This window comes from Ascaphus truei, chromosome 5 (genome assembly GCF_040206685.1).
Source record: "Ascaphus truei isolate aAscTru1 chromosome 5, aAscTru1.hap1, whole genome shotgun sequence".
In the NCBI taxonomy this organism is placed as follows: domain Eukaryota; kingdom Metazoa; phylum Chordata; class Amphibia; order Anura; family Ascaphidae; genus Ascaphus; species Ascaphus truei.
The window spans coordinates 95,823,251-95,967,429 of NC_134487.1; the positions used below are offsets into that span (position 1 = coordinate 95,823,251).

The window sequence follows — 144,179 nt, forward strand, 5'->3', positions numbered from 1 at the left end:
GCGAGCAGAACCCTGGCAGTATGCTCGGCCGACAGTATGCTCGGCCCTACAAACTCGGACCCCGCTGAGGTGTGGGTTGGTAAGTTTTTTCCTAAAAACCTGTCCCAGCCTGTAGACCAGTCCCAGTTTGAGGATAATTATTTGTGCGATATAATACCTCTGATGGAAGATCCGTTTATGTTGGAGGGCTTGACTCCCTTGCAAAAGAAATGCCGTAATAATCTGGTTTATAAGGCTTACTGCCTCAGAGACTTAAAACAGTATCTGGCCAGTGTTTTGGCCATTGCTAAAATTGCTTGCTCCCCTGATTCCCCTTTAACTGGGGAGGAGCTGTGTCCTGTGGAACTGGTCAACGCCTGTAGTACACTCAATGCCCTGACAAAATCCTTGGACATTCCTATAGTATTCCTGGAACCTTCTGTCATGGTGGCTCTCGCTCACGAGACGCTGCATGTACTTTCCCGTGCATTGGATGATTGCTTGTTAAAACAGGATCGTCTCTTAGCCGCTCACGCCGTCGTTTGGCGGTATCCCTCGGCTACCAGTCCTGTTGCTAAACCGGGGGACGTATCTCTCTCTCCGGGAGATGACCAAACAGAACTATTACCAATATCTCTCAACGTAGTAACTGCCACAGTCCCTAGCCCTGATTGTATGCCCGGGTTCCTTGACTCCAATGATACGTCTACATTAACCCCTGCCAATCAGGTCTGTGAAGCTCCCCTGGAGTATACATGTGTTTCGCTAACCAACACTAAGGTTAGAATATCAGAGAATATGTCCCTTAGTTCTCCTATTTCTAGCTTTGAATCCCTCTCTCTAGGTCTTGAGGGTTTTCCAGCTTTAACCTTTGCTAGGCAGTCCTGTGTACTTTCCCCGTCAGAGAAAGAATCCCTAAGTTCTGTTCCCAGGGTAATTTCTGTATTAACCCCTGAGGGGCAGCTCTCTGAGTCTCCTTTGATAATTCCCTGTTCTCTGCCAGCCACGGTCACGCCCCTAGCTCCAGAGGAGAGATCCCTTGTCTCTCCTAATACAGAGAAAAAATTTCCTGTGTTTTACTCTCAGGCACTGTCTGCATTAACCCCTGTAAATTCTTGCTGCCTCCAAGTTGATGCCTTCGTTTTAGCCTCAGAGAATGAGTCCACAAGTCAGACAGCAGAGGTTGCATTGAGGGATTCCCATAACCGTACGGAGTCCCTAGATATTCTTTGCTATAAATCCCCTGCTTCAGCTCAAGTTTCCGCAGTTTCGTCTCCGGAGACTTCGGCTAAAGTTCTGGTTCCTGATAAATGTATTCAGGAGTCAGGTTTTTCCCTAAGCTTAGTCGCAGAGTTCCTTCTCCCGGGTATTTCACTGAACCAGCCTGTCGCCCACATAGCGGTGATCCCTGCTTCAGCGCATAGTTCCCACATTATGGAGTCTGCAGTAAGTTCTGGTTTCCCAGACATTCCTTACCAAATACCTACTTCAGAGACCAGTACAGTTATGATTAACCCCCATGTACTGTCTGAGTTCTCCTCCTCTTTAAGCTTAGGGTTAAAGGCATACAGTAGTCTGTATGTCTCTCCTGGGGTTCATATTGTGTTCCCAGGAATGTTTGCTGACGCACGGTTTTCTCCCAAGAGTGACGCTTTTCCATATAGATTAGTAAAAAGCTTGCACACTCTTTCCCTTTTCGCTGAATTGTGTCTTTCTAGTTTTGAGACTCTGAGAAGTAATGATTCTCCTTCTGATTCTGAAGCTCTTCCTACAAGGAGTATCCTGTCTGGGGGTCCCCCTGATTTCTCTCTCCAGGCTAATTCTCCAGGGATCAGCATATCTGTGGTCACTCCCTTAGTACTGTCTGAGGTCACCATGCATATATTACAAGTCCTGGGGTTTAACTCTGAGCTGTTTAGCTGTCCTGCCTTTGCTGAAACCCAGTCCCTCAGTACTGTGTCTAAATATGCCCCAGCAAACATGGGGTTACTCTGGGAAGAAATTAAAACTCCTGTCTTAAAGGGTATTTTTTCTCACATGTCCAGCAAATCTAGAACCTCAGTAATTGTTTCTAAGTCACTTATCAATACATCTGATTTTTTCTCTAATCAAACCCAGACACCCTCACTATCGGTTAGGAGTCCTGTGATCAGAGATTTTGCACTAGAAAACACACCAATTCATGTTTTTGTCAGGTTAGGTACCCCTGTGGTTAGGGCCATTGCAGTTTCGGAAAAGACTCCTTGTACTCCTAAGGTGCCTGTCATTAAGAGTTTTCATAGTTCATACTTGCTGCTTGTTGATTCTCAGGGTCCGGTCACTGAGGTACAGACTTCAGCTTCTGATGTTAGCTTCCCTCCCACCACTACCCTGGCTCTGCCTTTTTCTCAAGCTACTGATTTGAAGATCCCAAGGACTATTCCTGATTCACTGACAATATTATCTCCCAATGAAGATTTCCCAGTATTGGAGAACTCTACTGTTGTTTGCTTCTCTGCTCCTGCTAAACCATGGTTTTGTCCCTCGGAATTTTCGGTTGCCCCTGTTATTTCCTCTCAGTTAGAAATACTCTGTACGTATCCCAAGATTTCGGTCCCTATGCCTGGTTTACTGCTTGCCTTGTCACCTTCCATACCAATACCGGGAGATGCTTCTAACCAGTCTATACCCTTACTAACCATTACCTGGGAACCTTCTAGAGGAAAAATTCCTCGCAAATTCCAACATGCAGTGGTCAGCCAAGACTTTTTCTGTTACAAAGTTTCTCCTGGTGTATTCGATCAACTATCAGGCCCGCTGATCCTAGATTCAGGTTTCTTTATTAAGGACTGGGCTTTCAGTTGGGGTTCTTCTACCGTTTTTGCTCTGGAACTCTCTGGTTCTTCACAGCCCTGGATTTCCAAGGCATTTTGCGAGGCGAGCCATGTACCAGGGATGTTTCTTCCATCAATCTCATATCCTAGAACTGTACTCACCAAGGAACTGCTCGTTTACGGATCCCCTTTCCACCTAAAGAACTTTAGGAACAACTCGATGTCTCCGAGACCCATGGATGGCCCTGTCTGGCCGCAGTTTTCACCGTGGGGTGGGGGTACACTAAGGAGTAACCACGAGTCTCTGGACCACGACTCTACCCTCAATCCTAGACGGTTCAGCAACAATTCCCGGTCCCCCAACTCTAGGTGTGCTCATGTTCGCCCGGAGGTCTCGCGTGAAGGGGGGGGTACTGTAAGGAATCCGCTCCGCGGTTTACTGCTTGCTTTACCTTGCAGACTTGTGCAGTTCTGGAGCACCTCTCCTGATGTTTGCTGCAGCCTGGATTCACTCACCAAAACAATACACACTCCCTCTGGTATCTATTGCAGCTGTGCAGCCTTTCATTGCAAACTATACTTGCATTCACTCATTAGGGGCAGTACCTTCACACCCCCGCCGGGGATTGGCCCGCTGGCCTTTAAGTATTGCTTGCCCATAATGCTCCTTGCCGAGCATAGTCCTAACTGGATGTCATCTGTTTTGCCACAAGCTCTCGCTTGTTCCCCTTTGCTGATACCAGGTCACGCCCTGCGTCCTTCAGCTTCCTTCAAGCCGCTTGTTCTCCCATGCTGATTCCAGGTTACGTCCTGCATCCTTCAGCTCCCTTCAAGCCGCTTGTTTCCTTGTGCTGATACGGAGGTATTCCCTGCGTCCTTCAGCTTCTGTTCCCCTGTGCTGAAGCAGAGGTTTCGTCCCTGCGTCCTTCAGCCTCCTGGATTCCTGCACTAAAGTAGAGGTTCGTCCCTGCGTTCTGCAGTCTCCTGGATTCCTGCACTGAAGCGGAGGTTTCCCTGTATCTACAGCTTCCTGGTTCCTGGGGCCTACTCTTTCCCTAATACAGAGAGGCCGTGTCCTGGTTCCTGCGCTGAAACAGTGGATTCCCTTGCCCGCTCAGGACTTTTGCGTTGTAGCACTGGTGCACCCGTACAGCAAGACGGTGTGCCATTCTGGTCTGCCTACCATCTCCTGTGACCAGCACCATGGGCCATGGTCGTCGCTCGCGCAAAGGCCAACCCCGCGCTCCTAAGCTGAAGCGGGTCTCTCCTATCTCCTTGTTGCCAAACTCCTGCATGGACAATGTTTATCCTGACGTCTCCTGTTCTGACCCTGGCTTGTACAACGACGACGCTGTCTTCTCCAATCCTGATCCTGCGACATACGACTACGAACTGCGCAACCCGGATCAGCCTGCGCGGTCTCAGGTCGGTGCTTTTACAACCCCACCTCAGCCTCGCGGTCCGGTCCTGGTTTGTGGCGAGCAGAACCCTGACAGTAATCTGGTGGAGACAGGTAGCAAGGATTGCCATTCACAAGGTTTTCACTGACGGTAGGATCATTATTGTAAGTCGGTGCTGGTGCCGGTGCTTGTGCCGGTGCTGGTGCCGGCGCGTTGCTGGATTGGGATAGACAAATCTTATATGGATTAAACCCGACCTTTCTCCTTTTGCAGTTGCCATGTTCAAACATACTGTAAAAATCTGGGATCACACACCAATACCCTCTTCTATCTCCCGGTGGATGGGCAATGCGAAAAAAAGAATGATCGTTAGTTAAGGTTTGTCTTACCAAATGCTTCCAGCCACGATCGTCAGGTGAAAATTTGTAAAAATCCTAGTTCGAAATGAAATATTCATATATTTCTGATAAAGTTGCCATCTTATCTGTTGCAGCATTAATTGCAGAACATATTAAAAATGCATAACTACAGTCAGGTTTTTTATACGTGTATGGTAAACACATGGTGTCCCCAGTTCAGTCAGCAATTGTGCAGGGATAAGAATGTAGAAAAAAGCCCACAGCATTGTGTCTTGGAGGTTTTTATTATGAAACGCCTACATTTGATAACGTCTTCAAGGACCAAGGTCGATTCACAATGGACCACTGTGATACTGTAGACTTGGTTTTTATCTGGTTTTTAAAAACCTGCAAATTGACAAAGTAGCACAGTACTGTACAGTACACATTGCGATTCATTAATTTCTGCCACCTGATGGATACGTGAAGAATTGCACCCAAAGAAATCAGAATCCAGGTAATTCAAGGAAATCAACCACTGTAAACACAGGTGTGATTGGTGTGATTAGCGGGATTCATAGCAGCGTCCACAGAAGAATAATGCGTGAATGCTGCGTGTAATACAGCAGAGCTCACAAAAACGGCTCCGTGAAATGTTTGGATAACGGCCGCTGCATCTGTATGTCTCACTCCGATAGCCAATAGCCAGGAGACACTCACAATGCTGCTTTCTTTAGATGCTGAAAAAGCCTTTGACCTTATTGACTGGGGATATTTATTCAAGGTCCTCGGGGCATATGGCCTTAGAGGGAAATTCTTTCAAGTGGTCTCTGTCTTATATCATCTTCCATCGGCAAGGGTTAACTTCTAAAATATGCCATCAGAATTTATATCCATACAAAATGGTACCAGACAGGGATGCCCCCTTTCAACGCTCCTAGGTGCATTAGCTATCAAACCCTTAGTGGTGCACATTAGACTAAACAATAACATCAAGGATAACAAAAGGAGATGTCCCCAGCACTCATTGGGAATTGAATGAAAACACTGGTCAGCAAATTTTCCAGAAAATATATAAGTTGTATTGAAATGAAATATACAATATATCACTCGAAGGATGCTACCATAATCTTAGGGAAAATCTATATATACAAAAGCCAAAAATTGGCGTGATGGGAGGGAGGGGAAGGAAGGGAAAAAACAAAGGGAAACACAGAGGGAATAAGCTAGTGACAATAGCCTGCCTAAAGGCAAAAGGTGAAATAAATGTGATAAAGGCGAAAGGGGGCAACGTTTTGGGGCAGGACGCCCCTTCCTCAGGCCCGTTCCCACAGATCCTTAAAAAAGGAACCTGTGGTACTTCCCTTCATGCCAAACCACATAATATCCCCCTCCCGTCTGTAATGTAATCATATACACAAGTAAAGAGCTGTATACATAGACAGTATAATCTAAATAGAGGAACTCTAATAAAAAATGCCAATGTGTTCACAAATGTTAACTGCTATTCAACCAGTCAGTACCTATCAAGCATAAATCGGGAAGCCTTGGTTAAATGATATAAGCAGTAATGTTGAGAACTGTCTCAGATAAAACACACTATTGTAGTATCAACGAAGTAGAACAATCTAAGACAATGCTAGGAACCCATCTTGCTAGCCCCAAAGGAAATCCCCAAAATAATACATTAAATCAGCATGTATCCGTTTCCTATTGAATACAGTACGCTACCAATGCTGTGTAACCTGTTGGCTCGCAGGGACTGAGCCTCTGCCACGGAGAGCCTGGGGGCAGCTTATATAAATTCGGATACCTCTTACTTGGTGCAGCGCCTCCACCTGCGATGGCTCCCAGCAGAGTGGAAGTGGTTCCTCGCAGGATAATAATGTATTTCACACACACACAGTATATATATATATAACCGATGACTTTACTAACACAACCATAACCTTGCATATAATCAACAGGTGTCCCTCCTTAGAGGAGACACTATACAACTGCGTCTCGCAGGACGCGACCCCGTCACCGTGTACCCACACCATGTCCACTTCCCACACTCAATATTGCCCCACCCCCAAAGTGAGGTATATGTGTGTGACTGCGCAGCCACTGTGTTCGAATATGAATATATGTATACAGTTGGTGCACTTGATGGGATTACCTGCCGAGCGCTCCAGCGCCCGGGCCTGCCAAAGAACTTCGCAAAGGATCAGATGACTGATGAATTCTCCAGGGATACCTCCCGGGGTGATCCCACCCGGGTGGCTGTGCTGTGCAGCCGAGGTCTGAGCCCAGACCTCTGGTAAGATTATACAATAGTCTCTGAATTTCTCACTTTTCTGCTGAACTAAGGGGCTATCTGATGGCCAGGCCCTACTTCCGCTCCACGCTACGGGGACTCAGGGCCTAACTGAGCTGGGGTATGAGGCCTAGTGTAGGGGGCTACCGGCCTCCCTACATGCAGAGCTCCTTCTCCTTCCTCCTCCGGCTCCGTTCTACCCAGCGTACTCCCCTGCGCAACCTCCTAACTCTTCCTCCCGATTTTCCGCCCGCCCTATAGGCTCCCTGGCGTCACCTGGTCTCGCTGTGACTGCTGGGACTCGTAGTCCCGTGCGCTCCACCCTATAGGAGCAGCTCCTCTTTCGTGGGCTTTGCAACCTCCTTCTGCGCATGCGCAACCTCTGTTCCCTCACCACCTCCACGGGCGCATGCGCGAATACCAACATGGCGGCGCCCTTTTCTGATCGGGTCACTGTGGAGCTTCTGATATACCAAAGCGCTCCCTGCACACTGCAACTTCCCTATTCTCCCAGCCTGCGGAGATAAGGGTAAGGCCTGGGGGACCTGGCTACAAGCAATATGGTAAACAGAAAACAGGGCAGTCACCGGTTTAAGGAGACATCTTGCTAACCCTAAGGGAATGCCCAGAACGATAGCTAGAGTCAGCAGTAAGGCAAACAAAAAAACAGCAGTAACAGGGTTTAGACAAGAATGGTATCATACATATCACCAGTCTCTGAAGCAGTTTATGTCATGGTGGTTTGGGAACCATGGGGAGTCTTTATAGGAGTAACTACCTTTCCAAGGATTCTTAATTGGATATGAACAGAGCTCCTGGGAGCTGCTGCTGTATCGCCGAGTTACTTTCAACTAGGTGTCAGATGGGTTTATGTATTGCAGACAACTGTGTGTTATTTTATGGTTGGGTTTAAGACTAGATTTTCTCGGTGACCACATGTACCCATTTCACTGTTAGATTTTGCAAGACCTTACGCTTAATCTGTTTTTGTAATGGTCTCTGTAAAATGTTTTCCCCCCTTTTGTACCACACCCCTTTTTTACCTTCTGTACCCCTTTTATGTCATTATCTGGAACTTCATAATAAAATCGGAGGTAAAAAAAATAAAAATGGGTCTTCAACCCATTTTTTTCTCAGGTAACCCTTGCTAACCATCCCGGTGAACCTAAGAGCTCAATAGAACACAGGCTCAAAACCACTGCTTAACAAATGTTACATTTCCAGGGGCAACATGACATGCCCAATGAGTTCCAAGTAATTAAGCTTGTTGGTAAAACCTTCAGCACCACAGAAAGCAGCTTAAATGCACGTCCAAAGACTGTACAATTTTACACAGGATTGGCTTTGAAACGTAGGTAAACTTAGTATTTTTCGCCCCATAGTATTAGGTGAAAATGTTTAAGCAAATTACAGCACCAAATGGACATAGCAACAAATGGACATCTACAGCTGCTAAAGTGTGCCAAGAATTTTCCACAAATTAAAATCACCATAACAGATCACAGCTCAGACAACAGCAAACCTGAAGTGTGGAGTTAACTGGAACAATTGGCTTTATGTTTATTGGTAACACATATCTCATTCCAGTTTTCCTCAAATCAAAAACTGTTTTGCATGTTTCCATGGAAACACCCCCACTTTTATTAGGTTTAAACACATCCAAATGATGTCGGTAAAAGCTTCAGCATTAGGGGTGGTTAATATCGCGATCCAAGAATATTGACAGGTTTAGCAGTAGGCATTAAAAGTGATTCTGTATAATAAAGATCGATTGACCGTAGAGCTTAATTTTTAAGACCTTTGAAAAAGCTATTTAAGTGCAGTAAGCCAGGTTTTGTATAATTAACCATAATGGAAATGCAACATAAATTTGCAGTTAAAATACCAACATTTAAAAGGCAGAGGTTTGAAATGTGAAGGCTCATTTAAATGGATTAATCAGTGCCTGTTGTGTCATTTGCACATTGTTGAACAAAGCATGTGCTAATTTCTGTTAACTAATTCTACAAATACAAAAACCTTCCTGAACATTTTTTTTGTGGTAATTTTTATAAATATTTTGCAGTTGCTTGGGTTGCATTTAAATACAAATGAAAATCATTCATATACAGCCAAGTGATTGAAAAGACAGTAAATTGCACAATCCGGGGTACCCTATAGCATTAGGCTAAGTCCCCGCTGGCGATAAAGCGCACTCAATGCTCCAAGCATGAGCGCCGAGTGTCCGGCTTGTACGTGCGTGTGCGGGGGGGGGGGGGGGCATTGCGGGTAGTTCAGCGCGCAGGTAAGTATAGATTTTTTGTTTACTTACGTGCCGATCGTGGCTGAGCGTGTGCGCCCGCGCACGAGCGCCGCGCGCACCGCGTGAACGGGGATTTACATTTATCTATATATGTAAGTCTCCTCCTCAAGCGCCGCCCGCTCAGCCCGATCAGCGCTAGAGGGGACATAGCCTTACACTCATGTGGAGTGCACGCCATTTTTAATAGGAAGTTTAGGAAAGAGGGAATACACTAACAAATATTGCCACCTGGTGTCATTTCTCCCACTTAGAGCCCTTAAATCAATACACACAATTATTTATTTATATTTTTAAGTGTAGTTTTAAATTTATTTTGAGGATCTAATTGTTACTGTACATCATTTTGGAAGGGGACCGATCATTTTGTAAAGCTAGATCAAGTGCATAAGGCCTTGCCCCCGCTGCCTACTACAGCGTCCGCTGTGGCGGACACTGCACGGACGAGAGCCCTCCCCTCAATGGCGCCGGGCCCGCTGAGGGGGGGCCGCAGCGCTGAGGTGAGAGCTGCTCCTGCTCTCAATAGAATTGAGAGCAGGACTAGTGTCGAGCGATACGGCACGCCCCCCGGCGGTTCAGCCAATGAGGGCGAACCTGCCGGATGACGTCATGGCCGCACCCTGTCACTCCCCCGCCACGCCCCCCCCCCCCCCCGGTCTCTCTTCCTGCAGCTCCCTGCAGACCAGGTAATCGGCTGCACGCGTCGCCAATCTCACGGGCGCGCGTTGCAGCTGAGTTACCGGGGCCTTAGCCTAAGCTTCTGACTTAATTACCCTTTAGTTCATGTACAACAACAAAAAGTATTATTGGACATGTTTATACGTGTAAATGAAATTGTTATACTACATAAAACTACTTAATGGAAACAGTTTGTCACTGTCAAAGTGGACTTGGTTTTGAACATTGATATAACGCCATCTTGGTTACGTGCAAAAACCTCTAACAATTTCAGTGTTCGAATCATACGGTCGGCAAACGTGCTCCCATTTGCCAATGATAAGTGCAAATACTAAAATCCTAAGCAGATTCTGAAACACTGTTTTGACAGTTAAAAAAGTGGCTTTTGAGTATATGAACTGAGTGTTGCATATTGTATTTACTACCTGATTTAACTTTAGGGACGTAAAACTTTCTTTATTGAGCATGAACAAATATCAGAGCATGAATCGACACAATATAAATGCAGTTTCGGCATCTACAGAGATATTTTCTATATCATATTAGTAACCGACGGAGAGCCCTTAATCTTCTCATGGACAACAGGTGATAATAAAAGTTGTATGTTTAGTTATGAGATCAAGAATAACCAGTATTATTAATTAGTTATTAATAGTTTGTGTTATGCTTCCATAACAACGATATAGCTCAAGTATAGCAGCACAGGTAGATCTTTCTTCACAAGAACAAGGAAAAGAAAAAAGTAAAGAGAAAATACAAAAACAAGAAGGGGAGCGACATTTCCTTAGTTTCCCAATAGCCCATTTGTCAGGACATCCCCTCTGTATCATCTTCTCATCCCACACCTCTTCCTAACTCTTTTCCTGCTGTCACAGAGGAGGATGTATCATTGCTGATCTCCTCTTCTCCCTCTACCACTTGCCCTCTTGACCCCATTCCCTCCTATCTCCTAAAACCCCTTGCTCCTACTCGAATCCCTACACTCACACACATTTTTAACTTCTCCCTCTACTCTGGTACCTTGCCCACTTCCTTCAAACATGCAACAGTTATACCATTACTAAAAAAACAGCAAGCTTCACCCTATCTGTCTTTCTAACTATCGGCCTGCCTCCCTCCTGCCTTTTGCCTCTAAACTCCTTGAACGTCTTGTATTCTCTCGCTTGCTCCATTTTCTCAACACCTATTCTCTCCTAGAGCCTCTACAATCTGGCTTCTGCACTGCTCACTCCACTGAAACAGCCCTCACTAAAATAATTAATGACCTCCATGCTGCCAAAGAAAAATGTCACTACACTCTGCTCATATTGATCGACCTCTCTACAGTATTTGATACTGTGGACCACCCTCTTCTTCAAATTCTCCATACCCTTGCTATCCGTAACAAAGCTCTATCATGGATCTCCTCTTACCTCTCCCATCGTACTTTCAGTGTCCAGGTGTTGCTAATACCTCCTCCTCTTCTATTGACCTCTCTGTCCTGGGACCGCTTCTCTTTACACACTCTCTCTAGGTGACATAATCACAACTCTTGGGTTTAAATATCACCTCTATGCTAATGACACACAAATTAACTTTTCAACCCCTGACCTTACACCTACTGTACAGACCAAAGTTTCTGAATGTCTCTCCGCTATATCATCCTAGGTGGCCCTCCGCCAACTTAAACTTAACATGGCAAAAACAGAGCTCCTCATACTTCCTCCCAAACCTGGCCCTACTACCTCCTTACACATTTCTGTTGGAAGCACTATCACACACCCAGTAGTACAAGCATGCTGCCTAGGGGTCATACTCAACTGCACTCAAATTCTCCCCTCACATTAAAAATGTAGCTAAAGTTTTTTCCTCCGCAATATTACAAAGATACACCCTTTAATCTGTTGCTCGACTGCTAAAACTCTGACACAGGCCCTCATTCTCTCCTGTCTTGTCTACTGTGACCTCCTGCTGTCCGACCTTCCTGCCTCTCGTCTGTCTCCCCTACAATCCATCCTAAACGCTGCTGCCAGAATACTTTTACTCTTTCCTAAATCTTTCTCAGCGTCTCCCCTGCTGAAATGCCTTTCCTGGCTTCCTATCAAATCCTGTATCACACACTCAATTCTCCTCCTCACCTTTAAGGCTTTACACATTTCTGCCCCTCCCTACATCTCAGCCCTAATTTCATGCTATACACCAGGGGGGCGCAAACTTTTTTCCCTGCGCCCCCCTGCCGGCTGTCCCCTCACTCCCGCGCCCCCCTCCCAACCCCAACTTACCCGCGCTCCGGCGTAATGACGTCACGTTGCCATAGCAACGTGACGTCACATGACCTCGCAGCGTCATTTTGACGCCGCGTTGCCATGGCGACACAGGGAGGAAGCCGCCGGAGCCACGGTAAGTTAGGTTTACAGAGGCCCTGCAGCTCCCCCGGCACTTAATTTAAGTGCCTTCGGGAAGCGCGCGGGGCCTCTGTAAACCCCGCACCCCCCGTCGGCAGTGTCGCGCCCCCCCTGGGGGTCGCGCCCCACAGTTTGCGCACCGCTGCTATACACCATGCCGACTCTTGCGTTCTGCTCAAGGATGTCTTCTCACTACCCCCTTTGTGTCTAAAGCCCTCTCCTGCCTTAAACCTCTCTCACTGACTCCCCACACCTCTATCCACCTTTAAGACCCATCTTAACACACCTCCATAACGAAGCATGTGAGTATCTCTGTGGTTGATACTTTAAACCTCATACATCAACCTTGGCCCCTTGCAGACACACTTACCAGAACGCCCTCCTACTGTCTCTGTACGTTCTTCCTATTTCCCCATTAGATTATAATATCTTCGGGCAGGAACTCTTTTTCCTAAACGTCACTTTTATGTCTGAAGCACTTCTTCCCATTATGTGTCATTTGTATTATTTGTTATTTATATGATTATGTCACTTGTATTACTGCTGTGAAGCGCTATGTACATTAATGGCGCTATATAAATAAAGATATACATACATACATTTGTGTCAGGCATTTCAATTACAAGAACCTCTTAATGCAAGAAAACCCAATTCATTGTGCTTAAAAGGGGCTATTACCTCTAAAAAATTATTTACAGTAAACACTGTTTCCATTTGGGCAGGAATGTCCCTACTCTATGAGCTACATCAAATGTGATATCATATTTTTCCGTAGTCATCAATGAAAAAATAAATAAATGTAGTTGACTCATTTTTGGTGGACATGGTTTTACCCAGTTTATCAGTATTCATTTATGAGTTGCCAATTCCTCCATTCCAACTAGTGCTGGCAGTTTAACCGTCTGCATCTTCCAATCCTCCAAATATCAATGGTTTAGTCAAAGGAAAGATTAAGACATAACATCCCTTTTTACCGCCTATCCTTCGCGCCTGCCAGACTTCTCCCATGTTGCTCCTCTTCTCTGGAATTCCCTACCACATACCATCACTCTCCCCAGCTACCAGATGTTTAAAAACTCTCTGAAAACTCACCTTTTCAAGGAAGCCTATTTGCCATATCTCAAACACTCCCCCCCCTTCCATTGAAGCCACTGTGTTACTCGACCAATCACAACCCTATGTAACATAACCCATCAATCTTAATGGGTTCAATTGTAAGGCTTTGGTCCCGCTGCGTCCAGCGGTGCGTGCGGCCGCATGCGCGTTCCTCACCAGCAGGGGTATCCTTCTGAGCCGGTCCCAGTCCCCCCTCGCTGCACGGCTCACAACGCGCTGTGACGCATCAGCCACCAGGGGATGCAAGAAAATTGTGATCCCGAGTGGTGACGCGGCACGTGGTGCGCTGATGAGCCTATCAGCGGCGGGAGCAGTCAGAGAGCTTCCTCCACAAGGTAGGGGGTGGTGTGTGTGTATCAGCGTGTGTGAGAAGGGGATTTGTGGGGGAAGGGGGAGGGAGCGGGAGCTGCTTACCTTCCAGCAGCCTGCAGCAGCTCCCTCCTGCAGCCCGGGAGACCGAGCCCGTGGAGGGAGGGGGGGGGGGGGGGAGTAGCGGGTCCCTCCGCTCAAACCACGGCCGCCGCTCCTGCTACCTACAGACCGCAGATAGCGGTCTGTGCCTCTCAGCGCACTGCCTGCATGCAGTGTGGGCGCGCTGACTGAGGGAGCGGGGCCGTAGCCTAAGGCTGGGCCATATTCCAACCCGAGTCACACCCCACCTTTCAATGAGCAGCCACCTTACCTTTTTGTTTCAACATTTTCCCGCATTCCCTCCAGATAGTAAGCTCTCACAAGCAGGGCCTTTCATGACATCCTTATACATGTTTGTCCTCTCTTGTATGTAACGGTTTATGTAATATACATAACTCTGTACCCCATTGTACTGCACAACAATATGTTGGCGCTTCACAAGTAAACAATAATATTTTAAGGCTTTATTTCACAATTTCTTCTTTTTCCTGCAGTACCATAGACGGTGCACTTTGTAGCATCTCTACAACCCCATTTCCTACATAATGCCCAGGCTTTCATTTCAGTTTATTTCGTTGTTTGGGTACTAGGAATACCTGGATGATAAATTTTAATTGTAATTTGCTCAAATTGGCATGTAATGTAAGAGATTGTACATTTGTGTATCCCAGGATTAGCACCTCCAGATCTAGCAGGTCAGGAAAATCAGATTGCCATTTATTTAACAGAGATATGTAATGCTCAGACGTATGGATTTCTATTAAAGGAGATTGTAAAGAGGCTTTGAAGTTAGATTCCAGTGAACCAGTGGTTAATATATTTGGGTTTTTCTAGTTAGGGTCTGTACAGAATGTCTAAATTGTAAACATAACAAATTGTATATATAGATTAATATAGTAACTGTAATGATTTAAAAAAAAAAACGGTGTTTTGTTACAGAATTCTGTTTTGATTTTTATATGTATGTACGTGACAGATACATGTTACTTTAGTTAACACAAGTCAATTATATCATGTATTTCAAGAGATAGTATGGAAAGTTCAACACCAAAATAAATAACATACTAGAAAATCTCTTCCATTGAATTAAAGTTCTTTCAAATCTAAGGCTGTCTCACATTTTAACCTGGTCTGTAACTGTTTCATACGCCCATAATATATATTTTCTTTACCTGTGCACGCAATGTCTTGTATATAATGTATACCCTGCTCATTTATGTAACTGTACTTGTAACCATGTATTATTTGTTTTACTCTGTGCCCAGGACATACTTGAGAACGAGAGGTAACGTTTGTATTACTTCCTGGTAAAATATTTGTATAAATAAAATAAATCACAAATACAATTTGTGCCCGTGCTCAGCAAACACAATTTTTTTTTTTTTTTTTAGTACAAGTTTAACAGTACTAGACACAAAACCTGTTGGACATGTCCCAATATGTAAAATAGGATTATAAACTTTAAGCAGACGAGATCTTCAGTGCCATAGATTTATGCGAGGGACATGTTTAAGGGGTTACATCTGTGTGATTGATACCTCTTTTACTCAAACCTGAGAGATGTGGGTCAGTCAGTATTCTGCCTCCCATTACCTTTATTGACTGAGCCCAGAGTAAAGAAAATACTCAATTGGCAAACACGTCCCCCATTTGGAGGCCTCTAACAAATTCTGCTGGTAAACACTGTCAAGTGCTCAGGCGTGTTACTGGATAAACACTTGATGGTGTTAATGGCTGTAAGGGAAACAAAACGGAGCACGGAGGAAACCACTATAAAAGGTCGGGGCTCGGGCACTAAGCTTACCCCTGTCAGCTCATCCGTCTTAGGTCTTGTTGCTCCTTTGCTTCGGTTCCCACAGCGTGCATCCGGCAAGGGAAGCATATGAAGAGGGAGAGGTAATACGGTGCTACAGCAAACAGCAAGTCTAACTCCAACTCCGGTAGTACAAAAAGTTCTATTGAACACACACTAAAAACAGCAGACTGCAACACAGCCTCCTCCTCTACGTGTTTCACGCTATGATAGCGCTTCGTCTGGGAGACGCTATCACAGCATGAAACACGTAGAGGAGGAGGCTGTGTTGCAGTCTGCTGTTTTTAGTGTGTGTTCAATATAGCTTTTTGTACTACCGGAGGTGGAGTTAGACTTGCTGTTTGCTGTGGCACCGGATTACCTCTCCCTCTCTTCATATGGTGAGTGGTCATGATAAAGAAAAGTTTGAGGACCTTTGGCATAAAGGGAGAATAGAACCACATCAGTATGTGAGAATGTCTGCCAGACTTACTGCATCTGTGTATCATATTGGGAATACACTCAATGAGAAGATTTTCCATTATACCTAGGCAAAAGAACTAAAGCAATACGTCCCCATGTTTTGAGATAAGTAGTTTAAAACCTGCCCCGTAGAGTACAGTAAATTGTTATCTATATCAGCTAAGTAGTATGGGAATATTGAGTTCTTGCTGTGTGAAGACCACACTCGCATTTAGCATGAGGCACACGGGGGGGGGGGGGCGGGGGAGTAATGTGGCCTGGATCTTTTGGATCTTCAACATATCCTAAGGGTCACAGGTACCTCTATACCAGAGTCAGCAGCTACATATGTAAGATGTAAAAGTGTACTGCAAAACATTATTAATATAGCAATATGTATAGATCTATACAAGAAATGTACTCAACCTTACAGAATAAATATTGAAACAAATGTGTGAACAGAAGGACATGTACCAATAGAGGAGGGTATTTCTAATTATTAAAGTATTAACATGTGTATATCGCAAATCAATACTTCGAGACATTGTAGGGATGCTGCCAAACAGTGTATTCAATAAAGTGTGAAAGTTCTTATTCTGCATTATCGCACCTCATTGAATAGCCCCCATTGTGAAGAGATCTTCCCCAAAAAAGGTAAAGATTTCAGCTGTATGAATTGCAATATAAAATCAAATCAATAGAGCTGAAATCTTTTCCGGCAAAGTCTCTTTGGATCTTTTTTTTTTTTTTTTCAAATAAAAATATCACTTGTGAGCACATTCACATTTCTCAGGCAGGTCTGCAACTCCACCTTCCACCAGTATCTCCCAGCATACAGTGCTTCCCATGCAGCTGGGGATTGTGGGAAATTACACCAAAAATAAATAAATTACATTTTGGGCTCATAGATGAGCGTTTATTGTTTTCATTCATCAGTTATTTTATTATTAAACATTTAAAATTAAATATCAGACATCAGTACAAGCTTCAGTATTGTGAGCATGGAATTTTCCAGTTAACAAAACAAACAAAATGGAAATAAGTGCTGGCAATTAGAGTAAAAATATGAAACATATCAAAACCGTACCACAGAAAAAACATGGTGACCTATATCAATAGCAAAACTTCCATGTCAATTTCTTAAAATCACTTTTATCCACTATGGTATGCATTCAATCTTCTATATTAAGATGGGGTATTGTGCAATTAGGCAAAGTCACTCTACCAAGGTTTTTTCAAGTAAGCAAACAATTTCCCAAGAAGCAGCTTAAAAAAAAAAAAGATATAATGCATTCACAATGTTTATGCCACTTTTGAAAAATTAACATTACATCTTGGACAGTGGATAAATCGGCCTTTCAACAAAAATGACGCCATCCCATTTTTGAATGTACAAAATGTATTATTGGGACCCAATTCCCTCAACCAAGGATGAGGTTCAGGAAAGCATTGTAATGACAATAGTTCCCAGACCATGTTGCATTTACCTGGGTTTCCCCTAGTAATTTATTGCTTTAACACTCTCCATGTTCAAACAAAAATAGAGTAACTTTTTGTAGAAAGATCACATCTTTTCGGCTATTTGCATTTTAGTTCACATACAAGATTTCTTCTTTCGCTACCAGATGTCTACAGAATTCAAGTTATCAAATTCTTTCTCCGATGGATGTATCACTGTTTCTCAGGAGGAAGGGGCCTTCAGAAACGAAATATGCATCACTGCAGCCAGCAACAGCTCAAATTAGGGCCGACTGGCAATACATTTGCAAAGAGAAATGATCTAAAAGGATGTATGCTTGTATATGCGATTGTGCTAGTAGTCTTTACAAACACATTAGTTTAAAAAAAAAAAACAAGTGCACAGTGAAATGGAATTAACCTTGCGTCCTTTTCAGTCATATAAATACAATAACAATAATCAAATTAGACTAGTGAAATAAGGAATGGGAGATTGTATGAACCATGTTCCATGAACCTTTTTCAGATATTATTCAATAAGAAATTACTATAATTAACATATAGTTGTACTTTAAAAAAAAAAAATGCAAGTTTCATTAAAGCAGCATTGAGCTTGTGTAAGTAACCTCTGCAAATGTAAAAATTCTAAATTGGATGAGATGTTTTTAACGTAATATTTTATACTCAAGATTATTTTTGTTTGACTTCCACTTTTGGGAAGACATGCAAAAGACAAATCCAAATATCTGTACAGCCCAATCTATAAAAGAATCCTTTCCCATATAGAAGACGTTCCCAGTGTAACACCACACCCTGTATATTTAAGTGATGGAAGCAAAATAAAGTTTAGATTCAAAATGTATTCCTTTCTTTGCATGTGACTAAAAGAAATAGTAATAAAAAAAATATTGCAATGCTTCCGCTGAAAATTATATGGACAAAGTGAGAAGACTGCAGATTTGACATCTAGTTTGACAAGCTAGCTTGTTCCATGTAAGATAATGCAGTAATCCCTTCCTGCATTTTAAAAGTAAATTCAGATAAAAAAAAAAAAAAATTAATTCTTTACCCAATAATTGCTAAGCAGCCACAATGCAAGGCAGCAGAGAGCTGCAGATAAACGGCCCCCTAGTGCCATGCAAGGCTGCTTTACACTAACTGCGCAACACTAACGTCCACGTTTTTGGAAAAAACAAGCTAGATGTTTTAGGCAGTTTTTTGGGGGGGGCACTTGTAATTTAAGTGCCAGTCAAATGTCGAAGTTTTCATCCTCTTGGCCAAAAGCTCCATGCGGCACCAGGAAGCAGCAGAGCTATGAGGATGGAGGAGAACAGGTTGACTGCATTATTGTCCAATATGGGCTTGCCAGATATGAGTTTTGCTCCGCTTGCTGGGTGGTTGACAATCTGGCCTGTACTTTCATCGTAACCTGGAAGAATGATAGAGTTGGGAATTATTTGGTGCCATTTCACCACATCTGCAGCTGTAATATCTGTGTGATAACTTCTGAAATACAATACCCGGTATCTCTTTCCAAATTGTTACATATCTATTTTCTAGCATTGAATATACATTTTGCTTAACTTTATTAAAGGAGCAGTGCACGCCATATTTTTGCATTTTTGACACACTTCATTCAGGATATGAGTGTTTAAGATATTAAGTGTCAGGGAGGTTAACATGGAGCTCTACGCAGAGCCCAGCGCAATGCAAAGGCTGCCAAGGTTACATTACAGCTCGTCTCCCACACAGTCTCTTTATCCCATCACCCCTCCCTAATAATGACAGAACAATATAAGGCAACTGCGAGTAAGTGCCTGCCTGACAAAAATAGATAATGTAGACACAAATGAATTGATATGCTTTAGTTCCATTTTTTTGTAGCATGAAATACTGCTGTAAGGTAACCTAAAGATAAATATGAACCAATACGTCTTAGATATACTTGGGCAAATATTCTTTGCACCTTCTGATGGAGAAATATATGTGACTTTCTTTCACGAGTGCAAAACAGTTTAACTGTAGCTAGATTTCTGCAATGTTTTCATACATTTATGGTTGCTTTTAAATAAAATCCCATGGGATTAACCTTACTTAAAAATAACAAATGAGATAGATATATCTATCAACTACAGGTCTTTAATTTTGATCAATCGTCTACTCTAAATCAATGTCAATGATGAAAGCCTTCATACAAGATCAGAGAAAACAACTGAAGTCTCAGGCATGTGTGCAAAGTCAAAAGATTTATTCACAAATTAGTGATGCAACGATACAGTTCGCACCACACCAATTCCTTAACTCAGAATTGGGACAGCATAATTCTAAAGCATTTGAACATCAGTCTTCAACTCACATTGCCTTCTTAGCATGGCTAATGGCCTTTTAATATTGGATGTTAATGATAAAAAGTTGAGCAAATCTTGGGTATATTTAGTTTGACCGAAATAGACATGACATACTCAAATGTTTGGCAATGGAGACATTTAAAGGTCTAATTCCCAAATTCTAGGTCAGTTTTTAACCTTTTTTTTGGTCAAGGAACCCTATAATTATACTGTTAAATCCTGCAGGACCCCAACCCTCTCTAATAGCGCATCTGAGATCAGATGCATTGTAAGGAACCCCAACCCTCTCTAATAGCGCATCTGAGGTCTGATGCATTGTAAATTCTTCTGTATTGGTACAATTTTCAAATAACCTGAAAATTGCAGGGAACCCTTTAGGCATGTCCGGGGAACCCAAGGGCTGCCTGTTGAAACCCTCCCACCCCCCACTGTTTTAGATTATAATATAGACAAAAAATAAGATTTAAACATACCTGAATACTGCATTATTGCTCCCAAGTAGGAATCTATTATAGATCCAAGTAAACCAGCCAATGCACCATATATGACAATGGGCCACTGTGGAGCTGCAACTTCCAAATCATTCACAAATATAAGCTGGGTAACAAAATATGCTGCACCCACACTCAAGCCACCAAGAAGGCTTGAAATAAGACCTACTAGAGTAACTCCTCCATTGGTACCTACAAAGCAAAAAGTCTAGATTCATTTTCCAAGCTTGATTAATTCTGCAGTTGTTCAACACAATTAATTGGTATGCTAACAACTATTTGTTCAGTAGAAATATTACACCAACCTACATTTAAGCATTAGTTAACATACAGTAGTACAAAAGGTAGTTTTAGATCTAGGTCTAGTACATCACTATTTCTCTTCGGGGTAGCTAGTTTTCACAAAAAGGTGCAATTGCATTCAATATATACTTCTGAGCTAAACACATAATATGAAAGAGTGGCAACCCCCTGAAAAAAAAAAACACAATTAATTCAGACCAGTTGTCTGGAAATCATTGGTATACACAGAAAAGCTATGCTGCCAGAAATATAAGGTGTCCAAGTGATTTTTGTTGTTGTTGGTGGAGGACATCTTGGGGCCCCCAAGGATACAAAGATTTTCTCTTTCAATTCCTGTTGGAACAGTTCTCTCCCTTCTGATTACCAGAACCTGAATTCTGAATGGGGAATGTAACTGTTTCTCTTCTCAGACTGCAAACATTGCTACACAATGTTAAAATCGGTGCATTCCTGCACTTATTTTGTACATTTAACCCAAGGAAGTATACCTTCCAATTACAGTCCATTGAAAAGTAGAAAGTGGTCTTTAGTCTAATTGCAATCTGTGTCTCACCTATGTAATTCTTACATTTCTATTGGTTCTGGTGAACAAAATGAAATTACTTCTGCAGCTTAAAAAATATACGCAGATGTTATTGTATATCAAACTTCAAAAACCATCATGCATGTAAACATCTAAGGAAGGGACCAACATGGCCTCAACGGCTTATATAAAACATGTCTGTCTCTTCATAATTGTGATAAAATTAAGAGCATAACCTGCAAATCATCAAAAAGGTAGTCCAAGGTAATTCCCAAGACAGCCATTAATACATACTGTAGAAATTGACTTTAGGAAAGATCAGTGTGTTCACCAACTGCTCCTACCAAAGAAATAGTGCACCACATCAGTTAGTGAAATCCAATAAAAACAATGAGAGAAACAAACATACAAGTTATGCCTTACCTACTGGAACTTTTTCCCAGGTTGTTATTAAACGGGGAGCACTTTTACTGAGTACAGGGCCTATCTCAGAAGCCCATGTATCTCCTGCTGAGCAGGCAAGAGCTCCTAGCAGCGATAAGCACATCCATGATGCAGTGTACTCTTTGGAAAAGTCAATGGGTATTTCACCTGGTCCATTTTCTACCATGTAGAGCAGAGCAAGCTCTGCAGGGACACCACCATTACAAAATACCTGCACCCAATTTCTCTGTCCTCCTGAAAAAAATAAAATACAAGTTTCAAGGGAGCCCATCATATTTTGTGGGAAGCGAATTAACTTTATATAGTATTGTAGATTTGCGACCTTGTTTGGTTTCAGCATGAATTTCAAGGATATGTAATGTACAGGTGTTAGAAAATATTCTCACAAATATAAATTGAATTTAGTGACAGTCAGCCATTTGCGTTTTTCATGAAATACAAATTTGTGTGTTTGAAGTAGACAAATAATAATGACAGGAACAGAACTCACAAGATATAGGCAATACTCCAAAATCGTATAATCCCTCCGATAAGTTTAAGAAAAATAAATCAAAGAGTTCTTATGGATATGCAGCATACAGCAAATAAAAATATTACTTGTGAGCACAATCGCATGTCTCAGACAGGTCTGCAACCCTACTTTTCCCCATTATCTCTTGGGATACAATTCTTCCACTGCAGCTAGGGATTCTGGGAAATGACATGCAAATGAGCACAGTGTTACCTTTTGCTTCCTATCCATATTAATATGGACCCCCTATAAGTTTGTGCCTGCGACATTACACATTTTATCAACACAGTGTGCGTTAAAGAAGTGCATAGCCAGTACTCTCAGACAACAGTGCGAGGCTGGTAATACTGGCTTTGCAATTTGAAGCTGGAATAAATTTTAACCACAAGTTATATAAGTTATGTTGGGTAAGAAAAGTGACAAAAAAACTCCACTGTACGGTGTACAGCAAATAACAGATATTCAGCAGAATCCTGAGCATGCATCTGCATAATGTGTTCCAGCTCAGGTACCACACAGAATGCTGAATTCACTAGAACTGTGGTTTATGTCGGATTTCACCCTGATGGTCACACTAGAAGACAGCACTAATCACAAAGTCATTACCTTCTTTATATTCGGAGTCAAAGCGCTTCTTAACCTCTCCTTTCCATTTAGTGAGTTTGGAGGAAACGAAAAAGAAAGTCAGCAAAGCCGAAAAGAAGCTGTAATTTGCAACCGTGAGGATGAATCCAACAAGCAATGCTGCAAGGAATGTTGAAGAAAGTTAGTACAGTATTTACATATTGCTTCCCCATAAAATCAGAGTTCAGTTAAGAAACGGATTAAACAAATTAACGGTTTAAGAATGTACAGTTACAAATTATAAAGCAAATGCGTAAAAAGTATTAATAACCACATAAATCCAATTCATAGCAACACTGAAGAGGATTTATCATACATAGATGTGTTCTATATTAATACGTATTTTGTAAAAACGAGGTCACTGGGAATTACTGTACAAGTTGATAATCACATTTATTAGTTTAGGGGCCACTATCAAACAAGAATAAAAAGGTGGGTTCAAGGTCATTAAACAAAGATGAATAACTAGCATATGTTAAAATATCAACATATCTTTATAAAGGCAATTCCTAGTGCGAAGAAATGACAGCCTATCAGAAGTGAATCCACCACACATGTTCACTGATTAAATGATTGAATTATGGTTTAGTGTAAAGATGGTACTGTATACATAAAATACAATGGGATGTGTGATGGATGGGCACTGAAGAAACTGTTTAGCAACTGTTCCTTGTGAGATTGGGCAATCTCATGAACGAGAAGAAGAAGCAATGGGATTTTACATAGTAGATTAAATAAGAATTTGTTTTTAATGGTTCACTGAATTCAAGCTCTATTTTCTGTTGTATGTATATCTATTCATTTTTGTTGATTGTTGGTTACTCTGAGATAATTGGCTAATTAGAATAAAACAGGAAAGCCTCATGCAACAGAAGTAGACCAGGTCGTCAGAAAAAGAAAAAAAAAATAGCACAAGAACTTCCCACAGATTACAGAGGGCATATCCTGCTTTTGGAAAACCAGGCAGCTACAGCATGGCCCGTTTTATACCAGTGGTCCTTACATTCCCAACTGGAGTTGCATCAAACGACAGCAGCAAAAACCTCAAGTGAGCAGGGAAGCATAATTAATGACAGTAACAGAACTCACAAGATAAGAGCAATAAGGAGGCTTTGTTTTAACATAACTGTGACCACAGGCAACCCGATACGGCTTGCTTTCTACTGGCCAAACTACTGTATTGGGAAAATGGAAGCCCAAAAAGCTGCCACTACCCAGTTATACCAGAAAAATAACAAAATCTGTGAGAAAACCTGCACCCTTGCCAGTAGGACAAAAATAACTGCTGAGAGGAGAGCAGAGAGCATTGTAGGGGCGGCTGGAGCCTGATTCATTTAAAATAAACTTAAAAAGTGAGTTATTATATCTCCATTCCGATACATTATGTTGGATCACTTAACTGTGAGGTCCCTTACTACAGTGTTTGTGGGGACCCTAGTCCACTAGTCGTTTTTTTATGGAGTTTTGATTGTTTAACATATTTGGGACACTATTTGTGTTTATCCACTGGGCAGTACACAGCTGCAGGAATCTTCAATCAAGTTCATTTTCATGATAACAGGTTTTTTTTGGAGCACCACACACCTTCTATATTTAAAATATTATTCTACCACTACACTGGGTGGGGCTTATTTGTTTGTTCTGGCAAAAGAGGGACAAAGAGAAAAATATTGTTATTCATTCAACTGCTCCATTTATACAGCTCAACCCCGTTATAACGCGATCCATTACAACCCGAATCCGCTTATAACGCGATGCAAGCATAGCTCACAATTTTCATATTTATGAATACTTTACAACACGATTATTGGTGTCTTAAATACTTTATTGTACATTATTTCTAACGCGATCCGCTTATAAAGCAATGTGATTCTTTGGATCCCAAGCACAGCGTTATAAGGGGGTGGAGCTGTATATGCAATAATGGGAACAGGATATTGGCACTCCCAGAAATTAAATTTCTCACAAAAAAAATAAAAATACGAGGAAATTAGATACAAAGTAATGGTTTTGATTAAAAAATAAATAAATAAATAAATAAATAAAAAAGGACAAAAACAATGTAATCTTTAACCTAAACTGCTTTTGAGAAAGGTTTTTTTTTTTTGTTGATCTTATGGAGTTTTCAGTTTGTATTTTGTTCTGCCTCCAAAGTTATAGGACCGGAACATTAGGCTACAGTGCTGAAAACTAGTACTGGTTAGCTGGTTCTGGTCTGCAGTAATGTTATTTTGAAGGAGCACGAGTTAAACAACGTGTTTGTGCAACATGAATTCCACACGCTAATAAAAAGAGCTTCATGCATTTAAAAGCTGTTCACATGACAAAGTAAACAAAAAAAACATCTCCAAGAAAACCATACAGAAGACTTTGGAAACATCTTGTGTTGATTTTAGTATACCAGGACGGGTTATTCAAGACAACAAGTTCAATTTTATTGGACTTCTACAGCATGAGACTTTTTCTGCCCTTCCATATATATCCTGTAAATATCAATAACTATCCTGTAATCTGTTTTGTGAGCCACAAATCTTCAGAAACACCAGCCCTGAAAATATATATATATATCCCACTTCTAAAAAGTACCCTCTGGCACCTGTGCGCAGTGATGACTGGCCACCGGCAGCAGCCCTCCCAGAAACATTAAAGCCGGATCTGGCACGCCGATATCGGCATTGGTGGTGATTGACAGATCAAGCCAAGTGAGGAGAGAAGGGTGGGAGGGAGGTCAGAGCAGGAGGCAGAGTCCGTGCAAGGGCTGGAGGGGAAGGAGAGTCACTGTGTGTCATAGATACACACTGACACAGAGCTGCCCACAGGAGGGTGGTGAATGATCTTCCCGATACTTCGGTTACAAGCTTCTATTCTCCATGTTGCTCCAACAAAGTTTCTGATTTCATCCTTCCATCTTACTTTTGGTCATCATCTAGGTCTTTGAATTTCCCTTGGAATCCAGTTGAGTAACATCTTTGTCCAACGATGGTCATTCCTTCTTGCGATGTCAGGCCTACTGCCATTTTAATTTCTTCAACTGTGTGATGTCCCAGACTTTGCTTGGTTTCAAACCCATTCATTCGTTCTCGTGTCTCTTTGGGGAATACCCAGCATATATCGCTCTATACTTCTTTGAGTTGTCTGAAGCTTCTGAATTATCTTTGCATTTAGGGCTCAAGTTTCACATTTGTACGTGAGCACAGGCAGAATACACTGGTCGAAAACTTTCCTATTGATGTACCTTGGAAGGTTCACTTGAAAGATTACCAGTCAAAGAAAGTTCAGTCCGCGCTCTTGCTTCCTAATGTTGCAGAAATTGATTCTTCTCCCTCCTCTTGCTGCTCCTATGATCGGAAGTGTCTCCCCTCACTCCAAAAAACGGACTCTGGTGGAAAACCCCGCCGGCGAACCAGACGATCAAGAAAAGAAGCACAGGAGCGCACCAAGGTAAGGATGATTGTAAAATGTATTAAACAACAAGGCAATAAAATAACTTACATGTAAGTAAAGATAAGTAAATGTCCAAGTCAACGAAATGTTCAATGCAACTATTAGAGCATATATTACCTTGCCACTTTGACAAAGTCACTCCCTTTTTTGAAAATAACAGTGATGTTGCTTACCAATAGGTTAACTATCCCATCACTGCAGCGATTTTAACTATGGAACTGCCTGTGTGTTGTGGATTTGAATAATTAGAATAATTATTTCTTTCAGCCCTATGATTGGTGTGCGGTTTAAGAACGAACAGCCAATGATAACAGTTGGTGAGACATAAAAAGACCCCTCACGGGTGCCCTTGATATGCCTGATGAAGTATATTCACTATACGAAACGCGTCGCGAGTGAACTGTGTAACTAGCCTCCCTATTCCATCCCTCGGGGGCTAGCCTACACTAGTGTATTTATTCCTGTCACGATCCTTCATCCTAACCGGCATCCACAGACGTCTATCGGGGGCCTTTTCCCCCACACATGCGCACATGCTCTGCATACAGCGCCACCATCCGCATACACGCGGAGGCAGATTTTGGAGCAAGTGCCACGGAGTGAGCCCCAGCGCGCGGGACCACCACATGAAGCGGAACTGTAACTGCCCCCGTTTGACTCACTGTGGTGCCGATCTGATGAACATTTTCGTTGATTTGGACATTTATTTATCTTACATGTAAGTTATTTTATTGCCTTGTTGTTTAATACATTTTACAATCATCCTTACCTTGGTGCGCTCCTGTGCTTCTTTTCTTGGTCACTTGAAAGATTATCTTGTTTCTTCCAAATCCGCTCTATCCCATCTTCATTCTTCTTCTGATTTAATTCAAAAGGTTCCCATCCATTGTTACTTGCTGGCCAAGGTAAACAGTCTTCGACTTCTAGTTGTATTCCATTTATTTACATTTTTGCAGAGTTTACACATTTGTTGAACACCGCTTTGGTCTTGCGGAGAAAAATATTGAAGCCCACTTTCTTACTTGCTTCAGCAAGTTCTCTGATTTGTTGCTGGAGGTCTTCTAGACTTGTGGCAAAAATAATAAATGTCACCTGCAAATTGTACGTGACAAGTATTTACATTCGATTTTGATTCCTTTTTTCTGTCAATTCAATGTTTTGAACAAATCAAGTGTTGCTGTGAAAAGCTTTGGTGACAGGATGCCTTACTGTCACACTCACTTGCTGATCTTTATGTTGCTAGTATCTTAATCTTCTAAGATGAATGGTAGATCAAATAAATTTTTTCGCAAAATCCCTTCTTGTACAACTTGGAAAAGATGGGTATAAGTGGCACACCACTGCTAATAAAAAATAGATAAAGCGTTTTATGCTTATGGTGCTCACCTTCTGATGATCCCGGCATCCCAAAGCTGGATCCAAAAACTGGTGCACAATGCAAGGTAGAAGCAGCACACACAAGACTAATGTAGAGTTTAAAGAAACTTCAATCTAAATTGAAAGCATCAGAGCTAATGAACAGGTAACATTTCAGGACTCAAGGTCATTTCCTCAGACCCAACAGGGGGTTGGCCCGAGGAAAGGATCTTGAGTCCTGAAATGTTACCGGTTCATTAGCTTTGATGCTTTAAATTTAGATTGAAGTTTCTTTAAACTCTACATTAGTCTTGTGTGTGCTGCTTCTACCTTGCATTGTGTTCTTGTACAACTTGTATGTGGTCTATTGTGTTGTACCCACTGCAAAATCCCACATATTCTCTAGGCTGGGCAAAGTCCAGGATCTGTTGCACCCGATTAGCAAGTATCATCGTAAAAATCTTGCAAGTGATTGGAAGTAGACTCATTGATCTGTCGTTCTTGAGATATTCTTTGTCTCCTTTCTTGTGGATGACTCCAGCTTACTCCACTGCGCTGGAATTTTCCTGTTCTACAAGCAGCATGTAAAGAGTTTTGCAAGGATTTTTTTCTACTTCTTCCCCAGCTTCTTTAAAGATTTCAGTTGTAATTCCATCTTCCCCAGGAGCCTTGCCATTGTTCATGGATTTGGAGTGAATGGTCTGTTCCATATCCAAATTCTATTTGGATTTTTCTTAAGACTTAATGATGTAGAAGTTTTCACATCCTGCAAATTCTACCAATCTGTTTCCCCGTTCATTCATGTTGCCGCAACCATACTTACCAACTGATACTTCGTCTTTCTGCTGGGCACCAGTCTTTGCACTGAAATCTCCCAGAATGATCTTGGTAACAATTTATTTTGTTGTTAAGTTGGTCGATTTCATGGTAGAAGCCTTCTATTGCATGGTCTGCATGACTTGATGTTTGGGCATATACTTTGATTATTTGAAGCCTGTATCTCTGTTAAGTGAATGACAATTTTTGCTGCTCTTCCCGATGAAATTTCATACACAGTTTGTCAACGATAAAACCTACTCCACTGATCATTCAACTTTCTGTACCTCTTTAATATAATACACCCCCCTCCCCGACACTGACCTCATGGAAAACAAGAGCTGGCAAAGCGCTGGAGCCCTCCATCTCACTTACTTCCACAGCCATCATGCAATTCTGCCGCCCACTCTCCAGTCTCCCCCACTGACCCTGCTTTGATGTCATCATATTAAAAGCAGGATTGGGGCGAGCTGTGACCAGCTGTAGTGGTGTCCAACAGGTCACTCAGCACCTCAAACAACAGGCGCTTGGGACGTTTTAGACACCGGAGATATAGATATGTAGATAGATATAGATATCTAAAACTTGTGAGTCAGTTAACCTTCTATCCAATATCCTGGAAGGAGCACAGTTTCCTTCTCATGCAATCACATTAATCATACATAAGAAATACATATCAGGTGCCAACCTTGTATTTCGCCAAGTTATAAGTTGCATAAAATGTAAAGGAGAGTGATGAAAACTTACCTCCTAGAGCACCACTGTGATCCAAGCTCTTCTTTTTTATTCCACGAGTTGCAATAATAACTGGAATAACTATAGAAACCAGCCAACGCCAAGGAGAGATCGGCCGCAGTGTACCTGTTGAAAACACAAGACTGCATGTGACCAAATTTTCTGACACGGTCTCCTGCTCCACTGACACTAAACTCCTGTATGCCCAAGGCCGCGGGCATGGTCAGCGCTTAGCCGCTGAGCCGCTGAGCCACGCTCGCCAGTGAGCCCCTGCAGCCGCAATGAGAGCGGCTTTAGCAGGGGCTCGCGCACGCTTCCGCAGGCGTAGCAGTCAAAAACATTTTAGTTTACGCGCTGAGGGGAGCGGAGGGCCGGTCACGTGAGCGGTTCGCCCAATGAGGGCGAACCAGCTCCGTGACATCACTGGCCCGCCCATAGACATGCCCCCGGACGGCGCGCGTAGTAAGGCCAGGGAAAGCACCCGCTTTCCCTCAGCCTCCGTGCGGGAGAAATGTCTATGGACTCAGCCTAAGGCTACACTTATAGTGCCGGCGACGTCAGGCTGCGGTCGCTGGAAAAATCAAATTGAGATGACTTCCAGCGATCGCAACCAAGCCGTCGCGTCGCGCTTACTATAAGCGCACACGACGGCGGCAATGCATTTGTTTTGATGCGGCGTCGCCGGCACTATAAGCGCAGCCTAAAGGTTTACATTTTGCATTGTAATGTGTGTGCTATGTAACTGTAAGCCAAGCACCCATACATCATTCTAGTCAGAGAATAAATAAACTAGTACGGAATGTATTGGAGACGACAATTAATTTTAAGTGGCATGCTTGATTTTCCCTAAATTTTAGTTAGCATTTATCAATGCTTTGTTCCAGTTTCCATGAAGTGCAAATCATACTCTAATTTTGTGCTGTGTACTTTTTCTTTAGTACAGTGTAACACGCTGATACCTCTTCATAAAAACTACTGTGACAATTCCTTTTGGTCATAGCATAAAACATAGTATGCTCTTCTTAAAATGGCCTGTCAGAGCATTTTCTAGTAATCTTGGTACTGCTTTTTGGTCTGTAACATATCTGATTCAGTACAGTTTACAGAAGCAGCCTTTAATTTCTAAATTACATAAAATGATGTATAGTCTTTTTAATACAAAAGGCTTACCATAATATGTACTTGCAGTGATAGAAATGATCCAGAAAGATAAAGATATGCAGAGGATCATGCACAGAATGACAATGTTCATCATCATTTTTACAGATTCCTTGTACAAGTCGTCTTGAATAAACAGCATTAGGACAGTTTAGCAGATCACCTGAGAAGCAATGACACAAAATATACTTTCATACACCAAGCAGGATCTAAAAAGTTACCAATGATGAAAAATCAGCTACACAGGAAAAAAAAAATAGTGTTACCAGGAAAAATGGAAGGCTGTATTAAACATCCAGCTAATTACTGGAAGGAGGTGGTCTGAAAATAAACATACAAAGTTTACCATATCTATACACTATGCAATTCAAAATAAGTTTAAAATATTTGGTCATTGGTTTAATCTTTTTTTATTGCTAAATCACATGCCAAATATTGAAGAACTATGCTGCCAAATGTGAGACATTTTCTTTGTTGGTGCCATACGAGATAATTAACATCAAAGACTATATAAGAGTATGGGTAAACTTAGCTGTAGTAGTTAAATATCACATGCTACAAAAGTACATTGCAGCAAATCTTCAGCATCAGTTTATGAACTAAACATTTAGGAATCCCCAAACAACTGAATGCACAAAACAAGTGCATTTAAAAAAAAAAAAAAATTAGTTCTGTAGTATTAGATAACACAGGCAGTACTCGCTTTTCCGACACAATGTGTCCCGCAAACCTGCGTCGGATGCGGGACCCATGTTGACCGGCTGCGGTTTCTGTCGGATGCGCAGAAACCGCGGCAGATAATTAGGTTTTTTTACTGCATTATACGCAGAAAAGCGAAACGTCGGAAAACGAGCACTACCTATACTTACTGCATTCTTTTAAAATTATTATTCAACTCTTAATGCCATTTTAAATTAGTTTTAAAGCAGCCTTTGAATTCTATAGCAAGCTAAAGACCACCTCCCAAGCAGTGCAAGATCTTCGCAACACTTTCCTGTTTGTGATACATTGTTGCCAATGTTCCCAGGAGTTTGAGCTGTAAACTATAACAATAATGTTACCTTAGTAATAAGGATACATTGTAGCTGCTGAGTTACACCGACTGAAGAAGCCATTATGTTAATCACACCTTAAGGATTTTTACAGATTTATAATAGTAGCACCAAACGATTGCCAGCTTAGGTAAGGCTACGGCCCCTAGCGCCTGCGCTGCACGCACGGCGGCGCGTGCAGTTAAATTCCCCGGTCTGCAGAGAGCTGCAGGGTGGAAGACAGGGGTGGGGGCTTGATGGGGGCACGGCCGTGACGTCACCCGGCAGGTTTACCCACATTGGATGAACCGCCGGGGGGCGTGGCCTAGCACTCCGTCACGAGTCCTGCTCTCAATTTTCTTGAGAGCAGGAGTTTGTTGGCACAGCGCGGCGGCCCCGGCCACATTGTGGGGCGGCTCTTGTCCCTCCCGCTGCAATAGCCAGCGGGGACCTGGCCTGGGGATGTGCTTATAATGGGGGCGCACGTGTGTGCAACGCCACCAAAATAAAGTAATGGTGTCAATTGAGTGCGCAACTAGTGTGCGCGACAGACGCGTCCAAACAGATTTAAGAAATGTATTTTCCCGGGGCGACGGCCGCGTCACTTTGAGCGGTTCAGCCAATGATGGCCACATCTCCGTCCCGCTACCTGTAGCCTCCAGCACATGTTTCGGGTGCGCAGCATGCACTATAAAAGAGGCCTAAGGCCTGTGACATGGTGCAGGGAGCATCGCTGGGCAGCGCTGATGCTCATGCTCTCCTGCTCACGCAGGAGATTTTTCTTGTCCCTGGATGAGCGTCAGCGAGCGCGCTTGTGTGCAGGGTGGGAGCCGGGGCTAGGGCGCCACGTCGCGGACTGCCATTGGCTTCTGGCAGTCACGTGACCGGCCCTGCCCTTGCATGAGCAGCAAAATTTAAACTTGCCCGTCTCCTGTATTTCCACACGCCTCCGCAAGCGCCGTCTAAAGCCGCGCTGATAGGGATAATGTTTCCCCTCAGCACGGTCTTTTTGACCATGTCCGAGGCCTAAGAATGTAGAAGTATACATTGTCACATGTTTTACATATATAAAGAAGAAAATATATGGGTGGGATGTAGAATTGCTGCTTGAAATAGTGTAACTGGAATTGATACTAAGGCTGGGGCCACGCTGAAGACCGCAGGGAGGAGTCCACACGTGGCGCGATCAGATTGCCTTAAGGCAGTGATCGCAGACCATACGACGCACGGAAGCAGGAGGGGGTGCGCGTTGCGCGAGAAATCAGTTCAAACTGATTTCTCGGCTTGACAGGTCACGTGAGCGGTTCACCCAATGAGGGCGAACCAGCTCCGTGATGTCACTGGCACGCCCACCAACAGTGCGCCTACCATGGCCAAAAACGCACCCGCTTAACATCATAGTCGCGCCTGCCTCTGCACGGGCAAAGGCACCATGGACCTGGCCCAACGGTTGAACCATGTTCAAATTCTGTCCTTTTACTTCTCTATATTATGTTGCCTGTCAATCAGGTTTACTCCATTCCTATATTCATATATATATATATATTCCTATATATATTCCTATATATATATATATATATATATATATATATATATATTCCTATATATATATATATATATTCATATATATATTCATATATATATATATATATATATTCATATTATATCATATTATATACATTCCTATATATATATATATACATATATATATATATATATATATATATTCCTATATATATATATATATTCCTATATATATATATATATATATATATATATATATATATATATATATATATATATATATTCCTATATATATATATATATATATTCCTATATATATATATATATTCCTATATATATATATTCCTATATATATTTTCCCCCACAGTCCCCACATGCCAAATAACTATATATGTCTATTTGAAATCAATCATATTGCCCGTGTGTAAACTGTGTCTGCACTGTGACCAATTCCGTTACACACATACTGAACCATGTCCCCCCTCCTCCCATGTTACCTAGCTCACGGAATCTGGCACGCGGCCTGCTCCCCCTCCTCCCATGTTACCTGGCTCACGGAATCTGGCACGCGGCCTGCTCCCCCTCCGCCTAGATACAGGTAGTACTGACAGCGTCCAGGTGCTAGCACAGGATCCATCGCTCTTAGCCCGCTCAGGCACCAAGTGAAGAGCGGACCAGCGCGCCCGCGCCCCCCGCTCCCTCACGCGCACGCGCGCGCAGCACCACGCAGAGTTCCGAGTTTCCCTGTGCGCCACACAAAGGCTGCACTTCCTGTGTGATACCCAGTAACCCAGTGCTGCCCACAGTGTTCTGGAACGTTGTTGTATTCTCCCTAGTTATTCTAGAATGGTATTATCACTATAACTATATGACTCTTTCGGGAGTTAATGGACGTGAAAAACTAGCATACCATTTGTCAATCAATATTTACTATATATACTATCAATATATACTATCCATACATAGTATATATGTGCGGGAAGTACAATCAAACAGCCAGCTAGGCTCAAAAGATGTATAAGAGGGTTCTATTAATAGAAAAAAATCACCCCCCAACTGCAACTTGGGTTAAAAAAATTGAATTAAAATAAACAGTAATAAAAAATAGAACATTGGTACTGTGATTCCATGTGTTAAATGCACTCTATTTCCATTCATTTAAGCGTTGTCCTAAATATAAATATATTTATGAATATCAACAAAAATGTGCCTGTAAAAACCAACAGTGATAGAAAGGTCAAAGGCTTGCTGAAAGAGCTGTGTTTGGTGAATGTTGAAGGATTTTGAGAACCATTATTAAGTCAATAGGAGTTATTTCTTTTAACAGACATTTTTCTATAAACAAAAGTGAATGTTAAATGCAAAAAGTGAATTATAAGGGTATTTACAGGTAGTCCTCATTATCCAACGTTTCACTTTACAACGAATGGCATATCAAACGCTTTACAATGCAACCCTATGGGCCATTTTTCGACGCCGGAATGCGTTACCCAACGCTCACTGCCACTGATTAACTTGGGACTCACTTTACAACGGTTTCCCTATCCAACGCTACTTCCAGAACGGATTCCGTTGGATAACCGAGGACTTCTATATCTTTATATAGTGCCATCCAGGTACATAATGCTTTACAATACACGACATACTATTATAACACACAGAAAAAGAGCTTCAGACAAAACAATAGAAAAAGAAGTCCCTGCCGAAGAGCTTACAATCTAAGTGGTAAGTAAGGAGAACTTACAGAGACAGTAAGAGGGTGTTCTAGTAAGTGCGTCTGCAAGGGGCCAAGGTCAGTACATTTGAGATGTATAGTGTGCTTCGTTAAGGAGGTGTATTAAAAAGGGTCCTAAAGGTCAAGAGAGAGGGTGCCAGTAGGATATTGAGGGGAAGGGCATTCCACAGGTGTGGGGCAGTGAATAAGAAAGGTTTAAGGCAAGAGAGGGCTTTAGGCTGCGGTCCCAGTCTGCACTGTAGCACGCGCGCCCGCCGGGGAGGGGGGAGGCGCATGCACGTGTTGAAACCGCGATCTGCGGTCTCACCTATGAAGGAAGACTTGCGGCTGATCGTGCGTCGAGAGGGTGTGGCTTAAAATGTCATAGCCTCTTGTTCCACAGCATAGAACAAAGAATAAAAAGCAGCACTATGATTGGCGGGTAGCTCCTGCGGTCTGATTGGCTAGGGAAAGCTGCAATATGGTTGGTCCTCTTAGGCATACGTGACGCGGTCGCTAGGGCTAAACACAATTCTCTTGTCTACCATGAAAATCTGTCGTGCACTGCAGGGGGAATTTGCGCGTCAAGGTATGAAGTGGGGCCGGCCAGATTGAAGGGCGGTACTTGTTCGTACAGTGCACGCCGAGCCGTGCGCTGTAGAACGTACTGGGGACATAGCTTTAGATACAAAAGGGGTAGACAGAAGACATCCTTGGGCAGAACGTAAGAGTCGAGCAGGTGTATAGCGAGAAATTAGGGCTGAGATGTAAGGAGGAGCAGAAGAGTGTACAGCCTTAAAAGAGAGGAGGATTTTTTTTTTTTTTTTGTAAGTTATACAGGATTTAATAGGAAGCCAGGAGAGGGATTTCAGCAGAGATGCTTAGACAGATTTAGGAGAGGGTAAAGTGATTCTAGCAGCAGCATTTATGATGGATTGTAGGGGAGACATGTTAGGCTGCGGCCCCAGTGAGAGCGTTGCACGCGCAATAGAGCACTTGGCGCTTGTGCCCCCCACCCGAGAGATCTGAAGGACTTCAGATCAATTGCGACGGGGAGGTTGTGGTGGGGGGCGTGGCCATCATGTCACGCGGCTGGTTTGCCCTCATTGGCTGAACCGCCACCGTGACGTGGACATCGCTCGGCCACCACGCCAAAAGTCTAATTTTTTGGCATCTCAAAATGTTGTAGTGCCACTCACGCTTGGTCATGTGCGCACAGGCATTGACTGGAGCCGGCCCCATAGAGAGCCGTACCTTGTTTGCGGCGAGCACGCAGTCCGCGCAGCCGCGAGCAGTGGGGACGAGGCCTTAGACCGAGCTCATGGTGGCAGCGTCGCTACGTGCACTTGCGGGACTCTTACCTGATTTCCTATTGTAGTTCCTCAAGTGCCTGCAGGGGTGCGCTTGCCAACGCTGCTACATTTTGGCCCGACAACTAAATTTGAGATTTCGGACTGCAGTCACGTGACATCAGCGTCACGTGAGCTGGTTCTGCCAATGAGGGCGAATCAGCTCCGTGATGCCTTTGCCACGCCCCCCACCATGCCCCCGATCTCCTCCCCAATCTCCTGCAGCCTAGTGCACACTTCGCTGGGGCTGCAGGAGTGCGCCCAGTGGCGCGCGTGCCCCGCCACCTTGAGCTCGGCCTTAGAGGCAGGAAGGCCGGACAGTAGAAGGTTACAATAATCAAACGGGAGAGAAAGAGGGCCTGCGTTAACATTTTAGCAGTAGAGCTCAGAGAAAAGGGCGTATCTTTACAATGTTACGACAGTAAAAAAACGTCAGATTTTAGCTTCATTGTGAATGTGAGAGAATGTGAGGGAGGCGTCAAATGTGACCTCAAGCAGCGTGCTTGTGATACTGGGTGAATGATAGTTCTGCGAACAGTAATGTAGAAAGAGACAATATGGCCTGGCTTGGGGGAAGTATGAAGAGCTACGTCTTTGACATGTTAAGTTTGGGTCGGTGGAGGGCCATCCAAGATGATATAGCGGAGAGACATTCAGAGACTTTAGTCTGTACAGCAGGTGTAAGGTCAGGAGTTGAAAGTTAAAGTTGTGTGTCATCAGCACAGAGGTGATATTTGAACCAATAGTTTCTAAACATAAAATTAAAGAGGACCTTTAGCAAAGCTTCCACACTGAAAAAAACTTTTGATGGGATTTTTTCCAATTATAAATTTGTTGCTTTTTATTGCATCAGTTATGATTCAGTTTTGCAGACAGGAGCAGTGGTTGAAGTGCCACTTAAAGCAGCAGTCAGTGCTAGCAATATATATATATATATATATATAAAGCAACTGTAAATATTCCTGTATATTCAACCCTGTCTTTCACCATTATCACCCAGCAAACAGCACTTCCACTGCAGCAAGGGATTCTGGGAAATGACATGCAAATGAGCACACAGTGCCACTTTTTATCTCATGCTCACATTACATGAGCAACCCTTAGTCAATGCATGCTGCTTTAAACACAGCTTTTAAGCAAGGACTTGGGAGATGCAAAGTCAGTTAACCCTGTGTGCTCATTTGCATGTCATTTCCCAGAATCCCTTGCTGCAGTGGAAGTGCTGTTTGCTGGATGATAATGGTGAAAGACAGGGTTGCAGACCTGTCTAAGACATGCAAATGAATATACAGGAATATTTACAGTTGCTTTATGCTTTACTGTGGAGGGTTTTAGTCACTTTTTTTACCCACCATAACCTTAATAGTCGTGGTATTATATATATATATATATATATATATATATATATATATATATATATACCACGACTATTAAGGTTATATATATATATATATATATATAAAACTGAGTTAAGTTATGGTGAGTAAAAAAAGTGACAAAAACCCTCCACAGGAAAGCAAATATGCAAACAGCTATATTTGCATATATATATATATATATATAGCAGAAAATAGACGTGTTAGTCCAGTTGCGATAGGGCAGAATAAATGAGTTCTTCAGTATTAGGTGATAGCATTTTTATTGGACTAACAATTTATGTCATAGGACAAGCTTTCGAGAGTTATCCTCTCTTCCTCAGGTCAAGCAATACTGATATACAAAGGATTCAATGGCTAAAACAGTGTAGAAAAAAAAACCTGATATGGGCTGTAGATAAGGTAGGGTGTTAAAAGTGTTTGAATCCAGGGGACGGTGACAAGAAAAGGTGGGGAGGGGGAGGGATCCTGGGGGGGGAGAGAAAGTGTGGATAAGAATGGAGGCAAGCAAGATAATTACAAACAATTTTGATATGGTGTGAGAAAACCCATATCCGCTTTAAGTCCTTTGGTTTTGGTGTCAAAGAGTCTTATCATTCTGAGTTCAAATGTTTTCCGTTCTTGGGTGCGTTTAAACATTCCATTGAGGATTTTGATTTTTAAATCATTTATGGAATGATCTGGTTGTGAGAAGTGATGTCCCATGGGTGAGCAGTATCTTCCTTCTTCGTGATGGAGTATAGAATGTCTGTGCATATTCATTCTTCCTTGTAGTTTTTGGCTGGTTTCCCCAACCTTGGTCACATTTGTTGCACTGAATCATATACACAACATTCCTGGATGTGCAGCTGTATGATCCTTTAATATTGCATGTTCTATGGTTGTGACTGGCTGTGGGATCTTGGCAAATATGTTTGCAGAGTTTGCAGCGTTTGTTGTTGCACGGTTTTGTGCCATTATCAGTGTCTTTAAAATCGTTGTGAAGTTTTCTGCTGACTAATTTCTGTTTGAGGGTTGGTGGTTGCCGGAATGCAAGAATGGGAGGTTTGGGAAAGATTTCTTTTAATGTCGCATCCTCTGCCAGCATGGGTTGCAGATCTTTGATTATTTTTCGTATACCCTCTAGGGTAGGGTTGTATGTGGTCACTAGTGGTATGCGTGTGGTAGGTTCTTTCTGTCTGTATTGTTACACAACCATAGAACATTCAATGTTAAAGGATCATACAGCTGCACATCCATGAATATAGTGTATATGATTCAGTGCAACAAATGTGACCAAGGTTGATACATTGGGGAAACCAGCCAAAAACTACAAGGCAGAATGAATATGCACAGACACTCTATACTCCATCAAGAAGAAGGAAGATACTGCTCTCCTGTGGGACATCACTTCTCACAACCAGATCATTCCATAAATGATTTAAAAATCAAAATCTTCAATGGAATGTTTAAACGCACCCAAGAACGGAAAACATTTGAACTCAGAATGATAAGACTCTTTGACACCAAAACCAAAGGACTTAATGCGGACATGGGTTTTCTCACACTCTATCAAAATTGTTTGTAATTATCCTGCTTGCCTCCATTCTTATCCACACTTTCTCTCCCCCCCATCATCCCTTCTCCTCCCCACCTTTTCTTGTCACCGTCCCTGGCTTCAAACACTTTTAACACCCTACCTTATCTACAGTCCATATCTGTTTTTTTTTCTACACTGTTTTAGCCATTGAATCCTTTATATCAGTATTGCATGACCTGAAGAAGAGAGGATAACTCTCGAAAGCTTGTCCTATGACATAAATTGTTAGTCCAATAAAAAAGGCATCACCTAATACTGAAGAACTCATTTATTCTGCACTATATATATATATATATATGGAAATAGGCAGATGGCACACACATAAACTGAAAATAGGTGCTTGTCCCATACAGGTTAAATGCATAGATAAGCTCCTTACCGAGTAAATCCAGGATCCCAAGATCACGAGGCAAGAAAGAGACAGCACACTCAGGAAGTACAAAAAAAGCGTGTATTCAGAAGAGAAACTGGCACAAAAACCCGACGTTTCGGTCCTTGACACAAGACCTTTCTCAAGGGAGTGCTCTATACATAGTAAAACAAATCTCAGGGATTTGTTTGTTAGTTGGTGGTGGGTATATATGTTTGTCAGATTTTACTATGTATAGAGCACTCCCTTGAGAAAGGTCCTGTGTCAAGGACCAAAACGTCGGGTTTTTGTGCCAGTTTCTCTTCTGAATACACGCTTTTTTTGTACTTCCTGAGTGTGCTGTCTCTTTCTTGCCTCGTGATCTTGGGATCCTGGATTTACTCGGTAAGGAGCTTATCTATATATATATATATATATATATATTCAAAAAATAAATAGATGATACCGTTCTGTGGCTAACAAAATGCTTTTATTTGTGCGAGCTTTCGAGATACACTGATCTCTTCTTCCGGCGATGTTACAATGAATGAAGCAAGCAAAGGGTATACTTAAAAACAGTGTCTCTTGGAATGTTATCACATATATATATATATATATTTTTTTTTTGGGGGGTGGGGGAAGGTATTTTTTCTTTAAACATCTGAACTGGGGTCCCTCCGAAATGTTCCGCCATCCCACAACCTCCGGAGATCCCCATTTTCCAGGATACCGCTAGTTTACTTCGCCACAATGGTGACACAAAGTGGCTTCAGGGCCAGGCTCACTCTCAATAGAAAGTTGCAGTGTTATTTGGTGGTTCCACCGCCAAATTTGTAGTATTTTGTTGCAAACACCAACACAGAAAACTAGAATATTTAAATTACTGGGGGTGTCCCTGAAGGTCAGAGGTCCACAGCTCATCTGTGGGGTACCCCATTCAGGTAAATAATAAACGAGAAAATTAGGATTGCTGCTTAAAAAAATAATCTATATTTAATTAACATTGGCAAAAAGCTATTTGGACCATATTTTTTATATATTTATGCCAGATTTATATGCTTGGAAAGGGAGGGAGGCTTTATGAAATACATTAATTAGCAGCAGCCGTCTGGGATTGCAAATGAAAAAGTAGCTCTAGTACTATAACAATGTAATCACTGACCATGAATCAGCCTCATCTGTCTCTTTATGATACATGACACTTTGGTCAATCAGAGCCTGACCCTGTGTACAGTATCAGAGCACAAGTGACACCTCCGCCCCCACTGGAAGGGGAACTCCACTGACTTTCATTCGCCTGCTAGCTCAGTGACGTCAAGACGACTGTGAGACTTCTCGCGAGACTACGCTCCACCTACTACTCCCTGGCACGCACGCAGTAATAGACACTGAGATGTCCGAGATCGGCTCGCGGGGAGCGAGTGTATGAGTCTCGCGCTTGGGTTTGTCACACGTCACAGGCCCTTGTCATGTCCAAACCGGTCCCGCGCGGGCTGTCCCCGCGGGAGGAGGGGGAGCTGGAGGACGGGGAGATCAGCGACGACAGCGTCCGGCCCGACAGCCCTCAGCCAGCCAGGCCCAGGACGGCGAGCCGCGGCCCTCCTCACGCATACCGGCCTCGCCCGCCGCCGCCGAGGCTTCCCCACGGCTACAGGCCCAAGGAGCAGTACCGACCGCCGCTCCGCACGCAGCAGCCGGGGGACGATAACCAGAGGCCCTCGTTCTGGGAGCGTAGCAACAACGCGCTGGGCCGGTTCCGCACCCGTGGCTGGGTGGGCCGGGGCAGAGGGGCCCGCTCGTGGGAGCGGGAGTGGGGGGAGCGAGGGGTGAAACCCAGCGGGCAGAGGCCCAGCTCCGGCTGGGGGGAGCCGTCCCCACGGAAACGTATCCTTCATGGGCTGCCTGGGAGGGGAGGGAGACTAGCAGCAGCGCCAGGACTTTATTTAATGTGTGTGTATGTGTGTGTGTATATATCTATATATATCTATATATATCTATATATCTCTCTCAAATGGAAATATGAATGTATGCTCATTTGCTTGTCTTAGCTCTGCAACTATGCCTTTCACCATTATCACCCACTGACGCAAGGGATTCTGGGAAATGACATGCAAATGAGCACACAGTGCCACCTTTTGCTTCAAAACCATATCGTGTGTGTGTGTATATGTGTATGCACCATCTTTGTATATCTGTATGAATGCCATCTCTTTGTATATATGTATGATATGCCTGTTATTTGCATAGTAGTGGGAAGGGATTCAATTGTACATCCATGTGAACCTTTTAGGATCCAGCACAGCTATAAATGGTTGGTAACCTTTTTGGCTGGCTGCAGAGTGTTAATGCTGACATTGCCATAGTCTGTTTAATAGTCTCTGAACAGGACCTGTCAGGTTAAATAGTGATTTTTTTTGAAAATCTGCCCAACCAATTGTGAATATTCCGTGAAAGATTCTTCAATAATAAGTAACATATATTGAAAATAATATACCTTTCAACTGTGATATAGTGTTCATTACCCTTCAGTGAAGTGAAGAAACAATACAAAGAAAAATAACAAGTGACCTTGTGTTAATAGTCTGCTGCTATTCACTCACGATGGATCGGCATCTAGTAAAAGGAAAAAGCAGCGCACAACTCTGTGTAGTATATTCAAAATATTTTAAGCATATGTAAAAGATGGTGAGTATCGCACGTACATCAGTTTAGATAATAACAAGCATTACATGTATAGGCACATGATGCTATAACGGCGCTCTGCTAGTCTCCTCATCCGATGGGCATCACGGCGGTCCACTTCCCGGAAAAGTATTGCTCAACATCACTCTCGGTAGGCGGGTACTGCTGTTTCCTGGTGATCACTGTCAGTGTTTCCAGATGTCTCCGTTTCAGATTGGCGCTAGTGGTAGACTAGTTACTGGGGAGGCTCCTGCATGAGTCTGGTTGTGTACCAGGAAGGAACACCTGCTGCGTCTCAAAGCGGCAGCCACTGACGTCATTAGACTTGTCACTGGTAAGGGACTGTCTGGTTGTAGTCAGAGACAAAAGCTAGTTAACACAGGGAGTCTTGTGCAGAAAGGAGTCCATATAACCAATAATGGTTTACGAATATCCTACGCGTTTAGTAGTTTGAATCTACTTCATTAGGGATCCCTGATGAAGTAGATTCAAACAAAGAAATGTGTAGGTTACTAGCGCCAATCCGAAACGGAGACATCTGGAATCACTGACGGCGATCACCAGGAAACAGCAATACCCGGCTACCGAGAGTGACGTTGAGCAATACTTTTCCTGGAAGTGGACTGCTGTGATGCCTGTCGGATGAGGAGACCAGCAGAGCACCGTTGTAGTAACATGCCCATACATGTAATGCTTGTTATGATCTAAACTGATGTATGTGCAGTACTCGCCATCTTTTTTACATTTGCTTAAAATATTTTGACTATACTATAGAGTTGTTCGCTGTTTTTTTCCTTTGACAGGTGAAATGTAACTAAATATGGGAAATGACCGGTGAATACTTAAAATTGACTGCAGGGGACCCCAAAATCCAGCCTATCTGTGCCATAACAGTGGGGGAGATTCACTAAACTCCAATAAAGCATATCACAGCTCTCCATTACTTACTGTTGACACGAATGGTAGTTAACATGGGGATTGAACTGTTAATCTCGTCCAATGTACAATATAGGGTCAGTGTTAGAAAGTGTATACAGGCATACCCTTCTTTAAGTACACTCACTTTAAGTACACTCGCGAGTAAGTACATATCGCCCAATAGGCAAACGGCAGCTCACGCATGCGCCTGTCATCACGTCATGAACAGCAATACCGGCTCCCTACCTGTACCGAAGCTGTGCGCAAGCAGGGAGACTATAGAGCCTGTTACACATGCGTTATTTACATCAGTTATGCACTTATATAACGATTGCAGTACAGTACATGCATCGATAAGTGGGAAAAGGTAGTGCTTCACTTTGTGCATTTTCGCTTTACATACATGCTCCGGTCCCATTGCGTACGTTAATGCGGGGTATGCCTGTATTACTTCCGTGTTTTCAACACTGTACTTGGGTTAACTTGGTGGGACCAGATTTTATAAATAATCCACACATTACTGAGCCCAAACATTTACACTTTTAGATATTGATTAGATGGTTATCCTAAAACATGACCTTGTTGGGGTATCCCATGTAGCGGGTTGAAAACATTGTATATAACACACAAAGTATGGAGGGTAACATGTTTTCCATCTAGCAGCTTTGCGGCTAGAGGGGGGGTGGGCGGTGTCAGTGATGCTTTGTAATATCTGGAAGCTAATGGGTAAGAATGAAGTTCTAAACCTCACTCGGTTGTAAAATATATTGGTGATGTCGAGTCATAACTTGTAATAATTTTTTTTTGTAGTTTATTGAAAAATAACATGCCCTGAATAAAATAGCTAGTGATTGGAGGAACTTAAAATCAAGGTATAAAAATGGCAGCCAAATACTGCCATTGATATGTTTTGTGGGGGAAAAATAATTTTTATTTTTGTCGCAATCAAAGGAAGATGTCCTCAGGCTCTATGAAGCAAGAAATGCATGAGTCAACACTTAGTCATGTGTCCATATCTCAGAGCGTCTGAGCTAATGTCTAAGGAAGGGAGCAAGTTTTTTTTTTTTTTTAGTATAACTGGTTTAACTGCAATTATGCAGACACTATTAGCAGAATATTACATATAAAAAAAAATACATAAACGATGTGAGCTCTATTTCCAATTTATTACTATACACATCCACATTTACACATGTCTACAAAAATGAGGTATGGGAAAATAACTACAAAAACAGACAACTTTTTGAGATTTTCTAGATGGGGCTTGTTTGTAGCTGAGGAAAGTGAAGCCATTCCAAAGTCTGAGTTGAAGTCATTTTTAAATCCTCCTATTGATGCCTTTATGATGTCATAACGAAAAGATTCTTATGCCTTCAAAAATGAGGACACAGAGAACAAAACTGTAAAGACAAACGGTGTGCAGTTTATGAAGATATACTCTGAACATTTGTCGTGAGTTAATAAAGGTACCAATCAGATTGTCTGAAAACTACTTTACAACACAGATCTGATTTACAAACTTTTTGGAATAGCGTCAACACTTTATTCAGCTACGAAAGAGTCCCATCTTTTATTTATTTTTTTAAAATGTTTTTCTCTGTCGGACAATGTTAATTGTGAAATGGTTGTTCGGTATGACGTTAAGTAATTTCATTATAATTACTTTTCTAAATCACAATTCGGAGGTAATCAAATTATTAATTTATTTTTATGGCCTTTATGACCCACTTTTTAGTGATGAATTGGTGAGTGTATTAGGCCGCGATTATAGTTGCTCTGCGTGCGCGATGGAGCACATGACGTCACGCACGCGTGAAACCTGCACTGAGGTCTGCGCAGGCGTGGCCATGACGTCATGTGAGCGGTTCACCCCCATTGGGTGAACCGCTCACGTCACCCCAGCCATCATGTGTGAGAGACAATTATTTTTTCTTAATGAGTATTGCAGTCGTGGGCTGCATGAGTGTACATACATTTGTTCTGGTGGCGCGCAGCGTCGCTCGCCACCTTTATAATTGCGTCCTTAAGTTGCAGTGCATAAATATTGAGCATTAAGGGATTTAAGAAAAACCGTGCAGTGTAATCTAATATTTTAGAATTTAAATACCGCCTATTTATTAGACTGTCCTGTCAAGGTGGTTTACTCTGGTCCCTCATGTGATGGCTACATTTTTAAATGTTTGTTTATTGGAACTCCGCATCCAAATATCTCCAATTGGTCCTTAGTTACTCATAATATTTGTGTGGAGTAATATTGCTCTTATTGTTACCAGTACAAAAAGATCTGAGAATTCGATGTCACAGCATTTTCTTAGTTGTCCTATTGGGACCCTCTTATTGTAAGTTATCTAATTTTTCAGATGCATTACAGTGAAATTTTCTTAACAAATCTCTCAGCCAAAATTGTTGTACGGTCGCCTCCTAGAAAGTCTACTTACTTGTCAAGAAATGAGAACTGCGAGGAAGAGAGCTTTGAAGATCTACTCTTAAAATATAAGCAGATAAAGCTTGAACTTGAATCCATTAACAAAGATGAGAAACTTCACCTGACTTTCCAGGAAGAGAATGTGAAAGTGGAAAACACTGTGGAGCCTGCTGTTCAAGAAGAAAACAGTGTTGCAAAAGATGTGGTAATAGAGGTGCCCCCTGAGGCAAAACCTGTGGTGAAGACGTTCCAGGCCTTCGAGTTAAAACCTCTCAGGCAGAAACTAAAACTGGTTACTGAGCAAAAGGAAAAAAAGACAGTTGGCGAAGAAACAATAGAGCTTCAGGTTAACAACGAAGTCATAGAACTCAAGCAAGGTATTGTGTTTTTTTGTTAGTTTAGGGAACCCTATAATTATATTGTGAAATTCTGCAGAATCCCAACCCTCTAATAGCGCGTCTGAGCGTTCTAGGACGTTTGGCTGCAAACAAAATGCCGCAGACGTTCCGTTGCCGTGATGTCCACCGCAACAAACGCCCAACTGTCTACCGTGCACATGACCCAACAAGTAAAGTCTGCCATGCTGCGCCTCCCGCTCCGACAACTGCATGTTTAAATGTCCCGCGTGGGACCCCTTCACTGCCTAGACAGGCCGTTCCATCGTGCGGGACATTTAAAGATGGAGCGGCCTGTCTAGGCAGTGTAGCGGTCCTGCGCAGGACATTTAAACATGCAGTTGTTTGAGCGGGCGGTGAAGCACGGCAGACAGCAGGCGATCTGGTCATGCAGTTGTTGGGCGCGGCAGACCTGACATAGCGGCGAGCTGCCCTGTGGCGAAGTGTTAAGGCCAAACGTCACATTTAGCATCTGACATCAGATGCATTGTAACAAACCCCAACCCTCTTTAATTGCGCGTCAGGTCAGATGTATTGTAAGGAACCTCAACCGTTTATGATGTGTCCGAGATCGGATGCATTGAAATTCTTCTGTATTGGGTACAATTTTCAAATGGCCTGAAAATTGCAGGGAACACTTTAGGGATGCCCGAGGAACTCAGGGTTTCCCAGGAACCCCTGTTGAAAAACACTGTGCTAACTATATTGCTCACTATACCCATGCACTGTTGTTGTAGTATTTTGGTTCCATAAAGAGCAGATCTTGTCATGAAAGTACTAGTGCAAACAGTATTCGGAAAGGCAAAGCTATACAAAACGCACACCCTAAACCCACACGTTGGCTTAACAGTTGTACAGCCAATGAGGATAAAATATTAATACTGTTCTTGCTGGTACAGTGACATGCATAGGCTTTCTCTGGTTGCTCTGTGTTGGCATATGGAGTGAATACTATGTCAAATGTGCAACCGTGCTAAAATCTGAGAAATTAAATGCAGAAGCATGTTCTATATAATACAAATGTTGGAAACATACAAAAAAGGTTGTTTTAACCTTGTAATACCGGCCTGAAGTGTACAAAGCAATGATTATCTTGATAACTTAAAGCAGAAGTCCCACCTAACTACCCGAGGAGGTGTTTCGGAGCTGAACCACACTATATATTTTTAACTCGAGACCCCGTGGTTCCCCAGATGTTTGCACTGGTCCTAGGACGTTTGTCTGCAACCAAAATGCCACCAGCGTTCTGACAAGACAGATCTGATAAGTGTATATTTAAATGTCCTGAGCTGGACCACTACTCTGTCTAGACTGGCCACTTCGCACCATCTTTAAATGGCGACATTTAAAGATGGCGTGTCAGAGCGTCCGGTTTAGGCAGCGTAGCAGTCTCTCACGGGACATCTAAACATGCACTTATCAGATCTGGCTTGTTGGGTCCAGCGCACGGATGAAATTGTGGAAAAATGTCAAGCGCTGACCTGCCCTGTGGCAGCGGTGGCGTGTTGGTTGTGGCCAAATGTCCCATTCCGGTTGGTGCTTCCTATAGGCCCGAGATTTGGCAAGCTATTGTGTTTTTTTTCTGAGGGAAATTTTAAACCCAATTTCACTAGTATCTCCGGACTAAGTCAAGCTCTGGGAGACTCCTCCCGTTCCAAGGCTGCTTTAAACAAGCAAACAAATAGGGGAAGGTGGAGGTGCTGCTGCTTTAATCCCTTTAGTGCCAGGTTTTGTGACCTCCGCAGCCACAGACCCACCAGCACTGAGGGATCACGTGACCGCTCTTCGAAGTGATCACATTCTTTGTAACACAATTGTGCAGCATGAAAGTTCATCTGCCTTTCATGCCATAGCATTTTAATGTTACTTTTAGGAATAAAGGCGTCGTGATCTCTGGTTCTTTTTGATGTAACATTACAAGGACTCCTTAATTTTTCAAAGTTATTTTTGTTATATTTTTTTTTTAGTTTAAAAAAAAAAAAAGTATTGAGCCTAAAAAATGTTTTCATGGTGCACTTGTGCTGTTCACGAGCTTTCCAAGCCTTCCAGCCAGTCACACATCCATGTTCACCCTATCATTTTAAACAGATAACCATAGGCTGAAACACTTCTATTTGGGCTAACTCGTATTATGGCCAAATGCTTTATAGTCCTGGACAAGAAATATGGCAGAGCACTTTGTACGTGTGGGCAGCTTTTTCTTTCTGCGGATAAATTGTAAATTTGTATACTAACATGGGCTCTATGCAATTGCTGCCTGTGCTTCCTTGCAGAATCTATTCATTCGGAGCAGAATGTTTCCTGTGACAGTAACACTACAGATGAAGCAAATGAGGTAAGAAAATGCTTCTACCTTTATTTGACCTTGTATTTGAAATGATCCCTTCTCAAAATAGTACACATCAAGATTGTAATATTGAGTTGATGGGCACTGAAATCTATTGCTAGCTTCCACCATCCAAGCCTTTTGTTTTAGTGAGTCTGCTTTAAAGATGCACAACTTGAACATGTTGCACAACAATCCCATCGACTCCTTTCCTGTATTTTTGAGCTGTGGGGGATCCAACGATTGTGGCATGGGTCCTTTTCCCAACTCTGGTATGAGGAAATTGTTTTCTTCCTTTACTACTGCATCAAATACATCACAATTACATCTTCATCCAATAAGAACATATTTAATGCTACCCTCTTAAAGTAAAATTCTACAAGTGTACAGGGAAAGGTTATTATTTAATTTTTCTCGACAGGCTAGTCTTGACAGTCTTCAAGGCTAGTACATTCAGTTAATTTGTTGGATGTTCGTGAAATGACTTTTTGTGCTTGAAGCACTTTTTTAAACTCTTCCGTGCACAGGGGATTTTACAACATTGATCTGCAATACATTGCAGACACTGTGATCCTGTAGGGTTTAAAACAGACTGCGGGCAGAATAACTCATTGTACATTTACAGTACCTGCTTAATGTGCTCAATTTAAGTCATTGTATCCCAGGGATGTTTTTGCTCACGCTGGGCCGTGGCATATCTGAAGTCAATGTTTTCTCTGTATCAAATAGTGCTTACAAGTGGTCTTTTCTACATTTGACCAAATATTTTCAGTTTTGTGAACATGACACAATACTCCATTTTTTTTTTCTTCCTAGAAGCCTGTCGAGGAGGAGGAAGAGTTGTCGGAGCTCCATTTGCGACTTCTGGCTCTGCAGTCTGCAAGTAAGAAATGGCAGCAAAAAGAACATCAAGTCATGAAAGAGAGCAAGGAGAAACTAACCAAGCCCAAAACAGAGCCTCAAAAAGTGAGGACTAGCACAAATTCCCATTGGACACGGAAAGCTAGCAGCCCGGCTTACGCAGGTATGGCCTTAATTATTTTTGTGTTCTCCTAAACGATGCAATCCTAATTAATCAGAACAGTGCCCTTGTAACATACCTGTACGGTAGAGGCTGTGGCACACCAAAGGTTGCCTGCACTTGCTCGTTTTCTAGTGGGTGATGGGGCTGACTGCTCGACTTCTGTTTATGGCATCCAGGCGCCAGTCACGAGGATCGATCACATGACCCAAAAATACCAGAGATCCAGTGGCCTTCATGCCGCTGGACCCCCAGTGCGCTAAACATGAAGTACCATATGGCTGATCTGTAGTATGTGGTGTAGTTAGGATCGAAATAAATAATGAATGTAACCTGAGCAATACTTAACATTTTCTATCCATGCTTCTCCTTGCTTCTGGGGATATCTCTCCCAATCCTGGTCCCTGTCTTATTCCTACAAGCGCTCGTCCTCGCCTGCCAACTGCAACCTCTACTCCTTCTGGTGTCAACCCCTCCAACCTCATACCCATCCCCTGTCACCCTCCCTCCTCTCTCCCTTTCTCCTGTGCCCTTTGGAATGCTCGCTCCCTCTCTAACAAGTTCCTATCTGTACATGACTTCTTTTTCTCTCACTCCCTGCTCCTATTTGCCATAACTGAGACCTGGCTCACTCAGACTGACTCTGCTCTGGAAGCTGCCCTCTCGTATGGTGGCCTTTCCTTCTCCCACACTCCGCGCACTGATGGCAGGGGTGGAGGCATGGGGCTCCTGCTCTCCTCTCTCTGTCGTTACCGAACCCTTCCTATTCCTCCCTCTCTTGCTTTTCCCTCCTTTTGAGGCTCACACTGTCCAGACTTTCTCTCCTCTCCCTGTTCATGTGGCGGTCATCTATCGCCCACCTACCTCTACTCATCCCTCTTCTGCCTTTCTCTCTCACTTTGAATCCTGGCTCTCTTTCTTCCTCTCCTCAGACTCCCCTGTTCTTCTCCTTGGGGACTTCAATTGCCACATTGATGACCCCTCTCTCTCTTGGGCTTCCCGCTTTCTTTCTCTAACCTCGTCTTTTGGCCTTCAACAGTGGACTGCAGCCAGCACCCACAAGGATGGCCACTACTTAGACCTGGTTTTCACTAAGAACTTCTCTCTCTCCGATTTCTCCATTTCCCCTTTTCCTCTCTCTGACCCTCATCTCATTCTCTCTATCTCGCTTCTCCCCTTCTCCACCTCCATCTACCCCCCGGTTCTGCAGAAACCTGCGCTCTATTCACTTACCTGACTTTGAGTCCACTTTAAGCTCCTCCCTCTCCTCTCTCAGCTCTGCTACAGACCCCGACAACCTGGTCAGGAACTACAACTCTGTCTTGTCCTCCACTCTTGATCTACATGCCCCACTTTCTCTCTGCCGCACTCGCCCTTCTAACCCTAGACCCTGGCTAAATTCCCACACACATGCTGCGTTCCTCCACTCGTTCCTCTGAACGCCTCTGGAGGAAGTCTCACACTCTCGCAGACTTCCTTCACTACAAATTTATGCCCTCTCCCAAGCTAAACAAGCCTACTTTTCTGCACTAATCAACATGCACAAGTCTAACCCACGCCGACTGTTCTCTGTCTTTGATACTCTACTCAAACCACCCTCGGCTGCCTCTCCTTCCTCCATTTCCGCTCAGGACTTTGCTGACTATTTTAAGGAAAAGGTGGAATCCATACGTCAGAACATCCCCTCTGTTTCTTCCTCCCATCCTACACCTCTTCCTAACTCTCCTCCTGCCTTCCTTGACTCTTTTTCCACTGTCTCAGAGGAGGATGTGTCGCTGTTGATCGCCACTTCTCCCTCTACCACTTGCCCTCTTGACCCCATTCCCTCCCATCTCCTAAAACCTCGTGCTCCTACTATAATCCCTACGCTCACACACATTTTTAACTCCTCCCTCTGCTCTGGAACCTTTCCATCCTCCTTCAAACATGCAACAGTCATACCATTACTCAAAAACAGCAAGCTTGACCCTACCTGTCGTTCTAACTATTGACCCGTCTCCCTCCTGCCTTTTGCCTCTAAACTCCTTGAACGTCTTGTATTCTCTCGCTTGCTCCATTTTCTCAACACCTATTCTCTCCTAGACCCTCTACAATCTGGCTTCCGCACTGCTCACTCCATGGAAACAGCCCTCACTAAAATAACTGACGACCTCCATGCTGCCAAAGACAGAGGTCATTACACTCTGCTCATATTACTCGACCTCTCTGCAGCATTTGATACTGTGGACCACCCTCTTCTCCTTCACATTCTCCATACTTTTGGTATTCGGAACAAAGCTCTATCCTGGATCTCATCCTACCTCTCCCATCATACTTTCAGTGTCTCTTCTGCTAACACCTCCTCCTCTATTGATCTCTCTGTGGGGGTACCCCAGGGCTCTGTCCTGGGACCTCTTCTCTTTTCTCTGTACACACTCTCTCTAGGTGACCTAATAACATCTTTTGGGTTTAAATATCACCTCTATGCTGACGACACACAAATATACTTTTCAACACCTGACCTTACACCTGCTATACAGACCAAAGTTTCTGAATGTCTCTCTGCTATATCATCCTGGATGGCCCTCCGTCGCCTTAAACTCAACATGGCTAAAACAGAGCTCCTCATACTTCCTCCCAAACCTGGCCCTACTACCTCCTTCCACATTACTGTTGGAACTACGATCATCCACCCAGTAGCCCAAACACGCTGCCTAGGGGTCACACTCGACTCCTCTCTCACATTCGCCCCTCACATTCAAAACATTTCTAAAACTTGTCGCTTTTTCCTCCGCAATATAACAAAGATACGCCCTTTCCTCTGTTGCTCGACTGCTAAAACTCTGACTCAAGTCCTCATTCTCTCCCGTCTTGATTACTGTAACCTCCTGCTGTCCGGCCTTCCTGCCTCTCACCTGTCTCCCCTACAATCTATCCTAAATGCTGCTGCCAGAATCACTCTACTCTTTCCTAGATCTGTCTCAGCGCCTCCCCTGTTGAAATCCCTCTCCTGGCTTCCAATCAAATCCTGCATCTCACACTCCATTCTTCTCCTCACTTTTAAAGCTTTACACTCTTCTGCCCCTCCTTACATCTCAGCCCTAATTTCTCGCTATGCACCACCCCGACTCTTGCGTTCTGCTCAAGGATGTCTTCTTTCTACCCCCTTTTTATCTAAAGCCCTCTCCCGCCTTAAACCTTTTTCACTGACTGCCCCACACCTCTGGAATGCCCTTCCCCTCAGTACCCGACTAGCACCCTCTCTATCCACCTTTAAGACCCACCTTAAGACACACTTGCTTAAAGAAGCATATGAATAGGACTGTGGCTATTCTGAACACATGATACATACAGCTTGGCCACCTGCAGACGCACTTACCAGAACTCCCTCCTACTGTCTCTGTACGTTCTCCCTACCTACCAATTAGATTGTAAGCTCCTCGGGGTAGGGACTCCTCTTCCTTAATGTTATGTTTGTCTAATGCACTTATTCCCATGGTCTGTTATTTATATTATCTGTTATTTATTAGATTACCACATGTATTACTACTGTGAAGCGCTATGTACATTAATGGCGCTATATAAATAAAGACATACAATTTAAAATGAATTTACCATATTTTTGGGAGGCTGAGCAGACAGGAGTTACACCACATGAATTCAGTGTGGACTGTTTGTGCATTGCTGAATAATACAATGTGCATTGCTGAATAATACAATCTCCCTATGTATTGATATAGGTTTGCAAATGATTGTGATATTTTTGCAGAATAGTCACAAAAAATAGTATGCTATGTGCATGTATGTATGTATGTATGTCTTTATATAGCGCCATTAGTGTACATAGCGCTTCACATTAGTAATTCATATGACAATCGTATAAATAGAAAATAATACAAACTATGTGGAATATTATTGCTGAAGTAACCAATAATAATATTATAATTATATAATTGAAGTTACCAATTAGATTGTAAGCTCCTCGGAGCAGGGACTCCTCTTAATGTTACTTTTATGTCTGAAGCACTTATTCCCATTTATATGATCACCACGTGTATTACTACTGTGAAGCGCTATATAAATAAAGACATACAGTACAATACAAGTAACAAACGTGGCCCCCATAAAAGAAAGCATTTGTTAGATGGTATATGTGGGGATGGGCTATAAGTCTTTCATGCCCTGACCGTTGCATACGATCATGAATCGAAATGTTTCTTTCATTCATGAAGCCAAACAAGCACTTAGAAGACAACAAACAAAAGCGTGGAAGAAACTGCAGCAACAGAAAGATGAGGAGAAACGCAGGAAGGAAGAAGAGGACGAGAAGAGGAAACAAGCAGAAGAAGAGGAGAGAAGAAAAAGAGAAGAAGAAATCAGGCAGATCAGAGACCTCTCAAATCAAGAAGAGCAATATAATCGATTCATGAAGCTTGTAGGGGAGAAGACGAAACAAAGGAGCAAGGTGAGTTACTGCATACCATGCCTGGGAATTCAAACGCATCTGCTGTTGCCTCTACCCTTGTCTTTTCTTTGCAGGTTCGCATAGCAGTCTAGTATCCACTGGGATCTTTTTGGTTTTCAATTGGCTAGTTAGAACCATGCAATGAGACCTCCTTTTTAAAAGAAAATGTTTTATTATTATATATCTGGGTGGGTTGTCAGCCATTTTGAACAGGACAGTTCTTGATATTTAGTATAATTCAATATAATGTAACTGGCAAGAATCGGGTCTCAAAGTCCATTCGACAACAAAGGCCTGCAATGATTGCTCTGCTATGCACATTTATTTTTGAAGGTTTGGGGGAAAATGTTTTGCTTTAGTGCCTTTGACACGAACTGCACAATAGGAAAGAGATGCTATTAATTCCGATCATAATATGTAATAATATCTTTATAGAAGAGGCGCACATGCACTTGGGCAATACTGCTGTCTGTCTCCACTTCTCTAATGCTGCTCATCACAATCTATTCTGTTCTTAATGGCTTTCTATACTTTTGATTCTCACTGTATTAAAAAAAAAATCTTTGCATAACCCACTTAATTTGAGCAGTTAAAGCGGCAATACAGGTTTCATTTTTTACTTTTATTACTGGATTGATGCAGTGTCTCCGGAGCGGACCCAATTCATTTCAGCTCCGAGAACCCCCTGCTTAAAGAGATACTTGCCTCCGTATGGGTGCCGGTATCTCTGTGGAGTTTAAATGTCCAGGTCTCACGGGCCAAGTGGAAGCCGCAACAGATTACTTCAATGGTTCCTATTGGCCCACGTGATGCGGGACATTTAAACGCCATCATTTCGTTAGGCATAGTGTTCCCTGGCTGCATAGACATAGATACAGGCACCCCTTACAAATTAACAGTTCAGCCCCGGAGACCCCCTGATTAAATCCTGTAATTAAAATAAATTAAAAAAAAATGAAACCTGGCTGCTTTTAAGATGTATATTCTGATATTTTCCATGAGAAATCAGTAATTCAAAATTCCTTTGACTTCAGTCTTTAGACACAGATCTGAGACGGTCCTCAGATAAGCAGTGTGTGGAGAGTGCCGGAGGTATTTACCAGTACGATAACTATGACGAAGTTGCCATGGACACAGACAGTGAAACAAACTCCCCAGGTACGTTTTTGCTTCTATGGCCTCGGCCATGTTGCCTGCAAGCTGGCGGAGGCGCGCTGAGGCGCGCTCCCGCTCAGCACTGAGCTCCTACAGCCGCAATTAGAGCGGCTTTAGTAGGGGCTCACCTACGCTTCCGCAAGCGCAAGGAAGCGTAGGTCTTAGGGAAATTTAAAATTTCCCTGCTTGCCGGCGCGCAGGGCCGCTCACGTGAGCGGTTCACCCAATGAGGGCGAACCAGCTCCGTGACGTCACTGGCCCGCCCCCGGCCCGCCCCCTGACGGCGCGCAGGGAAAGCACCCGCAAGGCCAGGGAAAGCACCCGCTTTCCCCGAGCCTCAGCGCGCCTCAGCACGCCAGCGGGAGGCCTTAGTCTGAACTTCTGAACAGCTTTGCTGGTTTTCTAGGGGAGATCCTGTGGAGCTCCGAACACAATCGGAATGGAAGAGGAGACTCCACCTCTCTTGTTCATGTAGATTGCAATATGACAGAGGGGCAAGGGGTCAAACATGCATTAATCAGAACATGGTCAATGAGTTTTATTCACATGGCCAAAAAGTGTGATGACTGTCCTAACTTGATTGTTTTGCTTTGTTTACTTCACATCACATGGCACTATTTTTTCTCTCTGCTGTGTTCATCCACCTAGACCGTTCATTGCTTTCAAATCCTGATTGTTTTTCTTCCCATTTTTATTTTTTAAACGCTAACAATATTGGTTCTTATTTATATAATGTACCTGCTAAAGCAGCCTTGCGGGGGAAAAAAAATCTGTTCCCTTTGCCGTTTACATTATTTTACTGGGTAACTGGAATTTGTTGGCATATGTCTGCACTATACAGTGTCTTGCCACTAGCTTTTGCAGCAGCCAGATAACTGTTACAGGGCCCCGTCTTTGAGGCATTTCGACTTGTTCTAAGATATTGTTGGGCATTAGTGCTGGATTGTGGTGGTGTGTGTGTTTAAAGTGACTTCTGTGTGATTTATAATTATAACAAAGTGCTGTTTCTTTTTATTTTCATTGTTCTGGTTACTGTGCTTGTTATGCAAGAAAAAAGTACTTTATCTAAGAAAAGAAATAATTTTGTGCATGCAACATATTTGTCTTTAGAAAATCTGTTCTTTGGTGATACATATTTTTTAATACTAATTTTGCCTTATGAAATCCGATCTAAAACCCAGATTACGTATTTAAATTCTGTTTCTATTTCTATTTTTTAATTCCTACAGTATATACTAGATTGGTACATGCAGCCTTGCAGAATGAGGTCACTGATTTTAGCTTAAGTTGCTTACTACTGCTCTACAAAGAGCATAGAAGTTTCCATAACCGGGTCCTTGGTCTGCCAGTGTCACATTGTCGATAAACCTCTCTTCCCCCTCTCTCTCCCCCCCTTTATTTTTTTTTTACCTAACTTGACCAAATGTATTCTAATTTAATGTTTTTTTAATTAATTATTTATTTATTTTAAAATGTAATCTAATATTGTGATTCTTTGAGCTTGAATATTTGATTTGTTTTAAACGTAGGAGCTTCTCCCGCGCGGCCTCCTTCTCATGGTGTCACTACAGTCAGATGTGTCCCATCAGCATTGTGTATTACAGAGCAATTCCCTTGTGAAGCATGGGTAAGTGCTGCATTGTTATGGAGTTACTATATCCATAGGTAACCTTTGTAATGGAAAAGAAAATACAAAATCCCTTATTTTGGAATCAAATGACGTGGACAAGCACACCGTATTACCATAATGTATAACATGGGTCATTTTTAAGTGCCCGGGAATCGGCTGCACAAAGTGTTATTTTTTTTTTTTTTAAATGTTTTTAGGGAACCATCTTAAAAAAACCTGTGCCATTCTAAGATCAGGAAGTGTAGTTTAATAATGAAACAAAGCATGTGTCTGACTTCCTATTTAGGAATGCTTACTAAAGACCTTTTGTTTAGAGGCAACCAAGCTTGTTTTACTAGAACAATCTCACTAATCGGTAAGGCATCATACTGTAAAACCCCTTTAGCTGCCGATAATCTACACCCATTAATAAGATTAGTAGATAAACACTCAGAAATTCATAAATGAATTGGATGTCAAAACTACAATCCTATTGGCTCTCATATGGTACTGCAACATATTGCAGCGCATTTAATAACCTTTTGCTGCCAGACCGTTTAGCAATAGGCTTTTCTGTTTACAATTTGTGTAAATATTGTTTTTCCTTCAGCATGCCTGTTTATGTAAAATTCTAACATGTTCTATGTACCGTATTTTCAGACTCCTCAATCAGAGAACATACTTTGTGAAGATGTTATCCCCATAGTTTCTCCTGAAACGCCTCTGTCACCTCCCCCGCTCCCTCCAGAAGAACCCGAACAGCCACCCAAACCTCCCTTTGCAGATGAAGAGGAGGAAGAAGAAATGCTGCTACGTGAAGAGCTATTGAAATCTCTAGCCAATAAAAGGGCATACAAACCTGAGGTAGTTTTTCCTTTGCCCTGTTAAATATGTTGCCATTATTGCATCTACATTGCGCAAGAACTAATCAAAGTCCCTCTTTGAAACAAGAATTCCCATGAGTATATCAATAGCCCTTCTGTTTTAAGGTGGTTATAGCATCAAAGTAGAGGAATAATTAATAATGTGGAGGTGGTTAACAATGTGCAGTTTGCATTATACAAGTTATTAGGAAAAACTTAAGAACATTTAACATGTCCAGCCTGAAAGAATGGCACGAGATAAGATTGAAGCCTTTTAAATATTCCAAAGGAGGGCCTTATAACAGAGAGGTGGAGGGGGAATCATTTTACAAATAAATAGGAATGCTACCAGTACGAACACCTACTGTATGTGGTTTCCCCCTCAAAATATAGATTTGTAAAATGTTGTTAGAACCTTAACATTATGTTGTACTTGAAAGTGTGTGTGTGTGTGTGTGTTTTGCTCGCTCTTGAAAGACATGGCTTTTATATATACATCTCTACATTACAATTGGAAAATAATGAAACGTCTATTGCCGTTTCTGGTGGTCGCCAATTTCTGCGATTCTCTGCCGAGAAGTCATGCTGCAGGATTCTTCAAGATAAGCGGGAGAGGCCCAGCAGATACAATGTGCCTTTCAAAGATAAGCACGTGTAGAGTGGAGGTATATTTCATGGTCGAGTAATATCGCTGACATTGCGTTAACAAACATCGGTGTGATTGGCTGGAACTGGTCTTTGGGTGTGAGTTTGTTAGGGAAAGTACAATTACCATAGCTTTCAGTCTTATGTAGGTACACATGCATGTAAGAGGACCAGTATGTATGCACACACAGCAGCATATATTCTGAGAGGCCTTATTAGTTGAATAAATCACCGCTTACTAGACTCTTTAAGTATTTTGGGTCCCTTAAAAGGTATCGCAGCCTGCAAAAAATCTAGATTTCTCTCGAAACAGACATTACAGGGAAAATCGTTAAGTGTAATGTTGATATAGAATACAAGTAGAAGATGGAGTTGCTTTATTAAGAGGAAAATTGTGTTAAAGTCAAAACTATTTCTGAAAACCAGTTCGGATCATGGGCTTGTTGAAACCTCTGTTTTTATGCCTATGAATGAAACCAGACCTCATTTATCATTGTGTAAAACATGCCATCTATTATAGATTACACAAGCCAATGTGTTTTTGCTTCAGAGTGTTGGAAGGAATATTTGTTATCTGCAACTGAGTATAAATGACCATATGTTTGCTATGTTGGAGAATGTTTTTGTTTATTTTCATGTTAACTGTCCCATTTATTTTACTAGGAACCCACTAGCAACAGCCAACCTCCTTCACCTCCTGTTCTCAGCAATATCATGCCTGTGCCAAGGATCACCCTAACTTCATCTAGTATTAATAGTCTCTCTCATCATCGAAAACAGACCACTACGATTATTAGAGTTCTCAGACCCATCCGTCCTGTGATAAAGGTATGTGCTATATATATATTCTTCTGTACTTCAGAACTGTCCAACTGATGACTTGAAATGACTGGCTTCTGGGCCTGACATTTAAACGATGCGTTTTGGAAATATAACAAATGTTATAGTACCATTTCTCAATTTATTGCGGACTGTGGAAATTTCAAACTGTCTGTCTTTTTGCTGCCCATTCAAAAGGCTTTTAACCTTCTAGACATTAATATGGTCAGTTAATGCATTTACATCGACTATTGGTTATCACAGGCTGAGGTGGACATTTAAAAATCCAGCATTTATGGCAAGTGTGTGTAAGTAGTAGCTACTGCTACTGCTAATTTATTTTGAGGAGTACAGTGGCATTAGGCTCTTTGAGTGTAGAACATGTCAGGGTTGTGTGTGTTCTTTTTTTATTTGTATGGATGGTAGGTTTGGTCTGACTTCATATCCCGTGAACACAGTGTTTCTTTAACACACATGTTGAATTGCAGGCACTGCTGCATTAGTAAATGACATGTTTTAAAGAGGCAATCCAAGCCTGCGCTTTTTTATATGTAATTATTTTTTTGGGAGTGGAACACTGTTAATTTCAGTTTCCGGGGACCCCCAGTAGTAGCTCTTAGCTACCAGGGTTCCCAATTTGTCTACGGTTTTTAAAAAAAATCTTGCGTCCTGTGGGCCAATGTTAAGCCATGACATAATCGTTGTGACTTTCTACTGGGCCATGTGATGCAGGAACCCCCTACGGAGGCAAGTCTCTCCGGAAGCAGGGGGTCCCCGGAGTTGAAATTGATGGCGTTCAGCCCAAGCGACGCCTTGCTTCAATTCTTTTTTAAAAATGTGCAGGCTTGGATTGCTCCTTTTTTAAAGGCCCTCTAACTGCAGAAAGAGCCTGTCACATATTACTCTGCAGGAGGGTTTGGCCCTTTTACTTGAAAAAAAATATTATTGGTAAAAGGTTCAAATTGGGGCCGAAACATCTTTAATTTAGAATACATTGTTCTTCATCATTTGCACAAGACCCACTGCTGGCGTGCCCTTCATCATTTTCTTCAGTGATTAACAAGTCTGTCATGGAGGTCTCAAACAAGTCATGATACATGTGTTATATAGTTTTATTTGTAAATATTTTAATAAGAGATCACCCTGGTTTTAAAATAGTATTTTCAGAAAAGGCCTCACAAAAGTATCTGAAACATGTAAAAGAAAATTAATTTTAGCAATCTGGATGAAGACTGAAGTGGTCTGGGACATTTTTATTTTTTAATGAATGTTGGTTGAGTAAATTTAATTATTTGATAGGAGTATTATCTAGTTTAGCCACTTTCTTCATATATTTATATTTTTGGGAATATTCACCAGCTGTGCCTTTAGCGTGAGCATATAATATAAACTGTTTAAAACCAGAGACATAACATACAGACAAAGCTCAGTGCACATCCAGAAAAACGTATATACGGTACAGTGCCTAAATATACATGTATAAATAACAAATAAATAAAATGGTCTTTTAGTTTAACATTTTGGCCAAATTGTTGTAAGCCCCTGAGCCACTACATGGCAGACCACATTTCAAGGGTCCCTAACACTAATATAGATTCTTAATAACTTGTGCATTGCCAGGAAGAATGATATAAACTGTTAACACTGTCAGCCTGGAAAGATTCAACTCCTTTGTAGTTTGTCTGGTGATTTGATTTGCTAATGAAATTAATTAAATTATGTAGTAGGTAAAGTTTTTTAAACTATTTTTTTTTATATAGTTGCTTTATTAGTAGAAATAATCCCTACGTTCTATAAAATGAGTTTCTTAACAGATGATTTGCTTCTATAAATCTTACTTTTTGCTACTTTCTGCATTGATTCCATAAAATAAGGTTTGACTTATTTTTTTTCACCACTGCAGCTTCCAAAACACAAGACAGTAGTTGTGACACTGACTAATGCTTCTGATGATAGTGAGTCAGATGGGGAGACATTCAATCCAAATCTGGGTGTTTTTGGAGGACTTGAATCCATGATCAAAGAAGCAAGAAGAACTGCAGAGGTGAAGCCTTGAATCTAGTTTATAATGTTAGAAGTATGTTGTGTGTTGCGATCACTTTGTTGCCAGCTACCCTTTGAAGGTGTGGTATTCATGAGTCACAGGACCATTAATGCTCTAAAACTACATGGTACTATTTTGTGCTGCACTATTGACCTTCCAAATCTGTCAATATCAATATAACTGCTCAAAATGTTATGTACTGTGCGTTGTATTCTCTGTAATAAGCCTTTATTTGTACATTGTCGGTGTAAAAGAAGTAGGAGTGGAAGGACTTGCATTATATCAGACAGTTATTGCATTTAATGGCGTTTTAAAACCTGCATGTGCTTGTACACCATTACATAAACTAGCCAAGTCACTTGGAACACATTTCACAGAGAACTTTGATAATAAATAGACAGGTTAAGAAATCCTTCTTACTTGTCTGGTCTTTTTTTAGTGTATCAACAACTTAGAGCAGCACCCCATTTATAAATGACAATGAATGTGTACTTCGGTATTGGGTGATGCACTTTTTTTTTTTTGACTAACAATTGGTACGAGACAAGCTTTTGAGAGTTCTAAGCTTCCTGACCTGAGGAAGAGAGGGAAATTCTCGGAAGCTTGTCTTATAATATCAATTGTTCGTCCAAATAAAAAAGGTATCGCCTAATACTGAAGTACTGATTAGTTAGTTGGAATTCTTGTTTTTTAAATGAATTTTGTGCAATGTACAATGTTTCCCTTAGGCTTCCAAACCAAAAGCGCCTTCTAAATCCGAAAAAGAAAATGATCCCATGAGGACACCAGAAGCTCTTCCAGAGGATAAGAAAATTGAATATAGACTCTTGAAGGAAGAAATTGCCAGGTATTCTTTTCTACGGTTCTATCAACCAACTTGCTGCTAATTGCTGTATAAGTATCTTATTTCTGCTATAGCCATGTGTATATATAATTCTTCCCTATGTTAAGCCGAGAGAAGCAGAAGCTGTTAAGAACTGACCATTCAAGAGCAAGTACATCACCTGCAAACTCTGATTTGGAAATGGAAGGAAATAGACTACCAGTGGTAAACCCAGTGGTAAACCCAGAGGTGACGGAGGCTGAAGCAAAGCATCGGAAACATAAGTACGCCATTAGTTAGTACACTTTGATTGCACTTTGTCTGACCACTATAATGCTATAAAATGCTGCTGTCCTTGTTTCTTTCTTTATGCTGATGGCATAAAGGAATTTACATTCAGTTTGTGGAACGGACAAAGTAACCAGATTTAAGATAATGAACATAAAGAAAAGAATGTAAACACGTACTTGGCCATTACTCTGTAAAATGTGATTACTAGTGTTAAGCCCACAACTTTCTCCCCTCCTTAATGTCCCCCCCCTTCATTAAAAAAACAAATGGTTATAATGTGATGGCTCATGTTAGTCTGACTTATCTTAACTTCCGTTTTCAAAATCTTTATTTACTTGTTGTTTAACTGGTACCCATTGTTGCCATAGTAACTTATTTTCATAATTGTGAATAGCAGCAGCCATTTTAACCAAATCTTCAGCAACTGATATCCCCAAATTTCAACAAACGGCATTTGAGAAGGGTGGGATTGCTAAATCTACAGCAGATAATTTACTTTACAATGGTTAAACAATCTATTTTTAATGTGTTTTTTTTTTTTTTTTTAAATTTGTCTTGTTTTGCCGAGTGGAGCGGATTGCTGCTTTAAGGTGTATCCTTTCCTACTAAAGGCCCTTACTTTGTCATTACACAGGATGCTGTTAATGAAGGATGAGTCTGTCCTGAAAAATCTCTTGCAGCAAGAGGCAAAGAAAAAAGAATCTATTAAAACCGCAGAGCAGAAGATTGCAAGACTCACTGAGCAGATGCAAGCAACTGAAAAGTTCCTCAATGCAAATCGAATGTTTTTGAAAAAACTTCAGGAACAGGTATGCTTAATCACTTAATTGTATTTAATTATGGTTTGTGTTTAACGAAGTAAACACATTACATATGGTGTCTGCCCCAACCCACCGACTCCCCCAGAAAAAAGTGTAGTTTTAAAGAAACCTATGAGGCGTCAAACTCTTTTCTCTGTAATTTAATCAATGAAGAACTCGTGCGTGGGTCCCTTAAAAGTTATCGCAGCCTGCAAAAAATAATCTAGATTTCTCTCGAAACAGACATTACTGGGGAAAATCGTTAAGTGTAATGTTGATATAGAATACAAGTAGAAGATGGAGTTGCCTTATGAAGAGGAAAATTGTGTTAAAGTCAAAACTATTTCTGAAAACCAGTTCGGATCATGGGCTTGTTGAAACCTCTGTTATTATGACTATGAATGAAACCTCACCACTTTTTAGGGATCATGTGGGAATCTTTCTAATGCCATCTTAATCCTTTGGGGAGCCCCATGATGTAACTACTACATCATGAGGTTTGGCACTTCAGGGGCACCATGACGGTTACATACAAAAATCCCTCTTTATTTTTTTAATATGTATGTCTGTCTCGGTCGTCTTGCCCTGGGCGACTGCATTGTGGCCGCTGTCGACTCCTTTCCCAGCGGCAGTGTCTCCCGGTCTTCTCCGTCTTGATCTTTAAAACCATGTTTTCTCCTGCAGCACTATTGAAATAGGCCGCGCAGCGTCATGGTAACGCTGAGATCTCTCTCTCGATATAGATCTCTCTTTCTCGATGTAGATATAGACTGTTACAGGACTCATTGATCCCAATAGTGGGCATTCGCTTTTTTTGGGGGGGTTGTCGCTTGGAAGAAGTGGTGGTATTTTTCCTGCCTCTGTTCCATTTCCAATGTTGGCTCGTTGTGACCTTTATCTACCTGTGCTGCATGCATCAAAATAGCAGTTTTCAGCCTTAAATCCCTGCTCCTTGGAGGTTACAGTATATATAAAGTGGAGCAAAAATGTGTTTTTTTTTTTTTTAGTAAGACTTACCCTTTTATTTTTTTATTTCTTTATTTCTCACCCCCTCCCCCTTTCTAAAAAAAATAAAATTAAGAGTAACATGGTAAGCAAAACTCAGTATGTCTGCACCATCTTCTGATTTCTTTGTGTTCTGTGTTGTAGATTACCAAAGTTCAGCAACGAGTTCAGGATAAAAGGAGCCTTGAGCTGAAATACAGCGAAGAACTTGCTCGAGCTAAAGCACTGGCCAGTCAACAGCTAGGGAAGCGGAAACTGGATCTGAAGAATATTGGAGTAAGTCCCTTTCGAGAACACCACCTTTTCCAAGGAATAATATCATTCAAGTGCAGCCACGCTTGGCAATGTTTTTAAGATTGCAATGAGCAAAAGGGGAAAAAAAAAGTAATTGTTTATAAATGTTAAATATTTAACACGAAGTGCTGATTGTTTGTACCCCTGAGTGCTTAAGAAAAACGTTGTAGTTTTTATACTTTTTTTCCTATCAGAATTTGTGGGTTATACATCTACTGATGGTGTGTGTAATGAGATTTTCTCATGTATTACAGAAATTTCAGTCCAAATGCTAAGAAATGCTTTTAATGGTCTATTTCATATGAACTTGTATAAATGCGGTCTTCAATGTAACACCCTATCATTATGTTCCCACCATTAAAGCTATCAGATCATGTTTTTTGTAAAGTGCATCACCAGTATAAAAGCACTGGAAATCGTGACCCATTTCTAAAAGTAATGAGCTTTGCTGAATTCAGCATGGCTGAAAATATAACTTTTTATTGCATTCATCAGGCTGATTTTGGTGTTCACCCATAGTCCTATTAAATGTTTGTGGGGGAAAAACACTATAGCCCCAGGCAAATTGTGTAATTCTGTAGGGGCAAACCCCACCCAAGATTAAGAGGGGACCCTCTTTCCCCATCCCAAGTTCAGGTGAGGATCACTTTCTCCAACCTACCCCGGGACCTGGTATCGTCCCAATGTTTGGTGCGACCCCCCCCACAGTTATCGTTTATTTGTAAAGCACCAACATATTCCACTGCGCGGTACAATGGGGGTACAGAGTGATATCAATTAAATAAATAGAATACACAAAGACAAACCAGTGCAAACAGATGCAAAAGGTCATGAGGGCCCTGCTCGTGAGTGTCTAAAATCTAGAGGTAAATGTAATAAATACAGATTTATAAGCCACCGACGCACACGAATTGTGGGATTTTACCGGGGGAACTTCCTGACCAAGTATCTCGAATGGCTGAAGTCCCACTTTCTGCTTTTCAAAAGTAGGCACTCTAATCTTTCAGTAGATAGCGGCTCTAATGGCTACTTTGTACAATTATAGAAACAAAGTGATTGCAGCAAGTGTATTCTTTACTTTATAAACAGAGAGCAGATTTTGAAACTGAAGTTCTTGGGTGCAAGAGAAAAGCAGGAGGGGGGGACTGGTTTTGTTCCCATGCGCCCAGGGGCTACAGTTTAAATATTTGTGTGAAACCGACCCTTTTGGGGTTCTAAAACTGGGCTGCAGTGTTCATTTTCGTTTTGCTAAAACAGATTGAATCGTTGTAATTAACATTTTGTTACTTTGTCATCACAAGGTATTAGTAATACACATTGTATTCATTTCCTCTTTATAATGTTTGCTGTTTTCCAAGATCATGTTAAGTGTGAATACAGGACATCATGTTTCAATTGTATAGGGCTGGTTAGTTAGGCTGAGATATCAGTTGGCAAAATATATGAAATATAAACATAAATAAGGGCAGCACATGGTAATTTTTTTTTAAGCTAAACTGAAAAATATATATAGGTACAGCATACCATTCATTTGAGTATGTAACGCTTACATTTTTGTATTATCTGCAGGTTAGAAAAATGTTCAAACAGGACCGTAGCCTTCTGGCAAGTCCCAGAAAACAATCCGCTGAGGCAATTGCTTTGGAAAAGAAACGATTGCAGGAGCTGGAGCAGGAGTATGCTTTCAAGATTCAGAAACTGAAAGAAATACAGGCTCGGAAACTTAAAGAGCAGCTGCCGGTACATCACCCGCCTGTGGTAGAGGAGCAGCCCGAATTTGTGCTGCCTCAGCCTTCCCTTCATGACCTCTCCCAGGACAAAATAACACTAGGCGCTGAGGAAAATGATACAGAGGATGAAGTGTTGTCTACCTCTGTCAAAGAGAGGAGGCGATCCTTCCGTGACTCCAACTCCTTTACCAAGCCCAACCTGAAGCCCACCGAGCTAACGCCCAACAAGGAGGAAGCCAGCAAACCTTCCCTGATAGCAACGGAGGGACCAGAGCTTGTCTTGGGGTTAAATATTGAAGAATTGAGAAGACTTCATTCCAGTGCGGATAACTTGAAAGAGCTGCTTTCAAAAAGCACCGGCCTAATGTTGGCTCAGGACAAACTTGCGTCAGGAAAGGTGACTACTTGTACTTTTTTTATTTAATGTGTGTCTTTTGGTTGCCTGTGACTCCATAAGCACGTTGTCGATGGAGTGACAAACACAGTGCAAAGCAAAAGCACCAATTTTTGTTTTCCTTTTTTGTCTTAGATTTATTTTTACACTTGTGTGCATGTTTTCTAGGAAATATCTGTGGATGTGGATTTGGTTACTGCACAAACCAAACCAACAGACGCGCGACCATACCCTTTTGGACCATATCAAAGTCCTCTTCTTGCATTTAAGTCATACAGGTAAGGACCGCGGCAGCTGCGTTTTTCTGTTTCAACATATTCTTTATGCAACGTGAATTTCTTTTCAAGTTGTTCAGAGTAATTTTAGTTGCATAAGTTGACCATTTAGTTGTTTTGGGGGACCTGCTTCGCCAAGCAGTGTCTTGCAGGTTCTACTGAGATGTGAACCCTTCCGATATCTTCTAAATACTTTGCTTCCCTACTTCATTTATACCACTGAGCTATTTATAAACTACACCAATCTAGAATACAACCCACTTCGTTTTGCTCATGTTACACCTGTTGAGATTTTTGAGTCTCTAATTTTCAATTTGTTTCCCCGTTTGTTTTTATTTCGATTTTGTCTTTTTAATAAAACGAAAATACCCAATGCTACATTCAATGTGACAAAATACAGTTAAATACTTCAATGTTAGTATTCTCATGAGTAAGGGTCATGAGAATGGCTGCAGTGTTAACGCTTTGGCCAAAGCGTTATAAGCCTGCAGCCACGTCACGACCAGTATGCAGGTCCTAACACTACCTGTGAAAATTCTCATGTACCTCCATTGTGGCCATTCTCCCTCCACTGCAGAGGTAAAGCAGAATTTTCATAGGTAGTGTTAGGACCTACATACTGGTTGTGACGTGGCTGCAGGCTTATAACGCTTTGGCCAAAGGGTTTAACTAAATGACGCGCACACACACCTATTCTTCCTCCCCATCTTTAGCCTTTCTCCCCTCCACCCCCACTAACTTGTCAGGCACATCTGGGTAAGCATTACTCCCAAGGTTTATTATGTTTTACCCTTCTGGTTAGGGTTTTCCTAAATGTAAGGTCTTTGTTTTTTGCATTTGTATGACTTCATGTGAAGTCGGCTGTGCTAAAGTGCTGTTATAGTACAATAACCTGCAACGTGTAGAGGAACATCGCACTTTACTCACACATTTCTACATGGTTTCATTTTGCTATATGCAATACGGTGGAGCTTTCTTGTTGCCTTTTTCACCCACCATAACTTAAAACGTGAAGGTAAACCCTACAGCCTTGAAAATTGCAAAGCCAGCAGTACAACCAACTTCACACTGATGATACCCATTAAGGTTGAAACATGTCTGTGAATGGTTTCTCTGGCTTTGCATCTGATTCTCATGCTGTGCTTTAAAGCTGTGTTTACAGCGAGCATTAGCTTATATGGGCTCCATGTAAGGCCGCGCTCATAGTGGCAGCGACGTGACGCCGCCCGAAAACAAATGCATTGTCGCCGCCTCATGCGTTTATAGTAAGCGCGACGGTGACGTGGTGGTGCGATTTTCGTAAGCCGGGAATATTTGATTTTTCAGGGACTGTCCCTTCATGTGACAGCCCCTTAACCAATCAATGCCCTGGTCGCCCGCGACGCCGCCTCAAAGCGAAATACAACTTTCGCTAGCGGTGACGTCACCGTTGCGGGCACTATACTCGCGGCCTAACAATGGTTTTTCAGGCAAAAGGTGACACGGTTTGCTCATTTGCATGTCATTTCACAGAATCCCTTGCTGCAGTGGAAACACTGTATGTTGGGTGATAATGGTGAAAGGCAGGGTTGCAGACCTGCGTAAGACATGTGAATGTGCTCACAAGTGATCTTTCTATTTGCTATATGCAATATGGTGGAGGTTTCTTGTTGCCTTTTTCACCCATCATAACTTAAAACGTTGTTTCTTTTTGGTAGACTCCTGCCTCATTTCCATAGAAAATTAGGTGGATCTAATTGCATACCTTCATTTTCCAGATTACATTTCTATTTGGAATTGATACCATTTATAATTTGGTGGCAATAGTCTGTGTTGCACTGATGTATCACAAGAGGAGTGCGTTAAGCGGGAGAATATCTAGACATTTACCCACTTTGAAATCCCTGACACTGTCTCCATGTTACTTTGTTGTTTTTGTATTTTATTTCTAAACTTTCAATTAGCATTTTATTGGATTAGGGGGCTCATGCAGAGAGGAACGTTAAAAAAGTTTAAAATGTCTGTAAAATAGCCACAGATTTGCCGTTAGTGAAGGTGTTATGCAGAGAACACCGTTAACTCATTTCGGCAAAAAACTGCTAATTGCCAACTTTTCCTGGCTATTTGAAACTCGCCATACTAATGCACATATTGGCGTGTTCCAGCGATTCGGAGCTTCTGGAATACCACGCTATATTAGCATGGCGAGTTTCAGGTTCTCGCCACGAGTTTGGCGAGTTTTACAGTTCTGAAAATTTTTCTGAGCACTTTTAAAAATCGCGCCATTTTCTCCCGAGTTTAAGGATTTCTGGCTAGTTTTTTCACCAGAAGATGGCGCTATTTCCTTATCTATGCTCTCTGCATGAGCCCCTAAGGGTCCTAATCTTTACTTCTAGAGCTCTGTATGTTGAGATTGGTCAATATGTCCTGATAACCTTCTCTTGGCTTAATAGAAATAAAAGCCCCCCTTCCCTCCTTGCTGGTAGGAGAGAGATCCATGACAATATTTATTTGGTTTCAAAACTTTCTGTAAGTTCTGAAGAACTGTTGTGCAGTTTCTGCCCACAAGATGTCCCCCTCCACCACTATTTGGAGATACTCTGGAGTCATGCCAGTTTTGCTGCCAATGCCCTGGCTGGAAGAGTTGAAGCCGAGGGACTTCACCCCAGTCAGGGAATTATTGGCCATTAATGCCCTGTTCTGAGGGTATTATTACTATTATAGGCTAAATGTAGGCGTATTATTATTATTATTTTTTTATTATATATATATATTTCTTTTCTTTCATAAAGACACTTTTTTGTAGTCATATTGATTTTTATCATCATGATTGTCTACATTCTTTTGCTTTTACTGCAAGTTTATTAAAAGGAAATTGTACATACACATCTCCCTCTCTCATATATATATATACACGCACACGCACACGCACCAACAAAACAGACACTGCTGCCCCCTACACCTACAAAATAAACAGACACACAAGCCTTTCCCCTCACTCTCCTGTGGGAGCTCTCTGCAGGCAGGGAGAGGAGTCGGTGCCTTGCTGCTGCCTCCTGTCCAATCACCTCCCCTGTCTAAGAGCTGCTCTCACTTGTTGTGAATGAGAACTGAATGCTCATTGGCTGAAAAACTTAGCTGGGTGCCAAAAATTCCGGGCATTATGGATTTGTTAAAATTCCAGGCATTATCCAATCAGGGAGCAGGGATTTCAATAATACCTGGAATTTAACAGCTATTCTGTAGTGCTGTACAATAGGGTTGCAGGACTAACAATAAAATAATAAACATTAACATGCATTGTTCCATTGGGTAAGGAGGACCCTGCGCCAAGGAGCTTACAATTTATAAGGGGTTGTGCAAACATAGGGTACAGGGGGATGAGGAGGTTGGTGTGTTTGGGAATTATAACAGAGCAGCTGTAACATCAACAAATGACAGACTTGGGGGGGGACGCAGATGTAGGCTGAAAAGGCTCTGAATTAATCCAGCTGAGCTAGGCAAGTCCTGTAGTCCAGTGTAAAATATTGCCGAGGGCGGTGCCTGATGAAACGGCGAGCCATCCCAGATGTTAACTCTTAGCATGTGGTTTCTGTGCAGAGGGGATCAGCCCTTTGGGAACTCTTTCTGACGTCCGCCTTCGGAGCAGCGCAGCTGTAGGCTGGAGTGTGTTGATGGCTAAATGTTAAAGCGGCATTGGCGTCTGTTTTAAATGTTATTAAAGGTGGGAAGCAGGCGATCTCCTGAGCTGAACCGCATTGGTTTCAGATGGGGGACACCCTGCTTTGAGGTGCATACTTCTGAAAGTGCAGCGTGGTTGGCATGCAACATGGCGCTTTGAAGGTCCAGTGTCACGCTGGCCAATAGAAAGCTGCGGTGTCATCCCTTTGAGGCTTCCTGTTGGCCCGTGGGATGTTTAAACCTGCGTCAGATGCCGGCCTCATCTCTTTAGAGGTATGTATCTCAGGGAGCAGGGGGTCTGGAAAATCCCTGCTTCCCACTTAGGAGGGAAAGGAAAAATATTTTTAAAGGCAAATGCTTCTTTAATACTTTTCTGCCAACAAAGCTTCATTTTCTTAGCAAGATACACTTTTACTGTATAACATACTTGCTGTTCTTTGAAAACAATTTTATTCTTTAAAAAAAAAAGAGCTGCCTGAAACATAAATTCATATTGCTGCTAAGCCTCTCACTTAGTGATCTTAATCTTCCCAGATAAGGTTATTTCAATTTTTACTACCTTTGTACTTTTGCATGGAAATAGCTCTGTGGTGCCATGGCGAAAGTGAGAATAAACAGTGAGAGTTGAAAATGAAACACGACTGAAGGCCTTTGACAATTTCAAATAAATATGGTAGAATAAAAATGTCGTTTTAAGGGCATAACATGGAGCTCCTCTTCATTTTGGGGATACTGGACCTTTTTTAAATGGAAATTGAAGGTGTACACTGCAATTACTTTCCTTTTTTATCCTGATCCTGTTCAGCTAATAGCCTTTGTCTTGGGTTTAATGAAACTGGTCATATTTGGCATTGGAGCCCTGATTACCACAACTTTGGCAGTGCTTATGCATTCTTGCCTTTGCTGTGCACTTCTAACTAGAAATTAGCATTGATTGTACATTCAGTAATACTTGTTACTGGAATTTGTTTATTGCCGTTTCAGTACATGTTACTCCTAAATAAGTGCATTTTTATCCGCAATCACAAAAACCTTGTCCACTATTGTGCTGCTGTGCTTTGTTGGTCTTTTTAGGGTTGTTTAAAAAACATGATTGCGATGTTTCCTCCATTAAATGCAACTTTACCCTTTTTAAGAACACAAACATGTACTTGTCATATATTCACTATGATTTGTTTTTATTATTTGACAGGTTTAGTCCATATTTTCGAACAAAGGAAAAGCTGCTCCTTAGCTCTGTGTCTTCCAGTAATATGATTGAGCCCAAAACCTTTTTCTGTCGTTTTGATCTGACTGGAACATGTAATGATGATGACTGTCAGTGGTAAGTTACTATTTTTTTTACCTTTTTAGAATGGATACCTCTGATCTGCAGATATTCATTTACTTTATATTCTAGGCAACACATGCGTGATTGCACCCTTAGCCGAAAGCAGCTGTTTCAAGATATCCTGTCATACAACCTGGATCTGATTGGATGTTCTGAGAATAGCACCGATGAGGAAATTGGCATTGCAACAGGTAAATGTCTCGCTGTCTTTGCATGCCCCTAACATCTTTCGATGTCCTTTTCTGGTATGTGTAAAATGTGAGACCTTACACGCAACACTAAATCTGCTGAAGGTGTATTTTCCCCTCTTCTGTTTGAGATGCAGATTGAATCCATTAAATCTTGCAATATGTCGGCTGCTGTTACAATCTTTGTTTCACAATTTAATATAAACAGTCTTGACATTAAGAGAAGAGCCTACCCGGGTTTAAGATTCAAATTGTATTAGCATGGATAATGTATACCCATATATCCTTGAACTTACAGTAGATGGTAAAAACGTCTTTAAATAATATGAGGTGATGAATAGAAAATAGAAGAAGCTCTAATGTACTTTTTGTATTGAGTTACGTCAGCAAAAAACAAGTTGAGCCCAAAAAGATTGTATAGACCTAATTTTATTGAGCATATGATGTTGGTGTTTTTGTACAAATACTTTTGGTTCATTGGTTAGAGTTGTGGTTTTCTTTGCACTTTGAAGAAAATGTTAGTTTGTGTCTGGAGACCGTGGATCTATGAAGTTAGGGGGGATTTATGCTTCTAGCAGTGGGATTATTTTGGATATGTACACGTAATAAATGAGTACCCCATTTCTGACTTCTAGTCCTTTCAGAGATAAAGGGATCATTTAACCATTGTGTCTCTGGCACTAGACTAGTGAAAGGAGAAACATCAGATTTTGTTTACAATTTCTCAAGAAATTGTACCTTGACTGAGATCTAGAAATGTTTATAACAAACACAAAGTGCTGGTCTTCCTGTGAAACCAATTTCTCTCAATCATAATTTCATGTGGGTCTATTTCCTGCCTTTTTTCCAAACTATCCATTCTTTAATCATCATGGTGATTTTTATGTACTTTTTTGTTGTTTTTAAAATATGATTTTCATCTTTCTAGTGTTTAATCAGAGTAATGGCAGACGTGTAATTTAATTTCAGAAAAATATGTTGACAAACTCTTTGGTGTTAATCGGGATCGCATGTCAATGGACCAGATGTCTGTTCTGCTTGTTAGCTATGTCAACGAAAGTAGAAGTCACAGTAAGTCATGCTTCCCTTTTATAACTCATTCCTTTGAGAGGTTTTCACATCATGCTCTAGGAAAGTGGTTCTCAAACTGTTCCCTGGGCTTCCAGGGCTCCCTAAAGACAAGTTGTAGTCACTGAAAACCTTTAAAACCCACGTCATGCAGTGATCTCCTGCAGTCTGTTAATTTTGTATGCTACTAAATGCTGAACACGAAGTAGGAGAGTGAGGGCAAAAATGAGTTTGACAACATTTCAGGTTAAAACAGTTAAAAATATATATTTTTTTTCCTATAAAGTATTGGTGAAAGGATTTCCATCACTGTATAACATAAGCGGTTAGGAAAAATGTTGTAGAAGTGCGTGACAGACCGCAGGACACTTTTGAATTGATAGAATGTGTTGGTGCGACGTGTCAATGTAGTATGGCATGATGTCACTCCGCAGCACCGGTGGATACATTCACTAGCTACATTGTAGCTGGAGCCTCTCCCGCAAACGGACAGGAAGGGAAGCCATACTACATTGACACTAAGTAAAGTGTTTCATAGTGTTTCGAAGTCCCCCCCTCTGTATTATTGTGTTACCATGTTACTTATGTGGTCCAATAGAGGCACTTCGGTTTATTGTAACATTTAGTTACTAGCAACAGTTACGATTCCTGTTGCTTATGTTTTAATACTATGCTCGTGATGTTTAATAGCTAAGACCCAGGTTATTACACAGACTGTGGGTACTACAGTATTTATGCATTTATCCATCATCAGCACATGTATTTACACCTTACTACATATTTTACTATGTGTTTGCCCTTATCCTGAGGGGTATACAGTGATATTTATTACCTTCTGTTATATTCTCTGTGGTGATCCCACTATATTATCCAGTGCACACTGTTTATTACATGCATTTCCCTAAGTATATATTGTTTAGGAGGCTATAACTGGATACGGTCCTTGAACCGTGCCTCTGGGCTTTACTATTGCATATTTTATGCTTGCCCTTTGTAGGATTCCATCCTCTTATTATGTGCTTTATTCACACATGGATTTTGTGGCTAATATGTTTGTAGGTGACTACTTTTCACCGGTGTGTGTTTGTGTGGTGACCATATGTTGTTATACATTTATATGATTACGTCACACTAGTTTTGTATTTTAGGCTGGCCATTTTGGCATATACTTATTGTTAATGATTAAACTCTTCTAGGACTCAGTACTGGTAGTGGTTAGTACGGTACTCTGCCAGTTTTTTAGATAATAGTACTGCTTTATTTTATGCAGTTACTTATTCTTTTAGAGTTTATCTGTGTGCGTGATGGCCTTTACCATGCGGTAATACACATACTAGTGTCCCCTTAGGTCCCCTTCCTCAAACTTTATGTGGAAGTTTCTTGTGGTATGTCATTAGGGGGTGGTCTTGGATCCTCTTACCACGTCGCTCTATACAATATACTTTTTATCTTTGGTATCTAATAAAAAATAGTTTATATATCATTATTCATACTCTATCATTTTGAGTGCATTCAAGAGGGTATCGTTTCTGTTTGTTGTGTCTACTCACCCCTACATCCCTTTTTGCACCAGATGATATTTTCCACTACTATATAATTGTGTATTACTTTTAAGCTGATGCGGGAGCTTCCCCTCCTCCCCCTTTTCCCCTGTTTTATAGAGAGGCATTGGTACCTGGAGAATCATTAGGTAGGCCTTTGTCTAGCAGTGGATCGGCCAAGGGTTGAAGATGAGATCTGGAGCTTTCAGGCCATTCAAATGATCCACAAACCATCATCAAACTAACCCTTGTATTTTATTTGTCACAGCACCTCCTCACACCACATTTAAAGAAAAAAGAAAATGGAGGCCAATGTATTGGAAAAAGCCAGTGTCAGACAGTAGCAGTGGGGATGAGGCCTCAAAGGTGGTTAATTGTGGTAAGACTAATACTCAAACTGACCACAACCAAAACTTTAAACTTAAACATGATTATTGTAAGGATTAGCTGTAACTTCTTTTTTGTATGATATAATCTTAATCTGGGGGGAGGAGTTAATGGCTAATATTTCCCACATGTGAAGGAAGAACTTTAGAGACCCAATTTTTGCTCTGAAATCCTGGGTCTGATCGTATTTTACACTTCTACCACTAACAAGTCACTCAGAAATCATCCTAGTTGTACTTGGGACGCTTGTTATGGTCGTTCTGATGTTTTGGATAACTTGCCAAGGATATGGAGCCGCCTTCAGAAATGGGTGCAATCCCACCCTAAATCTAAACACATCACACAATAGTGGCCAGCTGCAAGTACTTCATTTTTTTTTCTTTCCACCAGAGCAATCTATCTACAGACCTCTAAACAACTATTTTTAGTTCATATGGATGTCCACTGTGTTGGGAAAACTCTAGTTGCTGTTTCCTTCCCCGGAATCCCCGGTCTCCTCGTTTATTGGCTCGGCCTCCTGAGTTAGGGCAGTGAGTTAAAATATTTGGACTGTAAGGCTCGTCTGATTTTTGTCTACCATGTTCACAGGCAGCAGCGATTTCTTTTGTAACTTTCTCCCACAGAGACCGGTCCAAGGACATTTTTGGAGGGAAATGCAGGAATGATTAAAGATGGAACTTTTTAATATAGTTGTCAAGTGTTGATGCAGTACAGTATTAATATTTCTATTGAATACTTAGTATAGGTTTGCAATGTTATGCAGGTCAGTAGTTAATCAACTGAGTCACAATTACTGTTCCTGCTGCGAGTGAAAAGCTGATTTTTTTTCTCCCACTTACCCCCCCCCCCCCCCCCACCCCCTTCAATTTGTAGCACGTCCCCCAGAGCGCAAAACAAAGGTCCCCATTCAAGATGCGGTTGTCACCCCAGACGATGTCAGGTATTTTACAAATGAGACAGATGACATTTCCAACCTGGAGGCAAGCGTGCTTGAAAATCCCCAAGATATACAACTTTGGATCAAGTTGGCATACAAGTGCTTGAATCAAAACGAGGGGTAGGTAGTTTTTTGGTTTCTTTTGTGTAAACATGCCTTTCCAGTCTGGAAATCTTTGTGGGAGAGATTTATTTCACCTGGTAAATAATTGCATTTTTCTCCCGCTGTTCATGGCCCCTTTGTTTGTTTCTTTGAAGACACAAACCCTTAATTGTTTCGGAGCTGTTGGGATAAAGTTAAAATTGGATCCTCCTGCTGTAATTTGGCTATCTTTTGTGAGTAATAAATTAGACCTCGACATTGAACGCCAAGATGTGCCACTATGCTTAATAAAAAGAATAAGTAAATCATGCATTCATATTTGGAAATCAAAGTATGCAACAGTAGAGTAGCTTTATAGGAACTGTAGAATATCATCTTGCATTTTCACAATCAACTGCTTGCTTCAACCTAATCCAGGGGTCTGCAACCTCTCAAGGAAGAGCGATTTTATAAAAAATGTCCTTGTCCAAAATCTTCAGAGCCGCAACACATGCCTGAATATTACACCCCCACAAACACATACTGTACACATATAATGGGTATATACTGTATAAGCATTAACATACGACAAACTTACTTTAATCGGAATTGGGGAAAATAAAAAAATATGTGGGGGAATAAAATGCATCTCGCAAAAATAAGTCCCTTTATTTTGTTTTTTCATTGTTTTTCTGTGCAAAACTGTGTCATTTTTAAATACACCATACATACACATTCTCTACCCCCCAATCCTTATACACAGTACCCACCCAAATACATGTGTGCGCAAACACATACACGCGCACTAACCTCTCCAAATACAGTGCAGGAGTCATGTCAGCAGCTGTGCAGTTGTCGGGTGGCAACAAGAGGCCCGACCAGCGCTGGCCGTGCCCCCGTAGCCAAGAGCAGCACAGTGAGGAGAGCCGCATGTGGCTCGGGAGCCGCAGGTTGCCTACTTCTGACCTAGTGTTTCCAGCATGCTCACATCTTACTATGTGGATCCAAAGCTTTAAGCCTTAAACCTAGAGATTCAGCTGAGCTGAATGTACCTTCGGTGGCGACGTTCTGTGCAATTATGTTCCTTTTGCGCACCAAAAATTGCGTCCGGAGTTCCCGCAGCTTTGGAAAGCATTTTTTTTGTTTTAAACTTGTTCTAAAGTTATAGTGTACAGAACTTCCACTCAGGAATATGCAAAGCCATTCTGTCCCTATTCAGAAATGGAATGTATGTAATATGTATTCTATGTACAGAAGGAGGCTGCGTTTATATAAAACGTAGGAAAAACCCTGCTCTGCACCAGGAGGGAATAGTGACCAAACCGTGTGAGTAGGGCAGTGCTCACAGGGAGATGAGGACAATTGATAAACTTAGACAGAACAGAATCCCTTTTATGTGGCATCAAAGAAACACCCCAAGTAAAATATAATCTTTATTGAAATAACTTAAAATATAACTGTTTGGACTACACAACTAATAGACACAAAACTAATAAAAACAATTAAAAGAACCGAAGAGGTGTGGGTAGGTTTAGCTAATTATACTAGTGACCGGATATCCTCTCCATAGGAAAGTAATCAGCGGGCACTGCTTGGACAAAAAATGGCAAGAAGGCTGGACTGTGCAAAAAATATAAAAGCCTTTATTGGTTCCCGGCAAACATGGATAAAAAAGGGGAGACCTAAAAAAGGCTACACCTACCCACACCTCTTCAGTTCATTTAATTGTTTTTATTAGTTTTGTGTCTATTAGTTGTGGCGTCCAAACAGTTATATTTTAAGTTATTTCAATAAAGATTATATTTTACTTGGGGTGTTTCTTTAGTGCCACATAAAAGGGATTATTTTCTGTCTTAGTTTATTAATATTTATTCTATTCACATGAATATACTGATTCTGAATAGGAACTCCCTGACAAATAAGTAATTATAGTATAAGCTATGTCTTTGGGAATGTCTCACCCCCTCCCCCCCACACGTTAACGATAATGTAGGATTTGGACAATATGTTTGTGTCATTTTGAGTGACCTGTATCGCTTAGCACATCACTGATGCAAAGGTAGAACAGAGTAGAAATCTTATTGGCAGTGAAGCGAGAAATGGCTCTCGCGGTAAGGGAGATTAGACCAGACTTTTACGGGATCGCAAAACACCTGTCAAAACAAGAGCATTAAATTAAACAGGCTTATTTTGGCCAGAACCAATGAACAACACCATGCACAAACGCAGCAACAACTCACTAGAACGTGAGGCTCCGGGGACTACGGCTCGCTGGTTGCTGCCGAAGTGAGCTTACTCTGGATGCTGCCTCCACGCCATCTGTCCTAGAATATTCCAGTACCAGGGATCACCACCTCCTTGGTCCGCAGTTACCTTTTCCAGTTGCCTCTAGTCAACGAGACCTATCTAGTTCTGATGGCATTTTTATCAGTAATACTTGATGCTGCCAAGTCATTAAAAGCGTTTCCCAGGTGAAATAGGATATTTGGTCGCGGCCATTTTGCCGCGACTAAATGACCACCAGCATTTGGCCGCAGAGGGATCCTTGGCCGCTGGAACCTCTGCTGGCTGCTTCTTAGTTAAGTTTTAGATCCAAAGCCAGGGTGTGCAGCGCACAGCAATAAGGAGGAGCAGGTCTTGCAGAAAAAATAGTCCTTTATTTAATTCATGGTGTGGGACAACAGCAAACCTTCAACGCGTTTCGTTCAAGGAACTTTATCAAGAAGGTGGTTAATTTAAGGTCTTTTAGAGCGAGGGTTAAACTTGCCTTGGGATACACTTATAGTGCCGGCGACGTCAGGCGGCGGTTGCTGGAAAAATCTAATTGAGATGAATTCCAGCGGTCGCGACCAAGCCGTCACTCCGTCGCATCGCACTTACTATAAGCGCACGCGACGGCGACAATGCATTTGTTTTGACGCGGTATCGCTGTCGCCGGCACTATAAGCGCAGCCTTAGGCCCCGGACATGTTTGGCGCTTGCTTGTGGAAGCGTGCTGACGCGCGCTCCCGCTCAGCACTGAGCCCCTACAGCCGCAATTAGAGCGGCTTTAGTAGGGGCTCACCTGCGCTTCCGCGCGCTTGCGGAAGCGCAGGTCTTAGGGGAATTTTAAATTCCCCCGCTTGCCGGCGAGACAGGCTGGTCACGTGAGCGGTTCGCCCAATGAGGGCGAACCAGCTCCGTGACGTCACTGGCCCGCCCCCAGCCAGTGACACACACGCCCCCGGCTCACCCCCTGACGGCTGCTGACAGCGCGTGCGGTAAGCAACCGCAAGGCCAGGGAAAGCTCCCGCTTTCCCTGCGCCTCAGCGCGCCTCAGCACGCCTCAGCACGCTAGCAGGGACCATGGACTCGGCCTTACAGGGCCAAGTCCCGGCGGCGGGGTGAGTAGCTGCAACGTGCCAGTGGTTATTTGGTCACGAGAGAACGGCCGCAACCAAATGCCCTAGAGACTGTTTCCCAGAGTATAAGAACAGCAGTCAATGTTCCTGGAAGTTCATTTACAAACCAATTTGCACATAGGTTTTGAATTTGGCTGCCTGATGGGTTTCTTGAGACTGCCCCCTGACAAAGCGTATGATGCGAAATGCTTAGAAGGTGTTTTTACCTACCATTGTGACATCACCACTAGTGCCTCCACTTGTCTGCCGATCAGCTGTCCTGCTAGTAGCCGGCGTTTTCACCAGCTGCTGTGCTTGTTTGCGGCACATTCCGTGCTAGGCGGTCGGAAGAAGACCAGCCAGGCACTGCGTCTTGTGTTCCGTGTGTGCGCTGATGTCTTTGTTGTTGTTTGATGTGCGTTTTTAATATTTTGCTACTTCAAATTATAAATGATTTTTGTCCTCACCAGTCTCTTCATTGCGCTCCTTATTTTCATTTTCCAAGTATTGCCCTGTTGATCGAGGGAGGACTTGGAGGAGCAGCAGGAAGACTCTCAAGTCATCTACTGTACATCTGGAATCAGCGAGTGTGATACTCTGTACTTTACAGCTATACATACAACCTGACACGAGGTTGCAGAGATTTCATTTTTTCTCCTTGGCAATGTACTTTTTCAGATATATTCTGTTAAATCAATTTTTTGTCCCTGTAGTATTTGATTTACTTATACTATTAAAGATTATTTTTATTTTCTAATCACATTGCTTATTAGCTATTCTTAGTGAACTTTATTCATTGTTTTCTTGTTACACTGTTGTTGGTATCTCCCATGGTACCTGTGTCCATAAGGCATTTTAGCGCTCCATTTTACTTCTACGTTACTATACAAGACACTGTTGTTCATTTGGGTAACTGAGAACATTATTAGGGGTCTCCCTACCCATCTCTCCATCTCTGGAGAATTCCCTGGTTAGGACTTTGTTTGCGTTTGTATACACGTGCACCTACCACACTTCAATTCAGGTTGAGCAGCTATCTCCTCTCTGTTTTTTTTTCTTCTGTGGTTTAACCAACTTTAACCAACCAAGATCTCGCAGTGAACATATTTGACTGTCAAATTGACTTGGGGTGCATGACTGCACCCTAAAACACATTTACATTCCGCCTTTTGTTGCTGGTCTCTTTAGCACATTTTCAATCAAGTTTTTTACAGTAAGACGAGGTACTGTGTTCATTTGGCTTTAGTGGAGGAGAAAAAAAAGTATGCACAAATTTTCAGAAATGTTATATTCCTGCTTTATGAAGTGAGTCATTGGTAGTGTTTCTAACTTTTTTTTTTTTTAAAGGAACTCTTTAATTGTATGTTCTATAATACTTGGAAACCCCAACCCTCTCCAATAGCGCATCTGCAATCAGATGCATTGTAAGGAACCCCAAACCTCTCTAATGCTGCGTCTGAGATCAGACGTATTGTACAATCTCTTATGTATTTGGTATAATTTTTAAATTACCTGAAAATTGCAGGGAACCCTTTAGGGATGCAAGGTTTCCTAGGAACCCTGGTTGAAAAACACAAAGATATATTTTGTTTAACATAGCTGTGATGTTACTCACTTTGTGCATATTGTTTTAAGATTGCATTACCCCATACCATTTGCTTTCCAGCTTTGGCATTTCTGCATTGCTACTTCTAAAGCAAGTTTATGTAAAGCAATATCAACTTTCTAGAAGTGTTAAGCCAATTGGTTTGTCAATGAATAGTACTTATTGTTAAACCATTTTAGCCTCTTTGGGGCTATTTGTAGCTCTTGATTACAGAATGGCTGTTCATTTGTTTGATTGCACATTTCCAGACCAGTTTCATAGCCAAGCAGCTTATTGTTTCCATCACTGGCACCCAGTGATTGTCTTTTTTTTGCCATACAAAAATGTAAGTAGTAGTATAAAGCGTTTTGTGTTCTTGTTTTTATACACAGCACATCTTCGGAGTGTTTAGATGCCTCTTTAAATGTGTTATCTCGAGCCTTGGAGCATAACCGAGCCAACCCGGAGATATGGTGTCATTACCTCAAACTATTCTCTAAAAGGGGATCAAACGAAGAAGTTAAAGAGATGTGTGAGACCGCTGTAGAATATGCGCCTTCATATCAAATTTGGTGGACTGTGAGTATTGATTAATTGCACGTGTAGTTCGTTCCACGTTATCCAGGCATCTAGTGATCACTTGCTTTTTGTGACCGTACCATAGTTTTTGTAGTCCTCGCTTGTTCAGACGCCTTACCTTCCTACATGTTGTATTTGTCAATTTTTTTTGTATCATTTATTTTTGTGTCGCACTGTGCTTCTGCCTTGTTGTGTGGCAGAAAGCTCAAGCTCAAGTGTCTCATTAGCTGTGGCAAACAGTAGGAGCCCTTCATAGCTTTAACAAAAGGTATTCAAGTCGTGCGTTACGGTTAACTGTGTGCGCGCCTGCAAATTCCAACAGCTTTACAAACACCATAAATGCTACATTAGTTATGTGCCTACAATAAAGGCCAGTTACTGTAATTAAAGATAAATATTCGTGAGCATTAGAAGTTTTAATTGAGTATTTACATTCATGTAGTTTTCATTTTTCTATTGGTTTAGGCTCCGACTATTGTCAGGGTGCTTCAGCAACTGAGCATTATAGATGGGGAAGGGCGTGCCCTGGGGTAGGGGATGAAGCTTGAGAAGAACTGTTCTAGAGTTTGCCCCAACATTAATTTTGTGAGGACGGGGCAAAGCTCTAGTATTCTCATCCCTGAAAATGGGAGTAGCTGGTTTTTTTTTTTTTTTGGGGGTTACTTGGAGAGCTTCGATATAACATACCGGCCTGTTTGCACAAGATTCGTTGAATAAAAGTAATTTTGCACTTTTTAAAAGGTGGAAGTGCTTATCTTTGTAGCGCCATTACTAATCAATCCTATTAAGACATCTTGCCAAGCGTAGCACGCATTCTTTAGGAAAGGGGTAGCAAACTCGGTGCTTGAGCATCAATAGGTCACTTTTTCAGGATATCTCTGCTTCAGCACCGGGGGCACAATTAGATTAAACCCCTGCTTGAGGACCGCTTTGTCTAATACTTTATCTGACACTACGATTCACACTAGATTTCACAGTGGTACTTTGTAGAACTTTTTGTAGAAAGCAGAATGTACATGGCGTTTAATGCTTGTATTCATAGAACTTTTTGTTATGTTTACAAACTTGTTCATTATTGAAGAAGGTAAAAATGTAAACGTTTGGTTACACTTGACTTGATTAATCCCACAATTTTTCTGCGGTATACTGTTTACTCATTGGCAAACCTCTGGAATGATCGCCTGTCCAGATATCTGGTTATCCCTGGCCCCACTACTTGATGTATATCACTGTCTATACCTTACCTATGCCTTACACCATTCTGTTTAATACCACTTAAGTTGAATGTGTTTGTAATATAGATCTTTGTTTCAATACAGTTCCTTAATTTGGAGAATTCCTTTGATGGCAAAGACTCTGTGTGTAACAGAACATTGCAGTACCTGATGGAGAAGGTAGAGGGAGACAAGAGATCAGACCTGCTCTCTCTGCAGCTCTTGGAGACTCTGCTTTATCGGGTGCATCTGAGCCTGTTCACAGGAAGACAGCAAAATGCTTTTGCTCTATTACAGGTAGAGAATGAAACGATCACACGATTATGATGGTCTTTATTTTTATTTTTTCCACAGTCTTTAATTTGGAAGTCTTTTGGAGCAGGGCTGTGCTGATATCACTAGGAGCCCTGACGTACAACAGTTATTCAACTATTCTTTCCCAGCACTTTCTGTGACATAATGGCTGCCTGCAAAATCCGTGCTGACAACTGATTGAATAAGGGCAACACTACTTCAGACGGGCACAGTTCCTTTTATCTATTCTATTGACTACATTACAAGAGTTGTTTACGTCTCAGAAATCACATGACAAAGTAGTTAAATATCTGCTGAATTGGTGAGCTCAACGTTTGAGACGGTTACTCGTGCCCAGAGACGGTTACTCGTGCTCAGAGACGGTTACTCGTGCTCAGAGACGGTTACTCGTGCTCAGAGACGGTTACTCGTGCTCAGAGACGGTTACTCGTGCTGAGAGACGGTTACTCGTGCTGAGAGACGGTTACTCGTGCCCAGAGACGGTTACTCGTGCCCAGAGACGGTTACTCGTGCCCAGAGACGGTTACTCGTGCCCAGAGACGATTACGCGTGCCCAGAGACGGTTACGCGTGCCCAGAGACGGTTACGCGTGCCCAGAGACGGTTACGCGTGCCCAGAGACGGTTACGCGTGCCCAGAGACGGTTACGCGTGCCCAGAGACGGTTACGCGTGCCCAGAGACGGTTACGCGTGCCCAGAGACGGTTACGCGTGCCCAGAGACGGTTACTCGTGCCCAGAGACGGTTACGCGTGCCCAGAGACGGTTACTCGTGCCCAGAGACGGTTACTCGTGCCCAGAGACGGTTACTCGTGCCCAGAGACGGTTACTCGTGCCCAGAGACGGTTACTCGTGCCCAGAGACGGTTACTCGTGCCCAGAGACGGTTACTCGTGCCCAGAGACAGTTACTCGTGCTAAGACGGTTACTCGTGCTCAGAGACGCATAGTTAAGGTAATGAGGATGTTATGTAAAATCAGAGAATTGCTGCAAGACTTAACCCTTAAGCTGCCCTTGGGATGTACCCTGTATATGAAAAAATGCTAGCAGTGTAGGGAATGTCTTTATTTTGCTTGTTCTCTAGGAGATCGCGTTCACTGCTTCACCAAATCTGCTCCGAAAAGAAGACGCTCCGCTTATGCTCTCATCACTGGGGCCATGGCTTAGATCATGTGACCGTCTTGTCTGGTTGCTATTTCATCATTTATTTCAGTCCTTGTTTTAATAACTTTTACCATATTTTCCGTTAGGAAGTGTTGTTTCAGTTAGTTTCCCATAAACTTTAATCTTTACCTTTCTCCTTAATGCCTTTACAGTTTTTTATTTTTATGTGCTTTACAGAATGCTTTAAAGTCTCCTAACGAGAGGAGCCTAGGAGATCACCTTACCCCCCAGGATCGCTGTTTAGCATGGCTTTCTTACATACACCTGATTGAGTTCAGTAGCCTTCCTGCTAAATTCTATGATCCAGCAAATGCAAACCCCTCAAGGATAGTTAACAAGGAGCCTTTTTTATTACCTTGGCTGAATTCCCAAAGTGTAATGACTGACCCCGGAATGCTGCTTGCTCTATTTGAAGGTTTGTCATAAAAACTCTCATTGGCATATGTACTCCAATCTTATAGAGTTCTACATAGTGTTCTCTTCCACTCCTTTTATTTAGTTTTCATTACTTTGAACGTTACTGATGTCTCTGATTTAATTTCATGTAACTATCCCAGGTGAAACACTTCTTAGAAATGCATAGATTGTTTGTTTTTGTCCCTTTACTGGTAACTACTCCCAATAAGCTTTTTTAGCTTTTCGAAGTCCACTAAATGGGTGTTATTCAGTACTTTGCTGCCTCAGTGTTTGTTTTATTCACCATAGTTCACTTCTGTGAAAAGATCATAAGTTACACTGCAGCAGTGTTCAGAGAAACTGATGTATCAACTGGCCACTCATTGGGAAAATAGTAATTGCTGCAGTGGGCTTGATACGTGAAACGGGGGATGTGATGTTCCCTATATTCCCTCAACTCAATTGCTACCAGGGCCCGGCAGCTAATTGCAAAGCAAAGGGCGTGAAGCCAAAACTACTGTACATTTTAGGCTCAATATTTGCATTACATTTTGTATTTCCTTTTTTTTTTTTTTTAACATTAGCTGCCGTATCGTCATGCTCTGAAGGCTTGAGTGCCAAGGAAAGAATAGACATTTGTCTTCCACTTTATAAAAATATGATTGCTTTACAACAACTTCTTGACAGGTAAGGATTGAGTAACATATTGTCCGTTTACAGGTAATAGATCATATGTTTAATACCAGCCTCTGGTTCTGTTTAAGGTGTGGTGCAGCAGTGGAGCTCTGTAAGCAGTTGTTGGAGTCTTCTAGTACGAACTGTGAGATATTAGAAGCCTTGTGCTCAGTATTCTTGAAGATGAAGCAACCTGAAAATGCCACCGATGTTTGGCTCACTGCATTTAGGAATAATTTAGAGAATGCCCAGATTTTCTATCATGTCATCAAGTTCCTAGTTGCACAGGTAAACAATTCAAAATGGGGTGAAAAATGGTACGTTGCATTTTGAAAGCAGCAATCCCGGCTGCTTATTTTTTTTAAATTTCGTCTCCCAGAGGTGATCTGTGGTCCCCAGACTTCCTGGGACTCCCTGGTTCTGGAGATATTTTAATATTTTTGTTGATGACCTGTTTTGAGACCAAGCCAAAATTGCGACAGACATGGGTGGTCTGGCTCGCCAATAGAAAGCAATGATGTCACAGCATATGTTTCCCCAGGGGACTCCCAGGTTCAGGTAAGATTTACAGCAACAAAAAAATCCATGTACCTGGGATTGCTGCTTTAATCAGATTGTAAATGTTGCTTTACCCCAGAATTCTGTTTTGTAGATATTTCATTTATGTAAAATGCCCCTCATACATATAGACCTCCTATAAGCACTTTCTTTCAATTCTGTCATGAATATCTGTGTGTTGAGAATAGTTTTCTAGATTGTCCTGGTTGTATTTGTGGTCTGTCCATGCTTAGCCTTGAACACCGTGTGATATTTATCAGGAGGAGAAGCTATGTAGAGGGTCCAGTAACGTGTTGGGTTTTTATGTTCTAGTACAGGGGGGGGGCGCGGCGGTTACAGAGGCCCCTCACTCTTCCGCAAAGGCAGAGGCGTGAGGTCTCTAACTTCTCTTACCTGCTCTTCAGCGACTCGTTGCCATGACAATGTGGGGTTAAATGGCAACGCGCCACCATATGACGCTGCCGAAGCCAGAGAGCAGGTAAAGGGGGAAGCTGGGGAGTTGTGGCTATCCTCAGTATTACTGAATGGCAACATTTTCGTTTTCATGCTCTGAGTTTGCCCCATTTTGAAGTCTAAAAGTCAAACAAGATGTTACCCCTTCACAGTGAGATGCATGTGCACGTTGGCACAGGGTTCCATGTACTTTTTGAAAACTGCTGCAAGATTCATCTACTTGGGTCATGAAAATTAATGGCTCTGTACTTTAGATGACCACAGCAAAGTCATCTGTATCCAATTGCCATGGGGCATGTGTTCAATTACAGCTGACAGTCTTAGGATTTTGTAAGGGGGAAATCCTAGCTCATGTAGAATAATACTTGCCATTAAATCAGTGGTTACTTAGGAATAGAATAAATAAAATAGATTTAGATATTTTTTTTAGTGTAGAGCATCTGCATTTATTTTTGCTGAACTTTCCTGTTGTCTCTAAATCTTTACTTTTATTTTGCAGGGATGTTTAGATTGCATTCCTTCCTTAATGGAAGAGTTTGTAATGTCATTATTTAATGATCTTGATGAGGACCATAATCCAAAAGACCTCCTGAGGTAGGTTTTACAGCTCTGTATGTTGTCTTTCATCTGTTGGAACATTTTACATTTCTGTGGTTGTGTTGTACATATGACTTGCAGTTTTAGCCACGTGGTGTGTGTGTCTTTAATTTTTCAGAAACCCTTCAAGGCTCCGTCAAAAAAAAATTAAACAATGTGTAATGCACCATGAGCTTTAATTCCATAATTCAGTCATGCAAGTTACTTTTGGTCTGTTGCATTATTTTCTAGTTCCTGTATGGTTGTTTTCATGTATTGTATATGGTACTGTGCTATAAATTCTGGTTCGTGACCCATTACATTTTTTTTTCACACCAGCACAGAGCCAAGTTATAGCTATCAAATTAGCAAGGAAACCTTTCAAGTTTTGCAAAACTGCATGTACCATAGCTCTGGCTGGAAAGGGCATACTTATGGAAACTTTGAATGTAACAATTCTTTTAGATTCTTGTTTTCCTTGTACAGTAATTGGCAGCACTGTCCTAGTCCAAGTTCTACAACATAACCTGCAGATCTGCCAACGCCCGTTTTTGCATTTCTTTTTTTGTGGTGCTGTCCTATATCTGGGCAGGATTTCTTTTATAGCTGTAGCCATATTTCATTGTCCTTTTTCAGAACAGCGTTTTCATAACAGTACTGGAAAGACAGATCTGTTGGTCTCTGCATTATCAATGTAAATAAGCTCATGAGGGGATATTTTATTTATAAGCTGAACAGAAGCACTTATAGTGCTGGTGACACAACCATTGACGTCATCCGTCGCCACCCGCGAAAGTTATATTTAGGTTTTCCACGACTGTCACCTGCGACGTCACGAAAGGGGGCGGTTCACGAAAGGGGGCGGGCCACTGTGATAGGTTTAGAGACTGTCATGTGGCGACTGTCTGTAAAAAATCAAATAGACCCGGCTACAATTTTAATTTTTTTGCCGCTCCGTCGCGCTTACTATAAGCGCTTGCGACGGAGTCAATGTATTTGATTTGGAGCGCCGTCACAAGGCACTATAAGCGCAGCCGTAGAAGTGTCAGTCTTTGAACACTGTTAAGCAGTCTCAAACAGCACATGCATGTTCCACTCTATCCAGTCAGCATACAGTAGCTTTAGGTTGAGTTGTACTTGTTTAGAAAGTAAACTTGCATAATGCAGATTCAGTTATGATTTCTTCTAGATTGCATATCTGCTGCTTTCTTGAATACTATGTGCTGGAATAAGCCTGCTGGTATCAGGAAATATTGAACGCCTAAATGGGTTGATCTCAGCCTTGCTTTAGTGACTAAAGTTGTACAGGATTACTTTCCACATTGCTGAATATAATAAAAGCAGCAATCCCTTACCACTCCCCAACCCTGTCCCTTCCCCCATGTTGTGTTTTTTTTTTTTTTTTTCAATAACTGCTCAAAAATAAAAACAAAAGGGCCCCAGAACGGGGCTGTTGCGGATGTCGGGGAATCACCATGTTAGACCATTCAGGTAAGATTCAGCAAAAAAATAACACCAGTAGCGGGCATTGCTGCTTTAAAGATAAAGAATCAAACCTGTAGTTCTAATATTTCAATATGTGGTGTAACAAGTAACACAAATGTTGTTGCATGTTTTTCATTTCAGGTACATCTTGAATTTCTCAATACCATTGAATTTTAAAGCACCAACATTTAAAGCAGGTGGCTCTCATGACAATTTAAGGTCACAAACCCCATACTTCTGGCTTGTACTCTGGTGAGCTTTTCTTTTTAGTTTTAACTTTTCCATCTGTTAATATCGTACGCTTATAAATCATGCTGTGCTTCACTAATGCATAAAGAAAAAGGACATTAGGAAGCCTTCTGTGAAAAGCAGTTTATCAATGCTTTACCATCCCAGGCAACAGAGCAACAAAATGTTTCTTTGCATCAATTCAGATGTTTGTGCAGTAAACTGGGTGCACTCAGGCAGGTGTGTGGTCGCGTTCAGGTGACCAAGGAAGAAAATATTGTCACGGCATACCAAAAATTAGTGTAAGGAATCTACTCGCTCCTCTATTAGGAGGAATGCAGGACCCTTAATTCGGGATATATTTCATGCCCTGTATCAGGTGATGATTCTTTAAATAGCATTTTGGTGTACCTCGAGCATTTTTTCTTTTTTTTTGATCAGGGTACAAGGTAACAAACCAATCTGTCCAGTGTTTGTAATTTGATTGGTTACTGATGTTTTTATTGAAAGCTCTGTAGACCGTAGACCATTAAAACATTAAAGTATAATGTTGGGTGGAAATGGTGATTTTTGGTGACTACTAAATAATCCATATTTGCTGTGGGTAAGGTATTGCCAGAGTTTAGGAGCCAGGCAAAGTGTGTGTGTGTGTGTGTGTGTGTGTGTGTCTACACATACACATGTGTGTGTGTGTCTACACATACACGTGTGTGTCTACACATATACACGTGTGTGTGTCTACACATATACACGTGTGTGTGTGTGTCTACACATATACACGTGTGTGTGTGTCTACACATATACACGTGTGTGTGTGTCTACACATATACACGTGTGTGTGTGTCTACACATATACACGTGTGTGTGTGTCTACACATATACACGTGTGTGTGTGTCTACACATATACACGTGTGTGTGTGTCTACACATATACACGTGTGTGTGTGTGTCTACACATATACACGTGTGTGTGTGTGTCTACACATATACACGTGTGTGTGTGTGTGTGTGTGTACGCATATACACGCGTGTGTGTGTCTACACATATACACGTGTGTGTGTGTGTCTACATATACACGTGTGTGTGTGTGTCTACACATATACACGTGTGTGTGTGTGTGTCTACACATATACACGTGTGTGTGTGTGTGTGTGTGTCTACACATATACACGCGTGTGTGTGTCTACACATATACACGCGTGTGTGTGTCTACACATATACACGCGTGTGTGTGTCTACACATATATACGTATATATACGTGTGTGTGTGTCTACACATATATACGTATATATACGTGTGTGTGTGTGTCTACACATATACGTACGTGTGTGTCTACACATATACGTACGTGTGTGTCTACACATATACGTACGTGTGTGTCTACACATATACACGCGTGTGTGTCTACACATATACACGCGGGTGTGTCTACACATATACACGCGTGTGTGTCTACACATATACGCGTGTGTGTCTACACATATACACGTGTGTGTGTCTACGTGTGTGTCTACACATATACTCGTGTGTGTGTGTCTACACATATACACGCGTGTGTGTGTCTACACATATACACGCGTGTGTGTGTGACTACACATATACGCGTGTGTGTGTGACTACACATATACGCGTGCGTGTGTGTGACTACACATATACGCGTGCGTGTGTGTGTGACTACACATATACGCGTGCGTCTGTGTGTGACTACACATATACGCGTGCGTCTGTGTGTGACTACACATATACGCGTGCGTCTGTGTGTGACTACACATATACGCGTGCGTCTGTGTGTGACTACACATATACGCGTGCGTCTGTGTGTGACTACACATATACGCGTGCGTCTGTGTGTGACTACACATATACGCGTGCGTCTGTGTGTGACTACACATATACGCGTGCGTCTGTGTGTGACTACACATATACGCGTGCGTCTGTGTGTGACTACACATATACGCGTGCGTCTGTGTGTGTCTACACATATACGCGTGCGTCTGTGTGTCTACACATATACGCGTGCGTGCGTGTCTACACATATACGCGTGCGTGTGTGTGTGTCTACATGCACACGCACCAATTAATACATGACTGTGCCCTTCTTGTTAACAGTTTGTGGCAGTCTCTTAGCTCGAGCAGTGGAGAAGCAGCAGATGCATATGAAGCAGCATTGGGGGCTGTAATGCAACAAGATGTGCTCCAGAAACTTTGGATGGAGTAAGTATTAACTTTATATATTTGCGCGTTAAAACGGACATGGGTCCACATGTAAAATGCCACCATGTTTATTTACTACGTTTTCTTTTCAGTTATCTTGTCTTTACTAACAGCAAAATCATGGGATCCAAAAATAAAGTTCAAGAGATGAAGCATTTTACGGATTTAGTTAACAGATGTCTGATGACTGTTCCTACACGTCATCCCACTCTTTTTAGCACTGCCGAGTACTGGACCAATTACGAGTTTCACAATTCGGTAAGGGGATCCCCAAATAATATTGCATACCACAGGTGAACTCCAAAGTGTTTTACCGTAAATTGTCTTTCTTGCCTCATTAGAGATTTCTATGTATAAATGGTCGTCCTTCATGTAGAAGGATGACCTCCTTTGAGATACCACGCATAGTCACAGTATTTATACACGAGTGGCTTTTTTCTGGCATTTTAATGAGCTCCTCCTTCATGGACTCCAATATTCACTGGACTGGCTCCTTTTGCTAAAATGGAAAATCCTAAAAGTAAAGATTTTGGGTATGAAGAACAAATTACAAATTGTTGGTCTTGTTGTTCATGTAGCATCATACTGTCATCATACTGTCACCAGAGCATCTTTTATATCGCAATATATTACTCAGTATGAATTTCACATTGACTGGTTACTGATCATTTTCTGTAATAAAGAATTTCGGGGCACTTTGGATTGCACTAATTTGTCATCGGCATTTTTCAGGTTATTTACTTTTATTTGAGTTGTGTTCCAAAGGCACAGCATTCCAGAATATTGGAGCGCTTTTCTTCCACGATGCCTGCAAATCCTGGACTTGCGCTCAGGTGAGCCATAGTTTACTATTCTATTTTTTCTCTGTCTGATTTTGGAAGACTTGTATTCACTGACTGCCCCACACCTCCTGGAATGCCCTTCCCCCTCAATACCCGACTAGCACCCTCTCTATCCACCTTACAGACGCTTGCTTAAAGAAGCATATGAGTAGCACCGTGGCTAATACTATGCACCTGATACTTAAAGCTTGGCCCCCTGCAGACGCACTTGACAGAATGCCCTCCTACTGTCTCTGTACGTTCTTTTTACCAATTAGATTGTTAGCTCCTCGGAGCAGGGACTCCTCTTCCACAATGTTACATTTGTCTGAAGCACATATTCCCATGATCTGTTATTTGTATTATTTGTTATTTCTGATTGTCAAGTGTATTACTTCTGTGAAGCGCTATATAAATAAAGACATGCATACATATATTTTTCAGCCTTACCTGTCATAATTGATACTTTTCAGGGTACTTCAACAAGAATTGGATGAGAACAATATTCAGACTGTGAAAATGCAATCCAAGATGTTTACATATAACATCCCAATGTGCCTGCCCATCTGGAAAATGTAATGTACAAAATCCTTACCTATCATTTTTTTTGTAAATTGTGTAGTATGCAGGTAAAGCTAATCAAGCATTTTGCATGAAAATAAGAAATCTCCTGGAATGGGAGTACTAGCAGTACATTGAAGACACGAGAACTAAATGGGTAAACAATTGCCGGTCATATGTTTGACAATAATTCGCAGATGTGCAGGAAAGTGAATGTATAAACTTTGCATTGATGTATTGCATCCTTATTGATGTGTATTTGCTTTGGCATTTTGTTTTCTCAACAGATTACACTGCAGTACTTTACTCTGATACTTCATGTATTACTGCTCCAAGATTAAGGATCAGTTTTTGTTTTTTTTACATTTAGGTCTGTTCTGTGAAACGCAGAGTTCATTGTACTGTTACCCTGAAGCATGTTTTCATGCAATCGGTGCAAACATCTTAACATGTCATTTTTACTTTCCTTTATTCCTTTTCTCCTTAGAGCCATCACAGTGGAAACTTTCTTAAAAGGACATAAAGAGGTAAGCCTTTCTCTCCACGCATTAGAAAATTATATTGATTAAAAAAAACCATATGTTGAGGAACAAAAAAGAAATCCTATATATTTTTTTTATTATACTTTGATTCATTTATAGTTGACAGCTTCTATTGTATATTTGTAGTGATACTTGTCTTGATTTCATTTATCCTCAGTTTAACTAGTTGCATTTTGTTTTTGTTCTCTCCCCCTCTCTCCTCCTCCCCTCTCTTTCCTCCCCACCCCCTATCTCGCTCTCCTCCCCACCCCCCCCTCTCGCTCTCCTCCCCACCCCCCCCCTCTCGCTCTCCTCCCCACCCCCCTCTCTCCTCCCCACCCCCCCCTCTCGCTCTCCTCTCCACCCCTCTCGCTCTCCTCCCCACCCACCCCCTCTCGCTCTCCTCCCCACCCACCCCCTCTCGCTCTCCTCCCCACCCACCCCCTCTCGCTCTCCTCCCCACCAACCCCCTCTCGCTCTCCTCCCCACCCACCCTCTCTCGCTCTCCTCCCCCCCCCTCTCTCTCTCTCTCCTCCTCTCTCCCTCTCCCTCACTCCTCACCCCCCCTCTCTCTCACTCCTCCCCCCCTCTCTCTCTCCTCCTCTCTCACTCCTCCCCCCTCTCTCTCTCTCACTCCTCACCCCCCCACTCTCTCTCCTCACCCCCCCTCTCTCTCCTCCCCCCTCTCTCTCTCACTCCTCCCCCCTCTCTCTCTCTCACTCCTCCCCCTCTCTCTCACTCCTCCTCCCCTCTCTCTCTCTCCTCCCCTCTCTTTCTCTCCTCCCCTCTCTTTCTCTCCTCCCCTCTCTTCTCTGTCTCTCTCCTCCCCTCTTCTCTCTCTCTCCTCCCCTCTCTTCTCTTCTCTCTCTCTCTGCTCCCCTTTCTTCTCTATCCTCCCCTCTCTTCTCTCTCTCCTCCCCTCTCTTCTCTCTCTCTCTCCTCCCCTCTCTTCTCTCTCGCTCTCTTCTCTCTCGCTCTCTTCTCTCTCTCGCTCTCTTCTCTCTCTCGCTCTCTTCTCTCTCTCGCTCTCTTCTCTCTCTCGCTCTCTTCTCTCTCTCGCTCTCTTCTCTCTCGCTCTCTTCTCTCTCTCGCTCTCTTCTCTCTCTCGCTCTCTTCTCTCTCTCGCTCTCTTCTCTCTCTCGCTCTCTCTCTCTCCTCCCCTCTCTCTCCTCCCCTCTCTCTCCTCCCCTCTCTCTCGCTCTCTTCTCTCTCGCTCTCTTCTCTCTCGCTCTCTTCTCTCTCGCTCTCTTCTCTCTCGCTCTTCTCCCCACCCCCCTCTCTCTCCTCCCTGAAATGCACCCTAATATGCAGGTCCATCACCTGTATCAAAGAGCTCTTCAGAAGTTACCTCTGTGTGCTGCACTCTGGAAAGATGTAATGTTTTCACCTGTTCTTTTTATTTTGTAATATGGGAGTTTGCGTTTGATTTCTGTTTGCCATATCCATAGATGTGGTGCTTCTCAGACTATGGCCTAATCATTTGTCTGCTTCCCCATCTTTTGCAGCAACTCTTGTTTGAATCATCAGGAGGAGGTAAAACTGATAACCTGAGAAAACTAGTTTCCAAGTGCCAAGAGGTTGGAGTCAGCCTAGATGAGCTCTTAAATTTAAACACAGAAAGCAGGAATCACTGAACACTGGGTGCAGTCAGTCCAAATCCTATTAATAGTTGCCAAAATGATCAAGATTAGGCTGATCCCTTCATTTAAGTCTGTGCCAGGCAGACCTATCACGATTCAACAATGCTTTCTGTAACCCGGAAAACCAATACACACTGCCCTTCTTAAACTGGAGAAATTAATTCCAAATTCTGGCCTGCTTCGGGGCCCAGCAAGATTCTCTTTGCATCATGTACGTAAGTATAGTCCATGAAAGTGACTGCTGTCTTATTGTTTGTCTGTGTTTTATTCTCCTTCTCCCATCCATTTATTTTGCGATCCCTGTTTTTGTTGTGCTGTTTCTAACTCGCTTGACTCTCTCTGATGCCTGTTAGACAGTCTGTCTGGGATTAGTAATGGAGGCTGCTGTTTACAGTAGACAAGCAAGCAGTCTCTGATTCAAAATCCTATACAATTTGGTCAGGTTACCCTTTTTAAAAAGAGGTGGGGGAGAAACATTTTGAGATTCTTCGTTACAGGAATTAAAGCAAATAGCAGCAGGTCTCTAGCTGCCAAGGCCGTCAGTCTGCTAGGTGCACTTGAGGGGCTTTTTATTTTGTTTTGTTTTTTGTTTCACATTTCTGAATTCTGGACTCTCAGCTGAGACTGTTAAACTTGAAGAGTAAAGATACTATTGCAAATGCCAGTGCATCAGAACCGAAGAGTGGTCAAATATGTGCAATTTTTCTTTGTGAAGAAGTTTAATTTATAATAAAGTTTAACAGTTTAAAGAACGGTATATAATGAAAATGTTTTGCATCAAAATACTACCCTGTGTAGTATTACAGCTGTTTATACAAACCTATTTTAAATATAATTACATTTTTTTAAATGAAAATGCGTCTTTGATTTATTTGTGTGAACAATTTGTGTTTGTAATATCCTGAAAAGAAATATACATGACGAGCCATGCTTTATTCAGTGACACTCCTTTTATCTGGTCTCTTAGAAAGTAAACACTTCTAGTAAAGCTTACAATGGTAGTTTTAGGTTACGTTAACACTAGTCATGACAATGGTGCTCCAACTGTTGGTGAAAGTTTTGTGGACGTGAATAACTTCTCTATGTAACCAGCAACCAACAAAGCTGTTCCTATTAAAATTGGCTTTCTTGCAAGTATGCAACACGGCATTTCCAATATGAACAAACCAGTGTGCAAGCAGCATTGGATATTAAAGGAGAGGGAGTTGTAAAAACTCCATGGATATATTTAACTTTGTTGGCATGTCTAGTTCTTTACATGTGTAAACATCTACATTTGTCATTGCCTGGTCTGCAGTTTCCCTGAAGGAGATGGGAAAGAAGAAAGTATATTTGTCCTATCCACAGAATGAAGCTGTAGATGTGTCCGACCAGGATTTTCAGGCCACCCCTGTTTATTTATCTGCCAATTAGGCAGACTAAAATAATCACTTAAATACTTTGCATCATTGCACATAAAGTGTGCTACAACAATATACCCCACTGCTATAGGCTTTTTCCTTTCACTAGTTTGCCACAGACTTAAACGGTTGTTTCTGAATTATAGTAACAACTTCAGATTAATTCTCATCTTTGGCTTTCCACTTCAGTGATACCCACTTTACATACCAAGTACTATGCTAAAAGTAGAATCTCCTATTTCTAAACTTTCATTTCAATAGCTGTTTGTAGGTGTTTCAATTTTTACATCTGTGCTGTAAAGATTGAGTTCCCATTCAACATATAGTGCACTAAGATTAATATTTTAAGTGTGCACAAACTAGTGCATTTTAGAGAGTTGACCTATGAATTTATAACAGTGTGGGACCATGCAAATGTTTTTAATAATTAAGTTATCTATTCTCACAAGGTAATGTACATGGGGATGTGGGATTTTTCTTTTTGGTGGATTAAACTTCTGTAAATACAAACTGACTAAATCTTGGCTTAACCAATAGCTATAACCACTTAGTCATACTTCAAAGAGAATTCCGAGAAGTCAGAAAAATGTTCTAAGAATATCATGTCTTTTTGTCAATCTAAAGTCCATACTGCTGACAGGCTTATATTGCAAGAGAATCCTCCTTAACCAACAATTCTAATAACGCAGCTGTATGGGATAAATATTTTCCCTGGCTAGGCAAAATGCCATTCATGCGTTCTGAAAGTGTGAGGTATGTTTTAATGGTTGAGCATGTAAAATCACACTTGAAAAAGGACACTTTCCTGTCTGAAGCGGTTAATAGTTCTGTTTCGCTAATTTGCAGATGTAACACTCCTCACACAGTTTGAAATAACTATAGGTTAACGATTAAGATTTAGAAAAAGTATTTGTGTTGCTATGAGGCATTTTCAGGTAAGACATTTTTGAAAAATAAAGATAATTAAATAGGAAACGTGATTTATGCATCGCTCATGTGAGCACCAGTAGATGTGATGACCAAGTATTCTCAATGTCGTCTTTTTAAAATTGGTTTAATGCACAGAACCCATACTCTACTAACAGAAACATTAGTCCCAGATCCAAAACAACATTCCCCAGTATTAAAGTACAAATGGAAGAAATACGGCTATAGCAGCTGTTATTGTTTTCTGAGATGTTTCTGCGCCATTTATTCCTAGCAGTTCTGAAATCTACTGGGATATGCTGAGTGTTTTGGGAGTGCTGCTCACTCAGTCTTCACTCTTCACTCTGTTCTGTCATCCAAAAATAATTCCCTTAGAAAGAATTCTACAAAGTACAATAATTAAATTGGTATTCACAAATAGAAGGTATTGACTAGGCCGTCTGGCACTTCTGGTCCCCAAAAACACTTGTCACTTTCATTTAATGCTGGACTGAGTTTTAATGGCATGGGTCCTTAGGCCGCCCGGCGCTCCTAGTCCCGTGACCAAAGTGCGGCAATCTGCCTGGCGGTGAGTTGTGGTGATGAACCGCCGGCAGCGCTTTGATCACGGTCAAAGGACCTAAACCCCAGATTTTCAGGATATCCTTGCTTCAGCACAGGTAGCTGAGTTGTTGACTAAGCCACTGATTGTCACCTGTGGTGAAGCAGGGATATCATGAAAACCTGACCTGTTGGTGGTACTTCAGGACTGGAGTTGGCCACCCTTGCCCTAAATACTGAAGACATACCTGTGGTCCTGGCCCATTTGGTGCTATAATCCTATGTTAAGAATTAACATCACCAATTTGTTTTGACAACCATGAGGAAAGACCGGCAGCCATGGATTGGTCTAGGAGCTTTTGAGCCATGGTCGGTTGGCCAGACTGAGCAACCTGTGCTGAAGCTGGGATATCCTGAAAACCTGACCTGTTGGTGGCCCTTCTGGACTAGAGTTGGCCACCATTGGTTTGGGGCCTACTTTTTTTATTTTTTAGATAGAGTAAATATACATTACTGTAATAATGTTGCTCATGAAATTGAGCATGAATGTTGGATATAAATAATAGATTATCCACCGCAACATTTCCTAGCTACTTCTGATTTTATTCAAGTTTTTATTTAAAAAGTCTTAAAGCCTTGCAGTAGTGTTCCCGAGGCAACTCCTGTTCAGTCTTATTTTCTCTATTCCACCAGGAAGCACAGTGCTGCTTTTCACACGGAGTACAAAGGGTCTTCTAAGAACACATGTCTCCTCTTAATCTTGGATAAGGTTCTATGAGATTGTGTAATATCACTAAGAGAGGAGGGGACTTAGCATCCATATTTGTTTAGATGTCTTTTTTTTTTAATTTTAGGTATAAAATACACTATCAAAAACAAAATCCCAAGAGCAAGGAAGAAGCACGTGAAAACACAGTAGTGGGAAGAAATAATAAATAAAAAGTAAACCTGCCGACAGAACAGCATCTTTAACTTGATAATTGGGTATAAAAGATGCTCAAAACAACAACAATCTCCCCCCTCCCTTTTAGATTGCTTTAACAAAATGTTAACGGGGTGGTCCTCAACTGCTCAATTGATTAGCTCCATGGATCCTCAAGTTCTTGAGCTACATTACATTTTAGTTGATTATCTGCCCAAATCAGCCTTGGTCCCACAGGCCAATAGAAAGTGACATGATACTTTAATAAGGCAAAGGTTATTTCTTCCAACAGTGCTTAGGTCTTGCACACACACAAAAGGTGCGAACCGGATAATCCAATAAAAGTTATCATCTTTTGCCTGATACTGGTCATGAAAACATTGTGGTACCAAGACAAAAAGGAAGAAACGTGTGTTGCTCTTGTTTCACTAGAAAGAAAACTGACTGAAGGGAACTGCTATTGCAGTGGTTTTCAACTTTTTAAAAAAATTTTTTTTTTGGTTAAGGAACCCTATGAAATTCTGAGGAACCCTCAACCCTCTCTAATAGCGTGTCTTAGATCAGATGCATTGTAAGGAACCCAACCCTCTCTAATAGCGTGTCTTAGATCAGATGCATTGTAAGGAACCCAACCCTCTCTAATAGCGTGTCTTAGATCAGATGCATTGTAAGGAACCCAACCCTCTCTAATAGTGTGTCTGATATCAGATGCATTGTAAGGAACCCCAACCCTCTCTAATAGCGTGTCTTAGATCAGATGCATTGTAAGGAACCCAACCCTCTCTAATAGTGTGTCTGATATCAGATGCATTGTAAGGAACCCAACCCTCTCTAATAGTGCGTCTGATATCAGATGCATTGTAAGGAACCCAACCCTCTCTAATAGTGTGTCTAAGATCAGATGCATTGTAAGGAACCCCAACCCTCTCTAATAGCGCGTCTGAGATCAGATGCATTGTAAGGACCCCAACCCTCTCTAATAGTGTGTCTGAGATCAGATGCGTTGAAAATTCTTCTGTATCTGATACAATTTTCAAATCACCAGAAAATTGAAGGGAACCCTTTAGGAATGCCCGGGGGACCCAAGGCTTCCTAGGAACCCCTGTTGAAAAACATTGTGCTAGAGACTTAATTGTACAAAAACCTTCAATATGACACTATTACCTGAGTGTGATTAAAGAAGACATCTGGAATTCTCAAGAAGTAATGTGGAAGTGTAAAGACACTAGTTGAGCCTCAAGGCACATAACCAAGAATTTTGATTGGGCTGAATAAAGCCATTATCTATTGGCACACGATTCCAACCCTCATGAAACATTATCCGGGGCATCTGCTCTTATAGTTTCAGCATGGAATAAAATAGTCGTGTTTTTTTCCCCAGAACATTAAGAAGCTCTTTGAAATATAACAAAACCTAGTTTAACAACCAAATTGCCACTTAAAATATTGACAGACATTATTGGCAGGGCATGAAGCAGCAGCTAAGAGCACACAAAGTCAAAGGGAAAATAGGCTTGTATTAGTCAGAAGGCTTCTATTCTACTGAAGGATAGAATGAGTATTTTTGCAAGAATTTTCTATTTCCAACCACTTTAAAAACGTGAAAGATGCATGCTACATAAATAAATAATGTAACCAAATTAAATTTACTCTCATTATGTAAACCTTAGAATATTTACATTAATACGTAGGTATATGTTGCTGTTCTTGAAAAACAAACAAATCCAGAGTTCTAGTATCTACTGTATAAAATAAGTAAAATGATACCAACAATGGTGTGTATATTGGCATTATGCAAGCTATAGGGCTCATATCCATTGCGATGGAATCTCTCTGTGATGAGAACAGTTTTTATCCACTCTCAGCGCTTGTTCCCATTTATGAAGCTGCAAAAATGGGTTCCATCTGTGGCTGTGATCTGATGACATGGACAGCTGTCAGTATATAACTGGATTTGAACTAAAAACAAATTCTTTCAAGGTGACCAAATATCTTCCAGATGGTAATGATTTTTGTTCCATGCACAAGAGAAAATAAATCTTTATCTTTTAGCCATATTCCAGTTAACTAGGCTTATATAGGCTAGCAGAGGCTTGGGACTTATTTTTAAACAAATGTAATTACTACTGAGGACTGTAAGCCCATTCACTTCAACAGTAACTATGACCGGAGGTAAGAACAGCATACTTTTGTGAATAAGCCCCTTTAGGTTGCAAACAATGAATGTAGTCTGTGGTACATGGATGTGTGTGGTACTGTACATGGGTGTAGTTTTTTTTTGTTTGATTCTCACCTGTTTATTATGTGCACTCGCTGTGATCTGAGCCAAATCACATTAACTTGCTCTGCCACAATTTAAATGCTTGTAATTGGAAAGTATTTGCAGTATATAAGCATTTATGTTTCACATATTAGGAGACTGGTTACCAGACATTTCACTCAAGGCATAAATACTTCTTAAAAGTGCAATCCAACTACTCTGTGTATGTATATATGATATATCATCATCATCACCATCTTCAGCCCTTGTTGAACCACTGCTGAATAAAGTCCTCCCGAAGGATCTTCAAGGTACTGCAGTTACAAGCTTCTCCAACAAATTTTGATTTGATCCTCCCATCTTTCTTTTGGTTGCCATGTTTGTCTTCTAATCTCTCTTGGAATCGAGTTGAGTACTATCTTTGTTCAACGATGGTAGTTTCTTCTTGCGATATGTCTGGAGCACTGCCATTTTAATTTGTTCATCCTTGTGATGTCACAGACTTTTTTTTTGGTTTTGAACCTATTCATTATTTTTCCTGCCTCTTCGGGTAATACCCAGCTTACATCTCTCAATACTGCTTTGCATTATTTGAAGCATCTGAATCATCTTTGCATTTAGGGTCCAAGCTTCACATCCACACGTGAGCACTGGCAAAAACTTTCTTGTTGAGGCGCAGTGGAAGATTGCCTTGAAATCAGGATTTGAGGGAAGAATATATGAAATATAAAAGTAAATTTGCAATGCGCTCCAGGGATTCTAGACTTAATTATATGGTGTCCTGGAAAAATCAGCGCATCTCAAAAAATAAGAAAAAAGAAAAAAACACAATAGTGAAGCAAGTTCAGAAACAAAGCTCATATAACAGCAGTGGTGAGATATGCACTTACATGTAAGTGCCTGAATGCAGGCACTAAATGGTATCTTTTCCTCCTTTATGAAGCTTTTTTACCTTTAGGATGAGGCTACAGTTTTCCTTTCACACCCATCTTGTAATCTTGTATGGAGAGAAGGAGGAAAAGACCATGTATCCTCCTGCCTGCTTACCTCCTGGCTCGCGACCCCCCCCCCTCGGCTCCAGAGTCAAATGACATTGCGGGGTCATGTGATGTCATGTTGCCATGGCGCCATTTGATGCCAGTTACCATGGCGACGTGTCGCCGAAGATAAGGTAGGAGAAGCTGCAGAGGCCTTGCGCGGTCCCCCGGGCATTTAATTTTAATGCCTTGGGGGAGGACGCGGGACCTCTGTAGCCGCTGTGCCCCCCCCTGGAAATTTTTCCACCCCCCACTTTGCGCACCCCTGGTTTAGACCACAACATTTTGATAGCTCTTCCTTTTATATGTAAAGACTTAATTATATATCAAGATGCAGTCCGAAAGTGAGAAAGTACAGTGACTCTTGCTGTCTGCTTGCTGCTTCTTGAGGGAGGGGCCACTGAGTATCCTCAAAAAAGTACCTGTATATTGTGAGAGAAGCACATAGAACAGCAGCATCAGAAAATAGCCAAACTTTAATAACAAATAAAAACACTTAACTAGATTAAAAAGCAATGGTAAATGCACTCAGAGAGAGTGTCTAAAAAATGCTTATCTGCATGGATAGTTCAGTCAGCAGTGAAGCTCCCTGGTCCTCCACAGACTGGTGGGTTTAAGGAATTTCAAGCCTCCACTTGTAGTGATGGAAGTCCTGCCTGGTAGTGGCCTCCTCGTGCGGTGTCCCTCTGTGCTTTATTGGGGTCCCTCAACCTCCAGTGCTGGCTTCCCTCCACTTCTGCCGTTTCCTGTCTGAGGCAGAGTCTGATGACCTGTGTCTCCTTGCCTGCGTGTGTGTCTGTGTGAGAGGATAGAACTGCACTGCTGATCCTCTTAGATCCTCTCTCCCTCTGTCTGCAACTTGTACACTACGCGTTTCACAGCGCTATTGCTGCTTCAGGCTCCTTTAGCTGCCCCTCGACTGTGCCAAAGGCTGTCTGCTTTTGAGGCGACACAGATGTTCAGATTGAATGCAGCTGTCTCTAGGTGACCTTATCACATCTCGGGTTCATATTTCACCCTTTATGCTGAAGACAAAAACATTTTCCTTTTAACCCCTGCCTGATTTTACACCTGCTGTACAGACCAAAGTCCCTGAATGTCTCTCCGCTATATCATCTTGGATGGCCCTCCACTGACTCAAACTTAATATGTCAAAGACGGAGCTCCTCATACTTCCTCCCAAGCATGGCCCTACTGCCCCCTTCTCCATTACTTTTGGCAGCAGTGTTGCCACCTCCAACTGATGGGCAACCCGGAGAAATTTTTTGGGGGGCACTTACCTTGAGCAGCGTCTTCCGGTATACTCTGGCAACCTCCCGGCATCCACTGGAGACCTTTCTGACATCAAATGTTGTATATTGCATAGAAAGGGATCACAAATCAGATCTTAATATAACAAAAATAAAAAGAATTGCAAACTTTTGTACGCTAGATAACAAAAGAGGGAACCCCTGCAACTGTCTAAATGTAAATGTGTCGGTGCTCCCTAGGTAAGTGCAGACTCGCCATACTCACTGGTCCAAACGGCAACATACATTAATAGAGGATATTTGCAGTCAGCATTCATTGATCCAGAACACCACATTCAGTGTTCATATGAAGGATCTAAACGTTTAATTCTTATTTTATCACCCATTATTTTAATTTTTTTTAATAAAGTGTATGTTTTAAAGTGTTCACCATACCACCTATGTGTTTAGAGTGCCCTTACTAGGTTCTTTCTCTCTGCTCTGTTATAAACTTTTGTACGCACCAATATTTTATATCAATAAAATATAAACACAAATCAGATACGATCATATACTTTTATCAGTATAGTTGACAAAAATTACGAACTCTTCAGACAAAACTGACATTTGGTTGAGCAAGGTTGCTTACCCCCATCCATTGTACTTTTAAATATTGCCTTTAAATTTGAAACTATATTTTGAATTCCCCATCACACTTTTCAGTAAATCAGTTTGTTCTGGTTCACCTACATATGTAAGAAACTCTGGACAGGTCCTGTTTTATAATGAACTTTTGTGCAAATCTCTGCTTTCACTAAATGTACTAATATTCTATTCCTTTCATCTGTCCAAATGTTGCCCATTAAGGAAAAGATAAAAGCATTGCTTACCGGCATAGCTAATATAGCAGCAACTTTGGGTAATTCTGTAAATTTTTCTGCACTAGCAAATATTTGTACCCATTTTTGATCTACAGGAGAAAGTGGATGCACTAGTTTTTATTTTGGGTAATAGATTTTTTTAATTTGTGCACCTCATCAAATAAGAGATCTTCATTCAATGTAATTTTAGCACAATGTACTATTTTAAGAACATCGTCAAAAGAGAAATTTTCTTCCTTTAAATTTAAAATTGTAAACACCTGAAATGGACTATTTTCGAAATCGTACCATTTCGTCAAATAGTCAATTGCTTTATTATAAACTTGCAATGCCTCTTTCACAAACATTTGTGTATCTCTTTCTTTCTGAAGTTAAAGGGACTGATTAACATTACTGCCAAAATATTTGTCGTTGATTCTGGTTTGCAATTTGTTTCTTAAGGATCTCATTATTTTGTGTACTTCAGTACGTTATCGTGCTATATTCAAGTAATAACAGCGTTTGTGTCATTAAATGCATAAAATGGTGTACAAAATATATGTAAAGTTCTGGGAATGATAAATGTGTATGTATATCATTCTGAAGTTCATCCTGTTGGTCTTTAATAAAATCCCAAACTAATTTATTACAGTTATCTTCACCTTGCTGACTGAAATAGGTTTTTACTGCTGGCCAACACAACAAGAAACGTTCAACAGCTTTAAATAATGAAAGCCATCGTGTTGGAGTATGCCTCAAAACTTTTTCCTATTCCATATTAAGAAAATCAAAGCATTGCTTTAATTCGTCTGTTCTTTTCACACTGTTGGAAAATTCTGCGAAAACGTTTGTCACTAAATTTTCAACGTCATAAGACAAAAATGTACATGCATTTCTTGAAGCATTGTGTATTATATGGCAATTAGTTTAAAACATATTTCCATTCAATAACAAAAGTTTCTGGAAAACAGAGTTATTCTTGCCATAATTTACCGATGCATTGTCAGCTGTGTAAGAACCTGTATTTTCAATTTTAAGATTACATTTTGAGAGACCATTTTGTATTTTATCGGCAATAGCCGCAGATGTCTCTTGGGAGTCTTCATAGAAGTCAATAACTTTGTTTTGAATTCCCTTTTTGATATGAAAATATCTTACAGCAATTGGGAAAAACTTCCTATTGCCTTTATTTGAGGCGTCAGTTGCGATGGAAAATGGAAGTTGCAAATGACTATCACTGGTCATGTCATGCAATATAATTTCAATAGATTTAGGATATAATACATTTTCTGCCAACATCTCTGACTTTGATCTTTCACAATTAATTTTTTTGGCCCTCCCCTCCCTCTCCAAGAATTTGAGGCCAAGGCGAGTCAAGCAGTTTATATGTTCATTACTTAATTAAAAATTAATACATCTCTTTAACCATTGTTAACTTAAATGCACCACAGTTGGTTATTAATCTTTAACATTGCACTGCCAATTTCAGAGCTTAAAGAATAGAGCCCAGCAGTATGAGATAATATGCTACAAGTGTGGAGCTCAATTCCAACCTCATCTAATAAATAGTTAACCTGCTAGAAGTTCAGCACCACCCAAGTGCCTTCAGACTTCCTGGACAAATGTGGTCACCAAAGACTTTCCCCCCAAAATGAGAAACAAGGCAGCTCTCACTCAGACCGAGACACATAACCTTATAGATGCACAAATACACAGAACTATCATTTAAACACTAACTACAAAATCAATTGTTACTACTATACTAAGTATCTAACTTGGCGAATTCATATGCTTTCCTCTTTACTGAGTGTTACAATTTATATATGCACCTGATACTTTGATAATTACTATATGTAACTGTTTCGGTTTTTACTTCTGGAGCTCTACTGACTTACGAGTATGCTTCCTGACAAACACTGTTGGTTAATATGAATAAAATGTTATTATTTTTGCATCTTTGACAATAAATACCCACTCTAGTGTGTCATTTGAAAGGGAGTATTAATTAAACTCCTATAAATAGGACAATTGATTACCCCGACTATTATAGTCTACTAAACGTATTATACTCTGAGTGCAGGTACTTGGGATCTGGTGTGGACGATGTGTAAACACCTGTTGTCACACACACACACACACACACACACACACACACACACACACACACACACACACACACACACACACACACACACACACACACACAGACACAGACACACACACACACACACAGACACACAGAGACACACACACACACTCCTCCCATTGCACCTTAGTAATGAATATTTGTACATATTAGGTAGAGCGTTGAGTCATTCTATAGTTTCCGTAGAGAGGTAGATAATTCCTCAAACAATGTTATCAATATTTCTGGGACAATGCTTTCAACTATGGAACTTTCATTATTAAATAAGGGTCTTAACTTTGCACCTTATGAGAACTTTAGATTATTTGACACAATTATAGATGTGCAATGTTTCATTATGAAGTTGATTTTAAAGAAGTTTTTTTTCTAAAGATGATCTCAGCGTCACTAATGAAATAACTGACATTTCACTTGTTGATGTGGGTAGGACTGACCAGGTTTCTCCTGACCTGTCAATTTCCATTACAACAGGTGAGAATGCTTTACTTGACACTTTTGAATTAACCACTTTTCGCGAACTTTGTACTTTACAGGGCATGAACAGTCTCCTAGACGAACAAGATGTTAATGAAGATGTAGATTATGCATCATCCTTTTTAGTGGGTTCCAGAGAGTTAGGTCTAAAGAAAAAATCAATCTTCTATCCCCTGCACTAAAAAGGTCCACACATAACCACTTTTGAGAAGCTTGTTGAACACGACTTGCTTCAATTAGATCTTGACCACAATTCCTCCCCCCAAAAATTCAATAACAATTTGACAAAGGAAGAGCGTAATAGCCTACTTGGTCTTATAAAAAATAAAGATCTTATCATTAAAGATGCTGATAAGGGGGGAGCAATTGTGGTCCAGAGCAATACAATGTATAAAAATGAGGCTATGAAGCAACTGACTGATAAGGTTTCTTATATGCCATTGAAGATGGATCCAACAGATATATTTTTGCATCAACTCAATAATGTCTTGGATTTTGGTGTCACCCTGCAGGTTCTTAATGAGAAAGAGAGAAGTTTTCTCTATACTACCAACCCAGTTATCCCCATTTTTCACCATCTCCCAAAGATCCATAAGTCTCTGGTCGACCCTCCTGGTCGACCTATTATATCGAGCATTGGATCTTTGGGAGATAGTCTATCAAGATATATTGACATTTTCTTACAACCCATGGTCCACAAACTCCCATCATTCCTTAGGTATTCAACACACTTACTTAATACACTCAATGATATCACTTGGTCTTTGAATTTTCTTTGGGTCACTTTAGATGTTAAGTCTCTATATACTATCATTGATAACTCACATGGCATTTCTGCCGTTCAATTTTTTCTTAATAAATCACAATTATCACTTGCACAAATCACTTTTATCACAGAATCCATTTTATTTTTTACTAACAACTATTTCTTGTTTGATTCACATTATTATTTACAGACACGAGGCACAGCAATGGGCACATCATTTGCCCCTTCATATGCAAACCTTTTTATGGGACACTGGGAATTTAATCACATCTTTAGTCACACCAACCCCTATCGTAAGAATTTTATTTTTTATCAGCGCTTTATTGATGATCTATTTATGATTTGGGAGGGTGATGCAGAATTATTGAGGGAGTTTGTGGACCATCTAAACACAAATCAATTAAATTTACAGTTTACTTTTTCCTTCAATCCTGATACAATTGAATATCTTGATTTGAAATTGTATATCGATTCAGATTTACATATACAATCTGATTTATTTAGGAAGCCTAATTCTAGAAATGCTTTTCTAAGAGCAAATAGTGGACATCCAAAGTCTTTGCTCAAAGGCATTCCGAAAGCACAATTTCTAAGAGTAAAACGTATATGTTCAAACATGGACAGCTTTCTTATACAATCAAAAGAATTGGCTTCAAGATGTACTGAAAGGGGATACAAGGAGGCAGATATACAGAGTGCATTTGAACTAGCACTACATACACCACGTGATAGTCTCCTAAACATTCAGGGTAGCACCAAAAAGAAGAAAAAACAACAACGTAACACTCCATTGTGTTTCATTACTCAATTCAGTCGACAGGCCAATGTTATTCGCAACATCATTTCTAGACATTGGAACATCTTACATTTGGATACTAAGTTAAAGCCACCTATTCAGACCGTACTTAGATTTGTTTTAAAAAAAGCAAAAACAATATCAAGTTTTGTATCACCCAGTTTATTTACCTCACCCTCAACTAAAACTAGAGGTTTTGTGGCACCATTAGGTTTCTATAAATGCGGTCACTGCAAAATATGCACGTATGCAAAATCTATTAAAAATATACGTACTAAAAAACCTAAAGATAAAATCAAACTGAGGAGTTTCATAACATGTGATACGAAATTCATTATATATATGTTGACATGTGGATGCGGGAAGAAATACATTGGGAGAACTATACGCCCACTGAAAACTCGCATCATGGAGCACATTAGGTCTATAAAAAACAAAGACACAAAACTCCCAGTAGCGAGACATTTCACTGACTGTGAGAGTGGTAAATTAAACCTACTACCATTCAGTGGAATTGAACATGTACCACCTCCGATCAGACGAGGTGATCGCCAAGGCATTCTCAATAAAAAAGAGATGTTTTGGATTTATTCATTGCACAGTTTACATCCCCACGGCATGAATGTCGACTGGGAGATAAAACATTTTCTCCAATAATATATGTATTTCTTTCCTCATCCACAGATGATCACAATATGGTGGGACCTTGACTGATCACTGATATATATATTATATATTCTCTAACATTGCTTTGCTCTTTTGCAATGTTGCCTCCCTTTGGGATCCTCCTAGTTATCATCCTTGATATCTTGTTTTCTAAACATATATCTCTAGAAGTATGTTCTCTTTTAAATGTTAATTTCTTAAGTCTTTTTCAAGATAATTTTTGGTTAAGATTCTAATTAGAGCTCTTTTCAGAACCTTTCTAGAGCTTTTTTCAGAGCTTTTTTATAGAGCTGTTTTATAGAGCCATTTCTCAGAAGTTGTTTCAACATCTTAACACTATTCTTATGTTTTTGTAGATATTCGGTTATTTCTTTGGATTGATTATCATTCTTTGGAATACTCCAGTAGTCATAATGAACAAGATTATTACCTTTTGATTTACATATTATGTGTATATGTTCCTTTAAGGTATTTAGAGACATATGTGTGTTATTTATTTATATATGTATTATTTATCATTTATGTTTGTGTACATGTATTTTAATGTATACAGATATATTTTTTCATTTTTTGTATTGTTATTATACATATATTGTTTACCACCATTATTGTTTTACACATATATGATTTTTATTATTTTTATTTTTTATGGTTATTCATATATATTTTTTTATATATATTTAGTTGTCCCTTTCAGCATTTACTTGTTTTTAATATTATCCATTATTATCAATATTTTTAAATATTAAAACACTACCTGTCATGATTTATCATGAATTTGTTACAGATAGAGGAACATTGCCATTTGGTGTTCTTACACATATGTTTATATATATACATGTGGGTGAGCATATTTACCAATAGAGCCCTATTCTTTTACTTTTTCATTTATTCTCTTTTTTACTTTCAATTATCACTGTTAACATATGTTTCTTTTTCCCTGTGATATATTGTGGGTACATATATTAGTCGCAATCGGGCGTGACGTCGGCTCTCTTGCATAACACATTCCCCACTGATCAATGTCGGCGGGACAACGGAGTGAATAGCGCGACGTCACTTCCGGTTTTGATTTCTATATCAGGATAATGGAACACGAGTGAAAGCACTCTTTGACAAAGTCCCTGTGCGGACGAAACGCGTCAGAGCACTGAGGGGGGACTCTTTCTCCCCTTTTTTATCAATGTTTGCTGGGAACCAATAAAGGCTTCTACATTTTTTGCACAGTCCAGCACTCTTGCCATTTCTCTCTAAGCAGTGCCCGCTGATTACTTTCCTATGGAGAGGATACCCTGATTCTATAGTTTCCAATACATACCTGGCAGTGAACAGACTTGAAGCAGGGGAACAGACAAGTGAAGCAGCAGCCAGCAGGAGGAGGACAGCCAGAGGACAGAGTGAGGACTAAGTAAGGAGCGTGGCGCCGCAATGGAGGACCGGACAGACCCAGATGAGTGACCTGTAGCTGGATGCAGTGGAGACAAAGGAAGTCATGGAGGACTTGACTTCCAGTTTGGGGGTACTTGGGAGCGCTCGCGCACACACGTGCACCGCACACTCCACCACAGCCATCCAATCATCTGTCACCTGGCTCCTGCTTTCACGTGTGTGCGCCACTACTCACTGCCGCAAAGCTCACCCGGAGATATCAGGGATAAACCCATAGCTCGGTGATGGGTATGCCAAACCCGAAGTCTCCGGGTCAAACCCGGAGAGGTGGCAACCCCGTGTACAGCCTGTCACCTCTTTTGGTGATGTGGTGCGTACGCTATAAAGGCAGTTATCTTACTTAAAAGCACTTAACACTGCTTTGTGCATAGCACCCAGAAAACCCACTTATCACTGCTTAGTGCATAACCTCCGTTGACTGATAGAAGATTTTATTTTGGTTTGTAAAAGAGGAGTAATCTTCTTTCTGCTCACCTTTTTCGGGAGAGGAAAATACTGTACATCTTCATAATCCTTGTCTGAGTCTAACAACAGTGCACCCACTTCAGCATGGAGCCGAGATGCTTAGGGTTCCATTGTTTGTGTACTTTACAGGAACAAATCCTCCCGAAGCCCGCAGGTGAGAAAACGCATCGCACAGCAGAAGCTAATGCCAATTATAGACTATGGGGACATGTACAGAACCCCAAACTCCCTTTAGCAAACTAGACACCCTCTACAACTGAATATGCCACTTTGTCCTCCAATGTACCTACAACACACATTACTGCGAAATCTTCAAAGAACTAGATTGGCACAAAGTTCATTTTTCCTTCAAAAACTTTCTGGGCAAGCTACCCGCCTATCTGAACAAGCTCCTCACCCCTACCACATGCAGTATTTATCCCCTGAGATCTGACTCAAAAAGTCTGTTCAATGTCCAAAGGTTCACCAAAGTATCCGGCCGCTCCTCCTTCTCTTACCGTGCACCTCACAACTGGAACAACCTACCGGAGACTCTCAAAGCTGCCATCAGTCTACATTGTTTCAAAACTAAAGCTATCACATTTTAATCTGGTCTGAAACTGTTCATATGCCTATTACTATATTATCTCTAACTGTTCATGAAATGTCTTTAAATATAATGTATAATTTATGTTCATTTAGTTTATCCATGTATTGTCATCATAACTCTGTGCCTAGGACATACTTGAAAACGAGAGGTAACTCAATGTATTACTTCCGGCTAAAACATTTGATAAATAAATAGTTACTGGAGGACAAGGTGTTTGCTTGAAAGTTCCCTGTATAGAAGATATAAACCAGGAAAACATATCCTGTGCTTGTAGTAGTAATTCCTTAGCTACCTCTGTTATGCCATCCTGGCACAGATTTTTCGGGCATTTATCGGGCAATAGAACTGCATGGGTTAGACATCTTAAATATTTTTTTTGACTTAGGCTCTGATACCACTTCAGTGCTCCAAACCGCTTTCCATATTGTGATCCTCAAATCACGGATAAAGAAAGAACGAGATAGGCACCAAAACAGCGAGGATGAGCATGGAAGGAGAGAGGAATAAGGAAGAGCACATAAACGACTTAACTGTACAACAAAGTATATGGGCAATAAGGCTCACTTGTTGAAGCTTTCTTAAAAAGCTCCCCCCACCCCATACCATTTTGGCATTCAATCTTGATTTCTGGAACACAGCATGCCGTAAGTAACACCGACGGGTTCACGTGCCGTTGGAGATGGGTTTGAGGGTGGGGGGGGGGGGGCAGACTGTCTGGCGTTGCTCTGGACATTAGGCTTGAGGATCTCCATAGCAGAGGATGTGGGGCTGAACTTTGAACAAAATATCCGACAGAGTGGACCATCGTAGGGTCCTATGTCGATAAGATAATAACCTGCTTTGAGGTGTGAGTACAATGCCAAAGGCAAGGTAACTAGCACAGACGGACACTGCAGCCATGAGAGATCTGCAGGTACAGGAAGCAGACTCCAACTCAAAATCGACAGAATCCAACGGTGGAGGGTCGCGCCATTACCGTTAGCAGTCCATGAGTAAGAACTGTGCATACACTGTTATCGGCATAGATACCCACCAAAATATCCTGCATGCAGCATTAACATTGGTAATAATCAATCATTACAGCTTCTGGTAGAGAACCATTCTACACATCACAGCATATCAATATCTTTGCTGGTGCAAGCACTCCAACACTTCAAACTGAATCTACCTTATATCTTAAATATCTTTAAGAGGATAACACACAGACATTTTCAAGCTGCCAGGTCACAGTCACATTTGGCATAAATAATCCACACGGACTCTAACATATATCCCTCTGGACAACAAGATTTTTTAGAAAAGTGGTGTTCACTGTGTTCAATACCAACTCAAATTGCAATCCAACTTTGGAGTTATTACTGGAGTCAACCAGTTTCTACATTATAAAGGGTCCAAACTTTTTAGGCCCAGTCCATTTTTTGGATATATTTGTCTTGTTATTTTTTATGTAATTATGCGGGTTTTAATTAAGCTTAATCAAGTTACAAGTTTCCATATCTAATGCACTTCCATGTATGGAGGGTTTTTTTCTATGCTTATATTAGTATATTTTAAATAAATGTTTTTGTTTTAATATCAGCACATTGTTTAATCTGCTTATTCTGTAGAAAACTTGGTACACCATAACACATTTCATCAGCAATATGTATGTGCCCGAGTGTCTTTTTTTCTTTCTGGTTTTTATATTCGTTAAACACGAAAATGCTTGCTCACACAAGTACGACGTTGAGAATTGTAGCAATATGTTTATAGTTTTCTGGGAGATGGCAGGAAACTCGGTTTTCATTGATATCCAAAACACATCTAATGACAGTTCGTTACATTTCATTTTTAGTGTGTGATCACACTTCAGTTCAGTCAATTGCTCTTCTTCCTGTAGGCTGAGTAAAGTTTCTGAGCTGCTTGAATACTCTGCGAGAAGAGTCACGTGGTCTTTTCTCATGTTTTCACACATTTTTGCAAACATGCGGGACGGCAGTGGACGCTGCTTAATAAAGTTAACTATGTTAATAGCTGTATCAAGAACCTGTTTCAAATCTTCTCCAATCGTTTTAGAAACAAGAACTTCTCTATGAAGAAAGCAGTGGGTCGTAATAACATCTGGATTTTTATCTTTGACAAATCCCTTTATTAAGCCAATCATTGAGGGGGCGCCATCTGTACATATTCCAATACAACGATTCCGCGATAAACCCAGAGACTCTAAATAAGAAGACAGCATGTTGCACACATCTTGCCCACGACAAGTTTGCTCAAGTTCCTTGCAACAAAAAAAGTTTGCAATTATTTCTCCATTGTACTTGAATGTCAACTTGGATCGCGAAATTACTATTTTTTAGTGTTTCAGATAGAACCTTTTCAATATTTCAATATCTTGTGACATGTCATCTACAGGCCTACTAATAGTATTATTAGATACGGGAATCTTCTCTATTTCACTTACAGCTTCTTTGCCTAGCATTGTTTTTGCTATGATTTCACAGGCAGGCATGATTAAATTCTCAACGGTAGTGTGACTTTTCATTTTTTGTGCAACAAGCTCAGCTAATAAGTAGCTGGCTTCTTGAGCTTTCTCACTAAAAGTAACTTTTTTCGCACAAAAATTACTCGGTTTTCCTAGTACGTACAAAAGCTGTTTAAAATAGTCAGCAGATTTATTTGACAAATTACTGTGATTACTAGAAAAAATGTTGATTTAATTTAGCCGGGGCCATAGCAGTATTTGTTAGCTTTTCCCCCGCAAACAATACACAACGGAGTCGAATAGTGTCCATCTCCAGTTCATGTAAAACCCATTGCTAAGTAACTTTCACTGTAGAGGCGATATTTCTTTGTATTTGTCATTTCCCGTCCTTCGGTACTTGAACTTGTCTGATCAATAGTCTTATTAACCTCACTTTCAACATTATTACCGGCACTCTACTCTTCATCTTCTTCAGATACACGAGATCTCTTTACATATTTCCACATTGTCTAAAATTTATGAAAGAACTCTGCTAATGATCAGGGATAACTTGGCAGAGGGTATGAGTCCAGAGCCGATGCTCCAATCAGGTACAGAGATAGGACTGCAACTCACATTACCCCCACTGCAGCTCACATCACCCCCCTCCCCCCTGCATCTCACATCACCCCCACTGCATCTCACATCACCACGGATCTCCCTCCCCCTAGCTAATATCACTCTCCTCCACCACGGATCTCGCTCCACCCCATAGCTCACATCACCCTCCACCAGCACGGACATCCCCTAGCCCGTAGCTCACATCACTCTCCGCCACCATGGATCTCCCTCCCCATAGCTCACATCACTCTGCCACCATGGATCTCCCTCCCCCCCTGTAGTTCACACCCCCCTCCACCACCACGGATCCCCCCCCCCTGTAGCTCACATCACCCTCCGCCCCCACGGATCTCCCTCCCCCCGTAGCTCACATCATCCTCTGCCACCACGGATCTCCCTCCCACCAACCCTCCCATCCCATATGCCTACCTCTGGTGGCAGCAAACAGAAGGTGGCGGCGGTGGGTAGAAGATGTGGCTGCCGGAGGAAGGCAGCGGCGGCAGGAGGCGCCGCCGTTGACTGTATGTGTTCTAGCTAGCAGCAGGCACCGGAAATGCCGCACTACTACAGTGCGCTCCTACGTCCTGAGAGCGAGCTCGAGGGGGGGAGGGGGGAAAATAAAGCCAGGGGGAGAGCCAGGAAAGCCGTTGCGGGCCACAGTGAGTGTGAGATGCTAGACGGAACCCCTGGGTTCTGCGGAACTCTGGTTGGGAATCACTGTGCTAAGGCAATTAAGCTGTTTTAATTTAATTTTAATCACAGAGTATTGTAGCAAGGTGTCTCTGGAGCATAACCACTTTAATTTCAGGTCCGGGGACCCCCTGCTTCCCTAGTTACAGGCCCCAGTATGGGGTGCCGGTATCCACGCAATGTTTAAATCTCCTGTGTTACATGACTGGGACATTTAAACCCATAGGCGATACCGGCACCCCATACCGGGGCCTGTATCTCGGTGTCAGGATTGGGCTTAGGTCCCGCCCCATGATGCATCCCGCAACATCACAAGTGACGCGCGTCACCTACAACCTGCGTGCAGGCACCGCACCTCCTGGAAGGGAGACACACCAGGGACTGCCCTCAGGCTCCGCCCCCCTGTGACAACACGGGCAGCGCGCGTCACATGCCACCAACGCTCAGGCGCCACGCGGCCACAGGCAAACAACGGGCTAATACACTCAGCTGCTCCACACCTGTAGTGCATTCCACTCCGGCCTATCAGTGGACAGCATACGTCTGATGACATTGCTCTCAGCCTCCTGCTGCTTCACCATTGGCTGCTTGTGCTTTATATACTCAGCCAGCCCTCTGGCAAACTGATGTTTTAAAACTCATTAAAAATGGCATTAAGAGTTTAATAAGAAAAAAACAAAAAAAAAACCTGTCACTATTATCTAATACTAAAGAACTGATTTCTGAACTCTCTCCCCCTTCCCTCCTATCTCTCCCCCCTTCCCTCCTCTCTCCCCCCCTTCCCTCCTATCTCTCCCCCATTTCCTCCTCTCTCTCCCCCTTCCCTCCTTTCTTTGCCCCCCTTCCCTCCTCTCTCCCCTTCCCTCCTCTCTTTCCCCTCCCCCTTCCCTCCTCTCTCCCCCTTCCCTCCTCTCTTTCCCCTCCCCCTTCCCTCCTCTCTCCCCCTTCCCTCCTCTCTCCCCCTTCCCTCCTCTCTTTCCCCTCCCCCTTCCCTCCTCTCTCTCTCTCTCTCTCTCTCTCTCTCGCTCTCGCTCTCGCTCTCGCTCTCGCTCTCTCTCGCTCTCTCTCTCTCTCTCTCTCTCTCTCTCTCTCTCTCCCTTCCCTCCTCTCTCTCGCCCTTCCTTCCTCTCTCTCTCCCCCTTCCCTCCTCTCTCCCCATCTCTCCTCTCTCCCCCTTCCTGCCTCTCTCTCCCCCTTCCCTCCTCTCTTTCCCTCCCTCTCTCTCTCCCCCTTCCCTCCTCTCTCTCTCCCTTCCCTCCTCTCTCTCCCCCCTTCCCTCCTCTCTCTCCCCCCTTCCCTCCTCTCTCTCCCCCTTCTCTCCTCTATCCCCCCTTCCCTCTCTGTCTCCCCCGTCTCTCTCCCCCACCCTGCATGCTCTCTCTCCCACCCCCTGCCCCCTCTCTCACTCCCGCCCCCCTCTCTCTCTCCCCCTTCCCTCCTCTCTCCCCCTTCCCTCCTCTCTCTCCCCCTCCCCTCCTCTATCCCCCCTTCCCTCTCTGTCTCCCCCTCTCTTTCCCCCCCTGCGCGCTCTCCTGCCCCCCACGCTCTCTTTCACTCCCGCCCCCCCTGCGCGCTCTCTCTCCTCACTTCCCTCCTCTCTCTCCCCTGTCTCTCCTCTCTTTCCCCTCCTCTCTCTCTCCCCTTCCTTACTCTCTCCCCTCTTCCGTCCTCTCTCTCCCGCTCTTCCCTCCTCTCTCTCCCCTTCCCTCCTCTCTCTCTCGCCCTTCCCTCCTCTCTCTCCCCCCTTCCCTCCTCTCTCTCCCCCTCCCCTCCTCTATCCCCCCTTCCCCTCCTCTATCCCCCCTTCCCTCTCTGTCTCCCCTCTCTTTCCCCCCCTGCGCGCTCTCCTGCCCCCCCTGCGCTCTCTTTCACTCCCGCCCCCCCTGCGCGCTCTCTCTCCTGGTCCCACCTCTCTCTCCCCCCTCTGTCTGTCTCTCCCCCTTCTCTCTCTCCCCCTATCTATCTCTCTCTCTCTTCCCCCCCTCTCTCTCCCCCTCTATCTCTCACCCCCCCCTCTCTCTCTCTCCCCCCTTCTCTCTCTCTCCCCCTTCCCCCTTCTCTCTCTCTCTCTCTCTCTCTCCATCTCCCTCTCTCCATTCCCCTCTCCCTCTCCCCCTCTCCATTCCCCTCTCCCTCCCCCTCTCTCCATTCCCCTCTCCCTCTCTCCATTCCCCTCTCCCTCTCTCCATTCCCCTCTCCCTCTCTCCATTCCCCTCTCCCTCTCTCCATTCCCCTCTGCCCCCCATCACCTCTCCCCTTTCACCTCTCTCCTCTCAGCCCCCCTCCACCTCTCTCCACTCAGACCCCCCCCTTCCACCTCTCTCCGCTCAGCCTACACTGCCTCTCTCTCCCCATTGGTCAGAGCAGGGTCATGTGACCCTGTTCTGAATTCGAAAGACTCTTTCCCTTGTCTCCCCAAGCACCAAGCTTCTAAGAGCGTGGGTGCCGGCGCATGAGCGTGGACGGGAGGACGAAGATTCAACGAGGTAACCGCGCCAAGCGCGGTCAGCGCCAGCGGGGACTCAGCCTTAGGCTTCTTGTTTGCTTCATTGTCCCTGCTCCTATAGGTGCACCCCAGGCTTACTTACTCTGGAGGTGGCCATTTTACACTGTGATCAGGGTAGCGCAGCTCCTTTGTGTCTTTCTTATGTCAACAAGTACCAGATATAGGGGGCGATTCACTAAGCAGTGATAACTGCTTTTACGTATGATAAATGGCTTTTAAGACTGATACTGCCTGCTGTGCGATTCACTAAGCAGTGATAACAGTGCTTTATCAGCCGTAAAAGGCATTTTTTCAGCCAAAAAATAAATAAATACATTTTTTCAATACTTACGATCAGGCAAAAAATGGCAAACGCGACGTTTTTTGCCAGTCAGCACGATTCACTAGGCAGTGATAAGTGAACCGTACTTTAAAAGCATGCTTGATTTTTGCACCAGCTAAAGCTGGCGCAAAAGCTGGCGCAAAAGCTGGTGCAAAAGAAATGAATCTCAAGAAATCCAGGGGGAGCATATGGGAGAGAAGAAAAAACAGCGACACAGGAAATATAAGTGTAGACGTAGAAACACAGTATAAGTTAATAGTGTGTTATCTTGGCTCTATGTCCTGCCTACTCACAGGATGGAAGTAGTCACAGGGCGTTTTAGGGAATAAATCCCAAGAGGTACTGGTAAGCGCTTCCAATCCGATATCACAAAGATGAGTGTGTGCTCCAATGAATATAAGGGAGATAAGAAGGACTACATAGCACAGATCAATAAAATAAATGAAAAACTTTATGGTAAAATATAAAAAACGCACTTACAATAGTGCCAATAAAACAGGCATATATCACTGAATAGTGAACCAGGTACGATCACAGTATCTCTCACCGCCTCGCAATGTGTGGGGTCCCCACCACCGACTGTCACACATTGCGGTGAGTGCGTTTTTTATATTTTACCATAAAGTTTTTCATTTATTTTATTGATCTGTGCTATGTAGTGATCCCTGTGGGTGATCCCTGTTGGAGTCCAGGGGGCCCCCGCTGGTTTGCAGTACCAATCGTGTGGCCAATAAAACATAACAGCCAATACTTTGCAATAAATACCCCCCCCCTGTCTCCTAACACATACAGTACAATAAAGGTCAAAATAACTATTATCCAGATATGGATAATAGTGCATTTGTCCATTACAATTTATGATTTAGGATTTAAAACATTTTAGGACAATTTAGGATTTAAAACATTAAGCGGCATAAATAAAATAAATAAAATTTGCATTCATCCCTGCCAGGTTGCCACGATGAAGGCTGTCCTCATCCTCATAACCGTCCATGTTCTCCGTTGCCACAAGCAATGCAGTACAATAAAAAATACAATCTAATGTCCCCTATCCCCTTTGTCCTGGAACTAGAATCATAGTTCTTTTCTTTTTTCCCCCTTTTGCAGCTCTGCCTGCTGGCCCTTTATGTTGTAGTACTTTCCCTGCAATTATTATTCCCAGTGCAGGCGATATGGATACATTAGTTACTTTCTCTATCTCCTAGCCTCCTGCAAGTGGTTGCTATTAGAACCCCTGTTATTTCCCTGGCATAGTGAACTGTTCCATTACCCCCTGCCTGTATTCACAGTTTCCTTAGCCCAGGCTCTGTTCCTGTGAGACACCCTCCATTTTGCTTTCTTTCAATCTCAGCAGACTAAGCCTGGTTCTTATGATAGAAATGTGTTGATTCATGTTATTTGAAAAGAATTGTTATAATACTTCAAAAATAATAAATGTGTATCACATAATGATAGTATTCCTCGGGAACGGACCTGATTTCTTAATATACTGTGTGGGCATCATATGACTAAATGTGTCTATATGACAAAACTTGTTTATGTGAATTGTCTGTAGATAGATAATGAATTATTGTCTTGATGATTCATCATATGGCCGGTTTGGGATAAGAACTGCATTAATTAAAATTTAAAATAATGAAACAGCTGCTCAAAACCAGGCACGAACATATAACCATTGGTTGTCCCTTATTGTCGCTCCCTTGTAGTATAATGGCTCATAATAATATCTCTAGTGTACAATTGCCAAAAAGTATGCATTTCTGTTTTCTTTGTTTTTTCTATTAGGCTCTCCACAGTAGAAATAATCAACATTTATTTATTGCTTTATATAGATTTAATGATCACATTCATCAGGAGGGGGCACATTTGTTTTTACATAAGTATAGCAGTATACTTGTATTTTAAGGATATATCTTGTTTAGTCTAGTTATGTGTTTAGATAATAAATTGTATTTGTTAAATTGCTTTGATGTATAATAACATTATGTGCCAAGCTAAACGTAAATCTGTGTGGATATAGGCCGCCTTTTCATATATGTATTTGTATTAACCTGTTATTGCCCTGCTGGGGGAGAGATGCAAGTGAGTCTGCTTCTTTACACTTGACAGCTCATATGCACCGATCAGTCAGTGGATAAGGCATATTCAGAATGTCCGTATGCGCATGCGTGCGGCGAGGGGTCTAGTGTTCCTAATTGCCGCACCCATGGCTTGTCTCCTGAGCAGCGTTGTGTTTACCAGCTGGTGCAAAACGCAGGGACAGTGAGAGGTGTGGTGTGCGGTGATTTTGTTATCGCGGGGCTCGATCGCGGCGCGCATGCGCGGGGAATGTCCTTTTGATTGGATAGTATCGGCTTGATGATGTCACGAGATATCGCGAGATTTGATAGGTTTTGTGTATTTAAGTGGCTGTATGTCGTGTAGAGGCACTTCTTGACAAAGTGCTTTGCACGAAACGCGTTGAAGGGTTGCGCCCCTCTTTTTTATGCCTTGCAAATAAAGGAAGTTTTTGCCAGACCTGTTCTCTTTTGAATGCTGTGTGCTACACACCTACATCTCTGGAATTCGTTTATATAGCAGCACGCATTGGAAGGGAGACTCTGGAGGTGAACAGAATTGTGAGTACTCTTAAGGGGCTATCCCAATGAGGTGAAGGAGGGTGTCCTAGGACAACTTCCCCAACCTTCAGGGCTTCCTGGTGCCCCCACCCCCATCATTATGGACTGAGTATACTAATACATAATACCTTAATACCCAGTGTCTCCCTCCCTTCAGAAGCACACACACAGCACTTTGAGCACCATTGTTCTATTCTGACTCAACGTCCTAGACTCAGCTCGCGGAGTGAGACCCAGCTTGGAGAAGCTACCCTACAACTTCCAAGAAGATGGATTTCACAAGGCTCCAAATACAAAAGGGAGAAGCAAGTCGCCTACCCCCCATTTTCAGTATTCTTAAGCTTCATTCGCGAAGCAGCAAGGACGAGAAACGACCCCAGCTTCATCTTAGGTGCGCAGACCACATCCAGTGCCAGCCACCCTAAGAATGAAAGGTCAGCGGAGAGATACAAGGATGCCAGAACACCCATCTCAGTCCACAGGACGGACGTGGCCCCTATGACCCACGCGAGTCCCAACCAGTCGGCCGCCAGGAATTATAAACCAAGGGACCTTAACAAAGAATGTCCTATACACAAAAGGCCGCATCCGCTTAACAAGTGTATCGTATTCAGAATGAAGCCCATTGAGGAGTGTAAGAACTTAATCAGGGAATGGGGAGCTTGCTTCAAATGTTTTGCTTCCACAGCTCATTTATTCAAGGACTGCAAAGAAGCTATAAAATGCACAGAGTGTAATAGTGACAGGCACATAGCAGCTTTACACCCAGAGACAATGAAGTCCAAACCTAGCAAGACCCCTAACCCTGCGACAAAGCAGGGCGGGGAGGAAGAAGAGGGAAAGACACCCCCCACATCGGTAGCGTCCAAATGCACAGAGATATGTGGAGAAAGAAGCGATGGTAGATCTTGCTCTAAAATATGTCTTGTAGCAGTGCACCAATCTGAAAGAGCTAAAAGGATGTATGCTATCATCGACGACCAGAGCAACTGGTCGTTGGTCAGGTCAGAATTCTTTGACATGTTCAACATACAAGACAGTGCCTCTCTTTACACGCTCAGAACGTGCGCAGGGTGAATGGAAACTACAGGGAGGAGAGTGAACGGCTACACCATATGTTCAGTGGACGGCAAAGTGAAAATGCCCCTTCCAACACTCATAGAGTGCAATCACATGGCGGAAGATAGGAGCGAAATCCCCACACCAGACGTGGCGTGACTCCACCCCCATCTCAATGCTATTGCTGATCGCAACCCACCACTAGACGAAGGCGCCCAGATCGTGCTGTTACTTGGCAGGGACATCATGAGAGCACACAAGATCCGCGAACAGCGAAACGGGGACCATAACGCTCCAAGCGCTCAAAGGCTCGACAGGATACGCGGACCCGACAACGTAGACGCCCTACGAACAAACCTGTTGTAGAACGGTCGTGCATCTCGCTTCAAACCATGTCCGAACCACTTCCAGGTCCATGAGAAGTTCGTGACCAAAAGGATGTATGGAGACGCGCTTGTGGCAAACAAATACACCGATGACCTAGGGCGCACAGCATTTCAGACAACAAAGGACGATGACAAATAGGCGCCATCGATGGAGGATAGAGAATTGCTGAGGTTAATGGATAAGGAGCTCTTCAAGGATGAATTAGGCAGTTGGGTGGACCCGCTACCATTCCGCTCACCAAGAAGACGCCTCCCAAACAGAGACCACACCATGTCTAGGCTCACTTCGCTCCGCCGTAACCTACAAAGGAAACCGGAGACCAAGAAACACTTTGTGGCCTTCATGCAGAAGATATTCCTCAGTGGTAACGCAGAACCGGCGCCCCCACTGAAAGAAGGCGAAGAATGCTGGTACCTACCGTCATTTTGCGTCTACCACCCCCAGAAACCTGGCCAAATTCGAGTGATATTCGATTCCAGTGCTCAGCACCAGGGAGTCTCCCTAAACGATGTTCTCCTCACCGGACCGGACCTGACAAACAGTCTTCTGGGAGTGTTGATCCGCTTTTGCAAGGATCCAATTGCCATAACAGCAGACATCCAACAGATATTCCACTGCTTCCTTGTGCGAGAAGACAACCGAAACTACCCAAGGTTCCTGTGGTACCAGAATGACGACATAGAGGACGAAATCGTAGAGTATCGCATGAAAGTACATGTCTTCGTCAACAGTCCATCACCTGCTGTGGCCGCCTATGACCTCAGAAGAACGACTCAAGAAGGAGAAGCAGAGTTCGGGAAAGAGACTTCTATGTGGACGATGGGTTGAAATCAGTCCCCACCGAAGAAGAAGCCATAGACCTACTCAAAAGGAGACAAAAGATGTTAGCAAACGCCAACCTAAGATTGCACAAAATAGCCTCCAATAGTGCCATAGTGATGAAGGCGTTCCACGCAGACGATCACGCAAACGATCTTAAGAATTTGGATCTGGGGACCGACACGCCTCCCATACAGCGGAGACTGGGGATAAGCTGGAATCTTAAAACAGACGCATTCACATTCCAGGTATCCATCGCGGAAAAATCCTACACCCAACGCGGAGTCCTGTCCACGGTCAACAGCCTTTACGATCCGCTAGGATTCGTAGCTCCAGTCACTATACAAGGGAAGTCTCTTCTCAGAGAAATGTCCTTCGAGAAGCAGGACTGGGATACCCCACTACCTCCAGAAAGACGAAAAGAGTGGGAAACGTGGAAGGATACTTTGAAGACCCTAGAGCAACTTCAGATCCCACGACCCTACTCACCTATATCTCTCACCGCTGCACACAGTAAAGAGCTTTGCGTGTTCTCAGATGCCTCTACAAAGGCCATAGCAGCAGTGGCCTACCTAAAAACCGAGGACGTGGATGGAAGTTACCATAACAGGTTCATCCTTGGCAAGGCTAAGCTGGCGTCACAACCGGACCACACTATACCCAGACTCGAGCTATGTGGCGCAGTATTAGCGGTAGAACTGGCAGAACTAATAGAAAACGAGATGGACTGCAAACCAGATGCTGTCAGATTCTACACAGATAGCAAGGTGGTACTGGGTTACATATGTAACAAGAAAAGAAGATTCTACGTATATGTGGCCAACCGTGTAGAAAGAAAAAGGAAGTCAACCCAACCAGAAAACAATGGTACCATGTGCCCACCGACCAAAATCCTGCAGATCATGCCACCAGATCAGTGCCCACAGCGCAACTACAGAACACATCGTGGCTCACAGGACCAACGTTTCTTACGCAGCTGCGGAAACGCCATCAACCCCAACTGACGACTTTGAACTCGTGGATCCCGAGAAGGACATGGAGATAAGGCCTCAAGAATCCGTGTTACTGCACAGAAACGCATTTGGATCACGTCGATTCCATCGCTTCTCAAGGTGGACAGCCCTCCTGCGAGCAGTAGCCCACCTGAGGCACATAGCTATCTCCTTCCGCCAGACACCAGGTGGTAAAACGACCGGCTACCATGGCTAGCACATCTGCAAAGAGTTGCGCACCGTGGACGAAGTTACAAGGGCAAAGGAAACTGTTCTGCGTCACATTCAGAGAGAGACGTATGCGGAGGAGATCAGTTGTATTCGTGGAGGGAAGAGCATCCCTAAAAACAGCCCACTTTGGAAGTTAAATCCCTTAATCGACAATGATGGCCTCATTAGAATAGGAGACCGCCTCAACAAGTCCCAACTGAGCAGGGACGAAAGCAATCCACTTATCATCCCTGGCCGGCATCACATCGCCACTTTGTTGGTGCGCTACTGAACAAGTCATGCATCAGGGACGACACTTCAATGAAGGCGCTATCAGGGCAGCAGGCATTTGGGTCGTTGACATGAAAAGATGCGTGGCCAGTAATCTCCACAAATGTGTTAGGTGCCGATTGCTGCGAGGCAAAAGCCAAGAACAAAGGATCGATAGACTTAGTACAGAACCCCCTTTACCTGTGTAGGACTCAATGTATTTGGACCCTGGATGGTCATCCCACGTAGAACGAGGGGTGGAATAGCAAACAGTAAACGATGGGCGTACTCTTCACATGCATGAGTACACGAGCTATACACATCGAGTGTCAGGAATCGGCGTTCTGCTCGCTGCCCACACAGAGCACTCCCTCCCCGCAGTGAGCACCTGGACACACAAAACAATCCTGCCTTACCGGCCTCCATGGCTCCTCGCCCCTGCCGCCGTCGCGGGATCACTCCCCTCGGCGATTCCTCTGCCCGGCGCCGGGCGCGCCCACGCCCTCCTGCACGCACACCTGCACCATCCACTGGCTCGGTTCACACGCGTACACGAGTTACGGAGCACGCTCAGTCTGCACACTCTTATTCCCGTCCCCCGGACCTCAGGCTCCGCCCCCGCACACTGCACGGGCATACTCAGGTTACTAACAAGACTCACCTGGCCTGTTATGCCTGCACCAATCTGCAGTGTCTCCCTGTAGCTCTTCCTGTCCCGCCTCCGTTCCTAATTGGACCTTCCTGCTTTATCTAGCTCCCCTCTGCTCTCAGTCTTTGCTCGACATAGTCTCTGTATGGAAGTACTTCTGGATTCTCTCAGTGTTTTCACAGGTTGTGACGCAGCTCGTACGACTACCCCCTCTGGCTCTCGATCTCGGCACTCCTTGGACAACGCTCACTCTGGTAACCCCTTGAACACGGCTTGGACTACGACCTATCTCCACTCTCCACTCCCTGACTTTGGCAAGGCATCCTTCACTCTACCTCTACAACCGGTGCCGGCAAGTATTGTCTACCTTACTACACCTGGCCTGGCAACGCTTCATACCACACTCCGGACACGCTCCCTTTGCTGTGGGTGCGTGTATTACCACTTCCTCCTTCAGCTCAGGGGATGGGTCTGGTCTGCGGGCAGCACCGGCGTAACATTATGTCGAGCCCACAAGACGCAGACCAGACCGAACTTCAAAAGTTTCTCTCCAATCTGCTTCAGCAAAACCAGGCCATGGCGGATCAAATTGTGGCACTTACACGCCAGGTCGCAGTACTCTCAGACAGGGTACCGACCGCGACCCCGCCAGATGTAAGCCCCCACTCGGCAAGCACAGTTAGCAGCTCAGATGTAAGGATTCCTCCCCCCAAGCCTTATGCAGGTGAACCGCAAGATTGTAGGGGTTTCCTAAACCAGTGTGAGGTGCAGTTTGAAATGGCCCCCCACCTCTACAATACTGATCGCAAGAAGGTAGCCTACATTTATAACCTCCTCACTGGCAGCGCCCTGGCTTGGGTTTCACCGGTTTGGGAGCGACGTACTGACCTTACCCAAGATTACCCGGCATTTAAAGCCGAGTTTCAACAAGTATTCGATTCTCCCGCTCGTCGGGAGATGGCATCTGTTTCTCTCCTCCAGATCACTCAGGGACGGCGAATGGTGATGTAGTATGCTGTGGAGTTCCGGACTCTAGCAGCCGAGACTAACTGGGGACAAGAGGCTCTCGTCTCCGTGTTCTGGCAAGGCCTGGCAGATTCCATCAAGGATGAACTCTCTCGCCAATCCAGGCCGGATCAATTGGAGGTCCTCATTGATTTGGCTGTCCGAGTGGATCAACGTATCCAGGTATGCCGCTCACAGCGTCAGCGCACTCGCGTCCATAACTATGTATGTATGTATGTCTTTATTTGTATAGCGCCATAAAATGTACATAGCGCTTCACAGTAGTAATACATGTCATATAAATAGCAAATATAAATAACACATCATGGGAATAAGTGCTTCAGACATACTGTAAAAGTAACATTAAGGAAGGAGTCCCTGCTCCGAGGAGCTTACAATCTAATTGGTAGGTAGGGAGAACGTACAGAGACAGTAGGAGGGAATACTAGTAAGTGCGTCTGCAGGAGGCCAAGCTTTGTGTCATGTGTCCATGATTATCCAGTGCTACTCATATGCTTCTTTAAGCAGATGTGTCTTAAGGTGGGTCTTAAAGGTGGATAGCGAGGGGGCTAGTCGGGTATTGAGGGGAAGAGCATTCCAGAGGTGTGGGGCAGAAAGTGAGAAAGGTTTAAGGCGGGAGAGAGCTTTAGATACAAAGGGGGTAGAAAGAAGACATCCTTGAGAAGAACGCAAGAGTCGTGATGGTGCATAGCGAGAAATTAGGGCTGAGATGTAATGAGGGGCAGAAGAATGTAAAGCTTTAAAAGTGAGCAGTAGAATTGAGTGTGAGATACGCGATTTAATCGGAAGCCAGGAGAGTGATTTCAGCAGGGGAGACGCTGAGACAGATTTAGGAAAGAGTAGAGTGATTCTGGCAGCAGTGTTTAGGATAGATTGTAGGGGAGACAGGTGAGAGGTAGGAAGGCCGGACAGCAGGAGGTTGCAGTAATCGAGACGTGAGAGAATGAGGGCCTGAGTCAGAGTTTTAGCAGTTGAGTAACAGAGGAAAGGGCGTATCTTTGTGATATTGCGGAGGAAAAAGCGACAAGTTTTAGAAACGTTTTGAATATGAGAGGAGAATGAGAGAGAGGAATCAAGTGTGACCCCTAGGCAGCGTGCTTGGGCTACTGGGTGAATGATCGTATTTCCAATAGCAATGTGGAAGGATGTAGTAGGGCCAGGTTTGGGAGGTAGTATAAGGAGCTCTGTTTTTGCCATGTTAAGTTTCAGTCGGCGGATGGCCATCCAGGATGATATTCCAGAGAGGCATTCAGAAACTTTGGTCTGTATAGCAGGTGTAAGGTCAGGGGTTGAAAGGTAAATTTGTGTGTCGTCAGCATAGAGGTGATATTTAAACCCAAAAGATGTGATTAGGTCACCTAGAGAGAGTGTGTAGAGAGAAAAGAGAAGGGGTCCCAGGACAGAGCCCTGGGGTACCCCCACAGAGAGATCAATAGAGGAGGAGGAGGTGTTAGCAAAAGAGACACTGAAGGTACGATGGGAGAGGTAAGAGGAGATCCAGGATAAAGCTTTGTTCCGAATACCAAGAGTATGGAGAATGTGAAGGAGAAGAGGGTGGTCCACGGTGTCGAATGCTGCAGAGAGGTCGAGTAATATGAGCAGAGTGTAATGACCTCTGTCTTTGGCAGCGTGGAGGTCGTCAGTTATTTTAGTGAGGGCTGTTTCAGTAGAGTGAGCAGTGCGGAAGCCAGATTGTAGAGGGTCTAGTACAGAATAGGTGTTGAGAAAGTGTAGCAATCGAGAGAATACAAGACGTTCAAGGAGTTTGGAGGCAAAAGGCAGGAGGGAGACAGGTCGATAGTTAGAAGGACAGGTAGGGTCAAGCTTGCTGTTTTTGAGTAATGGTATAACGGTTGCATGCTTGAAGGATGAAGGAAAGGTACCAGAGTAGAGGGAAGAGTTAAAGATCTGTGTGAGCATAGGGATTATAGAAGGAGCAAGAGGTTTTAGGAGATGGGAGGGAATGGGGTCAAGTGGGCAAGTGGTAGAGGGCGAAGAGGAGATCAGCAGTGATACATCCTCCTCCGAGATAGCAGGAAAAGAGTCAAGAAAGACAGGAGGAGAGTTGGGAAGCATTGTGGGATGGGAGGAGGCAACAGATGGGATGTTCTGCCGTATGGACTCCACCTTTTTCTTTCAAGTTCCGTTCTCCAGTACTTCCAGCAACACTCCTGCTCCCCCAAGTGCTACCTTACCTCTTTGTCCTGCACTGGAGTTGCCAGAGCCAATGCAATTGGGGGTACAACGCATCCGCACACCGATACGGCAGTTCCGCCACGCCGGGGGATTGTGTTTCTACTGCGGATCCATGGAACATCTGGTTCGGGAGTGTCCACTGCATCCGGGAAACGGGAACACCCAGTGTGTACAGAGGGGCTCTCTCTGGGTGTAATGTCTCCACGTCCCCTTTCTAAAGGTGAACTCCCTAAGAAACTTACATTTCCAGTCTCCCTTTCAGGCGATTAGTTCAAGACTTCAAGTTCAAGACTTCTACCGCCGCTTTCATTGACTCAGGAGCTGGAGGAAACTTCGTGGATCTTGAATTCGCCAGGTTAAACCGCATACCACTCATGAGAAAGAAGGTTCCCATCGCACTCGTTGGTATCGATGGACGTCCTCTTACCCCGGCCCACATCTCCTTAGAGACGGCTCCCTTACTTCTGTCCTCACATCTGCATAAGGAGATCTTAGTTCTCGATGCCATTCACGCTCCTGGGATACCCATCACCCTTGGTCTTCCTTGGCTACAGCTTAACAATCCTCTCATTGACTGGACTTCCTCTGCTCCCATTTCCTGGAGGCCGAGGTCAGGCGAGACTCATCAACTGCTGGCCAATACCTCTGTTCCCGAAGTTATTCTACCTTCCGTTTACCATCAATTCCGGGACGTTTTCAATAAGGTACAGTCAGACATCTTGCCGCCACACAGGACTTACGATTGTCCGATCGATCTAGTTCCAGGTTACTCCCTACCCAAGTCCAAGACCTACCCCTTGTCGTTACCAGAATCTCACGCTATGGATGCCTGGTGCGCCTCAGGAAGGGGGATGAATGGAAGACGGCCTTCAACACGCGTAGTGGACACTACGAATATCTGGTAATGCCTTTCGGCTTATGTAATGCTCCCGCTGTCTTCCAGGATTTCATAAATGACGTCTTTCGTAAGGTACTCAATATTTTTGTTATTGTATACTTGGATGATAAAACATACAGAACACCTACAAGCTCAAATTGAACCCCCAAAATACCCACAACATATATATAAGCATATAAGTTTCACAGAGGAGTGCTACTGAGCATATTGACAGATTTATTATAAATCATTCTTCCTGGCAATGCACAGGTTATTAAGAATTTATATTAGTGTAGGGACCCTTGAACGTGGTCTGCCGTGAAGTTTGGCTCAAGGGCTTACAACAATTTGGCCAAAATGTTAAACTAAAAGACCATTTTATTTATTAGTTATTTATACATGTATATTTAGGCACTGTACCGTATATAAGTTTTTCTGGATGTGCACTGAGCTTTGTCTGTGTTTTATGTTATGTCTCTGGTTTTAAATATAAATTGCCATGCTCAGTAGCACTCCTCTGTGAAACTTATATGCTTATATATATGTTGTGGGTATTTTGGGAGTTCAATTTGAGCTTGTAGGTGTTCTGTATGTTTTATAATTCTTGTGCAGCTAGTCTTGGCTGTTTTGGAGGGTGGCAACCTCCTATCCAATTGAAGCTCACTCCCTCCCACATTTAAATGGTTAAAAGCTCACTCCATGGCATCTCCAACTATCAGGGGAACTTGCCTGCATGCAGTGTGATTGTGACAAATCTATTACAGAGTGCTTTTCCTGGTAATGTACAGGTTAATAAAAGCTTCAATCAGACTTAGAACTTTTGCAACTCATATTGACAGAATTATTATAAATCATTCTTCCTGGCAATGCACAGGTTATTAAGAATTTATATTAGTGTAGGGACCCTTGAACGTGGTCTGCCTTGAAGTTTGGCTCAAGGGCTTACAACAATTTGGCCAAAATGTTAAACTAAAAGACCATTTTATTTATTAGTTATTTATACATGTATATTTAGGCACTGTACCGTATATAAGTTTTTCTGGATCTGCACTGAGCTTTGTCTGTGTTTTATGTTATGTCTCTGGTTTTAAATATAAATTGCCATGCTCAGTAGCACTCCTCTGTGAAACTTATATGCTTATATATATGTTGTGGGTATTTTGGGGGTTCAATTTGAACTTGTAGGTGTTCTGTATGTTTTATAATTCTTGTGCAGCTAGTCTTGGCTGTTTTGGAGGGTGGCAACCTCCTATCCAATTGAAGCTCACTCCCTTTGTCCTGGAGGTCGACGCTTCTGATTGCGGCGCTGGTGCCGTTCTTTCTCAGAGACCCACGCCCCAAGATAAGTTACATCCCTGTGCATATTTTTCCAAGAAATTCTCATCTGCCGAGAGGAACTATGACGTGGGTAACAGGGAACTTCTGGCCGTGAAGATGGCTCTTCAAGAGTGGAGACACCTGCTGGAGGGGTCGAAAGAGCCATTTACTATTCTCACGGACCACAAGAACCTTCTTTACATAGAGAACGCTTGACGCCTTGGTCCACGACAGGCTCGTTGGGCTCTTTTTTTTCTCCATTCGATTTTCACCGTTCCTATATCCCCGGGACCAAGAACGTAAAGGCAGACGCACTCTCCCGAATACATTCTTCTGAAGAGATGCCAGAGGAATCTTTGGAGACTATCCTTCCACAAGAGAGGATTCTCGCCACGTCTTCTTTCAAGAATCTTGACAAGATTTTGCACTCCCAGAGACGCATTCCCAAGGACTTGGTGGTTCCCGACAACAAACTCTTCGTACCTTCCAAATTTGTTCGAGAGGTCCTGTCTTGGGGTCACTCCTCTAAATCTGCAGGTCATCCAGGTTTTAAGAAGACTACTGATCTCATTCGTCGGAATTTCTGGTGGCCAAGGATGTCTCAAGATATTCTGGAGTTTACCCGCACCTGCCCAACGTGCGCTCAAAGCAAGACTCTCCGTCAAAAGCCTCAGGATTTTCTGTTACCCCTTCCAGTTCCTGACCGCCCCTGGTCCCACATTTCTATGGACTTCATCGTGGAGTTGCCCAGGTCCAGAGGAATGAACACTATCTTGGTGGTCGTGGACAGGTTCTCGAAGATGTCCCATTTCATTCCACTTAAAGGATTACCCACCTCCCCCGCCCTTGCTGATATCTTTACGGAGCAGATTTTCCGGATTCATGGGATCCCTTCGTCCATTGTTTCTGACAGAGGTTCTCAGTTCGTATCCAAATTTTGGAGAGCTTTCACGAAGAGATTGGGCATCTCTTCTTCTTTCTATTCCGCCTATCATCCTCAGTCCAATGGACAAATGGAGAGAATCAATCAATCCCTGGAAAAGTACCTGAGATGTTTTATATCCGATTTCCAGGATGATTGGGCTCGAACTCCTCTCTTGGGCAGAGTATGCCGTCAATTCTGCCAAAAACGAGTCCACCCGGGAGTCGCCCTTCTTTATAAATTATGGGTTCCACCCTCCCAGTCTTCCCATCCCCAACATTCCTTCTGGAGTACCAGCCGTAGATGAACGTATTTCTTCCCTCCAAACGGCATGGTCCAGGATTCAGTCTACCCTTCTCAACTCCTCCCGCAGATCGAAACTACAGGCCGATCATCGTCGTCGTTCGGCGCCCAGTTACAAACCAGGGGATTTGGTATGGCTCTCCTCTAAGAATATCCACCTTAAGGTACCATCTCCTAAATTGGCACCTAAGTTCCTGGGTCCCTTCCCTATTTGTGAACAAATCAATCCCGTAGCATTCCGGCTCCAACTACCACCCAGTATGAAGATACCCAATGTCTTTCATGTGTCCCTCTTAAAACCATTTATCTCCAGTCACTTCTTTCCGTATCAGACTCGTAAACCGGATCCCATTACTGTACAAAATAATGAGGAATACGAAGTTCACTCTCTTTTGGATTCTCGCCTATCCAGGGGTCAGCTTCAGTTCTTGGTGCAGTGGAAGGGCTTTGGCCCTGAAGAGAGATCCTTTGTACCTTCAAAGGACATTCATGCCCCGGCCCTTCTTAAGTCCTTCAGGAAAAAGTTTCCAGAGAAACCGTTCTTGGACCGTCCTGAGGCCGTTCCTGAAGAGGGGGGTACTGTTAGGAATTGGCGTTCTCCTCGCTCCCCACACAGAGCACTCCCTGCAGTGAGCCCCTGGACACACAAAACAATCCTGCTTTACCGGCCTCCACGGCTCCTCGCCCCTGCCGCCGTCGCGTGATCACTCCCCTCGGCGATTCCTCTGCTCGGCGCCGGGCGCGCCCACACCCTCCTGCACGCACACCTGCACCATCCACTGGCTCAGTTCACACGCGTACACGAGTTACGGAGCACGCTCAGTCTGCACACTCTTATTCCCATCCCCTGGACCTCAGGCTCCGCCCCCGCACACTGCACGGGCATACTCAGGTTACTAACAAGACTCACCTGGCCTGTTATGCCTGCACCAATCTGCAGTGTCTCCCTGTAGCTCTTCCTGTCCCGCCTCCATTCCTAATTGGACCTTCCTACTTTATCTAGCTTCTCTCTGCTCTCAGTCTTTGCTCGACATAGTCTCTGTATGGAAGTACTTCTGGATTCTCTCAGTGTTTTCACAGGTTCTGACTCAGCTCGTATGACTACCCCCTCTGGCTCTCGATCTCGGCACTCCTTGGACAACGCTCACTCTGGTAACCCCTTGAACACGGCTTGGACTACGACCTATCTCCACTCTCCACTCCCTGACTTCGGCAAGGCATCCTTCACTCTACCTCTACAACCGGTACTGACAAGTATTGTCTACCTTACTACACCTGGCCTGGCAACGCTTCATACCACACTCCGGACACGCTCCCTTTGCTGCGGATGCGTGTATTACCACTTCCCCCTTCCGCTCAGGGGACGGGTCTGGTCTGCGGGCAGCACCGGCGTAACATCGAAATCATAGAATCTATAGATGCTTCAAGCTTCATAAATGCCCTCAGAAGATTCTTTGCAGTCAGAGGACCAGTTAAACAAATACGCTCCGACTGCGGCACCAATTTTGTTGGAGCATGTAAGGAATTACAAATAAACACTAAAGGATAGAGGCAACAGTATCCAGAGATACCTGCGCGACCAAGAGTGTACGTGGACATTCAACTCTCCTCACTCCTCTCACATGGGCGGAGCATGGGAACGCATGATCGGGGTCGTTCGGCGTATTTTGGACTCTATGATGCTGAAAACTGATTTGACTCGACTCACCCATGAAGTGTTAACCACATTTATGGCCGAAATATCAGCGATAATTAATGCTAGGCCTTTGATTCCAGTATCAACAGATCCAGAATCTCCAAGTATTCTGACACCAGCAATGCTCCTAACACAGAAAGTAGGGAACATCCCCACTCCAGTCGAAGATTTCAGTTCTAAGGATATGTACAAACGACAGTGGAGGCAGGTGCAGCGCTTGGCCAACACATTTTGGGATCGCTGGAGACGTGAATATCTCATGACACTTCAGGAACGCCATAAATGGCAAACTGTTAAACCAGATATCCAAGAAGGGGATGTTGTTCTATTGAGAGATAGACAAGTGACAAGAAACGAATGGCCTATGGGACTTATTATCAAAACCATCCCAAGCAAAGATGAAAAGGTCCGCAAGGTAGAAGTGAGAGTGACCCAACAAGGAATTGCTAAAACCTTTTTAAGGCCCATTACCGAGATTATTCTCCTAATGCCTAAATCGGGTTAATACAAAAAAGAACTGACCACCAGTTCTGTGGACTCTGAAAGACATTGTGGTGCAACCAGCTAGCCTGGAGCAGTGCATCCACCTGGCATCCTTTGCCAAAGAACCTTGGCCAAAGGACTTTGAAGCCAGGGATACCGTCCGGTATCTCATCGCTAAGTGGATATGGACTTTCGCATTGTTTATGAATGTGATGTTATATTTGTTATGTATTCACACATGTTCCACATAGTTAGTCATATAGTGGTATCTCCAGATACCAGATGGGGAGTGTCCTGGAACTAGAATCATAGTTCTGTTCTTTTTCCCCCTTTTGCAGCGCTGCCTGCTGGCCCTTTATGTTGTAGTACTTTCCCTGCAATTATTATTCCCAGTGCAGGCGATATGGATACATTAGTAACTTTCTCTATCTCCTAGCCTCCTGCAAGTGGTTGCTATGACAACCCCTGTTATTCCACTGGCATACTGGACTGTTCCATTACCCCCTGTCTGTATTCACAGTTTCCTTAGCCCAGGCTCTGTTCCTGTGAGACACCCTCCATACCGGCACCCCATAACGGGTCCTGTATCTCATGAAGTAGGGGGTACCCGAGGCTGAAACCAATGCGGTTCAGCTCAGGAGACCCCCTGCATATGTACACAAGTATTAAAATGTATATGTATACTGTACGATCGCCTGTAAGAGCCGTGCATGGAGACGCAGCATTTCCATGTAGCTCTTACAGGCTTCTTTTTTTTCAATCAGCTATCTTGATTTTTAAGCACGATAGCAGGGGAAAAAACAGCTTGCGCGATCGGGCATGTTTTTGCCCGCACCTACTCAAATGCGCTTCACTTCTTAGTGAATCCCGCGTCTGGCTTCATTTTTTATCGTGGGATTACAAATTTCCCAATCGGGCGCAAAAGCTCCCTGCTTAGTGAATTGCCCCCATAGTGTGGTAGATTCATGTTATTCAAAAAAGAAATAGGAGTTTTTCCTTCAAAGCTCGTAAATGGTTTAAACTGTTGTAATCTAATCTGAAACACTAAGATTACTATAAAGTTTGAGTTCAGTGTGTGTTGAAAACGTCCTTCTTCTGAAACACACGCCGAAGACGAGAACGCCACTGTCTGATTGCATTATCTGGAACACATTGATCCAGCTGTTCCCACTCTTTGTTCTACAAATTCATTTTTTTAGCTCTCCTAGCGACCATCCTTTATTAGGCAACATTGTATGTAAGCGTTTTGGATAATAATCCTTGATGTCTCAAGCACTTTATAACGTGCTTATTTTCTCCGCTAAACACCATTTTGTAACTATGCACTTGATGAGGTCACATGTCGTCACCAGTTTCAAAGAATATCTATTCGATTATCAAATAATTTTTACATTTAATAATCTACTGTGACAGACCTATAATCCATCCAATTGTCCTGAAAATGTAGTGATTGTTCTGCAAGATATGATGAAAAACAGAAGGGGTTCCTTTTTCTCTGAACACAGTGGATATATTTTTCTTATTTGCATAACACACTTTATGTATATGTTTGTTATGTATATGTATGTACAATTCCCCTTCTTACCCCCCAATAATTTAAAGCAGCAAACTCCCCTAGCTAACCCCCTTTTTTTACAGGATTGGAACTGGGGGGTCCTTCAGATAGCTTGAGCCCCAGGGGGTCCTGGGTCCCTGAGATACTATTCGGACAAGTTACCAGTCTTACCGCCTGGTTTCTGAAGTGAATTTAAATGGCTATCTAATAGGAAGCGGCAATGGACCATGTTGCAGCTTCCTATAGGCCCACGGTTCCCATCCTGTAAGACAATGGGGGTAAAAACTAAAACTAAAAAACAGTATGAGGGTTGCTGCTTTAGCTGTATGGACTTTCTGACCTGTGGTGCTCATTACCTGTATGTGTGTGTGTGTGTGTGTGTATATTTTTTAAGTTGATTCAATAAATGTGATTTTATTGTAGGAGACCAGCCAGTCGAATATTGAGATTTCCCATATGATTAGAGCACCACCTCAGAGAGAAATAAATATTGAATTATTTGTGTAACGGTATTTCTGAACCGGCCTGACCCACCCAATCTCACATTGGCCCCTGTGGTCTAACCGGCCCCCATTACAGTGTGGTAGTGTCTGGTGGTGCACCTGTTGGCAACAGGACTCCTGAGTCTCCCGCATGATGGTGTGTGGGGAGGACCTATCCAGACAGGCAGCTGAGGTAGTGTGCTGAGTCCTACCTAGTTCCAGTGCAGCGCCTCCACCTCATCAGGGTCCCTGCGTCCGCATGGGGATGGTCCTGTTGAGGAACTCCTTCGTGGTGCTCCTCTCTGTACATTCACTCCACACATGTACACGAGAGGGTTTGTGATTAAGAGCATCTTTATTGCTTGAGGTGGGCTAGCTGCCCTCCACAATGGGGTGTACTTAGCCCTCCATCTTCCAGCTGCTTCCCTCCGAAAGGTACGCCTTCCCTTAATAGGTGGGTTCCCTATCCCCGCAGGGATCTCGGCCCTGTGCCAGGTCCCTGGTCACAGTCCTCTCAGGCAGCTTGTCTCTGTCTGCTTGTGCTGCCAGACTCACAGCTCTGCATTCAGACTACTGCAACAATGTTGCAGACCTCCATCTGCCTCTTACTGACAGAGGCAGCACAGCAACAGGAACTCTACTGACAGGAACTCCACAGACTTTGGATCAGTGCTGTGCCTTATGTATACTCTGGAGGCTGACACACCTCTGACATCACTAACCATGGAGTCAGAGCATGTGACCACTCCCATCCATACACAGGGCACCTCACCAGGGTGTGAGGGCAAACCTCCATAATTACTGCTGGCATGCCCACAACTTACCAGGCCTTACTGTCAGCAGGAGAGATGACTGTAGCCATTTTACATGACCGCTACATTCTCCCCCTGGTGAATCCCACGGTCCACGGCTGGGACCTAAATTTGAACACCTTTCTGCAGGAAGCACTGTAAAATGAATGACATACATAATTAGTCACAACATTACAGTACATATCTTCATCATAAACATAACAGATACATCCTAACATAGATGTGTAACAACCAGGGTTACTCCCTTATGGAGTATCCATTAGTGGTACTACCATACCCTCTTACGGTGGCTTGCGCACAGCATGGTCCACTGGGCTTAAAGCAGCAATGCTGTAACCCTCTGCGCGACACTTCTCATGTAACCCGCCAGGATCCCAATCTTCTTCCCCTGATCCTTCCTCCTCATCAGTACCATATCCCCTATCCTCACCAGTGGAACCCATCTTAAACTCAATTTCTCCCTTCATAAGGGGTTCAGGGACATACGGGTACTCCAACCCGTGGGACGCCTTGTATTTGGCAATAATGGCCCTCTCGGCCCGGCTACATCGGATTAGCTCAGCATTCCCTGCCCGTCCGGGCAACACCCATGATAGGGGCTCATCAGGGTCTACTGGATCGGACAGAATGTCAGGATCCATGGGCTCTATTTCCCTGCGCTCAATTTTGAACCACCGTTCCTGTAGCTCTCTCTCCCTTTGCACAGGTGTAAACTGTCCTACTGCCCACCATCGGGTCTCCTTACGTTCCTCAGACCCCCACTCTAGTGAGTCCCCCTCCTCTGTATCCCCCCTAGAAGATACCCCAGAGGTCCTTGATGAAAGAGGCCTAGACCACCTCTCTTGTTTGGAGCTATCCTGAGACTTAACTACGGCCACACTAGGTACCCATCGGGACTTGGATACTTTTCCCAACTGCCCTCCACCCCTCGACCCACCATCAGAGGCATAGCTGTTCAGTCTCTCCCCAGTCCGTTCCTCACCGATTCCCTGGGACCCTTCCGACACTCCCAAACTGGATGTGGACCCACAGGAAAAGGTGACAGGGACAGGGGCATTACCTAGGGCATGGGGTTGGGCATAGGGACAGGAAATGGGCATCCGCGGGGTTCCGACCCGCTCTCTGCCTTCGGATAGTCCCGTATCATTGTGCGGACGTGCCGCTGGTTGGGCCTCACCCGTCTCAGCTCTCCTCGCAGCCTGCCAGCTCTGTGTTGACACAGGTGATCGGGAAGCACTGTCCGATCGCCGAGGCGTTGTGGTTCTCTCTCTGGTCGTTCCGCTACCTCCGCCGGAAGTGACGTCATCACCGGAACCGGATACTCCGCCATCTTGCGATGGATCCCCATGCGGGATCTCTTCCTCCACAACGACATCCGCCGCCGGAAGTGATGGTTCTGCTCTCCGCTCCGCTCGGGCCTGGGCTAGGCCTTCCTCCGCCGTTGCCACCACCGGCGCCTGGGGAGGGTAAGGATGTATCTCACCGCTCCGTCGGCTCGGGATGGAATCTTCTCCTCCTTCCGCGCCGTAAGTCACCACGGCCGTGGGACTCCGCCTCTCGGGTTGGTTCTGCACCGACGACACGAGACTCCGCTCCGCCGCGACACAGGTAAGTGCCGGTTCTTTTCCAGCACCGCTGTAGTGGTCCGCCGGTAGGCGCATCACCACCGTCGTTAGGATCGCTTGTTCCTCTTTCGAGGAGCCGAACTCCGACTCGGGGAGTGGCACTGCCGCAGGGGACCGACGGTGAGGTTCCGGGTTCTCACCGCGGTTGTAGACCCCTCTCTCTTCAGGCTCCGTTCTGGTCATTAGGAGCGATCCCCATTCTCCGGGATCAACTGGTTCGGTGCAGGCCGCACGCGGGGCTTCAGCCGTCAGCATGGCTGTGTCCGCCCCCGCCTTTACTACCAGGGAGCCTCCTGGCAATAAATAGGGATATACCCCAATGTCCATCTCGCTCTTTGTTGTGCTGGTTACGGGAGACACTTTGCACAATGGTCTCTCCTGTTCACCAGCTCGCAACTGTGGGACAGGAAGCTCACACCCAGCTCCTCCCTCAGACAACTCGGGTCTTGGCTGGCAGAGATAGAGACCCCTCCCCCTGGTGAATATTTGGGGAGGGTCCCACAACGGAATAGGATGTTCTTTAATTGAGGCCGCACCTCTTTCAGTCCTAGAGGGCCCGGCCTCAGCTTTCGCGCCCTTATCCCCAACAGGGTGGGGTCCTTCTTTTGCCGCCAATTCCAGCCGTTTTCTTTCAGCTGCCTTGCGTGCAAAATACCCTTCCTTCTTGCATGCAGTACCAGCGGCAGGAACTACTTTTGGTAACAGTACCGCCGGCTCACCAGCTCCTTGCTCCGCTGGATTCATGCCCACAGGGCATAATTGGAAACCACTCCTCCTGGTTGAGATTAGGGGGAGGTCCCATAGATTTATCGGGTGACCCAGCACTGGGGCTGAGTTAGTCACTGTCCATGAGGGCGCGGCTGCAGCTTTCGCGCCATACCCCCCATCAGGGCGGGGTTTTCCTGTTGGCGCCACTCCTGGCCAACTCTCTGCAAGTCCCGAATTTGCAGAATTTTCTGCAACTGGCCCACGCGGTCTCCCGGGGAAGCGGGAACCGCCATTTTGGAATTCATTTCCATCAGCCCCAATCACAATGTCCTCAATACTGTCCTCCAGGGTAGTACCCGGCGGTCCTAATATGGACCAAAACGGGGCAGCCACCGCCTTCGCTCCACTCCAGAGCAGATCAGTTAGCGACAACTCAGCGACAGTTTGCTCTTCAGTGGGGCGCACGCCACGGGTGCCTTCCCCATCAGCCTCTGGTCGCCATGTTGGGCTCTCCGCACCACGCGGATCCTCCATTCCTTGGGTTGTCACGCTCTCGTACCAATTATCGTATATGGGGCTCCGCTCTGCGGGGCAGCCACCACACCAGTACAATAAAGATTGCTCAGATGCACCACCACATGTGTACCTGATCTAGGCTGGACTCATGTTGCACTACCTCAGGCTAGGCTCACTCTCTCAGTGTCTGCTGTAACTCCTTCCTCCCAGTCTGTGCTCCCTATGGTAAGTGTCTGGAATGGGCTAGAGTACTCTGGCTCTGCCATGCAGTACTTGGGGCGTCTACCTCTCTTGGTCAGCCTAGCGCAGACCCTCTCCAGGATTCCTGACCACGTTAACAGGCTATCCCTTCTGGCGTCCTACCAACTAGCACTACCTCAAAGTGACTCGGTCAGCTATAGCCCGGCTCCAGACCCCTCACTCCTTTCAGGCCCCTAGGTCGTCCCTGCGAACTGACAATACCCTGTCAGCCCCTGACCACCCCTAGGTCCGTCCCTACGCAGCACAGAGTGGCAGCAGACGCTCTCCCTGTTTCCCAGTGTGCCTAGCTAGAGCCTGTCCTGATGACAGATCTGATCTCAGCAGCTCGCCTCCAAATGTAACGGTATTTCTGAACCGGCCTGACCCACCCAATCTCACATTGGCCCCTGTGGTCTAACCGGCCCCCATTACAGTGTGGTAGTGTCTGGTGGTGCACCTGTTGGCAACAGGACTCCTGAGTCTCCCGCATGATGGTGTGTGGGGAGGACCCGTCCAGACAGGCAGCTGAGGTAGTGTGCTGAGTCCTACCTAGTTCCAGTGCAGTGCCTCCACCTCATCAGGGTCCCTGCGTCCGCATGGGGATGGTCCTGTTGAGGAACTCCTTCGTGGTGCTCCTCTCTGTACATTCACTCCACACATGTACACGAGAGGGTTTGTGATTAAGAGCATCTTTATTGCTTGAGGTGGGCTAGCTGCCCTCCACAATGGGGTGTACTTAGCCCTCCATCTTCCAGCTGCTTCCCTCCGAAAGGTACGCCTTCCCTTAATAGGTGGGTTCCCTATCCCCGCAGGGATCTCGGCCCTGTGCCAGGTCCCTGGTCACAGTCCTCTCAGGCAGCTTGTCTCTGTCTGCTTGTGCTGCCAGACTCACAGCTCTGCATTCATACTACTGCAACAATGTTGCAGACCTCCATCTGCCTCTTACTGACAGAGGCAGCACAGCAACAGGAACTCTACTGACAGGAACTCCACAGACTTTGGATCAGTGCTGTGCCTTATGTATACTCTGGAGGCTGACACACCTTTGACATCACTAACCATGGAGTCAGAGCATGTGACCACTCCCATCCATACACAGGGCACCTCACCAGGGTGTGAGGGAAACCTCCATAATTACTGCTGGCATGCTCACAACTTACCAGGCCTTACTGTCAGCAGGAGAGATGACTGTAGCCATTTTACATGACCGCTACATTTGGAAAAGGTTTTTTTCCCCCCATATCCAGTAGAATGAGAGGATAAGAAACATACCTTTTCAGTATTGCAACCTGATTGGTCAAATGTATTTCAAACAATCATTTTCAAGTGAGAATGCTGCTGCAGTACAGCATCAATCAGTCGTTTTAAAACTACTGGACGATGTCACTGTGAATTAGGCAGTGCCGCCTTAATGCATGGGCACGCTGGGCGGTTGCCCGGGGGCCCCACGAGCATAGGGGCCCCATGCTAATCTATGCACAGACCAGAATTTAACACTAATTTTCCGATCACCCGCCTCAACATTCAAATCTCCCGCTAACTCGGTAGAAGAATAAAAATGACGACTTGTAGCGGAGAGTTGGCATGTCTGGAGATACCAATAAATATAAGTTTATTTTATCGATAATTTACATTTTTATTCCTGTGAGTGGTTGTGTAGGCAGGGCCCAGTGCACTGTTTGCCCGGGGGCCTATAATGCTGTTAAACCGGCCCTGGAATTAGGTGGGATTGTGGCTTTAAGATTGGGGTGAACCTCACATTTGTTACAATATAGACTTTTTATGCTACATTAACATTTTGTACTTTTACCAATTTAGGACTTCTAGAGCCTGCTTTATGTAACATTTTGAGACACTTTGACGCTGTACGCACATCCATTTTTTTTTTACCAACATTTTACTTGCCACAAGAAGTTACCTAAATATTTGCAGTTAAAATCTCATCTATTGTTTGTTTAGTAAAAGATCTTGTTTCAAGGACACAGACGTGGAAAAGTAAATTGAAAGATTCAATAGTCAACCCAAATTGAGTCTAATGAGATTATAGTGAAACAGACCTGCAAGCAGAACTGTAAGGCATACACGGTTTCTTCTCTTTACCTCAGACTCAGCCCGTACTTTCTAAAATGCAAGTTGTCAGTTTTTGTTATGTAGACTCTGTTACAGTGTGTGGAGTCAGTGTTGTCCTGGTTGAACCCTTGGACTGCCTAACTGGTTAGACACATGGTGCCAGAGCAGACAGTTTCCGTGCAAACACACCAAATAAAAAGTAACCTCTTGTTTTTCCTGAAATGCTCTTTTTACACTTTGATAAACAGCCCTGTGTGTATTTAAAAAAACAAACAAAAAAAAATTATGTCTCATAGCTGCAAAACTGGTGCAATAAGAGAAAATCTTATTAAAAGAAATGAGATGTTTTTTCCCCATGATCTGGTAATCTGGTGCTGTTTATGCACCGTTTGTGGTCCAGTTTATGCGCTGTTAATGAGTCATCTGCATTGTTGGTTGACATGTAGTTATATTTTTTTATTGCCATTGACTATCATGACTTCAATTGGCTGCATATGCTGCTTATTACTGTGAAAGAAAAATATAGATCTTCGAAAACAAATGTCAAGTAGTCATGATGTAAATAAATCATAGAAGACAACATTTGCATGACTCCTCTTACTTTTACTGACATACGGTGTATGTAAGGGCTGTTCTATAGAGGGCGCGCTTGCTACGCCGTGCGCGCGCGCGGCATTTATAGTTGGCCGAGGTTAGTCAGCCTTTCTATAATGGTGCCGCGCGTGCGCACGGCAGTGAGCGTGGAGCCGAACGACGAGGGAGAAGATGAAGAAAATAATGAATTCCCGCCGCTACCGCCACTGTTAATGTGTGTGTGTGTGTGTGTGTGTGTGTGTGTGTGTATGTGTGTGTATGTGTCAATAAGTGCACAAATAAAAAAAAAATATTTATCCAACATGTTTTTGTTTTCTTTTAAAAATCTTATTTAAGAAATTATTCACACACACACACACACACACACACACACACACACACACACACACACACACACACACACACACACACACACACACACACACACACACACACACACACACACACACACACACACACACACACACACTCTTCCCAGCATGTTGCTCCCGGCAGCACGGACACTTTACATACAAAAAGTGTGCGCCACGTGCACGCGCGCCCGCAATTACTATATAACAACCCTACGAGAGCGAGGGTAATCACAGTTATAAAGCCCAAGGCGAACCCTTATCTATGTACATGTGTATTGAAGATATAAACTGACATTTCTGTACAAGTTTCAGTCGAGTTTAGTAAAACCATGGTGAGCTTCATGCTTTCAGTACGTGCTCAGGTTCCACATCAAAATAAGTGCGCCTCAGGCTGGAGACACTGACAAGATAAACCTAGATTATTATCTTTTTGATATTAGATCCCATCTGCCTTAAGACATAACAAAGACAATGACTAGTTATGTTTTTACGCCGAGTGTTTTTTTTCCTGTTTGGGGAAAATCGTAGTGACAGGCTTTACATTCATCAAGCAGGCTCCCTGTTTCACATTTAGTCAAGGAAATATCGTGCATTCTCCATTTATAGGAAATATTTCCGTTGACTGCACACATCCTTTTGCTACCTCTGCATGTTAGAGAAATAAAATATGTATGTCATTGTGGTTTAACATAACGTGCCCTGTGTTGTACTGTTTGCTTCTAACATTTTTCATTTCTTTTATCGCAATGAAATGTTAGGATATTTATTACTTCTGGGAAGTTTCATTCCTGCTGTTAGGTAGAAAGAGTGGCCTGCTAGAATAGCGCTGTCTTTGAAGTGGGAAAATTTGATTTCCGTCTTAGGTCCAGATTTGCTAAATAGTGATAATTTGAACCTCAATTCAATGAGCGCAAATGGACTCAAACAATTAGCATAATTATGTAAATCTGGCCCTATTCCCCAGTTCCTTTGGGAAGTCACATTATGTCATTTGTAAGGCTGCCACGTAGTTCTGGATCAAAACAGTAGCAGTCAGTCTGGTCTTTATGCTTGAGAGTAGATTTAGATCCCGAGCTGAAGTTGACCTTGCAGTCTTCTGTATATATCCAGGGACGGGCGGGCTGACCTGGGGGGGGGGGAGGGGGCAAATGTCCAGCAGCTCCTCCCACCAGGGTGACTCCACCCCGCAGTATAGAGAGAGAGGTGTATGGTACAGTACATGTATCTGGTGTGCGTGTTTATTGTGCATTTGTATGAGTGTGGAGCTTTCTCATTGTATAGTGTGTGGATGCATCTGTGCATGGTGCATGTATCTGGTGGGCGTGCGTCTGTGTAGGGTGTGTTTCTGTTGCCTGATTCTTGGGCAAGTTGGCTGGTCTTGCTCCCAGGATACAACTTGTCAGCCAGCTCCTCGAGGCCTCCTTCAAATGAAGAAGAAAATGCTTTTAATGACTGTCTCTGACGGTGCGCCGCCATGGCAACGTAGCGTCAAATGACGCTGGAAACAAGGTTAGGGGGGGGGGGGCGTGAGCAGGGTGGGGGGGGGAGAGCAGGCAGGGGGCGCAGGGGAAAAAGTTTGGGCACACCTGCTCACAGTGCACTCAAAGACTATAAGGCCATTAAGGTACACTTGTACCTCCAGCAGGTTTATGTCCCCCACTACACATTCCATTAGCCTCCGAGAAGTGGCGGGCACCCGCAACACTCCTTGGGGCAAATGTTTGAATTGGTAGAATCCCAAGGGGAAGATGAAGGTCATCTTCTCCTTGTCTTTTTCATGCATGGGGATCTGGTAGTAACCGCATTGAACGTCAAGTACTGAAAACCACTTGCTCCCTGTGAGGCAATCCAATGCATCTTCTATCTTGGGCATAGTATACTGGTCTAGAGTGGTCCGTTTATTCAACGTATGGAAATCTATACACATTCTCATTGCTCCATAATTGGAGAAGCATAAGGGCTCCTTGACGCCGATATTTTACCTGCTGCCAGTAACTCCTGCAGATGATGACTCATATCTTCAACATCAGCTGGAGCGAGCCTCCTTGACCTCTCTCTAAATGGACGGGTATCATATAGGCGTATTTGGTGATCTACTCCCTTATTACGTCTCACTTTCTACTCGTGGGTGGAGAACACTTCAGGATTTCTGCCCATCTTTTCCATTAGACGTCACTTCTAATCCTTAGGGGCAGGGCTGTCCCCAAATTTAAACATATTTAGAGTCAATCTCCCTAGGCTAGTCTTCTTCTGCCGGGCTTGACTTCTGCACTATACGGGTTAGCCATCACCGTACCTCTTCTCACAAGTACATTGTGGGTAGTTTTATTCCTTACTTCAACTGTACCCTCTCTAGATCCTTAGCGGATACTGACCCAACCGCTCTCTTCACTAACATCCCACCTGGGAATACTCTGTGAGAAGGGACATCTATCATCATAATGAGGCCTTCTACTTCACGATGAAGTATCACATTTCCTTTTATTTGATGGATACTGTTGGGGACACTTTTAAAGGATGTGGCCCAGTCCATGAGACCTCTCCTATTGGATCTTCTGGCAGGTTACTTGTTTTCTTCTCTACTTGCTGGTATGCATTCATGGACAAGGGGTGCATCCTTACAGCACCCCTGGGTCAGCATTCTACTATAGTCATCTCCCCCAACTGTCTGACAC

At 43.1% G+C, this 144,179-nt stretch overlaps 2 protein-coding genes across 3 annotated transcripts; one reads left to right on the forward strand and one right to left on the reverse strand.

Annotated features, from left to right (window-relative positions):
• Positions 1 to 16,860: 16,860 nt before the first annotated feature.
• TMEM19 (transmembrane protein 19) lies at positions 16,861 to 40,404 on the reverse strand. 2 transcript variants are annotated; one of them, XM_075600236.1, is made up of 7 exons: positions 40,267 to 40,404; positions 30,195 to 30,345; positions 29,037 to 29,150; positions 22,656 to 22,793; positions 21,518 to 21,772; positions 20,251 to 20,460; positions 16,861 to 18,858 (listed from the first exon to the last, which is right to left on the reverse strand). In XM_075600236.1, the coding sequence occupies exons 2-7, from the start codon at positions 30,322 to 30,324 to the stop codon at positions 18,695 to 18,697; spliced, it is 1,011 nt and encodes a 336-aa protein (XP_075456351.1). In that variant the 5' UTR covers positions 30,325 to 30,345; positions 40,267 to 40,404; the 3' UTR covers positions 16,861 to 18,694. The 2 variants fall into 2 exon arrangements, with proteins under 2 accessions (XP_075456351.1, XP_075456350.1); XM_075600235.1 differs by lacking the exon at positions 40,267 to 40,404 and adding an exon at positions 33,285 to 33,458.
• A 37-nt stretch (positions 40,405 to 40,441) lies between these two features.
• ZFC3H1 (zinc finger C3H1-type containing) lies at positions 40,442 to 94,473 on the forward strand. Its single transcript, XM_075600234.1, has 35 exons — positions 40,442 to 40,988; positions 45,102 to 45,506; positions 47,798 to 47,859; positions 48,667 to 48,874; positions 53,083 to 53,315; positions 54,350 to 54,473; positions 56,000 to 56,097; positions 56,740 to 56,943; positions 58,251 to 58,415; positions 60,310 to 60,450; positions 61,179 to 61,297; positions 61,402 to 61,557; positions 62,199 to 62,373; positions 63,514 to 63,645; positions 65,233 to 65,790; positions 65,956 to 66,065; positions 70,915 to 71,046; positions 71,122 to 71,243; positions 72,210 to 72,311; positions 74,118 to 74,228; positions 75,110 to 75,293; positions 80,612 to 80,798; positions 82,118 to 82,309; positions 83,665 to 83,902; positions 84,468 to 84,570; positions 84,648 to 84,846; positions 86,069 to 86,163; positions 87,772 to 87,882; positions 89,970 to 90,074; positions 90,167 to 90,332; positions 90,807 to 90,907; positions 91,369 to 91,470; positions 91,944 to 91,983; positions 93,289 to 93,351; positions 93,483 to 94,473. Exons 1-35 carry the CDS (start codon positions 40,574 to 40,576, stop codon positions 93,609 to 93,611), a joined length of 5,787 nt encoding a protein of 1,928 aa, XP_075456349.1. The 5' UTR covers positions 40,442 to 40,573; the 3' UTR covers positions 93,612 to 94,473.
• The last annotated feature ends 49,706 nt before the right edge of the window (positions 94,474 to 144,179 follow it).

What these genes read in the sequence shown, in the direction of transcription:
- TMEM19 (XM_075600236.1), bottom strand. Translation starts at nt 30,324, where the DNA reads ATGCTGTTTATTCAAGACGACTTGTACAAGGAATCTGTAAAAATGATG. An exon ending in CACTGCAAGTACATATTATG is followed by an intron (nt 29,151 to 30,194) that starts GTAAGCCTTTTG and finishes TGTTTTCAACAG; the next exon opens with GTACACTGCGGCCGATCTCT. An exon ending in TGACTCCGAATATAAAGAAG is followed by an intron (nt 21,773 to 22,655) that starts GTAATGACTTTG and finishes TATTTTTTTCAG; the next exon opens with GAGGACAGAGAAATTGGGTG.
- ZFC3H1 (XM_075600234.1), top strand. Translation starts at nt 40,574, where the DNA reads ATGTCCAAACCGGTCCCGCGCGGGCTGTCCCCGCGGGAGGAGGGGGAG. An exon ending in GGAAATTGGCATTGCAACAG is followed by an intron (nt 71,244 to 72,209) that starts GTAAATGTCTCG and finishes ATTTAATTTCAG; the next exon opens with AAAAATATGTTGACAAACTC. An exon ending in GCTGCTTGCTCTATTTGAAG is followed by an intron (nt 83,903 to 84,467) that starts GTTTGTCATAAA and finishes TTTTAACATTAG; the next exon opens with CTGCCGTATCGTCATGCTCT.